Here is a 118040-nt window from a genome sequence, read left to right as displayed (position 1 = left end):
TTGTTCCTACAAATAGGCATTCCACTTGACATGCCTCATGTTACCAATAGAACTCTATATGTTCATTATATTATAAAGATTATTAATCAGTGTGGACAATGACTTTTGTACCAAGCCGATAGTGTCTCCAACGCTAAAGGCCTGCAGCAATGTATACAGCTCTTTGCCATATGAACGATAACTATGGATCCACATCGTTCATCCCAAATCATGTGTTTGGACACTTCCATTGTAATTAATGGCTCTAGTAAGGCTTTTGAAGAACTTCATGTAGTAAGGAGGAAACTATAGTAATTGCCCGATGGAAATCATAATGGTTAGCTCTAGAAATCCCCCCATGCTACATTGATTTGATTGTACTCTATTAGAATGTAGCTCTATTTCATCTTTGTTCCCTCATTCTTTCTCATTTGGTTCCTCACGCTCCTCAATGATCCTGCTCATTTCCTGAGGGCTTGTTGAATCCCTTATCTTAACAAGGGTCTCTTTTGCTTGAGTGCATGGTTGATTTCCTTTTCCACCTTTTCAGAAAATATGTAGCCCTTATGGGTTCTTTGGATTTATCTAGTTCTTCATCTATGGTGACCTTCTGACCACCTTCCTTTCCACTTCTGCCAATTCCATATAGCTAGTGGATGTGACCACATGTGAAAAACAAATACTCGGCTAAACTTAGAACTAAGCTCACCACACTTACAAGTGTACTAGCATAAGTAGAAGAACCTAGAGGCAAAACTAACTCGTCCCACCTCCCTCCGTAGCCTAAAGGAGCCAAAAAATTTTAAGTATGCCACCTGTAGAGTCAAGCTTTGATCCACATGTTTAGCCAGTATTGGATTGGGAATTGATCTTTTGCATTGTCTTTATCTACGCTATGTTTATATTTTACACTACTATTTTGGCAGACTACGCATTGAATTTTGCATTGAAAAATTTGCTACCCAAGTGTGGCAACTATCTCTTGTTGACTCCTTAACCACTTTAGTAGCATCAAAGGGTGGTATAGATACATACAAGCTAGTCAATAATATGTCCCCAAAGGCTTCATGTTGGAATGCAAAGTTTTGTGTTCCCTTTTCCACTCCCCAATGAAGCATATGCAGAAAAGCTCACAGAATTTGTGGAATTGCAAAGGTCACAATACAAAGCGAAAATCATGTCAACACAAGGTGCTTGCCACTTCCTAGTTTCCCAATTTCTGTGTGTGAGATGGGATACACATTTTTACTTCTCAAGATACATGTGTGTATTGGTGTTCTCATCTATGGGCACTACAAAGCGCTTGACACATGTCTACAGAAGCACACGACGCATGCATATTTACAACGATGTACACACCCCTACAAACCCACGTATGGATACATGCAAACCTACACCATCCTAAAGTCACATGCACGTACACAAAAATTTGCAAGCAAACATGCATTCCACATGCAGGGTAGGAGTGAATGCAAATAGACATGCACATGCAGATCCAAAGCAATATTTACATCCTGAACAAAAGCAAAAAGGTTCAGCTCAAAATATGTGACGCTTTATATTTTTCATATAATCAAAGTGCATATATTAGCATGTTTCAAGGCTGAGAAACTCAACAAACAAATTATAAGAAACAGGTCATTACTGACAAAACACTCCACTAGCTGTCTGATATGCACTAGTACAAGTTGATATGTAACTAGCTGATGTATGCTTGGCACCCATATGATAAGCAGGTGGCATTATCACAAATCGATTTAAGTTCTAGAAGAACTATTCACGACTTTATATGCTTTCTTTAACTTATTTTGGAACACAGAGACTTGCAGAGAAATCAACCAGCTTTCATTTTTTGTTCCAATGAAAGCCGATCTTTAATCACCTTATACAAGATTGGAACTAGATAAATCAGCATCGTCACATACAAGTTTTAGTTTTAGAACGTAAAGCCGTCATAGATAAACCCTTTGGAGAAAAAATTTGTGTCCAAAGACATCGACTGAAAAAACAGAGACTCACAGAGAAATCCAGCATCTTTCATTTTTCATACGCGTGAAAGATATATTTCATCACCTTATCCATGATTGGAACTAGAGAAAGCTGCATCATCACATACAAGTTTTAGTTTTAGAAAGTAAAATTGCCGTAGTTCATTTCTTTAGAGAAAAACAATTGTGTCCAAAAACATTTACTCCAAAAGCATACCTAGAATTGCACTTGACACTCCATTATATAAATTTGGGACCCACAGGATCAGCAGGCCGCATCATCCCACAGAGATTTACCATTTATAAAGGGAAACAATGGCATATATATATACCTAGATGAATCCAGGAACATTTCCAAACTCATCCTCTAAAAACACAACATAGTGCAGTTTCAATCTCATGATAGTCACTCATAAGATTGAAAACTATAAACTTCATCACACATAGCAAGGACTAGCTACTATGACATCCCCACTGACGTCATCAGTGCCCAACAGTGGGTGTAGACCATAGTATAAAAGTATTCTCTCACACATACAAATCCACACACCCACAACATACTTGAGCATCCATTTATACAAAGTCATCATACTGAGTTTCTATCGGCACTCCGAAGGTGAAGGGCAGACTCAGCCATGACGAAGGCTAGCACTAAAGGAGAAGGCTAATCAAAAAGTAGTCCAAAATCTCTTCATTCAAGCTACAACTGCTTGTGAAGTCTAAACGATTTCATTTATAAAGGGAAACAATGGCATAGCCTAGATACTCATTTTGAGAGCCAATTTCATGTACACAGCTTCTTGGCTTTCGAACAGATGCAGGGACCTTTCCAAAAGGCCAACATCAACTACAATATATGTGTGCTTCATCTGAATAGAGATTGCACAAATAATCCAAAGCAGTGCTTTAATAACTAGTACTTTGTCCTGGGAAAGTGTTTAATAGCCAGTCCGAAAAGAACCCTGGTTTCTGGTCTATGACACGAGTACACATGTGATACAAACAATAGAGAACCCATGGCTTCATCGCATGGACTTAACATGGATACATTAAAAATTGATGGCATGGCCACTCTGATTCCAAAAAGAAAATTTCAAAAAAACTTACAGATACTTGGCTTGCAACACATTATTGAGTTTCAATCTGGTTAAAATCTTGGATACCAAAACATGCCTTTAATGCCTTCAGGATCTGCTTCAAAACCCAAATTTTTGTAGAAGTCTACCACTGCAAAAACGGTCAATCCCACAGGTTCCGAAGATAAATAAAACATTGACTTTGTGGGATTTCATCTCCCTTCTTATAAGAATACATGCTTTGGCTTTGGTTTGCTCTATCATAACCAACCAACATGCATCACGGTTTGCACATTGAATGATCTACAAGAGAGCAAACTTCAAAGCCTGACCTTTGTAACACTAGCCACAATCAGACAAAAAAATCTTCTTTAAAAAGAATTTACAACAAAAAACATCAGAGGCATTACCCTTCCACTAATGCAACAATTGCCAAAAGGAAGAAGGATTTAAAAACACCCTGCAGCCTTGCTGAACATATCATGAAAAAGACAAGCAGTGCAACCCTACCTTGAGCATCTGCAAACAGAGTGATGTTTCCTATATCCCTTCGTAGCAATGCCCGTACCATCTGCTCTACAAGTGCCTTTCCAAGTCCTTGTCCCTGCACATCAACACGTGTGTTCAAGGATATATGCCTTCAAAGCTACCCGATATCTGCATAAATTGCTATAAATACCAATTTCTAAGGAGAGTTAATCAGACGCTTTTTCTTGAAGATGAGACCAGGATCATTGTTTACTCTCCTCAGAAACTATATAGCAATATTGTGTTGCATTAAGAAATTATGTCAAATAAAACTATGCATGGAAGTTGGTTCTCATTGCTATCCAAATAGAGCTTGAATAGTTCCTTGATAGTTTTTTGAAAGCTTTTCTTCCTCTTGACACGTGCATGGTTGACATGTACGATCGCATCCCATGGGTACCATTCGATATTAGTGTGGTAGTAAACGAACTAAAAAATCGAACAGAACAGAACGTACGGGACAGCACAGAACGTACAGGACGTTCCGTATGTCAAATGAGGGCTGCACAAAAATTTCCCTCTATGCAACACAGCAAAAGCAAGTATGAGATTCTTGAGCTTCTACATCTTTTAAGATGTCCTGTAAGCAATGATTGAGCATGGCATGCTTTACTGTGCACTGGAACCATTATACATTGACAAGCTTCCTTTTTAAGGTGAGTCACCCAACCAAGTCTCTTCGTTATGATTTTCAAAACTGCTTGTCAATAGCCCAATTCTGGTCAGGCACCACATCCCAATACAAAACAAGACATTCTGTATCTTCCTCGAGGCATCTCCGATTTTCATGATTTCTATCGCGGCTGGAAGCTTATGGAATCTGCAATCTTTCTATGGACTCCATGGCAAAGTGGGGCTACATCCTTACACATTCAAGGACCTTTTTGCAAAATTTAACGTAATGTATTCCCCCTCATATGAAGGCATGCTTGGCCGACTAAAGTAGAAAATGTTGCATACCACACCACATGAGTTATCCACATTTTCATCAGTCTGGCTCTACATATTTTGGCATTCTCATTTACATGCCTTGTCTCGCCTTAAACCTCTTAAGCCGGAATCCATTTACCAGTTCCCAAGTAAGCTCCTTCAAATCATATGTTCCATTTGCATGGTTACATAAGGCCCTTCCGATCTTACCAAAAACTTCATGACCTCTTTTGGACTTCATGACCTTTTCAAGGTGTACGGGTTTGTGAAGGGATAGAGAATAGGTATATTCCTTATAGTGAATGATGCCGACCTCTTTTGGACTTCATGACCTTTTCAAGGTGTACGGGTTTGTGAAGGGATAGAGAATAGGTATATTCCTTATAGGATGAATAGGATAGAAATGGATTTCTATAGAAGAAAAGACTAATTGACTGGGCAGTTCTCCATTTAAAGACCGTCTATGGCCCATCTTTACCCACTTAATAACAACGCATTGGGCGAGATAGATTATCCACAGATACTTGCAAATTATATAGAGGCAAGCAAATGCAAAAGTATAAAGAGGAAGTGTATGCAAGGAAAGAGGCAAGAGATATTTTAGAAGATGACTTGCTCATCCAAGCAGGAGGGAGTGTCATGACAAGTAAAATGACTATTTTGTTTGTAATTAATGGATATTAGAATGACTATTTTGTTTATAATTAATAGACATTAGAACACATTAGTATATTTAATGGTGCGATGTATGTTTGTATTTATGATGGACACCGATCTATATTGTTAAGGCAGTGGATCATCATTGTAGATAGAGCTCGTCGAGCTGGAGCCACTGCTTGAGACAGCACCGAATTCGGGCATGTAACATTTACTGTATTAACAAAGATGTGCATCCACATCTGTAAGTCCTAGGGGTAATGGGAAAGGGAAGAGTGCATTAAATGGTAGGTGCATGGATCATAGGCTAAGTAAATAGGAAGATGGACCTTGAGTCATCTCAAGGGATATTAGTAAAGGGGTATCCCTCTTCGATGTGATCACACGTATTATTCTCTCTGCCACCTTGCATGCATGCATAATCTCTCTATTACACCTCTCACCTCGCATATAGGACAAACGGAAACAAGTACTCTCATGAGAGCACCCTTTGCCCATTGAAGGGCCCAATCAGCGTCAAATTATGCATGCATTGCACCCATTTGCATTGTGGAATTTTTGATTTCTCACAGTATGGCAATCCTTGCTGGGGGCCTATCCTATTAGATGCAAATTGGGCCTGAGTGGAGAGGCTCCAGGTTCTCTTGCTGTCACGGATGATCTGCAGTAAGCTGTCAATCCCACATCAGATAGTTCTAGCTCAATTTGGGGCATCTCCGCTACAGCTTGACACAGCATTCCATGTGATCGCATACCTACACAAGCCAGGGATTATGGTTCCTCGACCTTAGGCTCACGCAAGTTACCATGGTTGGTCCTATCCTTATCCATGACTTTAACAACTAAGGGCGATCAAAGATGTTGGTACACATGTACACATAGATGGTTTGAGAGTCTAGGGCCCCATATTGACAGATAACCCCCTTTCAGTATAGCCTTGAGGCCCCTTTTGTTCCGATCACCTACTGCATGGGTAACCAAGATATCCAGGAGGATCTCTTACAGCTATAGGTATTCACGACTTGGACACACTAGGAAACACATGGATCTACCTCACCCATTCTTTGACGGCAATTCCGTCTTTCTTGGCATCGACTATGCATTGAGAGTGGGCAGCAGACCAAGGGCATACCTAGAGACAGTCACATATGCACTCTATGTGATCAGTAGGAGATTGAGTCAGACGAGCTATTTGCTTTCACATGCCGTATGTGTTAGATATCAATACTCCACTCTCGTGTAACTACGCGGGAACCAGCTAACTCTACTTGTAAGCCCCCCATATGAGAAGAAGGCATTTGAGTAGCTCGCTTATCCGGTAGGTCCTGGTTTGGACACAAATGGGGGCCATGTGTGGCATGATGGCTGGACCGCTTCAGATAGAGTTGGCACACTGCCAACTAGGCTACATGCAAGTGCGGGAAGGCATCCCATGACTGACCGCACTGAGGGTAGACGGAGTATTTCCCGGGGCAGTCCACTCTCAGGTTGCGGGGCCCGTTTGGAGCCCCAGATGATCCCGGATGGCTCTGGGCTCTGAACGGAGACCATAGGATAGTTGCTCTATTCTGCGCCACGGTTCTATCGTGTGGTCGGTGGCCTATTTCGGGACCGACCTCCAGTCGGCCATTTTGAGCGGACTGGGTCGGTCACCCAATTGGGTCTAACCGACTACGACTGGTGGCTATATAAGAGCAAGCCCGTGAAGCCCATTATCATCACTGGCTACAGCAACCCTGATTCCTTAGCATCCAGCCTCCGTCCTCTACTGTTTCCAGCACGACATCGAAGCTTCTCACACAGGAGCGCACGGCTGGGAGGTAGCGCCATCTATTGTATCAGTTTTACAGTAATCAAACTTGTGATTCTCCATACTATTCTGCTTTTCTCTCTTGCATACGAGATCCTATTATCTGTTGAGCACAGACGTTGTATTGTTTTCTTACATGGTATCAGAGCTTGGGCTCTAGTAAGAAGATTTGGTAGTGTGTTTCTGTTTGCGAGCAGATTGTGAGAGATGGCCAAGCCCGCAAGACAGCGAATCCCACTGTTCAGCGAAAGCGGAAAGTTGGATGGCACTAACTATCCACTCTAGAAGTTCAAGATGAAGACCATTGTAAGCGGATACGAGCTTTGGGATACTGCTAGTGGGGTGGACGTGAAGCCGGTGTGTGGATAAAAAAGGAAAAATATTTTTCACTTGTAGCATGTTGCTGGGTGAGTGTATAGCTATGTACATAGCTAGTTGGTTGTGGAAATGAGCAGTGGACACCCTCATGACGGACTCCACATTAATGATATACTTTTGAGATGGAAGACGCTTCTACAGGGACTCTGGGAGATAATGAAGTGCAGTGAAGGGGCACCAAGCATGGCCAGAGTGTGATGGGGTTTTGTTGTGGGATGACATACGCCTTTCATGGTTGTCCCGAGTTCTCTCTATATGAGGGCATGAACTAAATGCTAAGTGTTGGTGGCATGCGAGTGAGTGAGTGCCTAACTAGAACCATATGGGCATTAAGAGCTTTGGTATAGTTAGAAGGATTGGGAGAGTGGTAAAAAGCATGGAATGACGTGGCTATAGTAAAAAAGGTATCCATGCAGGTGGCTACGTGACGACGAGGCGAGGAGGTTCTGGAGGGCGAGGTGGCGACTGCAAGTAGCATTGCTACGAGGAGAAGAAGGACGGTGAAGGACTAGCAGGGTGGTAGGCACGGACCTCGTGTTAAAGTGAGGACTGTGTGAGCTTTGAAAGAAGGAGCTGCTGCTTGGGTGAAGGATTCGTGACGAGAGGGGATCTTTGAGGAGAGGAGGGACATGGGCTTGCAGTCTGGAAGGAGGAAGCACAGGAGAAGAAGCTGAGGAAAAGGGAGGACGGCGTCGATATTAAGCTGGGAGGACTTTGCGAGCTCAGAGGCAGTGGGGGTCGTTTGGTTCTGAAAGCTGGGGATCTGATGGTGGCAGGAAGCTTCGGAAGTTGGCTAGAAACATGACAGCGCAAAAGAAGGAGGGAGCTTCTGAGATGAAGAAGGAGCGGTGAAGGTCCGTTGTTACTTTGGAGGGAGCTTCTCGATTTGGATAGGCGTCGCTACTACACAGGAGGAGTCCCTTGGATAAATGAAGGCTGGTGGAGAGTTCGTGGGCTGTGGCGAATCTATATGCACAGGCACTGGGACTGGTCGAGGTCAGCATATGCAAACACGAGGTGACCACTTAAGCTAATAGGATGATGAAAAACTGGCTTGCTAGCCAAGACGTCAAAGAGCCTTGTTTTCATGTCTTTGAGCAGTTCGGGATGGGCTAGTTAGTCGTCAAGTGAACACACAATTGCTTCAAAGCTGAGGGCAGAGAGGCTTTTGGTTAAGCGGGTGCTTTATGAAGAGTAACAGAAGTGCCGGGTGTTGACAATGGTCACGTACATGAAGGGTTGTTGCTCTTGTTGTGAGGTGCAGAAACTTGGCCCTAGGTGTCACTACTATATAAGGAGGATAAAGAGTGAGCACGAGAATAGCCATGAGGTAGCTGTTATAGATTGAAGGCAGAGATGAGCAAGAGATGGCGGGCTGCATCATTTCGAATGGTTGTGATGATCTATGGGAAAGATGGAACAAGATTTCTAACTGAGGCCACTTTGTGGGTGGTTGCCCGATGAGTTGTGGGATTGGATGCAATAAGAGTCTGAATGCTTTGTGAGCTTGAGCTGAGTCATCAGTAGGAGCTTGTGTTGGGCTGTGTAGTCCATTGGGTTTTTGTTTGAGGTTGTCTGGCTTCTGAAAAAGTGTAGCCAGAGTGTGAGTTGTATCAGAAGATATGTGAAGAGCAATAATGTTGAATGAATTCCTTTGGCCTTGTGATAGTGTTGTTCGGGTGTTTTGAACGTGGATGAGAGTGGCTGTGAAGGCGGGTTAGGCTCTACTCTTTTTGTCCATCCACGTTTTGGTGCCTCCACGGAGGAAGTTCACTTCAGTTTACAAGATTGAAGGAGCAGGTGTCTAAGACGTGTTGCAAGCAATGGGGAGAAATCCACACATGAGAGTGATACAGTGTGAGTGGTGTGGAAAATGTGGTCACAGGAGGGACAGATGTATTGAGGTCCAGCTACGTGTGATCCGACTCCGAGCTAGAGTGCAGAGAGCTTTGAAAGTGCTTGCCCGTAGGAAAAAGAAGACTCTTCGGTTGCAAAGTGAGCTTCTTCAGTAGTGAGTTTATTTTGTTGCCTTCCAATTTTGTTGTGGTTGAGAAAGCCAGGGTGTGTGACAGTTGAAAGATTGTGAGGATGGCAGAGGACTTTCCAGAGTTTTGGGGGATGCCATATGAGGATGCAGTGAGATTCTTGGAAAAGATGGAATTCACAGCACTTATGAAGGATAGGGCAACCCCTCAGATTTTGTCTCAGATCATGAATTATTGTTTGCAGGGAGATGCAAAAGCATGGTTGCTGACTCAAGTGGCTGCCTTCAGGACTACTCATCCTCAGCATCAAAATCCGGAGTATACAGTGGTGAGAGCAGCTTTTCTTGCACGGTTTGCACAATCCAGGAGCCCTAATGAAGTATGGAAGGAGTTGTGCAAAATTCAGCAAAAGGATAATCAGGATGTGGATCAGTATTTGATAGAGTTTGGTAGACTGTGGAGTCTATGGTGTGAGGCTTTGATTCCTGAAGTACCCCCGCAAATGATAAAGAGAGACCGGTTTGTGGCTGGTCTGGAGTCTACCCTCCGTCTGAAGGTGGAGATGAAGAATATTGATAGTTTTGAGGATGCAGTAAGAGTGGCTAGAGAGAAAGAATGGAAGGTTAAGAGACTGAGGCAGCTTGGTATGCAAGAGGAGCCTAAAACCCTGGTCAGTAGGCCAGAAATGATCAAGGCATATGTAGAGAAAGAGCCGGTGTCTGTTACTGTGCAGGATGATTCCCTGAGAAAGGATTTGCATGAAGCTGTGGAGCTGATGAAAACACTCAGCCTAAATTGGATAGAGATTGCAGGAAGAAGCAGAGGTCAAAATAACAGCGGAGACGCTATGGATGGAGGAGAAGGAAGTTCAGCTGATGCAAAGAGAGTACCAGATTATGTGATGAGCTGTAGACTGGAATTGGAAGAGGAACTTGAGGAGACAGTCACAGATGAAGAGATAGATTTTTTGAGTGAGACAGAGGAAGAGAGCATCTCATCAGAGGAAGAGAGTCAGTTGTCTCCACTGTTAAAGGAATCTGATGATGAAAGGGAGCTGGATATCATTACACTTATGAGTGGAGGCTTGTCACTTGCTATGGAAGAGGGTGTTGCTCAGCTAGATCTGTGCGAGGTGGTAGAAGAGAGCCCGAGAGAAGGGGTTGCTACCATAGATGGCAGAAATGTTGAGAGCCCATTAAAGGCAGCTAAGGATAAGTCTATGTGTGTAGATGATGATGATCATGCTCCAGTGTTGAGTGGTGATGATATGCCTATGATGGCTGAATGCAATCAGTTTGTGGTTGACACTGTGATTGTGCATACCGAAGAAGATGAGATTTCAGGTTCAGCAAATGAGGAAGAGAGGTGTGAAATTAGTAGTGAAGATGAGAGCTCAATCATGTGTGACAGTGATGAAGCTGATGTGGCTATTACTGATAAAGTAAAAGACCTACAGTCAGCAAGTGTTGATTGTGTGCATGCAAACTGTGATGAGTATGATGAGGTTAAGATTCAGTGTTTACAAGATGATGGTGATTCAGAGGATGAGATGGATTGTGTTCTTGATGATGCACTGGATGATATGTTAGCATTGATCTCTTCGAAAGAGAATGAAAACACCAGTATGCATGTTGAGTTAGATGGCAGTGATAGTGTGGTTGATGATCAGCTGGATGCTTTACTTGATGATACCCTCATGGATTTTGCATGTGTGGTTGGCAATGACAAGAAAGAGTATGCTGGTATGTTTGAGCATTCTTCAGGTGGAAGAGATGTTTGTTTGCTCCTGAGTGATCTTGATAATTCATGTGATGGGTTGAGTTTTGCAGCTTTGAAGGTTGAGGCAATAGGGTATGCTGAGAAGTCCCTAATCATAGATTATGAGCTGGTTGTGCCTGTGAGATCTGTGTGTGAGGTTGTGACCTCAAAAGATGTAGCTCATGTGAAGATGAGCAAGACTCATGATATAAGTGTGACGGCTGATAGCCAGTGGAGTTGTGTAATATCTTGGCGGGATAAGATATGGGATCCTGGAGGCTTAGTGAGGAAGTGGATACATGGAAGGAGCTGGTGGCTACATCAAATTGGTGTGTTGTTGATTCCTTTTGATCCAGGAGGATGGTGGATTATGCATATCTGGCAGTGGAGGGTTCAAAGTTATCCTTTTGATCCAGGAGGAAAGCAGAGGCATAGAGCACAAGCTTGTTTTGTTTTTGATCCACGTGGTTTGTTAATCTTTTTTCTTTAGCTGCTGGACATGAATGTCACAGCAGAAGAGTAGGGGTTGCTAGAGATGTGTGGATAAAAAAGGAAAAATATTTTTCACTTGTAGCATGTTGCTGGGTGAGTGTATAGCTATGTACATAGCTAGTTGGTTGTGGAAATGAGCAGTGGACACCCTCATGACGGACTCCACATTAATGATATACTTTTGAGATGGAAGACGCTTCTACAGGGACTCTGGGAGATAATGAAGTGCAGTGAAGGGGCACCAAGCATGGCCAGAGTGTGATGGGGTTTTGTTGTGGGATGACATACGCCTTTCATGGTTGTCCCGAGTTCTCTCTATATGAGGGCATGAACTAAATGCTAAGTGTTGGTGGCATGCGAGTGAGTGAGTGCCTAACTAGAACCATATGGGCATTAAGAGCTTTGGTATAGTTAGAAGGATTGGGAGAGTGGTAAAAAGCATGGAATGACGTGGCTATAGTAAAAAAGGTATCCATGCAGGTGGCTACGTGACGACGAGGCGAGGAGGTTCTGGAGGGCGAGGTGGCGACTGCAAGTAGCATTGCTACGAGGAGAAGAAGGACGGTGAAGGACTAGCAGGGTGGTAGGCACGGACCTCGTGTTAAAGTGAGGACTGTGTGAGCTTTGAAAGAAGGAGCTGCTGCTTGGGTGAAGGATTCGTGACGAGAGGGGATCTTTGAGGAGAGGAGGGACATGGGCTTGCAGTCTGGAAGGAGGAAGCACAGGAGAAGAAGCTGAGGAAAAGGGAGGACGGCGTCGATATTAAGCTGGGAGGACTTTGCGAGCTCAGAGGCAGTGGGGGTCGTTTGGTTCTGAAAGCTGGGGATCTGATGGTGGCAGGAAGCTTCGGAAGTTGGCTAGAAACATGACAGCGCAAAAGAAGGAGGGAGCTTCTGAGATGAAGAAGGAGCGGTGAAGGTCCGTTGTTACTTTGGAGGGAGCTTCTCGATTTGGATAGGCGTCGCTACTACACAGGAGGAGTCCCTTGGATAAATGAAGGCTGGTGGAGAGTTCGTGGGCTGTGGCGAATCTATATGCACAGGCACTGGGACTGGTCGAGGTCAGCATATGCAAACACGAGGTGACCACTTAAGCTAATAGGATGATGAAAAACTGGCTTGCTAGCCAAGACGTCAAAGAGCCTTGTTTTCATGTCTTTGAGCAGTTCGGGATGGGCTAGTTAGTCGTCAAGTGAACACACAATTGCTTCAAAGCTGAGGGCAGAGAGGCTTTTGGTTAAGCGGGTGCTTTATGAAGAGTAACAGAAGTGCCGGGTGTTGACAATGGTCACGTACATGAAGGGTTGTTGCTCTTGTTGTGAGGTGCAGAAACTTGGCCCTAGGTGTCACTACTATATAAGGAGGATAAAGAGTGAGCACGAGAATAGCCATGAGGTAGCTGTTATAGATTGAAGGCAGAGATGAGCAAGAGATGGCGGGCTGCATCATTTCGAATGGTTGTGATGATCTATGGGAAAGATGGAACAAGATTTCTAACTGAGGCCACTTTGTGGGTGGTTGCCCGATGAGTTGTGGGATTGGATGCAATAAGAGTCTGAATGCTTTGTGAGCTTGAGCTGAGTCATCAGTAGGAGCTTGTGTTGGGCTGTGTAGTCCATTGGGTTTTTGTTTGAGGTTGTCTGGCTTCTGAAAAAGTGTAGCCAGAGTGTGAGTTGTATCAGAAGATATGTGAAGAGCAATAATGTTGAATGAATTCCTTTGGCCTTGTGATAGTGTTGTTCGGGTGTTTTGAACGTGGATGAGAGTGGCTGTGAAGGCGGGTTAGGCTCTACTCTTTTTGTCCATCCACCGGTTGCGAGACCGGATCCAGCCAAAGCAGGACAACAGATAGTACCAACTGCGGATCAGATTCTGGCGTGGACAAGAAGAAATGCAGATGCACTGTGTTCTATTATCTGCAATGTAAGTGATTCTGTCATGGCATCAATTCAACATGTCATCACCATGGAGGAGGCATGGACGGTCTTGAAAAATCAGTACAAGACCACGCACGAATCAGACGCGGATTCAGAATCTGGAGACTCAACTCGCGAACGAGAAACTGTCTGAGTCTGAAACGACAGAGAAGTTCATCACCAGGGTGAAGAATCTGCGCGATCAGATGATTGCGATTGGCATCACCATCACCAGCGAGAATCTAGCATGAAGGTGCATACGGATTCTCCCACCAAAGTACAACAGTCTTGTTACGGCGCTGAATACGCAGAACTGAAATCCGCCCCTCAACTTTGAGGATTTCAGCGCTATGCTTCTGGAGGAGGAGATGCGTCAAAAGACGAGGACAGGAGAAGATTCAGCTTTCTCGGCTGAGATCAAAGAAAGATAAGGGTAAGGACTTTGGTAACCCATTTTCTTCTGATGATAAAAAGAGAAAGAAGAAGATCAAGTGCTTCTATTGCAACAAGGCAGGGCACAAGCAGAATGAGTGCCGAAAGAAGATTGCAGATGAGAAGAACGGAGTAAAGAAAGAGTCTAGCAACAGTGCGCAGGCAGTACTAGTAGAGCTATTCGTAGCAATTGAGGAGATTTGCACGGAGGCAGTTCATGTACCTGCGGATGAAACTTGGATTATTAACAGTGGTGCATTGCGCCACATGACCAGTCGTAAGGATTGGTATACCTCTCTACATCCGGTAGGGAATGACATCCTGGTAGCAGTCGGCAATGATGCAAAATGTCCAGCAAAAGGAAAAGGTACGATTGCTCTCAAGTCAGATGGAGTTGTAAAACAGTTGTCCGATGTTCTTTATGTGCCAGATATCAAGAGGAACTTGTTGTCCGTTTCTGTGATCACGGATCGGGACCTCAAAGTTCACTTCGATAAGAATGGCGCACAGATTTTGGATCTTCAAGGGAAGGTCATTGGTAAAGGTACACGGCACAACAACATCTACAACTCTCAGTTTTCAGTGCTCGAGCCGATGTGAGCAACACTAAGCTGTGGCATGAGAGGTTTGGTCATCTAAACCTTAGTTCTTTAAAGGAGATGCATAAAAGTGGAATGATTGCAGACCTACCAAAAATTACAGATCTGCCCGATGTATGTGAAGCTTGCATGATGGGCAAGCAGCATCGGCAGCCCTTTCCTAAAGAGGCCAGCAGGGCAAAGGCTCCTCTAGAGCTCGTTCACACGGATCTCTGCGAAAAGATGGAGACGGAAGCTTTGGGTGGTTCCTACTACTTCATGACGCTGATTGACGACTACAGTAGAAGGATATGGATATACTTCCTGAAGACTAAAGATGAGGCTTTTAGTAAGTTCAAAGAATGGCATGTAATGGTCGAGAAAGAAATGGGGAGGAAGGTGAAGAAGTTGAGATCAGATAGAGGTGGTGAGTTCACATCAAGTGAATTCGAAAGTTACTGCAAAAGTCATGGGATCAAGAGGCAGAAATCCCTGCCACATACATCACAGCAAAATGGAGTAGCAGAGCGCAAGATGTGCGTCATCTGCAAAATGAGCAGGAGTATGATGAAAGGGAAAGATTTGCCAAAGACTTTCTGGGCTGAAGCATGTAACATGGCAGTTTACATTCTGAATCGTAGCTACACGAAGGCTGTGAACGAGATGACTCCACTGCATGCCTTTTTTGGTAAGAAATCTTCAGCTACACATTTCAGAGTTTTTGGATGTGATTGTTTTGTGCATGTCCCTGATGCTAACAGGACCAAATCAGAACCGAAGAGCGGGAAGTGTATTTTCTTGGGCTACAGTGAAGAGGCGAAGGGTTACCGTCTCTATAATCATGTTACCAAGAAGGTAATAGTAAGACGCGATGTGGTCTTCTCAAAACAGCCGCATCAATTGGAGGAGGATGTTTCCTTCCCAGATAACCACGACCAGGATATCCATCCAGTACAACCACCACAGCAAATCGAACTCCCCCAACGGTGCTTGGGAGGATTCAAGATAAAGAAGAGGAAGAAGAGCCTGCAAAACCACAACGGCAACGGCCATTCCCGAAGTGGGTAAAGCAACCTTTGGATGGCAAAGAACCTCCAGCCATTTAGGAGGAATCATCCGAACACCGCCAGTCCAAGAGATTAGAGGAGCAAAGAAGGGCGCAGGAACACTTGGTCAACTACGCTTTGATGACAGAGGTGATCCGCGGTGAAGAACCCAAGTGTCTTGAAGAGGCACAGGGTGATGATAGGTGGATGGAGGCTATGCAGTCGGAGTATGGCTCCATAATGAAGAACAACACTTGGGACCTTGTGAATCGACCACCAAAACGCAAGGTCATCGGCACCAAGTGGGTGTACAAGACCAAGTACAAGTCCGACGGCACGTTGGATAAGTACAAGACTCGGCTCGTGGCAAAAGGATTTGCACAAGTATATGGCTTTGATTATCACGATACTTTTTCTCCCACAGCTCGACTAACCACAATTCACAGTGTTTTGGCTTTAGCAGCACAGGAAAGTTAGCCCGTATTTCAAATGGATGTAACATCCGCCTTTCTGAATGGAGATCTCAAGGAGGAGGTATACGTGGAACAACCACTAGGTTTTGTGATCCCCGGTTCAGAAGGTAAAGTCTGTAAACTGAAGAAGGCACTTTACGGGCTGAAACAGGTCCCACGAGCGTGGTACCAATGGATTGATGCCTACTTTCTGCAAAACGGGTTCAGGAGGAGCCCATCTGATGCAAATTTGTATATCTACAGAGAAGGAGGCAGGTGTATGATCGTGGTCCTTTATGTGGACGACCTTGTCATAACAGGAAACCATGAAGAAAAGATCTCGCAGACAAAGCAGTTGCTAGGAAGAGAGTTCGAAATGACAGACCTAGGACTGATGCATTTCTCTTTGGGGATTGTGGCAAGAGCCAAAACAGATCTTCATCTCATAGCTGAAGTATGTTGGAGAGATACTGAAGGCATTTGGCATGGCTGAGTGCAAGACAGTTGGCACCCCTATGGAGGTTGACGTGAAGCTCTCAAATGAGGATTCATCACCACTGGTGGACGAAGCGAAGTACAGAAGGCTTGTGGGTAGTTTGATTTACTTGTGCAACACGCGGCCGCACATCAGTTTTGCGACTGGGGTACTAAGCAGGTTTTCCAATAAGCCCAGGGAGAACCATTGGAGGGCAGGGATGCGGGTGCTAAAATACGTCAAAGGCACACTTGATTATGGCATCACCTATACCAAGGGCAACACCTTGACCCGATTCTGTGACTCGGAATGGGCAGGAGACGTGGACAGCAGGAGATCACTGACAGGTTACTGTTTCTCACTTGGATCTCGAGCTGTGTCATGGGTCAGCAAGAAGCAACCCACAGTTGCTCTTTCTTCTACCGAGGCTGAGTACAAATCAACATGTTTTGCTTCTTGTGAGGCAGTGTGGTTAAGGAGGACTTTAGGGAACATGGGTGCAGTGCAAAACAAGCCTACGCAATTATCATGTGACAATCAGAGTTGCATGGTAATTGCAAAGAACCCTGTGTTCCACGCTCGCATAAAACACATTAAGATTCAATATCACTTTATACGCGAGCTCATCATGGATGGAGAGGTCGACTTGGTGTACTGTCCGACTACAGAGAATGCTGCGGACACCTTCACAAAGGCTCTTGGAAGAGACTTGCTGGAGAGGCATCTTCGTCGACTTGGCATTGGGCCAAAAAAGTAAGTTCACTTGCGGGTGGACATTGAGGGGAGGTGTTAGATATCAATGCTCCACTCTCGTGTAACTACGCGGGAACCAGCTAACTCTACTTGTAAGCCCCCCATATGAGGAGAAGGCATTTGAGTAGCTTGATTATCCGGTAGGTCCTGGTTTGGACACAAAATGGGGGCCATGTGTGGCCTCATGGCTGGACGGCTTCAAATAGAGTTGGCACACTGCCAACGAGGCTACACGCAAGTGCGGGAAGGCATCCCATGACTGACCGCACTGAGGGTAGACGGAATATTTCCCGGGGCAGTCCACTCTCGGGTTGCGGGGCCCGTTCGCAGCCCTAGATGATCCCGGATGGCTCTGGGCCGAACAGAGACCGTAGAATAGTAACTCTATTCTGCGCCACGGTTCTATCGTGTGGTCGGTGGCCTATTTCGCGACCAACCTTCAGTCGGCCATTTTGGGCGGACTGGGTCGGTCACCCAATTGGGTCTAACGGACTACGACTGGTGGCTATATAAGAGCAAGCCCGTGAAGCCCATTATCATCACTGGCTACAGCAACCCTGATTCCTTAGCATCCAGCCTCCGTCCTCTACTGTTTCCAGCACGCCATCGAAGCTTCTCACACAGGAGTGCACGGTTGGGAGGCAGCGCCATCTATTATATCAGTTTTACAGTAATCAAATTTTTTATTCTCCATACTATCTGCTTTTCTCTCTTGCATGCGAGATCCTGTTATCTGTTGAGCACAGACGTTGTATTGTTTTCTTACAGTATGTACTATGAGATCCGAGGTAGTTACCATTGTCTTTTCAGGGATGGGTTCGGACCCGGCCATCTCTAGTCTCCTATCTAGCTTGGATTAGAGATATTTGGTGACTTTCATACATGAGGCCATTCGACATCGAGACCATACGCTTAGGGCACAAAATAAGATCAGGGTGCATAGCCAGATTCCACTCAGAGCGTGATCACTAAGTTGACCAGCAGCCCCCAAGGAGATGGCGTAGTTGAGACCTGGATCGAGGAACACGATAGACATGCCAGGGGGTCCATGTACATATCAGGCTTGGGTATCTTCCTCCATGTTCACCAAACCAAAGACACGACCGACAAGTGTGAATGGCAATTGTCTGATGCAAGGGCCATAGCTAGGAGACCTCAACGGACGACACATTCTAATCGTCGCAAGCACTCTATCACAAGCTTTATGCCACCGCAGCATCGTACATGACTGGGATCTTCTGACGGCTTGCCCCCTCCACCAGCATTCAAAGAACCATTGTTGTGATGCCACACCACATCTTCCATCCTCTCCATGGGCTCAAACATTTTATGTACTAGTGTTTCTATGTTCACATTGCACTTGCCTTGGGTGCAGATGCCCACTTTGAGGCTCCACCCACGTAGCTCATTGTATTCGTTTTTTCCAGTCTCATAGACTCTTTGTTCTTTCTCCGCCCCCCCGGGGAACCTTCAGGCATTTCCAATTTTCATGATTCATGTCGCATCCATCTTCCTCTAGACTCGTGGTGACATGGGGTTAGACTTTTACACCTTTAAACACATTTTGCATAAATTAAATTTTTGGTAGCAGTATTTACACCACATAGATGCATACAAACAGAGTCTCATAGAGCCACAACTTCACATATATCAGTGTTTTCCCCTATTCATGCACAATATCCATGTGCTCTTAGCGACCAGCTTTTTGCATTCTTTTTGCTCCGAGATGTAACTGTACCAACTAGAAGCACAATAGTTTCAAACAACAAGACAACCATCCATCCCTCATGCAGTTTCATAATAACATAAACATAAGATGGTATTGCAAAATAACTGACCTGATAGAGTGGATCCACTAAAACATCCCATATTGTTGCATTGAACACATGATCAGAAGTTGCACGAGCCAGGCCTATAAGCTCTCGCTTTACCTCTGGAGGACTACCACCTGTTTCACTTACCATGACACATGATTTCGATCATTTTTCTGCATTCAATATCTAGACAAAAGCTTTATTCCACCAGACAGCACACTTCAGCAGATGTGCTAAAAGATGCTGATCATATATCCTCATGCACATCATCATGAATATATCACCTACCCACACTGCTAAGAAACACAGTGATCTGCACTAAGTCTTAGACCTCTGTTCAGATAAGCTCTTAACTTCTGTGTAGAAGAGAAACTTTCAAGCAGCAACAGGGGATAGTGACATCTGCATTCTAGAGAAAGTATTTTCAATCAATGGGAATATGTGATTCTGAAAAAAAAAGGCCTGTTCACAATGAATGTATCCAAACCAATTGGTGTTTATGGCAAGGATCAAGTCATGTATACACATTGGGCTTAACCAGCCAAGTGTGGACAATCTTCCAGAAGTTCTTACAAGTCAAGACGTGGGTTACTATGAGCAACCCCTGACAAAAGAGCCCCTTACATGACTGTCTGCCATCTAGAGTCATTGGGAGCATTGTGATCTGATAACACCTTCTATCGAAAACCATCAGCTGAAAAAGCACTCCATTCAGATTACGTCCTAACATTGTCTTAGTAGAACAGAATGCACAGTATTCCTCTGTTGAAAGAAACTGTTCCGATAAAGGGCTTGTTTGTCATTGTATTCATACGTTTACCTCCCATCAGTATATGTGCAGTTGTGCTTGAACAGATCTTCACAAAATCTCAATGAAGAGACCCAATCATGCATATCCTTTCAATGACTTAGATTCAGCTTCTCACAAACAGCAGGCATCCCAACAAGAACCCTCATGAAACTTTCTCCTAGCTGAAAGCATGCACACTTTCAAAACTAACTATAGTAAACTCTCATCTAGAAAAGCTTTCAACGGACAGCTCCCTTTCAAGCCTCGAGTAGAAAAACCCACAATGAAACTGAGTTGAAAAGGCAAGAAGGATGGTAAGAAGTTTTGAGTGAATTTGGACCTGCTGAAGGGCATTCTCTCAGTAAATGCAGAGACGCCACCATAAAGCTGTTCTTCAAAGCTGCTTTAACTTTCATTTGGGGCCTTCTTGGCCATCCCACCTGCCCTAATTGATAAGACCAATGCCAATATTCACAAAACTTAAGACCATAATTTGTTAAGCCTTAGACGCACTTGCATCATGCAATGATGGATTACCCCATAATCAAAATTTCTGATACACAATCTATTGAATGAGCTGAAAGTCAAAATTTATGCTCATTGCAAAACACTGATACAATCAAGACGTATTGGCCTAACAATCAACTGCTACCCTGAAACTGTAAATTTTATTTTAGGTTTCAAATGCATGCTGCATACTTGTACATCTAGTAGAAATTCTCCAACACATGTAAAGCACTTCTGTCAATAACATTGAACGATCTTGCCAAAATTTGGAACTGTAGCTACAGAACCACCAATGAAAACATTAACAACCTCCATGTAAGCCTAACTTATAAGTTGTGAAATGCAAGACATAATCAGCACTCTCTCATGCTATCGAGAGCAAAGAACCTTCCATATAAGGTCAACTTATAAGCTATAGAATGGAAGACATAATCAGCACACTCTCATGCTATGGATATCAAAGAAATTGATGGCCCAGATTCTGCAGAAGAAACCCCAACATTATACAATTTGTTAAATTATCAATGTGCCAAAAATCCACCTTTTCTTTGTAGCAACATAGAGTCATTCCAAGGCTTCCTTTCCATATGATCATACCTTTTTGGCTGGCTGCTTAAAGAGACTCCACATTCCTGGGTGAGAGAGCATGTATCTTGTATTCCTCCCTGATGTGCTGATATTGTCTCTGTAACCACCACTTTTGTTTGAAACTTCTTTTGCCACATAAGGTGACTTTCCAAGAATAAAGGCAATCCTCACTTTCTGAAATCTTATTTCACAATCCTATAGCTTCCAAATAAATTACAATAGGTTCCAACAGTCTTTTTTATCTCTACAATTCCCTCCTTCCACTGCTCAAAACAATACCTACCTTCTTTCTGTACTAAGCCACCTCAAGAGAACTGGTTTTTAAGTGTTTGAGAGATCTAAACCCAAGTACGTGTGACTAAACCATCTCCAAATATTTCCCCTCAAACGAGAGTGCATGTGCTCTAATACAATTTAAAAACTCAATGTTTGAGCTTCTATGAGTTGTGTGCGTTGACATGCATAGTGTGGAGTGCTACAATAATGCTGAATACCCTGGAAGAGACAGTAAGGTCTTATTTGTGTTGACGCCTCCTTGGAAAAACTGGATAGTCCGATAGGGCATTAGTGTAGTGGGTGTATATTATTATTTTGCCAAAGATGCTAGTAATTTATTATGCAAAAGTAGGAGGCATCTTTATGCACATCCTCCACTTATCCATACATGGAAGGGGCCAAATGTAGCAATATTATAGTGTGACGCACTGTAGTATTATAGTGTGACTCACTATAGAATAAGGTGGCAAAGCACCTTTGTGCGCATCTTCCACTCGTCCATACAAGTAGAATATTTGTTTTACCAGATAGGAAAGGGCCAAGGGTAGCAATATACTATAGTGGATGTGTGGACTTACTCTATCCTGACGTTGAAGATGGGCTCTTCGGCAATGACAACCTAAAACTGTAAGGTACAATTAGCTACTTTGAACCATGCCTCTATGAAGAAGCAGATTCAATCCAAGAGGTGAACCGCTACAAGAGAAGACTCATATTGTTCAAGGAGCATGCATTTTCCTCATTTGCCTCTATATATTGTACATGCCACCTTGATGGATATAGACCTCCCCATATTCTGCCATTACTTTCCACTTTCCCCTTGCTTCCCTCCCTTTAGAGCACATTCAATCTCCACCCCCTCTTCCACTCCCCTCTCTTTTTAAGTTACACATGGCGCATAACTACGAGGTAACAAGGGGGATTAACAAAATGGAGGTCCCACTTGCATGCAAGCCACTAAGGCCTTTGAAATGATGGCGCCTAAGGGCTTTTCCATGCCACTGCCTCATCCTGCCACAACCTCTTGTAAATTATGCATGTGTGCGCCACTGCCAATTTATTTTATGTGAGTGTCACAAGGGCGCGAGTTTTGTACTCGCATGTGGGCCCAACCCTGGAAATCTAGTTGGCAAGGTCAACAAGTGTGGATGTGGAAGTTGTCCCCCTAGGGAATTGTGCCTTGGGGGTAAATGAGAGGTTTAGGCCCAAGAGGGGCCAAAGAACCCTAGAAGTCTAAGTTGGTCATTGGTTGGGCTTTCAAAAAGGTCCCCCTAGAGGGGGCCAAGGGCCAAATTAAATGTCTTGGGGGCAAACCAAGACGTGGGCTGCCTCTTCCATCGGCTAAACGCCGCCTTCGGTCAGCTCGGGGATTTTCGTTTCTAGTGCATCCTATCAACATGAAAAGATGGTGTCCTAACCACGGCTATGAAAGCGGAGAGTGCTAGTTGTGATAACCACTGTGCTGTCGGTACTTCTATAACAAGGATGCTTGTGGCATGCCCATGCAAACCAAAAAGAAAGGAAGGCCTTGGATCAACAGGGGATGGCCGATGAGCGAGAAAAAGACGTGGCCTTAGAGAGAGGTATCTGGATACACGGAGAAAAGGCACCACTATTTTTTGGAACTCACAGTACGGCCACCATACGGACTCGTTGTGGTGGGCTGTGTGTATGGGCTGGTGGGTACAGCTGCTGCACTACACGCTGTACATACAATCCGTATGGGAACAGTTAATGCATTTGTAAAGGCTGGTGCCTGTACGGAAAAGACCAGCAATTATGCACGGCTGTACGAAAAAGATTCCCTGCTGCGGTGTGGGCTGTTTGACGACCAGAGGCTGCAAGATCTTGCAAGATTGTACGGGCTGTACAACACCCATTCATTGCAGTTGGAACAGGCTTCTACCAACGTGGTTGATTGAGAAGACTTTTAGCTTGGCAAGGCGCCCATGGAGTTCATGAATGGTTTGTATTAGCTCATGAATGAGCTTGGCTGAGCTCCGGGCTGGTGAAGAGGACACGCAAGACTTGTTGTGAATGCCTTCAGCTGTGAGCTGTTTTGGAGAAGCTTGGTTGGCAAAGTGGTTCACAGTGAATGCTTGCATTTTAAGTTGTTGCTTCCAACATTGTCGGCATATCAGTCATGCTTTCACCCATTGTTTGGGTATCCCAATGAGTCAGTGGACACTTGTGAATGTTTGGGAAGTGTGTGATCTTGCATTGGGCTGCTCGTAACAGCTCCCAGGTTTTATGCAGGTGTTTGCACCGAAAATGAATGCCTATCGTCATATGGGTGTCAGAGCACAGCCCCGCACGGCTAACGTTTGTGATACTGGTGCCTACTAAGAGTGGGAAGAGCACTGAATGCGAGTGAAATTGTACTTATTGTGTAATCTATTTGCTTGACTCTCCAATTAATAAAGAAATACCGAAAGGGGTGCCAAGGCTTTGGGGCCAGTTTGTGTCTTTTTATTTGAGCACGAGCACTCTAGCTCCCCCAATCTGCATTTGAAGTATTTGCTGAATATTTTAATGTGAAGGCTTTTGGCTAGTTAGTTGTTTTACCACCCTCTTGTTGGCCTAAGGAGGTGAGCGTGTGATTGTCTTTGGTGAAGTGTTGCCCGGCATGGCTCGAGCAGTAAATCCATTTAGTACATGCTAGTTGGTTTTTGATTTGAACCATGAGGTAAGGGTCCAAGTCTAGCATAGATGGGCTCAACCGATTCAACTTGCGGTGATGCAAATCTGCAAGGATATCGAGTACCGGCATCTATGTTCCTAGGATCCATTATTGTGATGTGTGTGTGGTTCAAATCATTGGAGGCGAGTGAACTAGCAGATTTCACTCAGAGTGGTGTAGTCCACTCATTTGTTGTGCTTTGAGCTGCCTTCGGTTGTAGCTCCTTCAGGCTCAGCAGAGCGTAGGTCTAGAGCATTGCCTAATGCTCAAGAGGGGGGTAGTTCCTCCACCCCCTTGTCAACAGACAGGCTCACGGTATCTAGAAGTCGCTTGGTGACACTATATGTTTCACCCGAGGTATTGTTTGCTGACAATACATTTGCTACGGGACTTCTATGATGAGTGTACTAGTCACTCCACACGGATGATGCATTGATATATGGATGGACACGCGCACTCTCCTAAACCATATCATCATTGCTGGTGGTTTATGTTTATAGCAGCAAACTTGATAGTTTGTTGTTTCAAGAGGAGGGTATGTCACGAGGACGTGAAAAGTGATGTAAAGTATCTTCGTAACTCAACCTACGCTTAACCCAAGGTTAACCATGGTTAAGTGTGGTAATGGTTTGGCCGTGAGGGACTGGCTAGAGGAAGTGCACACTTCCTAGAAGTTCCTAAGGGCAAAGTCTAGGTGCACCACTAGGTCCTAGGGGCAAGGCAAAGGCTTTAAAAGAGGGGTCTAAAAGTTGGGCCCAAGGACAACCAATGTTGTCCTTGGTATGGGGGTTAGGACTTTAATGAAGGGGCAAATGGCAAGGAGGAGGTGCCATTTGTCAAGCATGTGTATGCATGCCCTTCCCCCACCTTCCATCTCTCTCTCCTCATTCTCCCAGAGGTGTAGGACGTTTTTAGTTGTTCTTGTGCAGTGTTTGAGCTGTTTCAAGCCTGTTTTCAGCCATTTTAACACTGTTTTGACTGTTCCAAGGCTAGTACGCACTTCTAGGAAGTGCCAGAACTCATTTTTGGACTTTCCGAAGATTTTCGTATGGATTGTATGGACGTCCATACGGCTGTAAGAATCTGTACAGGCGTGTTCAGCTGCCTCCAGCAGATGCCCGGGGTTGTCTTTTGCTGTGTTGGACCTTTGTGCACATGTTTCTGGCTGCGTGGTGGCTTCTGGAGCTGTTCTGGACCAGTGCAGGCTGCAGGAGGAACTTTCCCTGTTGCTTTTGGCACCTTCTCTTAGGAGAACTCAGGCACAGATCCCAAGGCAATCATTTTGGGGCAGATCTGTGAGCCATCTTCCCTCTACAGCTCTTTCTTGTTCACCCTCCGCTCTCTACCTTCATTTCTCTCTTCTCCTGATTGCTGAAAGGCACCTGCACCCTGCGGGGAGCTTGGATAGAGGATAGGTACGAGGAAGGAGCTCGCCCCTCTGCCACAGTCAGCACGAGTTGGTTCCAGGTTCGGTTTTTCCTTGTTCTTTCTTGCTTTGCAGCTTTTTGCAGTGCATGCGTGTTGTGTGCAGTCCTTTCAGGACTCCAACAGGTTCTAGGAAGCACCCAAAGGCAAGGGTGATCCTGTGGAAGGCCTAAGGACGGCGTGGATGCATGTGATAGCCTTGAGCTCAGTTTGCTAGTGGTTTGGATGCTTGAATGCCTCTTAGTTGTGTCAGATCAGAAGTGAATGCCTGAGTATGCCTTGCCAGTGGGAATTCTAGTGGTGCACTGGGATTAGATGCCTTGAAGACAAGTAGAGGATTTGCAACGAGAAACAGTGCAAGGTTGAACCCTTGTTGTAAAGCATTTCCATTCAGAAGCATTAAATAAATACCGTAAGGGGCGCCAAGGCATTTGGGGCCAGCGGGTGCACTGTGTATTATTTTCATTGAGCAGGGGCATTCTAGCCTCACGTTTGTTGTTGTTGAAGCTTGTTTCTAAGTTGTGCTAAGTGATTTAAGTGACTGAAGCTTGCATTGTGGCTATTTATGAAGTTTATGACTGAGTAGAAGAAGATCACTGCCCTTTTGTTTATCGAAGGCCGGTTTCAGTGGTTCCGTTGCCAGGACATCACCATCTTCCTACAGAGGTGATGAGAGACAGCATGTTTCTCTCGAGCATGCCACTGAGGATTCGCAAGACGAGGAGGATGAGATAGAGGAGCTTGATCCCACTGCCCTTTTTTAGTTACAAATGCAACGTGCAGTGGGAGCCCTGTCACAGCTGCAACATACTTTTTTGGAGATTATGCAAGCTTATTCTGGTGGTAATGCTCCTCCTGGAAGCAAAAAGACAGCTGAGAAGAAGTGGACAAAGCATAAGAAGACTCAGAGGCGTGTATCTTTCAGTAGACAGCCACTAGAGATGCCCACAGTCACCCCTGTAGTGGGTAATGTCAATACTTTTCATTCAGTTAATCAAGGACAGTAATCAAGGACAGCAAGTCCTTCCTCAGCCCATGAAGCATCCAGGATATTTTGGCGGAGGATCGGTTTTTCAGTCAATGGTGGGACAGCCCACCGAAGGGCTTGGTATGCCTGGTACATACTTGGGTAGTTTCCAGCCAGGAATGCAGAATTTGCAGCAGCATATGGAGGGTGGAATGCCCCTTGCAAATGCCAATATGATGTATGCAAACATAGGGATGCAGCCCGGTATGCAGACAGGGATGCCAAGAATGATAAGCAACACTTGGAGTGTGCCACAGATGCAAGGAATCGGATCCGGAATGGTCAACCCCACCATGGGCACAGGCGATATGATACAATATGGGATCCACGATGCCTCCACCATATTTACAGCCCCCAGATTATGATAATCTTACTCCCAAAGGTAAGCTGAAAGATTATAAGGAGGGAGGGGCAGCTGTGAAGTTTGAAACCTTCAATGGGATGCAGGATAGATTGAAGGCTCTGACATTTGTGCAACAGTTTGATGCTGCCTATTCCAGTGGTCATTTCACAGAGGCTTCCAAGGTACGAAAGGCAGCCACCTTCTTGAAGGGTAACGCACTCCAATGGTGGACCAATTTGCTTTTGCAGGGTAAAGCCCCTAACACTTGGATTGAGTTCAAGCAAGTTTTCTCATCTGCTTGGCTTACCACCACTTTTGAAGTGGATATAATGACAGCATGGCATAAGCTGGATGCCGCAAATTGTAAGAATCTTGAAGAGTATAACAAAAAGTTCTGGGAGGCCTTATTGCAAGTCAGCTCGTATAGGACCGTATCATTGTCTGAGCAGGTGGAAAAGTATTGTTGCGGGCTGCCAAAGGAGCTTCGTGATTATTGCACCAAGACAAAGGTCTCCAACATCTCTCAGCTGATTGAGAATGCTACTACAGCCTATGCTCTCATGCAAGGGATGACTCCAGGATTCAAAGGTAAGCAGCAAGATGACTCTTTCACGAAAAAGAAATTTGCCAAGACAACCAAAGTCAAGTTTGATGTGGACCAGCGACCTAATAGTAAGCCCAGTACCAGAGAGAGATTGTCTCCTGAGGAACGGCAAGCCCTATTTGAAGCTGGAAAGTGTTTCCTTTGCAAAGAAGAGGGCCATCAGGCCAAAGATTGCCCCAATCGTAAACGGAAACAACCTATGGGAGTACAAGAAGCGAAAAAGGACAGCCACGCGGGCTAGGAGATTTGTTTTCCTTTGGTAAAAAGCAGTAATATTGGTATGAATAATTGTAACAGCCAGAACTTGGAGAGTCTCCTCTTTCTAGGCTGCTTTGTTATTTGCAGGATGTTTATTCCCTGCTAGCTTTGCATGGTAATTTGCAGGAGAAGAGGACACACAAGACTTGTTCTGAATCCCTTCAGTTGTGAGCTCTTTTGGAGAAACAAGGTTGGCACAGTGGTTCACAGCAGTGAATGCTTGCATTTTAATTGTTGCTTCCGAGCATTGTCGGCAGATCAGTCATGCTTTCACCCATTGTTTGGGTATCCCAGTGAGTCAGTGGACACTTGTGATTGTTTGGGAAGTGGGTGGTCCTGCATTGGGCTGCTAGTAACAGCTCCTAGGTTTTGTGCATGTGTTTGCACAGAAAATGGATGCCTATGGTCATATGGGTGTGAGAGCACAGCCCCGCACGGCTATGTTTGTGATACTCATGCCTATTGAGAGTGGGAAGAGCACTGAATGCGAGTGAGATTGTACACATTGTGTAAGCTATTTGCTGGACTCTCCAATTAATAAAGAAATACCAAAAGGGGCGCCAAGGCTTTGGGGCCAGTCTGTGTCTTTGTATTTGAGCAAGAGCACTCTAGCTCCCCCAATCTATGTTTGAAGTATTTCCTGAATACTTTAATGTGGTTCTTGCAGCAATTCATTATAGGAGCTCGTTTTCTCTCTTCTCCTCTTCATTTTTGAGCTTCCATTGCTTGCCCTAGCCTACAGTGGTATCAGAGTAGGTCGGGAATCCATTCCCTCAGCCATTGACAGCTTTCCAAGCTGTTTGGCAACCCTTGGAGCTTTCATTCCTGCTGGTTGGTTCATTTTCAAGGCATTTGCAGCGAGCTGAAGCAGTTCGGGGCTGTTTCGAGCAATTCCATCGCCAAAAAACGTGTTTTTGGGGCTCCTCCAACCAAGGCGCCTCAAGTGCTGCTGTTTTTGGTCAATTCCTCAGCATTTGCGACTTGTTCCAGCCTGGTCCAGCTCTATACTGCACATTTATTGTAGTCCTTTTCACACGTGTGAGCCGTACAAATGTATGGCACATTTATACTTGTTTAAGGTGGAATGGAGCTCTACGGCTGCTGTTCAGAGCTGTTTTCAGAGTTTGCTGCAGCTGCCTTCCACACATGTGAATTTCACTTGCTTTTGGGGCACTTGTTGAAGTCAGTTTTGCAATTGGAGGCCAGTTGCTGCTGTTATGAGCATTTACAGCCACCGACCTTGGAGTTTGGATCCTGCTGCTGCTGTTTGGAGACCTTTGCAGAAGCTCTATTGCCCTCATTTGCTGTTCTAACACCTTGGGTTATGAGCTTCTCACATCTTAATGCTGCTGCCATCATCTTGAGGTGTTTACCCACTTGTGGGAGCATTTACTCTTGGTGAAACATCATATTCCAGCCTCTCACAGCCCTCTTGTTTGCCATTTTCTATTTCTTTTACCTCTCTTACAAGCCTCATCACTTGTGCTCACATTTGGAGCCTTTTCTCTGCTGCATTTTTGGGTCTACATCAGTGGGTAAGCACCTACTGCAAGGCTTCCTTCATTTCCAGCAAAACAGTCTTTTCTTTTGTTTTCTTGGCATTTTGGAAAGGCCATGTGTTGCCTTGGAAGGCCTCGTGTTGCCTTTGGGAATCTTTTTTTGCAGCAGGTACACTTTGTGAAAGCCTCACATTTGCAGTACAAAGCTTTGAAGCTTGTGCAGACATTTGCCTTTGTTTTTGGGAGAGTGCCCTCCTCTCATTTGCATTGTCAGATTGGTGCTTTTGCCTTGCATTTTTGGTACAACGGCTGGCAATAAGGATGATTTGTTTGGGATGCTTGCATCAGAGGACAAGCTTGATGGCACAAATTACCCCATGTGGGCATACATGATGGGGCATGTATTGGTTGCCAAGAATTTGTGGAATATTGTTTCAGGTGCTGAGGTCACGCCTACACGCAATGCAACTTCTAGTGTTACAGCTCTTGCTTCCGGTACTACAGGTAATGCTTCAGTTTAGGCTCATCTGGTGATGGGTCTAATGCTACTTCTGGAGCAGCTGCATATTCTATTACAGGTACTTTGCCTCCTACACAAGAGCAGATTTAGTAGGATAGTAGTGATGTCAAAGCACATGCCTTGATCGCTCTTTCTGTTAAAGAGTCATTATCCCTCATATCCAGTCTTGCGAGATAGCAAAGCAAACGTGGGATCAGCTTGCATCCTTATATCAGGTGCGGAATGAGGAGAGGGTTGCCTATCTCCGCAAGCAGTTGAAGGACTTGAAGCTTGAAGAGGGTGGTAATATGGATGCCTACCTTCCCAATGTGAAGGATTTGAAAGAGTAGTTGGCTAAGATTGATGAGGTGGTGCCTGATTCTCAGCTTGTTCTAATACCCCTGGATGTGTTGCCTCATTCTTATCAGGGCTTTGCTACTACATTGAAGTTGGTTGCACGAGCCAATGCCAACCATTAATCCTTTGACTAGCTGGTTGTCCTCTTACTTCGGGAGGAACACAACCGCAATGCTTCTATGGCTAGTGATCAAGCCTTTGCTACCCATCATAAAAACAAAGGCAAAGGCAAGGTTTCAGCTGGTAAACCCCCTCCTTCACATGCTGGTCGCTCCCATGATGCTTCTTCTTCAGAGCGTAAGAAGAAGAAGAAGAGATGCAACTATTGCAGGAAACCTGGACATGACATTTCTGAAGTAGGTAAGAGAATTGCATCTGAGAAGAAGAAGAAAGAGTCTGGTCCTGCACTATCTGGTTCTCCTAGTCTAGATGATCGACATGAGTCAGCTAACTTTGCACAAGACCAGCATTGGTCTTTTCTTGTTACATGTTAGTGTAATCCTAATGTTCATGATATTCATGATGCCTGCATGACAGCTTCTGATGTATCTGATGTCCGGTCCTTTGATAGTGGTGTTAGCAGGCACATTACTTCTTGCAAGAAGTTATTCAGCTCACTTGAGCATGCATCGGGGGAACAATCATATGTGCCAATAATGCAACCTATACAGTGAGAAGCATTGGGCAAGTTGCTCTTACTTATGTTTCTGGTGGTCTTGTCACTCTAGAGAATGTGCTTTATGTTCCAAGCATTCGCAAGAACCTCATCTCTATTTCAGCCATAGCTACTTGTGGCTATCAGGTTCTCTTTGATGGTGTTCGGTGTGCAGTCTATGATGCTACACATGCCTTTACCATGGTCTTGACTGGGACATTGACAAAACCATCTCCTCACTTGTACTCACCTTATCTTGTCTATTGCATTCTACGTTTTGCTCTGCTCTCTAGCTCACTCTTCTAGAGGGTTGTATAAACTTGATGCCTATGACAGATGCTTGGATGATGCTGGACTTGCAGATGCAGATGCCTTTGCTCTTGATTCCTCTAGCATGGCAGATACCCATTTGTGGTATGAGAGGTTTGGACACCTCAACTTTGGGGCTTTGTAAGGATGGTATGGCTATCGATCTTCCTAAAATGCATATGCCTTCAAAGCATGTTTGTAAACCGTGTTTGCTTGGTAAGATACACCGTTCTGCTTTTCCCACGGATGGGAGAGTTGGTGCCTCACGCAAGCTTTATTTGGTTCATAGTGATGTTTGTGAACCCATGCAGGTAGCAGCTCTTGGGGGCTTCTATTATTTTGTCACATTTTTTTAAAGGTGATGCGGCAAAGAAGACATGTGGTGTTCTAAGGATGCACGTGTGGTACCGATTATTGGTGCAATTATTTTGTAATGTGAAAGGAAAGATCTACATCGACATTGATGGCGCTTCTTCGCTAGAGTGGCATTCCATGTCTACTATTTTTTCATTTATGCACTCATAGGTCCACTGCCTTGGCGTTGCCTAAAAAGCTTGTATCTCTTTTTATTTGCATGCACTATGTTGGCATCTGACTTCCACTCAGGGGATATTTGTGCATGGGTGGTTCGTCCAGTCCACCGTGAGTGCCATGTATTAAGGCATAAACACACGGGTTTAGCCTTAATCGGGAATGCCAAGAGACTGTGGGGATACCAAGGGGTGCATGGTGTGGGCAATGAAGGGACATTATTCTCTATATATGTATTCATGCATGCAGCAGTTAATACAATCATTCAGTAGATATATGCACAGCCCCTGAAACTGGCCTCTAATCACTTAGAGGGCAGTGGAACTAAACCTTTAATCACTTCAGCACTTATTTACAGCTCACAAAGCATATATCACAACCATTAACCATTGCATGATCACCATTTGGCATTTACCCATTTGTTCACAAACAAAACCACTGAAAAAGGGATGGAGGCTAGAATGTCCCTACTCAACAAACATAGACAAGTGCACCCAATTGGCCCCAAACACCGTGGCGCCCCTTTCGGTATTTCTTTATATTTCACAGTGAAATGATTACAAGTTGCATCTGGGAGACCTTCCCTGCAACTGAGCACGCAGCCTCAATTCACTGAGCCTTCACAAGGCTTTCAAGCATAGAACACCATCACCTAAGTGCACTTAACCCATAGGCTCAATCCAAAGGCATTCTCTTTTCCGAGTGCAATTCCATTGGCTGTCCATATGCAATCACACTACACCACAACTGCACTCTCTTTGAGTGGTTTCCAGATGGCATTCACAAAGCTTTTCAAAGCTCCAAAATAAAATCAGCAACATACCCAACCAAAGAATGACTCATGTAGCACTGCCTAGGCACCTATGAACCTAGAAAGAGGTGGCACACGAGGCCAACCAATAGCTTATGGCAAAAAGAAATTGCAGCAGCAAAATCACAACTCACCAAGCCCTGAAAACTCGAACCAAGTCCTCAATTGCCAAGAGGACATGGTAGCCAATGCCCAATTGCATTCTCAGCCAAAGAGGAGTGCAAAGGCATGAAGAAAGAGCATTTACAAGAGCCGACCAGCAAGAATTCCACTGAAAAATGCGAAAAGAAGCACTTCTGTCATGAAGAAGTGGGAGTTCTTGGGCTCAAAAGAAGCGTGGTTCAGAGAGGAATGCATTGAGAAGGTTTTGGAGAAGTTTCATCACTGGAAAGTCCTCCAAAACTGAGAAAAACCAGTCAACCAGCGCGTGGGATCACTCGAAATTCAATAGAAAGCTGTAGCTTTGCAAGAGGAGAGGCCCAAGAGGCTGTAGAAGCAAAAAGGTCCAGAAAAAGCCACTTTTGCAAATTCGACCAGCAAAAGAAGTGCTCAACTCTGCCCATTCTACCAAACGCACGGAGGGAAAAGCATATCACTGTGAAGGGGAGGCAGAGGGAAAGTCAAGGAATCCAAACAAAAGTCAAGGAATCCAAACGGGTGAGGAGTTATGAAGAAAAACGAAATTCAGCTGAAGGAGGCTGAAAAACCAGTCCAAAATCTCAACAAAGGAAGAAGATGAGAGAGAAAACCACACATGTGAAGTTTAGAAGGCCAATGAAGGTCGAGGAATGGCAAAGGAGCATGTAGAAGGCACTAGAGCCACCTGGAACTCTAAAGGGGCCACTGAAGGTACATGGCTCTCTAGGGGGCCCATTAAAAATGCCACATCATCATTTCCTAACAACCACTCTTTTAATTCCTTGGAATGCCTTTGGGCCTAGGGATTAATTACGCTTAGGCACCATGCCGCATTTAATTACACATTATTAAGCCCACGCTTGGACTTTTAAAACCAAAAGTTGTCACGGTCTTGTAGTACATTAAAGTACTTAGAATTTCACGCCCCCGTGACATACCCGTCTCTTGAAACAACAAACCACAGTTTACAGCCCCAAGACACATGAGCGAACAAGAAATATAGCATGAAAGAGTATACAAGAAAGCCGTAGCTATAGTATACAGAGACAGTGAAAATATGGCTAGGAGAGGCATGCATCCATCCATATACACAGCTCAAAATCTATGTGATCCTCGGCAATTAATAGTCAAGATGCATTAATATCATGAAGTCTCACAGCAGAAATACTGTCAGCTCAGTATCTCGGATGAAACATACAGTGTCATCAAGCGACCTCATGAAATCACGTTGAGCCCATCTGTACTGAGGGAGTGGAGGTGCTACCCCCCTCTTGAACACCAGGTAATGCTCTAGACGCTCGCTCTGTTGAACTACCTATAGGAGCCTGGATTGCAGTCGGCTCTAACTGGAAAGCATCAAGGTAAAGCTGCAATATCCCAAGTGAATCTGAAAGTTCACCTTTCTCCATCCATTTCACATCAAGTGATGGGTAATTTTGAAATTTTACCAAGTAGCAACGGATAACTTTACCCTTGAACTTTCTATCTCTGTGTGCCAGAATCTGCTCTGGGACTAGAAGTTCATCCTGTTCTTCCACTTCAGGCTGCACCTCATCAGGTAAATCCTCGGGAATATCTCCATGATATTGCTTTAACAAGCTCACATGAAAGGCATTATGTATCTTCCAAAGCGGAGGCAACTTCAGCCTGTAAGCTACCTCGTTTATCTTTTCAGAAACCTGGAAAGGACCATAGTAACGCATGTTCAGCTTTGTGTACAACCTTTTCTTGCCTTTCTTATTTTTCAGCCTTGCCTTTTGAGAATGCAGCAAAACCCAATCACCTTCTGCGAATACCAATTTGTTGCGGTGCTTATCTGCTGCTCTTTTCTGCTTGTCTTGACTTCTTTGCAAGGCATATTTGATCTTCTTGTAAGCCTCTTCAAAGCTTTCCACAAAAATCTTTTGTATGCGAAATGGGAGATATCTTCCTGGCACCTTCCACTATTTCAAAAGGTGCTTTACCTGTGGATGTGTGCACCATATTATTGTAAGCATATTCTAGCAAAGGCAAATAATGCTCCCATTTGCTTTTGTGGTCTGAGACATAGCATTTAAACATATCCAAGATGGTAGAGTTTTCCAGCTCCGATTGTCCATCAGACTGAGGGTGAAAAGATGACGAAAAATTCAGCGTAGTGCCCATATTTTCAAACAGCCCTCTCCAAAAGAGGCTGGTCAACCTCGAATCTATATCACTGATTATGGATTCATGCATCCCATGATACTTGAAGACATGCTGCAGAAACAATTTGGCCATTTGATCTGCTGTAATTTTCTTTCTTACTGGCACAAAGTGGGCTTGTTTGCTGAACCTGCAAATTATTGTCCACAATCCATCATGTCCAGTAGGAGTATGTGGAAGATCAAAATCCATAGCTATGCTTTTCCATGGTCTATCCGGAATTGGCAAAGGGTGTAACAACTCAGGTGCCTTCTGCCTGTCAAACTTTACTTTCTAACAAACCATGCATGTTCTCACATATTCTTCCACATCTTTCCTCAAAGATGGCCAATAAAAGTATTGCTCCACTGCTGTAATTGTTGCTGTAATTCCCCTATGTCCTGCATATGGAGGAGCATGACTTTCCATTATGACTTTCTGTCGCATCTGATCAGTGACACAGAGTCATCCATGCATCAAAATGAAACCCTCTTTCAACATATAGTGATCATGCTTTTGACCATCAGGATGTTGATCATAAATAGTCAAAAAATCAGCATCATTAACATATTGATCTTTCATCACATCTAACACGACAGAACAAGGGTAAGGAGGACGAGGAGGAGCAATGGTGGGATAGGACATTTAGTCCTTTAGTATTTCAGCACTTATGCCCTTTTGTAATGCATTACTTTGGCGGACTTGCCATTTTGGAGTTCGGCACTTTTGCCATTTTGTAGCGCATTAGTGCATTACTTCGGCGGATTTGCTTTTTTGGATTTTGGCACTTTTACCATTTTGTAATGCATTACTTCAAATTTGCCATTACTTTGTAGACCTTCTTTGAAACATTGTAACATATACACCTCCTCATTCGTAACATTTAATCATGATTCTAATGAAAAAAAAATCTATGGGGCAAGATGCATCCTGCCCCGAAAATTTATTTTAGCTTCAAAAATGTCGGTATATACCAATGCCTGTACCGACACTGTAGTGTCACTATATACCAATGACTACACCGACTCCCACACCGACACTGACAGCCATATGTTACCGACGGTGACATCACCACTCATATCTGTGGTACAAAGAGAGGAGCATGCACATCATCTGTGGATACGAGTCCAGCTCCCAAATGCACGACAAATCTGTATTACGGTGTGCTATTTTCCACTAGATACATCATCTTATGCACGTGAGGTCACCACGCAGGGACACATCCCATACGAGACGATACATGATGACATCACACAGTTCTCCAGATAGGAACATACCCTCCTTCTTGGTGACTTTAATGCACACACAATAGACAAACATGTGGGCTTGCTTAACTTTGGATCCGATCCCCTCTTAGTACCCAAACTAGATGCAGCAGAGCACGGGATAGTGAGGCACTCAACAGATGCACCACATGTGATAGGGTACGGGCAACATCTACTAGAGTTGGGTGCAATTCATGATCTGATCACATATAACGGTCTCCAGAGATGGCCATCATCTGGTGGCTTACTTGTTTCCCACATGGCAAGGGCAAGAGCACAGTGGACTACCTGCTAGGTCCCTCAGCCTTTGCTTCACAGATATACAACTTTGTTGTGCCCCCTCCACCACTCGATGCCGATCATTCATACGTAGCATTTTGCATCTCTACTTCTATGCTAATCATAGGGAGAGCCCCTCCCATGCCCACTCATGTCCAGATCCACTTTGATCATGCCCTTGATCCAATGTATGTGAGCCACCTAGTTCGAGAGCTTCTAGCCCTACTTGGAGATGATACAGACCTTGCCCACACCTCTGACACTCTTGTCTCAGTGGTATAGAACACTACCACCAGATTTTTTCCCATGACTCGATCCACACATGCCTCAGTCAGGAAGATTCCTCAAAACCCTGTTCAACGACGAGAGCAGATAGATGAGAGCTCACCTCACGCGTTAGCAAGACTTAGGCCATTTGACATCAGTGTTGAGACACAGTGGATCTCACGATGACTGACACGTGGTAAGAGGAGGGGTTTCCTCACACACAAGATGGATGAGGTGGTCAAATCATTCCGAGGGGGAGATCCTACCACTAGATGGGGGCTTCTATTGGAGGGGAAGCAGTCTATCCCAATCACAGACCCGAATTTTTAACATACGTACGCATGCTCAACTTGCAATGTCCCAGTTGAGACTTCTCATTGCTAGGCGGACACCCAGTCTCTTGGTTTGCTCTTTCCTATGGGGTTGACTTTCATTTACATGCTTACAGCAGCAATTTTGGATTGGGCGGATGACTTTGATACCTGGAAGTCAACCTATGGTAATTTTTTCTTTCTTGGACACTCATGCATTTCCTAGTTAAGCAAAAGTCATCTACATTCGCTACCTCATCTTGTGAGGCTGAGTACAAGGTAGCCTTCACAACCACAGTCGAGTGTATTTGGCTGAGGCGTTGTGGCCAATCTTCATGCATCATTGGAGGAGCCTAGTCCAATTCTCACTAATAGTTAGAGTGCCATTGCCGTGGCACCAAATCCTGTGTTCCATGCTCATACGATAACACATTGACATTCATTACCACTATGTCAAGGAGCGGTTACATGCACGGGATTCAGCTCAATCTTCTACCCTATACAATAGAATGTGGCGGTTCTATTCACCGAAGCATTACCTCGTCCAAAGATGGAGGTTTTTCGCAAAGCTTTGAACTTATATCCGTTTGGTGATTGATGTTTACCTTGTACAGTCTGGCATTTCAATGCAAGGGGGTGTTAGAAATATTTATATTTCCTAAGGCAATGGCCAATGTTATGTAATAAGGGGCTAGGGGCACTTTTTCCCTTTACTTAGGTTTTTTACAACTAACCTCAATTAGAGGTTGAGTTTGTGGGTGAGTGAGTCACCACACATGTTTTGACCCCATCCTATGGTTTTGTCTCTATGGCTACCCTCGCTTTGTAATTCATTTTGAGGCGCTACAATTTCATTCCAGTTTGCTTCAGCTCCATTCTCTTGCTTCCATTTCAAAAATACGCATTGTCAAATCCTAGGGACCTGAAGCTGCAAATATACCATTGAAAGTCTCCTCACAAACCATGAAGGAACTTCAGGATCTTGTTGCGCTCGTCTTCTTGTAGCTACATGGCAGCCTGAGCAAACCGAGCGTAACTATTGACTGCCTCTGTGGGTCCCTGGTTCAAAAACCATGCCCCTAGCTGATCTAGGTACTGAGGTGGAAGAAAACGTGCTCTGATGTACTTCCAGAACAAGGTCGACTCATATTGCGGCTGCTCCTCAGCGACAATGTGCTAAAGGTGTTCTACTTGGTTCTTCATTTCCCTTGGTTGTATCTCTAGGCATTCCCTCTCTGGAACTGTATTGTCCTTTCACACATGCATGCCCATGGAATAAGTTGGTCCTGGAGTGACATTGTGTGATCTCAATCTATCTCTTTCTGCTTGTGGGAGTTAGAACATGGTATCAGAGCCACTGGTTTCGTAGATGATACAAGATGGTTTGGTAGATGATGCATGATGAGTTTCTCAAACAATGCAAGCATCTCAACCAAGGATAAGCTTTTTTGGGTGAAGATGACTTTCCGAAATTCTTTAGTGCCGTTGCTCAAGAGAAGCTCAATCAGGGCCTTTTTCATTCTTAGCAATGAAATCCCTCTTCTTGCAGAAAATTATCTGTTGGCACTCTATCCATATTTCTAGCACAGCATGACCTTGCTCCTTCCCTTGAGGTATCTTGCATCATAAGGATTTGCAATCTTCATCATACAAGCTATTGTGAGGAACACTCCTCTAGGTGGTTTCTTGGTGCACAAGGCGGTGAGGGGGAAGGTCTGGTGTGCATATAGGGCTTCCATGATGGAGGCACCTTTGGCTTTGAGAGGAGCAAGGCTTATGTCAAACCATACTATTCCACTCGGCTGCAGGGTATGTTTTTGGTGACCTAGTTCCACAGTTGTTTCTCTGGCTGGAGGGAGATTTTGGTACCAGTTTCTTTACCAGTTCACTAGCAACATCTAGGTTCCAAAAACAGCTAATCTGTGGAATACATTCCCTGTTTCCAAGTGGGGTAACGCATTTCCCTGCATGATGCAGGTACTACTTTTATTTTTACTGAAGCCCAGTTGTTTTAAACGTTGGTTCTGCTAGTTAATCTCTTGTATGCATCCAGAGATGTCACGTCACATGATTATATTGCCCTTATACTTTTTCATTGGAAGAATGTAAGAGAGTTAACAATAACAGCCTTGAATACACACAAAATGCAAGTAAGACCAAACATTAAGAAAATCCCACAAATTTCGCAGAAACAGAATCAGCAATAGGCACATTTAAATCGTTAAGAATTCAAACCACTGCATTCAATGCAAGAAGAGTCCATTTGCACACCTTTATACAGAGGGCCTCAAGCTCATGGACATCAATACTTTCTCCAGATGCAAAGATTATCTTATCTTTTGTGCCATCTGGCTGAACCTTTTCAATTAATACAACAACTTCATCATCAAATGGAACATCAGCTGGTGCCTCTTCTACAACTGGTTCTGCGACAGTTGTTGGAGATTTCCTGTTAAAGCTGCACAAGTCTTTGGAGCAACCTTTCAATTAATTTCCATGGCACAGTCAAGAAGGCTTCTAGTATTTCTAAGTGCAAGAGTAACTTATCATTAGCATGTATTAGCCTTTAACGTTCGGTGCACTGACAATCCATATAGTTCTCGACTTCATAAATAATTTTTATTAAAGTAAGCCAGTTGCACATCTTGTAGAGGCTATGCAACTTTCTAATATTCCTGAAGCCCCCTTCCTAGAGAACAAACGACAAAGACAACTTACCCTGACCTTAAGGAGTCCCAAAAGTGCACCTTTACTTTAGAGCCTCGTTTCCAGCAATCTGTAACAATGAAAAGTTTATGAACCTTAATTAAAGACTATATCAATGTCTTTCATCTAAAATTACTAAAAGTAAGTCTCCCTTGCTCCATAAAATCAAATATATACCTAGATGAATCCAGGAACATTCCCAAACTCATCCTCTAAAAACACAACATAGTGCAATTTCAATCCCACGATAGTCACTCATAAGATTGAAAACCATAAACTCCATCACGCATAGCAGGGACTAGCTACTACGACATCCCCATTGACATCATCAGCGCCCAACAATGGGTGTAGACCATAGTATAAAAGTATGCTCTCACACATACAAATCCACACACCCACACATACTTGAGCATCCATTTATACAAAGTCTTCGTACTGAGTTTCTGTCGGCACTCCGGAGGTGAAGGGCAAACTCAGCCATGACGAAGGCTAGCACTAAAGGAGAAGGCTAATCAAAAAGTAGTCCAAATCTCTTCATTCAAGCTACAACTGCTTGTGAAGTCTAAACGATTTCATTTTAGTCTCTCCCAAACGAGCATCTAAATCTAAATCTAACTGATAGGGCAACACACCATTTAAGAAAGAAAGAATTATCGCAATACCAGCAGGCCGCAACTTGGACGAAAACTTCACAAGGTGAAATTTGCATGTCCGCTAATACGGCAGAGGCATATACCTAGATGAATCCAAGAACATTCCCAAACTCATCCTCTAAAATCAAAATTTATTTGCCCTAATTCAGCATAATCAAAATGACAGTACTAGCAAGTTTATCAGCAATGTGATAGGGCTGTTCCTGCAAAAGATTCCACCTCTACTTTAGAAAACAAGTCAAACAAAAGTCTACCCATTCTTAGTGTAAGAGAACGAGGAGCCAATACAAGGAAAAAGGTCTTAGAAATATAATTGAACCTTGTGCAACTCAAACCTTCTAGGAAAAGACACCTGATAAGGTTGAGGCAAAAAAATGAACACACATTGTAGAGAAAGAAAAAAGATGCATTGTGACCTCTCTGTTACAAAATATCATTACCCAATTGTGAGCCCCCATATGAGGATACCAAGGCAGTGAATCTGTAGGCAGGGAAGGGTAGGCTGAGCTGCATCAGAGCAGTCCTCGAAGGATTAGGATTATTTTCAGCACCCTCTGTCAATAGAAGATTTGAGAGGGTGGACACTGTCATGATTATTGTTGGTGGCTTGTGGTTTGCTGAAGAGGAACCTGCTTGACTGACCTCACTAGATGGGAATGCGAGGGATCTTGAAACTCTCGAATGAAAGCTGAGGCAAGTGTCATGTCCCTTCTGAATTGAGGAAAGGCAATTGTGGAGGGAATTGGATGACTATCCTCACTGACCCTCGAGGAATCGTCAACCTCTGTAGTATTGATAGCTACACATGCTACTTCCTCTGTGAGGGTACTTCCTCTTGCTAGGCTTGAAAGAGTTTTGGTAGAGTCCTGCAATGCTCCCTCTTGTTGAGCATCAAGCTCAGTTGCACTGGAAACTGAGGCTGTGAGTCCTGAAAACTCCTGATGAGAAGGTGAAATGTGAATCATGTCGCCTGAAACTGATGTAGCAAATTGAACTCTGCGAGTGAACGACTTATAGGTACTGGATGTAGTTGATGGTGAGGCTCAAGGGGTGGAAGACTTATCACATTTGATTGCTCTGACGTGAGTGTCCCCTTGGGAAGCCTCAAGAGAACTAGCTGTGGAAACTAGACAACCCCTTCGGGTAGTGGGCCCAAGAGGCTCATCTATTGCAGCTGTTGATGGGTTTGGGATGTCTCCAAGGAGGGAAGATCTACCATGAATGACTGAAAACTGGATGATCACCTGATGAAACTGATGCCGCTAACAGAGCTCCCTGGGTGGAAGACCCATAGGAACTAACCGGACAAATTGAAAAATGCGGATGAATGGAAGACACATTCAACTTAACTGCACTGACTTAATGATCCCCTTGCGTGGGAACCCCAAAGAATAAGCTGCCTTTAAACTGGATGATCCCATGGGTGGTAGACCCAAGAGACTCATCATTTGCAAATGCTGAGATGTGACCAAGGATGGAAGGCCTTGGAGAGCTAAGTGGAGAATTGAAGACCCAGAGCTGGTTGTGGAAATGGTTGCAATAACCTCATGGGTGGAAGACCTAAGGAATTGCATGTAGCCACTGTGGAAACTGACTGTTCCCCTGGACAGGTAGAGCCAGGAGAAGCCAATGTATGAACTGCTACAAGATAATCTATTGAATTGTGCTCTGCAATGGAAGATGCCTAAGTGGATGAAGGAGTGGATGAAGAATTGACTTTGATGACAACTGCCAAAGGATGGTCCACAGAGCTTTGCTCTGAGGTGGAAGACCCCTGAGTGGTTGATGAACTTTGACAGCGCTCAATCTGGTTTTGGAGCTGCTTGAAAGAAACCGATTGTACGCAAGGAGAGGATCCTGTTTGACTGCTGAATTTATGTTTGGACTGAGGGACTAGGACCCCTTACATATGGCGTGGAACAGGCTGACCTGAGCAGGTAGTTGACCAACTAGTTTGGTTTGTTGGCTGATTTGATCTGGTCGGCTGTTTTGACTGATCTGGTCAGACCTTACTTGGTCCAATTTCTAGCTGTTAGTCTACTGTTTGCCCTACACACTTTCCTGCCTTGGCTGATGTGGCAATGATGCCCAAAACGATGCCCTATCTGCTCCAAAATATGCTGCATATGCTACGAATTATGTTGTGGATACCTGACAGTGTAGCAAGGTGTCATTGCCACCTAGCAGTGCAGCCAAGTGTCATTGCCACCTGTGCCTAGCACTGGTGCATGTGACCACAAAGGTTGAATCCCAAGTTCTATATCTAGAGCTATACATGCGCTTTCCAGACACCTAGCATGAGTGGGACGGTGGGACTCCCTATGAAGCAGCCTTTGGAAAAACGTTCAAGTCCCTTCTTACCAGAACATCCAAGAAGGTGTATACAAATCCTATCGCATTGCCGAGTTGTTTGAGCAAATCATTGCGTCCAACAAAGACTGTATCACCAAAGCTTAAGTCTCCTACCAGAGGCAGAGCCTAGCAAGAACCATACAAGGAGTGGCAGTGGGTCTATCTCCGGATCCTGATGAGGTAACTCAAACAGATTGGAAAGAAGTATTCGAAGCTTTCACATGAAGCTTTCAAACCTTCCTGATCATACAGGTTATCAATGATGTACCAAAATATGAAAAGAAAACCACTTTTAGCAGCTCTAAACTTTCCATTTCAGCTTTAAACTTTAAAAACATAAAAAAACCCATAGAAAACTGAAATTTACATTCGTGAAGATGCTTACAATGTGCATAATGCCATAGAATTGCAGAATAAATATAGATCAAAGAGCATAGTATGCAAAATACAAGAAAGGGAGGCCATGGCTCAGGCTTGCAGCTTTGGGCATGAAGGCCTCAATACAAAATAGAACGGGCTGAGAGAAGAGGGAGAGAGTGGAGACTTCAGAGAAGGGGGGGCTGATAGTGGAGTGGGCTGAGAGAAGGGTGGGCTGATTGGAGAGGGCTGAGAGAAGGGGAAAGAGTGGAGAGAAGGAAGAGAGGGCTTAGAAGGAGGCAGAGTGGGTAGGAAGAGGGCTGAGAGAGTATTAGTAGTGCTGGAGGGGAGAGCACAGCAGAAACTGCAGCAAAAAAGACCAAAACGGTGTGTTGCGGGGGTTTTACCAGGCTGGCAAGTTCCAGACTGGAACACATTCCGGGAACTTAGGAACATATTTCCCCTGAGTTTTGGGCCTAGATGACGTTCTAGGAACATTCCGAACATTCCCATGCATCCGCACCCCTCTCGCACCCTCAGGGAACGCCGTTCCTTAGTAACTATGCCATGCTTTCAGTGTTCCATGTGTTGTGGCTCAAGCTATATGTGGGCTCGGCAGTAACAGTAGTCCTAGATGTGGAGCAGCCAGAAATTGTCGACAAGGTACAGGTGGTTGGGCCAAAATAGATTTTACTTCATCGCTTCAAGAAAGGTACTTGCAACTACCAGCGCTTGTACGCAGTCAAGTTCAACGATCAGGTCTCCCATGAAAAACCTTTGGTTGATGATGACTTTTGCAAATTATCCTCGCCTCCTTTCTGCTTATAAGGAGGCTTTTCATCTACTCTTGTTCTAGCTTCAGTTGAAGGGGATGTCATGGGCATCCATAGCCCATTGTCCCCACCACGTATTATGCCATGTGTGACTCATGAAATGGGGCTGTCCATGCGACATGTCACTCATGATGTATGAGTGTCCCTGCCACATATATTCATGACATGTGGCATGTGTCTCGCCATGTGTCACTCATGATATCTGGCTGCCTTTGCCTTGTGTCACTTGTGTATATGTCATGTGACATATCACTAGCTGAAATTTTCCATGTGCTATTTCAATGTAGTAAAATTTTCACCCCTCTCATTTTTCAAAATTAAAGGCCTTACAAAGACTATTTGAGTTGATCAATATAACTCAAATTGGTTTCTAATTTCACTATGTTTTTTTCTTGTAATATGTTTGATTGGCCTTTTCTCGTATTCCTTTCAGTTGTTTTGTCTTGTATCATTTAAAAAGAATTTATACCAATATTTTTTCTTTCATAGAGGTGACATTTTCTCTTTTGTAAATCCACAGTTGTCCTCGACTGAAAGAATTCTTGTCATCTGAGAAAGCTAGCTGAGCTCTATCTCAACTTGAAGGGGTTAACTTCAAAGTATCTAAAGCTATTTGCAGTTGGTCCAGTAAAAAAGCAGCACATTATCATCCCCTAATCCTTTTGGATGAGGTTGTCAGAATTCCAATTGCAGAAGTGTGCACCTATGCACTCCACATATACTTCCTCTTCCAAGTCTCCATTGAGAAAAGTGGACTCCACATCCTTCTAATAGATGGGCAGTTAGTGTCATCATTATTTCCATTAGGGCTGTTGATGGAAAGGTCTCATCATAATCTAGGCCTTCATCCCATGAGTAAACCTTGGCCACCAATCTTGCCTTTACTTGTCAAGCGCATGGTTTGACTTGTACTTGGTGCTTGGCTAGCCTTGGTACCAGGTCCACTTGCAGTTCTCAATGGCAGCCATCTTAGTCTCCATTGCTCTCTCCTACAAAAGAGCGTTCTTTGCTTCCCAAATCATCTTGATTCGAACTGTCAGAGGGTAGTTCACTATTATAGCCTTTTGGCTCTTTGGAGACCTTCTCTCTCCATTTGAACTTGCTTCAAGGATATTGGTCATCCTTGAGTCTTCCAGGGTCTTCATGTACCACCGTGGTCATCTCCTCTCTTTAGGAGGAGTGTTATTCTTTGATGGGCATTGGTATGGTCCAAAGAGAACCCCATAGAAGGGGCATGGGGCGAACTGACTCGTGGGTGCCACGTGGCACCTTCTAGATCCAAAGGCTACTTGCATGCATATGGAAATGGTAGGGGCTGCTGGAAGGATCAGGATCATGTCGCATGAGCATTAACAGGAAGAAAACGGATTTTGTACGGGATGTTTTACAAGGGACTGAAGGCCGCGATTCGTCTGTACGCTGTCTAGAAGGCTCACGGGCTGTTGGGTATCGTTGCCTCTCTAGAGCACGGGCTGAGCACACAGCTTTGGCCTGGCTGGATATCCGAATGGGAAAAGGTTGTGGGCTGGTCGTTCTGTACAAGGCTGTGCGTGGGCTGGTCAGAATTCCATTTGTGTAATGGAGCTCACAGGCTGGTCACGAATGGGTTTGGGAGCTAGGCTGCCCATAAAAGCTACATCTAGCGCTGAAAAGTGTTTTGTGAGAGGCTGGTTGGACCTCTACTATTGCGAGCTGGGTGAGCAGCGGCACGGTGGAATCGTATCCACGATAGACATGGCTGATGACAGCCACCACCATCGGGCACTAATTCCCACAAAAGTAAATCATGAAGCCTAATCACCTCTAATCCCTCATTACCATAATTTACTGCACTCGTAGTAATCATGCATGCAAGCTCGGTGGTGGTAACTGGAAGTTGAGTAATTGCGGGCCACTGCGGTGGCTGGTAATTAACTGCCAGCCCAGTGGGTCTTAGCCGCCACCACAGACGTGGTTGGGAATCTTAGATGCTACCACCTCTAATCATTCATTACCATGCAAGTCAGTACTGCCACCTTGAATTATTCGAAAATCGGGCCAACCACCATGGTGGCTCTCACCTTGACAGTGTAGTCGGTGGGCTACAAGCCGCTATTCCATTCCCTTAACCATTTCCTCTTCTATCCCTCTCAAACGTTTCATTCTCCCTTGCAATCTTAAGTCTCCACTATTTCATTTCCTTCACTGCTTCATCTTCTATCCCTCTCGACCATTATTAGATGAGGTTATTTGCTCATTCAACGCCATTTGACAACACTCTCTGCTAAAGGTACGCGGCTGGTCACAAACGTTGGGAACTGGTGGTGGGAGAGAAGAGATGCTTCATGACAAGAGTTGAGAACACAAGAAGAATCCAAAAGTGTGTTTTATGTGAGAGAGAAACCTCTCATTTATAGAGTGGGAGTGAGGGTGTCCTAGATCATAGGCACCTCTCCTACATAAAAAGCAATCAATCCTACATCATAGGGACTTCCTAAATCATTGGCACCTCCTTAAGAGGGCGCCTTCACCTATGTCATGGTCCTAGATAGTACTAACTATGCTTTAGTACTAAGTGTGCTTCACTACACACACACTTTTTTTTTTTTTGTAAAACCACAGCTTAAATTATCAAAGACTATGTAATACACAACTTCTCCGTGATGGAGTCAACCTTTGAAAGTCAAAAGCAGTGGAAAAAAACATCCAAGACCAAAGTATCTAGATCTCCCTGTTGAATACAATCATAGAGTGACTGACGAAGGGATCCTCGAAAGAAATAAAATGGATCAAAGGAACCAGAGCCAAATGATAGATGAGTCCTCTGCAACCAAATGCTCCATAATGACCAGAAACGGACCCAGGCAAGGAACAAGGCAAACGAGCGAAGTCGGGGAGGGGTGCAACCAAAGATCCAATAGAAGTGGCCAAAAACCACCGAAGGAAAGCGGAGCCGAAGACAGTGCGAAATCCGATGAATAAGATCTCTGGAGGTGGAGCACGACCATAATAAATGTGGGATGGTCTCCAATGAAGCAGCATAGCGCTGACATCGAGAAGAAGCAATGCCGCGACGAGCCAAAGTAGTGCCCACCGGTAGAGCTCCAACCAAACAACGCCAGAGGAAAAGGCGTTGTTTGAGCGGCAAAGAACTTTTCCAAAGAGATTCGAGAGTTCGTTGCCACCAAATCAAAGGCTTTGAAAGATGCCAGAGTCGATTACCATGATCTTGAATCCATGGCACCGAACAGAGCCCATGATAGACCCTGTGAGAAGTAAGGTCCTGTAGAGAGATAGGAGCTCCAGAAGGGGAGCGCGGAAGGAGACACCAATCCGAGACACCAATCCTGTAGCCGATGAAGAGGCTGCAAAGGAGGGGCCGGCAAAAAAGGGGCAAGCATGAGACCAATAGCATGCCAGAGAGCGCGATGATGTAAACGGAGAGCATAAGTTTGGCAAGCGACAGGAAAGGAAAGGAAATAACCCTGCTGGTCGACCACATCTCCCACAAAACGTATACCTGTCTTCATTAGATTATAAGCCTTGATGGGATACCGCAAGGCTAAGGGAGGAGAAAAAACTGCACTCCAATGTAGACTTTCAAGGCGAAAGGAATTCCTCTGTGGAGAAGGCTAACCTGTCCAAGAAGCAGTGGAAAGTATAGTTTTCCAATTGCGAATGAGCGCCGTAGCACATGGAGTACCTGGAATGCTACCCGAGAAGTGGCCTAAAACTGCTTCCCAATGATCTGTAATCCAATATCCGTAAACATGCGATCGCATAGTAGTACACATGGTAGCGAGCATAATAGCCCAAGGCTGATCCTGCATAAAGAAAGTGGAGAGGAGGGTAGCCTTTCGCGCTAAGAGATGCATATGAATATTCAAAATGTTAAGCCCCCCATGCGACTTGGGCGAACAAACCAAGTGCATTTTGAGTAAGCGCAGGGCTTTACAATGGTTCTTTGTTTTCCAAAGTATCTCCATGGCATAGGACATGAATGTGGAAGTATCTTTCTTGGACCACGGAAGAAGTGGCAAATAAAACTGCACATATGACATCAAGATAGATTGGACAATGCGCAGACGGACATGTAGAGGCCAAGTAGGCAACTTCCAATAATGTAGCTTCCTTTGCATACGAGAGAATAACCATTGCATATGCTGCTTGGGAGATAGAAACCAGCCAATAGGATAACCAAGGTGGCGAATGAGAGCATGTGAATCTAAAATCTCTCCTGGCCAAAACAATGCATGCCAATCGGAAGCAGTGAGGGGAAGCAATTTAGACTTGCTGAAATTAATAAACAGCCCCGCTGCCAAGCCAAAATCAGCCAATGTGTCCATTAGTATTTGAACATCAGAAGGAGTATTTTGGGGCATAAAAAAAGAATCATCAGCATAGGCTTGGGCAAGAAAAGGCTTGCTGCCCGGAATGTGCAAACCATGTAAGGAATCAGCTTCCAAAAGGTGATCCAAACGAAGAAGCAATGGATGCGTAGCCATTACATAAAGAAGTGCACTGAGAGGACAACCCTGGCGGACCGATCTTCCCAAATGCCAAATAGAAGAAAGGTGTTTGCCCAAAAGACATTGGGCTGTTGCATCCGCATAGAGCCAATAAATAACATGAACAATTTTGGGGCCAAACCCGAGGTGGCTCAGAGTTTGTGAAATATAATCCCATTGGACAGTATCGAAGGCCTTGGCTACATCCACCTGCATAATCAATACATCCTGCTTGGAGTATTTGGCATACTCAATACCAAGCATGGCATTGGCTATATTGTTCATAATTTGCCTGCGTGGAATGAAACCATACTGTCTGGGATGTAATCCAGCATCCAAAACCGTTTTAAGTCTATGGACTAGCATCTTGGAAATAAGCATAAGGGTAATTGGTCTCCAGTCTGTCAAATATTCACATAAAGGCTTCTTTGGTATCAGCTTAACAAGACCATGCTTCCAAGAAGTAGGGAGAGATTGATGTTCCCAAGCCACATTGATAATTTGTAGAAGGGTATCCTTAAGCTCATCCCAAAAGGTATGAAAAAACTCAGCAGTGAGTCCATCCCAAGGTGCACGAGATTTACCCAGCTTATGAAGTGCATCAGTAAGATCATCCTGCAGAAAAGGAGCATCCAAAGATAAGGCCTGCTGCGGCGAGACAATAGGGCGAACCATATCCAAAAAACACTTGTGAGCCTGCATGATATTCTGGGAAGAAGGAGGAGGGGATCCGAAGAGCCGCTGGAAATGGTGAACACAAATATCCTGCAACTGAGAGGAGGTCTGGGTCCACACACCATTGGGGGTTTTAAAACGATGGATAGACTGATTTTTCCTGGAAGCATGCAAATTCTTGTAAAATAGTTTAGAAGAACAGCCCTTGTCCAATAAGGGTTTGATCCTGGCTCTACTTTGCCACTTATGTAATTGCCTGCTATCATTGAGAGCAAGTATATGTTTGGCATGGCATAGATCCTGTTCCTGAGAATAAGATAACACATTATCCTGACTAAAATAGCAAGAGAATTGATACACTGCTTTGCCCAAGCCACCTGGCATCTAAGAACAGCCATATAACCTCGACCATAATCCTCTATCACCCCTTGAAGGCGAGTCACTAGTGCATGCCAGGCAAAAATCAATGTCCACCTCTGCATGCCCACGAAATGGAGCCAGCGCAGCCCGTATCATATTCTGAAATTCAGCATGCTTTGAATATGCATTATTGATAAGCAAAGGCCTCCGATTAGCGGGAGGCATGTCATCAATTGGCTGGCCACAGGAAAGGGTGAGCCACAAGGGGGAATGATCAGACAAAAGCAGAGAGTGATCAATCCACATATGGCATGTAAAATCAGCATACTGCTGAGCATGAATCATATACCAGCGATCCAAGCGAGCCCAATAATCAGTGAAGGCATTATGGTGAAAAGTATAGCCCGAATGGAGGGGATGCAGTGAAAGCCATACGTCCTGAGCATTAACAGAATCCATAAAGGAGTGCCACTGTCTATGCTCAGAAGCAAGCATATGTGAATGATGAGTGGAGCTATCCAAAGGGGATGGAGAGTTATTAAAGTCTCCACAAAGAAAAGCATGCGGATTCCAGTCAAAATGCTGTAATTGTTCCCAAATACGGGCCCGGGAGGCAGAAACCTGAGGAGCATAAACAGATGCAATATCATAGGCATCTTGTCCCACCGAACATTGAATGACTAACCAGTTCCCATGGGGATGATTAAATTTCAGAAACGGCTGCAATTCATGGCGGACAATGGCACACAGGCCCGAAGACCGCATGTTACCCGCATAGAAAATATCATAGCCTGCAAAGTAATCCCTCTGTCCAACAAACCGGTGCTGATTGTGCTCTTGGAGGAACACAATGTCTGGATGAGAAGTATGTACATAATGCCAAAACAACCTCCATTTATTAGCATTACAAAAACCCTGTACATTGTATGTAAAACACCGAAGGGAAGTACTCATAAAGAATATATACAGTGTATGATATGTACTCCATGAAACAAGGAGTGTCAGGCATCCACCATCGTATCTGGGTCAAGCTGACCCATAGCAGTAAACACCTGGGGGGAGACAATATCATCATAGATGGGGATGCCCGTCTTAACAACGGAGACCCAATTGCCAAGAGAATGACCGAAAGTGGAAGAAGAAGAAGCTTGCCCAGGGGAAGGTGCGGAGGCATCCCAATTTCGAGACTGTAAGGGCCTTGGTTGTAGAGAGATAGTTTTCCTTGGCACTTTCCAGCCATCAGACTTTGCAATGTCAACCTGCTTAGCCTTACCTTTGTCTTTGCCTCTTGGCCCGGTGGTTGCCTGGCTTCCTGTATGCTGGGTAGGTTTGACTGTCAGCTGGAGGAGGGGTAGCACGAGGGGGAGCAACAGTACGAGCATCCTGAGGAATGGCAGCAGGAGGAGGTGGATGTAGAAGGGAAGGGCATTCTGATTGTAAATGGCCAAACTTGTGGCAATTGAAACATGCCCCAGCAAAAGTGCCCCATTTCAAAGCAAAAAACTTTTGGCCCAAATTGAGGCCCTCCACTTCTACTGCAATAGAAAGCGGAGTGGGCAAATCTGTATCCCAAAGGATGCAAAAGCGATTCTTATTGCCTGCAGGACGGGGTGGGCAAATGACTTGTCCCAAAGTGCTAGCCAGGCCAGGCAATTCAGCTCGCATATAATCTGGGAAGTTCACCACTTCAACCCATACAGGGCAACGATGCTGGATAAGACTCTGATAGTCTTTATTTGGAGACCAAGGCATTGCATGCACCATTTGCCTGCCAAAATGCAATGGAGACATCTCCAAAATCTTTTGCTTATAATTAGCTTCGGACAAGTGAACTTCATAGAAGCCTCTGGATGCCAAGTAAACCCCTTCGACAAAACCACCTCCCAACATGGAATTGATCCATTGACCCACATCCATGGCAAAAGGCACTTTACCTAGAAAGAAAATGATAATGGCAGATTGAGAAAGTTTCCGCAGAGGAGAAACCAAGGCAGGCAATTTCATTTTGTAGGTGAGAGCAGGAGGTTCCTTGGCCCAGTCCTTCCTGCTGTGCTGAAAATCGTCATGCAACATATCAAAAACATAGTGAGCATCCTCCATAGAACAATCAGCCAGGTGGGTTGAATCCATATTGATGCGCTTCTGGTCCGGAGCACAATCACGATGAGCGTAAGCCTTGAGGATAGGGCTATCAGACATGGAGAAAAGCTGGAAATACAGAGAACTGAAAGGGGAGGAGAAACCAACAGATATACAGAGGAAAAGGTAAAAGGTAGGAAAGACTGGAAAAAAGCGGGGTAAACACAGTCAGAAGCAACAAAGACGGGCTGAATAGAGGCGACGGGAGAGGTGGCTGAAGAGACTAAGGAAAAGGCGGGAGCAGAAAGCAAGCGGGGCACGCTGGGAGGAGCAGGCCGGGCAGGGCAGGCAGGGCGAACAGGTCGCAGGTCTCTCTGCACCACACACACACACACACACACACACACCACCACACACACACACGCACACACACACATACACTTTATTTTTTATTTTTTATTAGTGAAATCTTTATATTTCTGTGTGGGAAACCTCAAAAGAGGTAAAAACCCACCAATAAGTACAAGAAAAAAGTTTTTACGAGTAAAACCTCACAGCAAAAGTCATGAGGTAGCCAAGTAAAAAGTGACATATCAAGCTGGAGGAGGATCAAACACAGCATCCTCCAGCTTCAAATTGTTGCTCTGTAAAAACTGATGCAGTGATGAAACCACACCATCAATAAAACAAGCTGTTTTTTGCCCTTGTGATTCTTCTTGATATAGGCTGGTACGCGAAACTTTTGAATCAGAGGGTCAAAAACCTGTTGTAACATGGGATGAAAAGATTCCAGTAAAAAAGGTACTTCTGCATCCCGGACAGAAGAAAACTTTGGCATAGGCAGCAAAGGCAGAGAAGCTAAATCAACATCCGTATCTTCCGATGAAGAAGCTGCAGCTGATAAAGCAGGGATTAGCATTTGAGCTTCATTCGGAGGATCAATCTGAGTAAGAGCAGAGGCAGCACCTTGAGAGAGAGCATGCATATCATCTTGTAAAATGCCCTCTGCAAGGGGTACATCCATATCCTGAGTAGAAGGAAACTGATGGTGCTCAACAAGGGTGCAATCCTGAGCTTCTTCAGTAAGAGGAAGATTTGCATGTGATTTATCAACCTTCCTCCAGTAGTGCTTCGGAGCAGTAGAGGGCTTCACCAAAGAAGCCTTAGCAGAAACCGGAGGAGAAGGGAGAGTAACCTTGACAGCTGAAGAAGGAGCAGGAGGAATGGGCCTGGATGTAGAAGGGCAAGCACGTGCAAAATTACCAACCTGTCGGCACCAATAACATGCAGTGGGAAAAGATGCAAAATGGAGCCTGATGCGCATCGGATAAGCATATCCCAAATCAAGATCCAGAGTAGATGATACGGGCTGCGTCATGTCCCACAAAATGCAAAGACGAACATCACGAGAGGCTTGCAAGAACTCCTGTCTTGGAACATGAAGAGGCCTTCCCAAAAAAGCTGCAAGAGTTGGAAGATGCTGAAGAAGAGGCACAGGCAGGGCTTTGAGAGTAATCCAAACCGGACAGTGAGTCAGAAGGGTTGCAGAAGGATCGAAGAGTGGATCCCAGGGCATGACATAGGCGAAGAAACCAGCCCAAGGAACACCAGCATGACTGACAAGGCGCTCTAGCACCTCAGTCAAAGAGCGGTGGGCATAATAAAATCCTTTGCCCAGAAAGACAAAGGAAGAAATACAATCCAGACCCAGTGCAACATCAGCCCAATGACGAAGCTGAGCCGAAGATAAAACCCTGCCCATGAAATAGAGGCAGATGCCAAATTGCTGAGCCTGTCGAAGACCAGAGACCAAAAGGGCAGAATCCAAGGAACAAACAAGCGGGAAATTCGATGAAGGAACTTCTGCGACAGAGGTAGAGCACAATTGGCGAAGACACACACACACACACACAAACATGTGACTACTACTAGATGCACACATGCACCTTAGAGCAAGCCCTTGATCACAAATATCCCAACATACCCCGCCTCAAGGGTTTGCCTCATGCTATATCAAGGATACATCTAGTCACATAGTTTCAAATGCCATCTCATGGTGGTTAAGGAAAAATCTATGGCTAGGATCTCATGCTAGCAAGGACGCCCAAGAGTCGAGGTTTACAAAATGGGATAAACCCCCCTAAATGGTTCTCTCTCTTGCATGTACAAGGATTAATCTTAGGCCTTTGTGTGGACCTAGTTTCTCATGTCTGGAAGAGGTACCATGGAGGCAAAGTTATTGGAAAATTTTATTATAATATTTATCCGAGCTACTTTAAATGTAGATATAGTGATTGTGTCACCTTGTTGAAATCACGACCATAGTAGTGATTTCCTCATAGATGTACCTCTCAAAGAACATCACAGTCAACAAATCTATAAATCATGAAGGGAAACCCTGTGAGGTGGAGGTGCACCCTACCAAGGTGGAACTACAGCTCAGAGGGTTCTGAGGAATGGCACACTACAGAGGTAGAACAAGCACTTACAAAAATATCCAAGAAAGAGGCAAAATGGAGAGGAGGTGGAAGTGAGGAAGAAGATGATGATGTGGCAAACTAGGGGTCTAAAGGGTTTTCTAGAACCTAGAGCTTTGATATCACATGTTGGGGAGTGGTGGGAGAGAAGATATGCATCATGACAAGAGTCAAGAACACAAGAAATATCCAAAAGTGTGTTCTATTGATTGCGAGAGAGAAGCCTCTCATTTATAGAGTGGGAGTGAGGGTGTCCTAGATCAAAGGCACCTCTCTACATCAAAGGCAATCAGCCCTACATCATAGGGACTTCCTAAATCATTGGCACCTCCTTAAGAGGGTGCCTTCTACTGCATCATCATCTGTGTCATGGTGCTAGATAGTACTAAGTGTGCTTCACTACACACACTTTTTTTTTTGGGTGAAATCTTTGATTGATTATATTATATGAGTAGCAACCTCAAAATAAGGTGCTACAATTACATCAACTGAAAATTTCAGTATATGCCAAAAAGACCTCATGATCTATGCAGCGGGTCCTTCACTACACACACACACACACACACACATATTTTTTGTGAAACCAAGATACTTATATTATGAAACATTCATTTACATCCAAGCAGTGCTCAAAAGAGAGCTAAAGCCCTATCCATCAGAAGCAGTAAAAGAAAAGTTGAATACAAGAAACATCCAAATCTTCCTCATGTAAGGCATCATATAAAGACTGCCTTAATGAGGCTTTGAAGAACTCATAAGGATGCTGAAGGGGAGAATTCAGAAATGCTTGATTGCGCTGCAGCCAGAGGGTCCATAAGGCCCAGTATCTGATCCAGTGGAAGAAGAGAGAATACTGTGCCAAAGAAGCTGATAGTTTGCCATACATCCAGAAAAACCTGTAGAACCTGTGTGCTGGAAATCTGAGAGATAAAAAATAGGAGATTCTGTCTAGAAGGTCTCTAGAATATGAACAAAACCACAATAAATGCGGAATACTCTCCGATGTAAGGTGACATGTTGGACAAAGAGGTGAAGCTATCCGTCGTTTAGCCAATTTCACTCCCACTGGAAGAATACCAACAATACATCTCCATAGAAATAGTCGTTGCTTCAATGGCATTTTCAACTTCCATATCAATTGCAATCTTCCTTTCCACCAGGCTAATGATTTGTTTAGATGCCATAGAGAATTAGCATGATGGGCAATCCAAGGAGGAGGTAATATCAATCGATAAGCCTGTATAGAAGTCAATAACTGCAAAGGCCTAGAGGATATGCTTGGACTTGAAGACTGAAGGTGCCAATCTTGAAGCCTGTCACTGACATTCAATGTCGGAATCGGAACCAGAGGAAGTAGGAGATCAGCAATAGCTTTCCAAATAGGTCTATGATGCATTCCCAGATTGTATTGTTGACATGCTATTGGAAAAGTGAGAATATTTCCTTGCATATCTATGACGTCATCAATGAACCGGATACCCAATTTCATAAGATTGTAAGCTCTGATGGGTTGTTGAACAGCAAGGGGAGAGGAAAACACAACACTCCAATGAATACTTTCCAATCTGAGTGAAAAAGCTATAGAAGCAGGATGAGGAGACCATTTGATGTGAGAGAGTACTTGCTTCCAGTCTTGAATCAAGGAATTAGAAAATGGACAACCAGGGATTTTACCTTGAAATTTTCCAAGTACTACTTCCGATGGATCTACTAGCCAATGTCCATAAGCATGTGTGCTCATCTGACCACACACAAAGATCCTATTTCAAAAATTTCTCCATTGATCATACATTGGATAATCATCCATCGTCCACCTAGATCATTATATGCTATCCAGGGTTGCAGATCATGTCTGGCTAAAATGCACAACCCAGAGAATTGTTCAGATCCTGAATAAAATATATCATATCTAGAAAAAAACCCATGCTGGCCAGCAAAAAAATGCTGATTATGCTCTTGCAGACACACAACATCCGGATGAGTTGTATGCCAAAGAAGCCTCCATTTATTCTGGTTGCAGAGGCCCTGTATATTATAGGAAAAACATTTAAGAGAAGCACGCATGAAAATATATACAAGAGAATGATCGGTCCTCCAAAAGAACGGGAGGCCTCAAGCCTCTGCCATTGCCACAAGGTCTTGCTGACCCTCAGCATCCAATTCCCTGATAATATCATCTTCTTCACAAAGGGCAAGACCCTTCTTGACTGCATTGACCCATGCCTTTGAGATGGGGTTACTTGAAGAGGTAGAAGATTTTCCTGGAGAAGGAGCAGAGGCATCCCAATTACGAGATTGGAGAGGTCTTTGTTTGAGAGGTACCGTCTTCTGAAAGGGAGTGAAGGGGGAAGAGGAGCAAGAGAGTGAGAGTGAGAGAGAGTGACACTCAAGTGCGGGTGTGAAGAATGATGAGCCACACCACAAACTCACTTGTGTTTTATTAGGATTAGGTTTACCCTATGACTGACAGTCATAGGTGTCCTATCTTTTAATGAAGGGTTGGCAATGTGCCTTTACCCCAACAACCTCCCACCTAAAGGCCAATGTGCCTAAAGGGGAGAAAAGAATAAAAAATTACAGCAATATACAGTTACTGTATACAAGACCATAAGGTAAGAATGGTCTCATCCTAATCCCATGATGTGGCGGCAATGTGCAAACCGCTCTGTAGGCAGGCTCTTAGTGAGCAAATCTGCAGGATTATCATCAGTATGCACTTTCACAAGCTCAAGTCGCTTGTCTTCCATGATGAAATGATATTTCACTTCTATGTGCTTGGTCTTCTGATGAAAGACCGGATTCTTTGCCAACATGATAGCACTCTGACTATCACAATGCAAAACTGGCATATCTCCTGTAATGCCCAAATCTCCCACCAGCCGAGTAAGCCATATTGCTTCCTTGCAGGCCTCAGTGGCTGCAACATATTCAGCTTCTGTGGTTGACAGTGCAACGCATTTCTGCAACCGAGACACCCATGATATAGCACCTCCTGCAAATGTGAAAATATAACCGGTAGTAGACTTCCGGTTATCTGCATTCCCTGCATAGTCTGAATCTGTAAAACCATGCACCAATGCATCTTGCCTACCATAGCATATGCACAAGTCTTTGGTACCCTTGAGATACCTCAAGACACCTTTCACTGCTTCCCAATGCCGCTTGCCTGGATTTGCCATATACCTGCTGATGACTCCCACCGCAAAAGCAATATCCGGACGAGTGGCAACCATGGCATACATCAAAGATCCAACTGCAGATGCATACGGAACCTTGGCCGTTTCAGCCTTATCATCATCTGATCTGGGGCTGTCCTTACTGCTGAGTTTTAAATGTGGAGGCAACGGGGTACTAATGGACTTCCCCCCCTCCATTTTAAACCTCTGCAGTACTTTGTCAATATACTCTTTCTATGACAGAAACAAAAGTCCCTTGGACCTGTCACGAGTAATACGCATGCCAAGAATATGATTTGCATCACCCAAGTCTTTCATGTCAAAAGACTTATGCAGTTGTTTCTTCAAAGCACTAATCTCATGCTGAGATTTACTGGCAATAAGCATGTCATCCACATATAGAATGAGTAGCATCAAACTGCCATCCTTTGCCCGTTTGGTGTACAAGCAATGATCGGTCTCACACCGATGATACCCTTGGGACTGCATGAAGGCATCAAACTTCTTGTACCATTCCCTTGGCGCCTGCTTGAGTCCATACAAGCTCCTCTTGAGCTTACACACAAGCTGCTCTTTCCCTTTAACAGCATATCCCTCTGGCTGACTCATATAGATCTCATCATGAAGATCTCCGTGAAGAAAGGCTGTCTTCACATCCATCTGACATAAATCCATGTCGTCATGAGCAACAAGAGCTAACACTGCTCTCAAAGTAGTCATCTTGACTACAGGGGAAAAGATCTCATCAAAGTCAATGCCCTTTTCCTGCTTAAATCCCTTGGCAACCAATCTGGCCTTATACCGAGGTAAAGCATTTGAATCCACTTTGACTTTGTAAACCCACTTGCATGGCAAAACCTTTCTGCCTGCAAGTAACTGCACCAAGTCCCATGTATCATTCTGAAGTAGGGAGTCTATTTCTGACTGCATGGCTTTCTCCCACTTCTTTTTCTCTGTTCTTCCCATAGCTTCCTTGAAGCTAGAAGGCTCACCACAATCTGTCAGCATGATAAAATCAGCCACATTATTGGCTCCTGGAACAAACCTGGCAGGAGGCCGTTGTGCACGGGTGCTCCTCCTAACAAAATGTTCCGTATTAGGCTGCTGTCCAGCCTGTTCTTCATGCAAGACGGGTGGCTGTACCACCATATCTGGCTGTTCTATAGCCCCATCTGTTGGCACATCCAGTGGTGCATCATTGGCAAAATTATCTGGCTGATTTTCAGCCTGTATACCCTCTTGAACAGGGTGATCTGCAGCAGCCTGCTGCTGCATACAAATGGGCATTCTTTGATGTCCAACATCATCATAAATAACCCTCCTGTATTCCACAGGTTGCATGGGTTCCTTGTGTACACTATCTTCTTTAAAGATGACATCATTGCTGCGTATAATCTTCCGTTTAACGGGATCCCATAACCTATACCCCATTTCACCTTCGTCACCATAACCCATAAAGATGCATCTGATAGACTTTGGATCCAGTTTGGTGCGTAGTTCTTTGCGTACATGAGCAAAGCACTCGCAGCCAAATACACGTAAGTGCTTATATGAAGGTGGCTTGCCAGACCACACCTCTTCTGGCACTTTCAACTCCAAAGCCTTGTTTGGCGACCTGTTAATAATGTGAACTGCTGTTTGCACGGCTTCTGCCCAAAAGCCATGGGGTAATGCAGCATAAGACAACATACATCGAACCTTCTCCTGAATAGTTCGATTCATACGCTCACTTGCACCATTTTGAGATGCATTATGAGGGGCTGTGAGTTCCTGTTTGATGCCCTTAGCTTGGCAAAACTGCACAAAAGCATGTGACAAATACTCACCCCCATTATCGGACCTGAGGCATTTCAGCCTACGTCCTGTCCGATTCTCAACCTGAGCAACAAACTTCTTGAAAGCATCTAAGGCATCTCCCTTATGCTTCAAGAAATAGACCCACACCTTACGTGTGGCATCATCAATGAAAGTAATAAAATATTTTGCACCCCCTAGTGATAACTGTGGCATCTCACACAAATCAGTGTGCACTAGATCAAGTGGTGCTCTATTCTGGGGAGTTCTCCTCTTATGAGGAGTGACAGAGTGCTTGCCAAATATACAATGATCACAAGTAGGCAAATCTGAAAAAGAAAGAGGCGGCAGATAACCCAAACGTGACAGTTCTTGCATTCCTTTAACAGACATGTGTCCCAACCGGCTATGCCACAATGAAACCTTTGGCAGCTTGGTTATGGCAACAACATGATTACCCACACTGGAAACATAAAGAGGGTACAAGGTATCACTCTTAAAACCCTCATCAGCCACTATAGTCTGGCCATCAGTAATCACCCATTTGGAATCCCCAAATGTGGTGGGTGTTATAACCACTGTCATCCAATAAGCCAGTGCTAATCAGATTTTTCTTAATTTGCGGCACATGGCGAACACCATCAAGCATAAATGACCGTCCATCACGAAATACTATCTGTATACTGCCAATCCCTGCAATCTGACATGCATAGTTGTTCCCAAGATGAACAATTCCATGAGTACCTGTGTAGGAAGTAAACCACTCCCTATGAGGAGTAACATGAAAAGAGGCACCTGAATCCAAGAGCCAGGTGTGCATGTCATGGCCATCAATAACCAAAGCATGTGCTATTACAGCAGAAGAGCATAAAACATCATGTATGTCACTGTCACTGTCCTCTGCTGCAACATTCACTGCATCCAAGTCATCTGCCTTGGCCTTGCCTTTGCCTTTGCTTGCATTTCCTGCATCCTTTGTTTCAGCCTTCTTGGCTTTCTGATCCCGTATGAACTTGAAGCACTTAGACTTCACATGTCCCTTCTTGCCACAATAATTAAAAGAGCCTAGACTTTCTCCACCAATGTACAGGATTCTTGGAGATGCAATAAAAGTTGCCACAATTCTTCTAGTCTTTGCCATAGACCATAAGAGGTCTTTTCAGCCTGTACATTGAACACAAGAGTGTCTGAAATAGTGAGCATGATAGCTGCCCTCGCAGACAAATCAAGCTCTTCCCAGTCATCAGCTGCCATGTCAGATGGCTTGACACCCTTCACCCTTATGGGCTTAGCAATCTTCTTTAACAGAAGTACATTCAAGCACTGTTCTGCCCATAATGCATAGTTGTGTGCTCCTTCCAGTTTCTTTATGTTCAGAATTGAAGAATCACCTCCCCCTGATGCCATATCAGATGAGGAAAGTACCTGACTCCCTGGAAGTAAAAAGACTGAATAAAAATTCTGATTTCTCAGAAAAAACCTGCTCTATTCAAGAGCCAGAAGCACTCTCAATGGTGCTGTTTTTACTGTCAGGAAAATCTGCAGCAAAACAGTAAATGACCATGCAAATACTGTACCTTCTGACACACTGTACTGTGCTCAAAAAGGCATAAAAACAGTAATTTCAGACTGCTGCAGCTGCTCAACAAGTGCTTAACAGTGCATAATCATCTGACAAACCACAAACACTGCTGTAAACACTGCTGTACTGACTGTACTGATCACTTCTCCCACCTCAGATGAGGTATTGCACTGAGTTAAATTGCAGAAACCACTTGACAAACACCCAAAAAAAAAATGACACTTCAGCCTGTCACAAAACCTGCAACAGTAAATGGGATAAATCCCAAGCAATCACCCTTATGCCAAGGGGAGAAAATGCATCTGAAGATCTCTGTCGGTAACCCAAGTGCTATCAAACAAAGTCTGGGCAAAAGCCCCTTGATCTGACACCTGAATCAAGTGGAGAACACCTCAACACTGAGGTAGCATGCAATATGAAAATCTCTCTGACACTTTTACCTGACAATGTGCAATGCATAGACTGCCCCTGTGTACTCAGTAACAACACAAATCACAACGTACAAACACCAAGAAGAAAATCTTTTGAGCACTGTCAACGATGGGCAGTTAGGGACCGAGTAAACTCGATGCGCCCTGACCAAGCGTGGCTCAACTGAGATTTTCAAAGTGCGTACAAAGAATGTGACCTGCAACAAATGTCACCAGATGCACTGCGGAAACAAAGCAAATGTGTGCTCCCTAGCTACACACTGCCTCAAGGCATATACTGCAAACACATCCAGGCAAAAGCCCTTTGAAATGGTCACCCAAAACTGAGAATTGCACTCAGTAAATGCATAGAAGCCTCTGCAAAACAAGCATCTGACCTTCCTGAATGACAAGTAACTGCGCAAACACCACCACTGTGGCACAAGTCACCTCAAACGTGAGGGACACGAGAGTACCTGCTGTACCTCAACAGATGCACGGTATACAGCTGAAATGCTTCACGAATGCATCAGGAACACTTCATGTACTTCCGTACTTGCGCGTACATGCATGTACCACGCACAAAACAGAGTGCTTCAGTACTATTCCTCTTGCAAAAAAAAATAAAAATTTGTGTGCCTGCTGTACTTTTCTGTACCTGCAGAGTACCTGCTGTACTTTCTGTACCTGCAGAGTACCTGCTGTACTCTCTGTACCTGCAGTAGGCACGCTTCCCCAAAAAAAAATGTACTCCCTGCTGCAAAAAAAAATCGAAAAGACAGCTCCCTGTACCTGCGCTGTGGAGATCCGTACGGCAGTGCGACTCCTGTACGGAATCCGTACAGCAGGTACGGATAACCGTACCTGAGCGCGCGCTGCGCGCTCTGGTTTCACGCAGCCTGATGCTGTGCACAGGCTGCCCTTGCACCGAAGAGCAGCTAGTAGCTGCTGGACAAAGCAAGGACCCGCGCCAAAACGAGGCTAGCGCCCTAGCGTGGAAATGCGCCGCCGCCCTGCGTGCGAAATGCGCCGCCGTACCCTGGTCCGCTGCCCTACGCCCTGCCTTCGCGATGCGCTGCCGCCCTGCAGCGAAATGCGCCGCCGTACCCTGGTCCGCTGCCCTGCGCAGATCTGGCCGCTCGAGGTCCGTCCGTACGGTTGTACGGACGACGTACGGCCGTACGGCGCTGTCCGTACGTCCGTACGGAAAAGGGTTGGGTAGACTAGGGAGAGGAGGCTAGGTAGGCTAGGTAGGCTCTGATACCAGTTGAAAGGGAGTGAAGGGGGAAGAGGAGCAAGAGAGTGAGAGTGAGAGAGAGTGACACTCAAGTGCGGGTGTGAAGAATGATGAGCCACACCACAAACTCACTTGTGTTTTATTAGGATTAGGTTTACCCTATGACTGTCTTAAGACAGTCATAGGTGTCCTATCTTTTAATGAAGGGTTGGCAATGTGCCTTTACCCCAACATCTTCTTTGCAGTCTGCCATCCCTCATGAGAAGATGAGTTATTTTCCCCTAACTTGCTTTTTCCTTTATCCTTATTTTGAGTTGAATTGGTCTGGCTCCCTGTATGAACTGAAGGCTTTGCTCCTTTAGCTTCAATCTTTTCCACATATGTCTTCTGACCTCCTTTATTAGATGGCAGAGGAATAGCAGCTGGAGGAGGTGGATGAAGGATAGAGGGACACTCCGAAGCAAGATGCCCAAATTTGTGACAAGAAAAACAAGCTCCAGCAAAAATGCCCCATTTTAAAGTGAAATATTTCTTTCCCAAATTAACACCCTCAATCTCAACTGCAATAGAGGAAGGGGTCGGTCTATCAGTATCCCATAAGATGCAAAAACGATTTTTATTACCTGTGGGATGAGGGGGACAGATCACTTGTGAGATCAATGTACATGACATTAGACTCCGAGATAGAGCCTAATGAGAGAACTCAAAAACAGTCAGAAAACACTTCAAGGCTAGTAGCATCCAAGTCCCTCGCAGCATAACTATCATATAGAGATTGCTTGAGGGACATTCTGAAGAAAGTATATGCCTGAGGAAACTGTTGTCCCATCCTAGAATGCAATCTCTGTGTCCAAATGGTCCATAGTACCCAAAAGCGAGTCCAATGAAAGAAAAGGAGAAATGGAGACATCTGAGATGAAAAGCATCCAAACATCCAGAAGAGTTTCCCGAGTCTGATGGAGGGAAACCGAAGCCGCAGCAAATGAGAGACATGAGTGATCAATATCCGGGAATGCGAGCAAGACCATAATAGATGAGGAACTGTCTCACGGTGATGAGAGCAACGGGGGCAGGAAGGGGAAGCAATGCGACGTGCTGCCAATTTCACCCCAATGGAAAAAGCTCCCACTATACATCTCCAGAAGAAAAGCCTCTGTTTCAATGGCAATTTGGCTTTCCAAATTTTCTTGAGTCGTGATTGCCACCAGGATAAAGGCCTATCCAAATTCCAAAGAGTGTTGGCATGCTTATCAATCCATGGCGATGGAAGAAGAAATCTGTAGACCGCCGAGGAGGTCAAATTGTGCATTGAAAGCGAACAGATAGCAGGTGATGGAGAGATCAGATTCCAGTCCAATAATCTGTCCTGTGCAAACAATGGAGGAACAGGAGCAAATGGCTGCAACATAGTTGTAAGTATTCTCCAAATGGATCTATGATTTAGACCCAAAGGGAATGTCCTGCAAGCTTGTGGAAATAATAGTATGTAACCTTGTTGATCCACTACATCTCCAACCGATCTTATGCCCAATTTCATTAGATTATATGCTTTAATAGGTGCCTGTAAAGCGAGGGGCGATTCAAACACCTTGCTCCAATGGATGCTTTCCAAGCAAAAGGAATTGCCATGATGAGAAGAGACACCTGTCCATTTAGCATAAGAGAGAATTCTCTTCCAATCATGAATGAAAGCAGTAGAAAGAGGACAACCAGGAATTTTCCCCTGAAATGTGGTCATGACTGCTTCCCAGTGATCTGTAATCCAGTGCCCATATGTATGGGACGTCATGTTTCCACACATGGCTGCTAGCATTATGGCCCATGGCTGTTTTTGCTTTAAAAAATCAGCAATCATAGTACTCTTTCTTGCCAACATATGAAACTGAAGATTGAGAATATTCAGCCCCCCATGAGTCTTAGGTGAACAAACAGACTGCATTGGAAGTAGCCGCAAAGCCTTTTTGTGAGATTTGCTTTTCCAAAATATCTCCATGGCCTGGGACATATAGGAAACCAAATGCTTATGAGACCAGGAAAGAAGAGGCAAATAAAATTGCACATATGCCATAATGATGGATTGGACTATCCGAAGTCGAACGTGTAGAGGCCAAGTGGATAGATGCCAGTATTCCAGCTTCTTGTTGATCTTTTGAAGCACCCATTTGAGCTGTTGTTGCGGGGTAATATTCCAGCCAATGGGATACCCTAAGTGCCTCACAATAGTATGGGAAGAAATAATGTGACCGGGCCAGAGAAGGGCATGCCAATCAGCTTCTTTCAAAGCTAGAAGATTTGATTTCTGAAAGTTAATATGCAGTCCAGCAGCTATGCCAAAATTGTTCAAAGTATGCATCAAATGAGATAGGTCACTTTGAGAATTCCTGGGCATGAAATATGAGTCATCAGCATATGCCTGTGCAAGAAATGGCTGTGCCCCTGGAATTTGCAAGCCATGAAGCTGCCCTGTATCTGCAAGATGATCCATATGCAACAATAACGGGTGGGTAGCAATGGCATACAATAGTGAACTAAGGGGGCGACCCTGTCGCACTGAGCGGGTCATAGTCCAGGTTCTTGACAACCCACCAGCAAGCAAACATTGCGCAGTGGCATGAGAGTAGAGCCAGTAAATAATGTGAACCAGCCGAGGGCCAAATCCCAATTTATGCATAGTCTGAGATATAAAATCCCAATGGACAGTATCAAATGCTTTCGCAATATCTACTTGCAGGATGAGAACATCTTGTTTGGAGTATTTAGCATACTCAATTGCAAGCAAAGCATTAGAGATATTGTCAGTAATCTGCCTTCTGGGAACAAACCCATACTACCTGGGATGAAGTCCTGCATGTAAAATGAATCGAACCCTGAGGACAATCATTTTGGCAATGAGTTTGTAAATGACTGGCATAAGAGATATGGGCCGCCAATCAGCCATTGTCTCAGATAGTCTTTTTTTGGGGATCAATTTGACAAGGCCATGTTTCCAAGAAGGAGGAAGAGATTGTTCTGCCCAAGCATGATTGATCATAAGAAGAAGTGTGTGTTACACACACACACACATGTGACTGCTACTAGGCACCTTAGAGCAAGCCCTTGATCACAGATATCCCAACAACAAATGCATCGCAACTATCTACTGTAAAGTGTGGGCTGATATCCGGGGATGCCTTGACGTTGTACCATGGAAGAGGGGCTCTAGTTAGTGATAAGGTACAAGAGTTTGAAGGCGAGTTAGCTTTGGGAGCTTAGCTAGTCACAAGAGACTGCTTGCACATGGGAATTAGCTCTAGGAGCTGGTTGGACTTCCTGATGCCTATGTTGTGCAGGGGTGCTCTCAGTGGGTAGCTCTATCTCTTGTCCAAGCTACTATGGATGCTGGCTGTGTGCTCAGGCTTTATTTCTCTACTTTGGGCAAGTTAGAAGTCAGGTGGGCACTTGAGGCAATAGTGGGAATTGTGTGACCTAGTGTAGATTGCTAGCAATAGTTCTAGGCTTAGTACAAGCGCTCTGGAGCAGTAATGGATGCCCATTGACTTGCTTGGTGAGAGATGTGCACAGCAAGGAATATGCATGGTATATTGATGCCTAATGGGCTGTGGAATGCCCTTGATGCAAGCAGAGTTGTATCCATTGTGTAACCCAATTCCTGGGTGTTCCGAATATTAAAGAAATGCCGAAAGGGGCGCCAAGGTTTGGGGCCAATCTTGTCTTTGTTTTGGTTGTAGGAGTCCCAATCTATTGATTGTTTACTTGCTGAATTGGTAATGTGAGAATATTGGCTGGTTATTTTCTTGTAACTGCCCTGAAGAAATGGGTTGCCCATCCTGATGACCAGGTGGGGGAACTGGGGCAACCACATCTACGCCTACAGTAATATCACCTACCTATAATTGAGAATGGTCCAAGGTGCCTCGTAGAGGTGGCGGAGTGTCAGCAACCCTCACAGGCATCCAATTGGGTACTGATCATGCTGTGCGCGTTGAAGAAGAGGGTCCAGGTCTAGGAGTTGGTCCCGAAGGTCCTGGGCGAGAAGGGGGGGCTCTGGTAGCGTGTGTAGAAGAAGTAGGATGAGAAGGCGGAATATACCGTTTGGGCCTTTTCTTCTTTCTTGGGCAATCCCTGGTGCAGTGCCCAAGGGTCCTGCAAATCCTGCATTGATCCTGTCTCCCAGCAACCTGAACCCTCTGTCGAAAAAGGAACCATCTGGTCGCTGAAGCATAATGTGATCATCTATAATATCAGGGTCAAAGACGATGACCCTGACTCGTGGCACCCCATCCGATCTGACAACCTCTGCCGTTGAAGAGGGCATGCCAGGGAGGGGGGGGATCTCTGTGACCAACCCAAAAGTAGCTCCTATGGATGGTAAGAGTCGATGGTAGACCTAAGGAAGGCCGGGGAATCTGATGAAAAGTGAGGTAACCCTGCTATCTTCCTCTCCCTCTCCCTCTCCCTCTCCCTCTCCCTCTCCCGCTCCCTTCCTTCCCTCTCCCGCTGCTGTCCCCCCTCGTTGCCTCTCCTGCTACCCTCCCTCCCTCTCTCCCTCCCTACCCCCGCTATCTCCCCCTCCCTACCCCCGCTACCTCTCCCTCCCTACCCTGCTCCCTCTCTCCCTACCCCGCTAGCTCCCCCTCCCTACTCCGCTACCTCTCCCTCCCTACCTCGCTCCCTCTCTCCCTACCCCACTAGCTCCCCCTCCCTTCCCTGCTACCTCTAGGGCAAATATTGCAAAAGCCCCAAAATGTGACCAAAAGGAGCAAATGTCACTGCAAAATCTGCAAATGTGACACAAAAGCCCCAATCTCTAGAGAAAAATCACCTCAATGTCACTGCAACGTGTGCAAACGTGACATAAAAGAGGGTGAAAAGCTTCAAATCCAACTATACCAGCCAGATTTGAGTCAAGAGAGAAAGAATCCCAGCCAAATGGTGCTAGACCAGGTTGCAGCACTTGGAGGAAGGCCCGAATGACTGAAAAGAGTCCAGATCTAAGGAAAAAACCTCCAAAAACAGTTCAAAAATGCTGGAAATCAACTTCTGACAAGTCGTACAAATTCCTGGCAGCATTGTGCACCTGCCTCTACATGTTTGTATGGCTGTATGGACAAATGTTTTTGGCCGAAATGGTGCGGAACGGGTCGTTTGTATGCGGGCATCTTAGAAAAATAAAAAAACGTTGAAATCGGACCTCAAAAAGTCAAAAAACAGTCGATGGACTGTTATCTTGCTGAAAAAACAGGTTTCTGGCGATGAAATTTGGCACCAGACTGAGTTGGAACAAAATGGTAGGTAGGAGAAATGGGAGAGCACGAGGGAAGGCAGGTAGAGCAAGAGAACCTGCTGTGATACCACTGTTGGGTGCAAGAAGCAATGGAACGGGAGTGGAGTGCAGGAAGCAAACAACAAGCTGGAGCAAAACGTAGTACTGCTCAAATGGATAAGAGGAAAATACAAAGGGTGGCCTATTTGGCCCCAAGTCAATGGTTGACCAAAGAAGTCAACTCATACTTGACCTACAAGGCTCATACCAAGGCTAAGTGCTAACACAGCACTTGGAACAGTCCCAAACTCTACTTGTTGGGCAGTCCTTTCAGGTGCCTAGATGGCGACTCATTTTCCCCTTGGTGAGAAGAGCAGTTTGGTCAATTCATCGGAGGTGTGCTCATCAAGCTTGTTCCTTCCTCGATACCTCAGGAGCCCGGTCTCAATACCAGTATTCCTTTAGTAAGAAGCTATGGCATCCTTGTCTCAATTATTTCAAGAGGCATACCAGTCAGTCAACACATTCGAATTGTTCTTAGTAGTTCCAAACATCTCACCGTCCCTTTAGGCGCAGCCAAGAGGGGTGTTGAATTCCTTCAGGTAGCATCCTATACAGCCTATCCCTTAGAGGGGTGCTCCACAGTGTTAGTCACCTCTCAAGTCCTTTGGGAGGCATCCGCAATTCCATCTCTCTCTCAATATCTCAAGAGAGGGGGACATCCATAGTTCCACATTACAAGAGGGAGGCAAGGCTTTTACCCTCAGTAGTTATCACTACAGCAGAAGAGGTAGGTGGGTTGGGTTGGGGGTTCATCATACACCCAACTATGGATTGGCCTACCCTCTCATCCAAATCCCCCTCAACTCCCTCAACTCCTTCAACATCACTCGGTACTCTACAGTTGCAGCCATGACACCCTCTCCATATGAACAGAATTACTAACAAGAAGGCTCAAAACAACCCATCCTCGAGCAACAGGATCAGATTTTTATCTGCAGCAGGAAGTGAGAGAGCTACGATTGGAGCTGGCAGAAGTAAAGGTCTGACTTCATATCCTAGAAGGCACAGGTAAGCAGGCAGTAATTAATGAGGCTATAAAATCTTATAAGGATTCCTCCCCTACCCCGTAGCTAGTCTCTACGGTCAAAGATCTTGTTCACACTGAAGTACAAACTGCTAAGAAGGAAGTGATTGTGAAGGTGGACAACAAAGCAAGTAAGTTGTTGGGAAGCTGAAAGGAAAGCAAAGAGTAGACACAAACTCAGAATACTTGCATTACTTGCATTTTTGAATGAAGAAGAGTGAGGTCCTTAAGTAGGCACCTCATACATGCTCACTGACATCACTGATGACTTCAGAGCCCCACAATCATCTCCTCAATCTGCTCCTAGATTCTCTCAATCATCCTATGTGGCTCTCCACCACCTAACTGTGCTTGTGGGCACCTAACTGTGCCTCTAGCACTCACACATAGAAACCAAGGTGTGCCTGAGGCATACACCTTGAGATATCCCAATAAACCCCCCCTCAAGGAAATGCCTCAGGCTATGTCAAGGATACATCTAGTCTCATAGTTTCTCATGCCATCTCATGGTGGTCAAGGATAAATCTATGGCTAGGTTCTCATGCTAGCAAGGGTTCCCTTGGGTGTAAGGTAAACAAAAGGGATACAAAAAGACTTTCCAATGGTTGTCTCCCCTACATGTACATGCACACAATGTCTGCGCAGGAGGTACCATGGAGCAAAACATACACATGGCCTACATCATAAGGTGAACAGAGGTGTTTACAAAACACACAAAAACGTTTATTTCATTCATTTTGGAGGACTATCCAGTCTGAGTACCTTGACATAAAAAGAGAGATCTGGAGCATACTTAGAGATGATTTAAAATGCATAATCTTCAAAGGATGCCTCATCTTGTGGAGGCAAAATATCCATGTCAAGGCAAGGTCTTACCACATGGGCAGTGTCTAGTGCCTTATAAGATGATACTATGATAAAACAAGTGGATCTGAAAATCATATCATTCAAGAGAACAATTATCTTGTCATCTCCATAGTTGTGTAGAGAAGCATATCTTAGGTATCTGACCTTCATCTTTTTCTTGTACTTGGAGTCAAATAGAAGTGCCATGAGAGGGTAGATCTCTGGCTTTGTAGTTGCTTCCTTTTTGGCAACCATTGTTTTGGCAATCTTCAACAAGGAAGTCAGGTTGACATTTTCATCCTTTGTAGCATAACAAGACATTGCTTTATGTTTTGGCTTTTCACATATTTTGCATAAGCAAGCCATGAGAGGGTCTAACCCAGGTATTGGGCAGTGTCTTCTCTCTTACAGAGCTTAGAATAACAACTGAAATGCTTCAAAATATAAGCATTTAATGTAGCAAAGTCTTGTGACCAAATTTCAAACAATGATGCTTCTTCTTACATGCTTCATAGAGGTGGCTAAAATGAATACTTTCCAATCAAAACCAGGTCTAGCAATTCAAAACAAAACTGAAGCCACACTTGTACTGAAGTTATTGAAAGTTTCAAAAAACCAGAAATGCTAGAGTAGCATTTTATGTAGCATCATCTTCAAAAACTTGTCCAAAACTGTCAAAACCAAGAGGCTGAACTTGGAGGGCTTGTAGCTCACTCTTCAAAGCAAGGAAAAGAGGGCTTTCTGAAGCAAAAGAAAGCTCATATACCAGAGAGGGTCCAGCACAGAGGTTGGACGAAATGGTGCGTACTTTTGCCCGGGGGAGTTGCTACAGGCTGAACCTGAGTTTTGACGATTTCTCCTTCGTTACTGAACCAAATGAGCTGAAAAATGGCTCAAAATCTTCGTCTTGAGGTCGCCCATCTACTCCTAAGAGGGCTCAGGCAATGGCGCAACAGGCAGGGAGTATTGAGCAGTAGAAGAAATGCGCTCTTTGGAGAATGGCAGCCAATAGAGACGTTTTTTTTTCAATTGCTTGCAATGCTCAGAATCCTCTTTTGAATACTTAGTTGCTAAAATCCCTTTATAGTAACCTACTCAATAAGCTGAACACATTCTCAACAAACTGGTCAATATTAAAATGATTCTCTCACCCAAATGTTTCATTAAACTAGGTGGACCTTGGCTATAGATGATTTTGTGATGAAGAATTTCGTAATCTATAGAGACTATAGATCATTACTCTCTTTTTCCAACTCTTCTATTTCAGCCCTATTCATCCCATAAGACGCTCTACATGGAGGAGAAGATTCTTTATTCTCTATCCATACTCTACAATGGATATGCCTACTCTCTATTCAGTTCTCACATTCATACACCAGTGTTGGATGAATGGATAGCATTTACTCTTGGTTCTATGTTCACCGTAGAGTCCTGGGATGAGGAGGTAGAAGCCTCACCCTCCTGCTTGGATGCTTTGCCTTTCCCTTTTACAGAATTGGTTTTGGCAATTTCGGCTAATAGAGTAGGACATTTATGCCATGGATGCCTTGGCTTATGTTTCTTACATCCGAAACATTTACACTTTTTCTTCTCATCGTTAGTCATGGAGGGAAAGGTTATCCATCCAGTACGTGATTGGCTGTTAATATTTTGTACAATAGCTTTCTCTTTTCCTTTGTTGAAAGGCTTCCGAGGATTCAATTTCCTCTCCGCAATCTCAGCCAATTTAGTGAGGTCTTTCCACGTGTTAAGCACTATCTCTACTTTCCCTCTTGAAGATCACGGGAGAAGCACCATGAATCTCCACCCAGCCATACCTCGCTGAGACTGACAAGCAGACTGAGATCTTCGTTACAAAATCAACGTGAATAACCCTCTTCTCTTCTCTCACTAGCCTCAGCAAGCCCCAATTCCCTAGATAGATCTAGATGCCACATGTCATCCATATAGGGCCTTCCTGATGCAACATTTCACCCCTCTCTTGGGATGCATTAAATTCCTTGCCCCTAGGCACAATCTTTTCACTAGGCCCTTGGCCTTAAATCTACCTAGTCTGGTGCTATCAGCCCTCACCTAGGACCTTGACATTAAATCCCTCCCGATCATTTACATGAAGCGCAAACACATATAGTACAGAGATAGATCCATTAAGGGAAATGTCGACTGATTCTTCCGAGGTCATGCTACCTCGGCTAGAGCGTAACATTCCTTCCCTCTTCAGACATCAGCGTCCTCGATGATAAAATCTGGGAACACTCTCCGCAACTGATATACGGATTCCCAGGTAGCTTCGGATAGAGGCTGACCATGCCATGCAACCAACACCGTGGTATCTTCCAATTTCGTATTTGCATTGTTCCTCGGTCCAGGATTCTTGTTGGTTTGCGCCTTGCAATATCCTCTATCTCCTGAAACAAAACCACACCTTCGATTAATGAGTCACCTGTATGTAAAAATTTCTTTAAGCGCGAAACATGAAAAACCGGGTGCACCTTACACCCCTGTGGCAATTCCAATTTATAGGCTACACTGCCTATTCTCTTTAGAATTAACCACGGCCCACAGTATCGAGGTGATAACTTAGCACACTCTCCTGAAGTCACCGACTTCGAGTGCGAAGGAACTCTGAGAAAAACTTTTTCTCCTTCCTTAAATACCCTTACAGACCGGTTTTCATCCGCATACACCTTGGCTCTATCCATAGCCTGGCGGATATTAGCTCTCACAAGTGCTAGCATCTTCCGCATCTGAACTACAAAGTTCGCGGCACTAGGCACTTTCTGAGGTACTCCAACTATAGTTGGATTGGCTGGTCTATAACCATAGTTCAGCTCAAATGGATTGAACCCGGTAGAGGAATGTTTTCTATCATTGTAGGCAAACTCCAATAATGGCAACCACCTGTCCCACGTATGTTGCCTCAATGACACATATGCCCTCAGCATATCCTCTAAAGTTTGGTTGACTCTCTCCATCTGACCATCCGTCTCAGGATGATCCCCACTACTCATTCCCAACTCAGTCCTCAGTGCCTCAAATACCGCCGTCCAAAAATGACCGGTAAATCTGACATCTCGGTCTGACACTATGGATCCAGGCAATCCATGCAGACGAAATATATGTCTAATAAATAAATCCGCCACTTGCGGGGCACTAACAGACTCTCTAGTCGGAATGAAGTGAGCCATCCTGGTTAGACGATCAACCACCACAAGGATAGAATCATACCCTCCTTGCGTTGCAGGCAGCCCTACAATAAAGTCCATGGAAATGCTCTCTCACTTACTTAGTGGTATTTCCAAGGGCTGTAAAAGTCCGGGTGGCTTCACCCGCTCGGCCTTACTTACCTGACACGAGAAACACCGTGTCACATATTCATGAATATGCTTTTTCATCTTTGGCCAAAAGAAATCTCGCTTCACGAGATCATATGTCTTCTCGACTCCTGGATGTCCCGCACACGGGCTATCATGGCATTGTCGAATGACTCTCTACCTGAGATCATTCTGACTAGGTACTACAACCTTGCCATTTCTAACTAGCATACCATCCCTTATGGTATATCTTGCATAAGTTTGGCCTTTTCTGGATGCCAGGTCATCCCTTTCATTTTCCCCGGGTTTTAACACATGAGCCTTAGGCCATAAGCTCTGGACAAACTCGTCCACTTTTTGAGTTTCTCTTATCTCGGTCATTAGAGCACTCTCTAATACCGTGAAACTCAGGTTGTGCATAATGCGAGACAATGCATCAGCAACCTTATTGTCTTTTCCTCTTCGGTACCGAATCGTTAGATTAAACTCCTGCATGAGCTCTGCCCACCTAGCTTGGTGGCCCCTCAAGTCAGGCTGTTTACAAAAATGTTTCAGAGTATCATGATCCACATCCACATAAAACTCTGAACCATATAAGTGATGCCTCCATGTTTTCAAAGCATGGATGACAGCATACAACTCTAATTCATGAGTTGGCCAATTCCTTTGAGAGGGAGAAAGCGTCTTGCTTTCAAAGGCTACTGGCCTTCCCTCTTGAAGGACAACTGCTCCTACCGCAATGCCACTTGCATCGGTTTCTAGGAACAAGGGTTTCTAGGGATCAACTATTTTTAACACCGGTCCTGTGACCACAGCTTGTTTTATGGTGTTAAAACTTTCTTGTTGATTCTGTTCCCAAATAAAAGGTACTTTATCTGAGGTCAGATCAGTCAATGGCGATACTATTCCGGAATATCCTTTGATATGCCTTCTATAAAACTGGACAAATCCCAAGAATGATCGCAACGCGGTCAGACTCTGAGGGATTGGCCAAGTTAGTATCGCAGCCACTTTCTTCGGATCCATTTCTACCCCCTGTGGAGTAATTATGAACCCTAAATATTCAAGCCTAACCATAGACAGTATAGTTTTCTTTTTATTTACATAAAGACTGGCTTTCCTCAAAGTACTGAACACTATTCTTAAGTGTTCACGATGCTCAGTAATACTTTTACTGAATATCAGGATCTCGTCAATAAAATGTACTACGAACTTTCCAATATACAGACGTAGTAAATCGTTCATAAGCATGACGAAAGTCGCTGGAGCATTGGTAAGTCCGAAGGGCATTACCAAAAACTCATAATGACCAAACCTGCTTCTGAAAGCGGTTTTATGCACATCCTCGGCTCTAATCCGGATCTGATGGTAGCCACACTTAAGATCTATCTTACTGAAAATCACGGCTCCATGTAATGCATCTAGCAAATCATCAATCCGAGCCATCGGATATCTGTTCTTAACAGTGATATTATTCAATGCTCTGTAATCTATACAGAGGCGAAACGTATCATCCCTTTTCTTCTTTAATATCACTAGCGAAGCAAAAGGTGAGAAACTTGGTTGAATCTGCCTCAACTTGAGGTATTCTTCCAGTTGTCTACGCACCTCCGCCTCTTCAGTAAAACTCATTCTATAGGGAGGTCTATTTACAAGTTCTGCCCCCGGGATCAGTTTAATCTTATGCTGAACTTTCCGCTCTGGAGGTAACCCATAAGGTAGTTCATCCCTAAAACATTCAGAGAACTCTTCTGTTATAAGATTAGCCAGCTTGGCCATCTCACCACTTTGCGTAACATCAGTGCTAGCCGAAGAATCATCAACTGGCTCTACCGATGCTGTGCAAAGGAATAAAAACTCTACTTGAGCTTTTCTGATTTCCATCACGGAAACCAACGGTCCCTGAGGTATATCTTTCTCACCTCGCAAGACATAAAGTACATCATTCATCTTGAATTGATATACGTGCTTTTCCCAATCAATGGCTGGATTCTTCCTAGAATGCCATGCCATACCTAGGGCTACATCTGCATGAGCAAGCTTGGTCATTTCAAAATCAAGCTTCTCAGCATAGTCCTGAATACGAAGCTCCAACTGGGTAACCCTTTGGTCCCATACTTCAGTTGAGCTTCCATCTGCCATCCTGACTGTATACGCATAGTCAGATGGACTTGTCTTTAATTTCAGCCTCTTCACGAGCTTGGAGTTAATCACATTGTGAGCTGACGCCCAGTCAAACAACACAATGACAGCATGATTGGCCACTTGCCCTTTCATTTTAATTAACTCCGTATCATTAAAGGCCGTATACCCCGTTGCTGCGGGCTTAGATAGGATGTTATCAGGTGCACTCGTCACTAACTTAGCAACAGACACACATAACAAACAAGGTACTAACCTCTGAGAAGATCCCGCTAGCTGAATCTGCATCTCTTCCGCTCTGGGACTTCCCTGCATCTCCACGTCGCACTCTGAGATCACCATCTCAGCCATCCGACGATCTTTGTTACGTGGACAATCCTTCCACTGGTGAGGTTGAAGGCAACCAAAACATAAGCCCTCTCTCCTCGCTTTTTCCCTTTGTTCTGGGTTCAAGGGAGACTTAGACCAAGCCCGGGCTGCCATTGGGGTTACTTTCCTCTTCACTCCAATGGTGGTACTTGGTTTAGGAGTTTCAGCCGGTCTCGCCTGCTTGGCTTGACCACTCGGCTGCGAACCACTCCCTTTACTGGCCCACTTCTTCTTAAACCCAGATTTCTTCGGATACCCATACTGGGTTCCGACCTGTGCAAACCCACTTGGCTTGCTGCCCTTGGCATCCTCGTAGTTCAGGGCTATAGCTATTGCATCATCTAGCGTGTTCGCGTACTTAGCCCAAACTTCCATTTTTATTCGATCATTCAATCCAAATATGAAATCTTTCACTTGGATTGATTGAGGCAGGGGTTCGTCAACCTTCATTACACTCTCTGGAAACTTATCAGTGTATTCTGCCACTGATAAATTTCTCTGACGAAGGTTCCTATATTGATCCCAAGCTCGGGATGCTTCGTCAGGAGGTAAGAAGTGTTTCCTGAACTCTCTTTTAAACCCCTCCCAGGTAGTGGATGCTATACCATCTTTTTGTTGTTTAATCCACCACCGATCCGCTGCCTCACTAAACATGTGGGTGGCCTTGCGGATCTTCTTGATGTCACTTCTGATTTACAAATGGCGAACGCCTCGTCCCATTTGTGTAACCAGGTCTCAATGACATCGGAGCTACGGTCGTTCATCCGACCAGAATACTTTTCCGGTCTGTAATTTGCAATATTTGGCACTTTAGCCTTCCTAGGCTCGACCGTATGGACACTAGACTCCAGTTCCATTGGAGCCTTTCCCTTCTCTTCTCGAGAAGGTCTGGCAGACATACTCTGTATCGCTCTCCTAAGTTCGGATTGCCCTGCATTGGCCTGTAATTGCTGCGCTAACAACTGTTGCAAGGCATCCTCCAGCAATGCAATCCTGCCAAATAAAGTGTGAGCTACTGGGCACGATCCCTGCTGGGTCGGCCGGACTCCTGATTCACCAGGGTCCCTCTTGGAAGCCCCTTCTTCTGCTTCCATTCCGTTCTATGGGTGGTTTGTTTTGTTTTGATTTGGGGTTTTTTTTTTTTTTTTAAATTTTAAATGAAAACCACCGCTAGCCAACTGTATTTACAAGTTGACACAATTCAGTGTACCAACAATCTGACACAATTCCCTATGTTGGGGTAAAGGCTCTATGGCCACCCAAGTACAGTTAAGTACACTTAGTACTTTATTTGTTAAGTACACTAAGTACACCGTACTTAGTGTTGTAACCTTATCCTTTCATATAAAAGCTTCATTGTGTGCCAGGGGAGGTACACACATACCTTTTATCCCCACACTTCTTGTTGCTTATTCTGCTTGTGTGTGTGTGTGTGCTCTCTCACACTCTCCCTTCCACAACTGGTATCAGAGCTAGCACATTCTCCTTCCTGCTCGTCTTCTCAGTTGCAGCTCGTTTTTCGTCTTTGGCATTGCCCAAACGTGGGTCTTAGCGAGTGTTGAGCAGCAGCAGCAGTTCGAGGAGCAGCAGCAGCAGCGCATTTTCGAAGAGCAGCAGCAGTAGCGTGTTTGCAAGCAGCAGTAGCAGCAGCCAAAGCTGCTGCATTTGTCGCCAACAACAGCATTGAGCTGCTCCAGCAGCGCCAGCAACGCTAGGCGCCACCAGCGTCGCCCACCACAGGCGACGCCAGCCAGCTCCGCCACCAGCATCGCCAGCAGGCAACACCTGCAGCAGTGCTGCCAGCGCCACCACTCAGGCGACACCAGGTCGTCCAGCCAGGCGCACCACACAGGCGATGCCCCAGCAGTAGCGGCGCCTGGTCGCCCAGCAGCAGGCGAAGCCAATCAGGCCGCCAGCATCGCTCACAGGCGACGCCAGCAGCAGCGGCTTCTTCGTCTTCGCCAGCACCCGCCATCTTTTGCTCGCAGAAGCGCGAGAAATCCTTCAGAAGCACGCTGCGACACGCAGCCTCTAAGCTCCGACAGCAACAGCCCTCTTTTCTTCATTTTTTCTATAACACTTTGTCCTTCTTTTCGCACCCGTGTACTTGCAGATACAGGTGCAGTCCTTTTGAGCTCATTGTGAGCACAGTTGGTCAGATGCAAGTGCAGTACGCGTTTATGCCTACTGTGTGAGGAAATCCTCAACATTTGTTTGCAGAATCAAGGGGCTTTTGTAGCCAGTGCCAAGAATTGGCCTGTACACGCACGCATTGTGTTTATACTCCCGATTGGAGTTTGATTCTTGCAGATTTCGTATGCATTTGTGACCTACGGGGAGTGGAAGATGCATTGAGTACCACATTGCAGATTTGAGCACTGAATGTGCTAGTCTAATTGTGGCTTTTGCAAGGTGGATGCTTATCAGTGCTGGGGGAAGCAACAAAATGCCTAACAGTTGTCAGTGAAACAGTTATGCACTCTAAATTCTGAGTTTTTTGCCTCCAGTCAAGGGGCTTTTGCCCAATTTCTGTTCTAAACTGTTGTATACAGTTTTAGAAGTGTCTGGAAGCTTGAAATTGACATTTTTTGAACAGTCAAACAGTCAAATACTGATTCTGTACTTTCTGGTACAGTCGGAGACTGTCCTGTGTCAACAGCTTTGGCTGAATTCAGTCACGGTACAGAGGTACAGAGTGCAAAGTACACTGCTGTTTTTTTTTTTTTTCACTGTGTATGCAGGGCAGATGCTTCTGTAAATTCAGAATCTTGCTGGTTGTACAACGGTGCATTAAATGATGCAAACAGAGTGCTGTTCGGAAACTGCAGCAAGCAGTAAACAGTGATAAATCTCTGTTTAAGTGGGAGATACAGTGCAAGTGCAGTTCCTGTTTGTTCCGCTGCAGGAATTGGATCTTTGAGCACAGTTCAAGTGCAAGTGTGCACTTGGTTTGCAGGGAGTCAGGCACCTAAGTGTGGGTTATATTTCTTGCTGATTATAATGGCTTCATCCTCGGAATCTTCTCTTCTCAATATTAAAAAGTTACAGGGTGCTGCTAACTACCCAATGTGGAAAAAGATGGTCCTGAATGTTCTAATTCTCAGGCAGTTTCATGCTCCTATTATACACAAAGGTGTGAAGCCCACTGGCACATCTGATGATGCTTGGGCACTAGCTGATCAGTCAGCAAAGTCCATCATTGAATTGTCACTCCATGAGAGTGTTGTTTGGAATGTAGATGGTGAGAAAACAGCCTGGGGTGTGTGGAAAAAGCTACAGGACACATATGAGCAGCAGAGTGTAGCTACAAAGATATATTGGCTGCGCAAGTTCTTCAATCTGAAGATGAAAGAAGGGACCTCCATGGATGCACATCTCAATGAGTTTAATTCAATTGTCACTCAACTTGCAAATCAAAAATATGTGGTGGATGAGGAAACCAAGGGTATGGCACTCTTGATTTCTCTTCCTGAAAGTTGGGATACATTCACCACAGCTGTAACAAATGCAAACACTTTCATAAGTTTTTCAGATATCACAGGGTTGATTTTGCAAGAAGAGCAGAAGCTGAAAGCTCAAGATGCAGTAAAGCCTAACAATGCCTTAAATGCAAGGGGGAGAAGTCAGCAAAGAGGCAAATCTCAGGAAAGGGGAAAAGGGAGGAGCAAGTCCCACTCCAACAAAGATGTTGAGTGCTACTACTGTGGTAAAAAGGGACATACTAAAAAGCAGTGCTTTAAACTGAAAAATGATAAGAGAGACAAAGCCAAAAATACTGATGCGTCAGATGCAAAAGCAATTGTACCAGTAAGCAATGGCAAGAGCAGTGTGAAGATTGAAGAGCTTCATTCTACACACGGTTATGACAGTGAGGGAGAGGTTCTATTTCTCTCTACTTTGGATGCTCATTCTCTCCATGCAGGAGATCTTGCAGACATGCACTCTTGGATCATTGACTCAGGTGCCTCATTCCATGTTACACCTTACAAAGAATTGTTTGTAAGATATGCAGCAGGCAGTAATGGAGTCGTTTTTCTAGGGGATAATCATGCATGCAGTATTGTTGGTATTGGAGATGTCAGGCTTGTATTTGCTGATGGTACTCAGCTTATGCTTCACAATGTTAGGCATGTACCCGAAGTCAAGAAAAATCTGATTTCTACTGGCATGTTGGATGATGAAGGTTTCGTGACCAGCTTTGGTCATGGTTTCTGGAAGGTCACCAAAGGTGCCCTGGTTGTTGCCAGAGGCTCTAAGGTTGACACAATGTATACTCTTCATGCTAAAGTATGTAATCATGCTGATATTCATGCCACCGAGCTGCCGAATATTTCTATGTGGCATAGCCGGATGGGACATATGAGCATAAGTGGAATGGAGCAATTGGCTCGCCTTGGCTACTTACCGTCTCTTAAATTTTCTGATTTAAAGTTTTGTGAGCACTGCATATATGGTAGACAATTACAGTGTCCTCATAAAAGGAGATTAGGACATAAAGATGCTCAACTTGAGCTTGTGCATACAGATGTGTGTGAGATGCCTAGTCCTTCACTTGGAGGTGCACGGTACTTTGTCACATTTATAGATGATTCCACAAGGAAGGTGTGGTTGTATCCTCTTCGATTGAAGAGTGATGTCTTTCCAGTGTTCCAGAAATGGCTTGCTATGGTTGAGAACCAAACAGGCAGAACACTAAAGGCTTTGCGGTCAGATAACGGTGGGGAGTATATGTCTAATGCATTCAATGCATTTTGTGATGCTAGAGGTATTAAAAGAGAACTCACTGCCCCCTACAATCCAGCGCAAAATGGCACTGCAGAGCGTATGAATAGAACCATACAGGAAAAGTCTCGCTCTATGATGTCACATGCTGCTTTACCTCATGGATTTTGGGCTGAAGCTGTAAAAACAGCAGTACACCTCATCAATAGGTCACCAAATAAAAGACTAGATGGCAGAGTGCCAGAGGAGCTTTGGACAGGAAAACCTCCTTCCTACAAGCACTTGAGGGTCTTTGGCTGCACTGCGTACGTGCACATACGCAGAGAAAATCGCAGCAAGCTTGATCCTAAGTCTCTTAAATGCATTTTTCTTGGATATGGTGACACTGGTGAGATGGGTTACCGCCTATGGGATCCTGTGAATAAGAAGCTAATACGCAGTAATGATGTCTTATTTGATGAGTCATGTATGTTTAAGGCAGCAGATAAGCCTTCTGATGCTTCAGAGGTTGACATTTATGACTCGGGACATCCTGTACAGTTCAGGCAGGCTGCAAATCAGCCACAACAGCAGCGTAATCAGCCAATGCATGATGCTGCAGCAGGTCCAAATGGACAGCCCGCAGTGGCGGAAGATGTACTACGGGACATGCCACCTTTGGAAGACCTCCCAGGCCTAATTCTGCAGCCTGATCTACTAGAACAGCAACCTGTTTTAGGTGAGCAGCAAGTTGGACAGCAAGACCAATGGGTCAGAAGGTCCACTAGACAAATGAAACCACCAGACAGATTTGTACCAGGAGCAGATTTTATTATGCTTACAGATTTTGGAGAACCTTCCTGTTACAAGGAAGCAGTGCAAATGCATGATAAAAGGCTATGGGAACTAGCCATGAAGTCTGAAATGGACAGTCTCCATAAAAATGGTACTTGGGAATTGGTGCAGTTGCCTAAATGCATGAAGGTACTGCCATGCAAGTGGGTGTATAGATTGAAAGTCACACTTGGAGCTAAGCCAAGGTATAAAGCCAGGTTGGTTGCCAAGGGCTTTAAGCAGGAGTATGGTGTTGATTTTGATGAGATCTTTTCTCCAGTGGTTAAGATGACCACACTCAGGATTGTACTTGCTTTGGTTGCATGTGAGAATTTGGAATTATGCCAAATGGATGTGAAGACAGCCTTTCTTCACGGTGATCTTCATGAGGAGATCTACATGCAGCAGCCAGAAGGATTTGCAGTCAAGGGCAAAGAGTCACTTGTATGCAAGCTTAAAAAGAGCCTTTACGGGCTGAAACAGGCACCAAGGGAATGGTATAAGAAATTTGATACTTTCATGAAGTCCCAAGGTTTCAGGAGAAGTGATGACGATCACTGCTTATATACCAAAAGGGCTGCAAATGGCAGCTTAATCATTCTCATTTTATATGTGGATGACATGCTTATTGCTGGTAAACCTCGTAAGGAGCTTGATGACCTTAAGAAAAGATTGCATGAGGCCTTTGATATGAAGGACCTTGGTGATGCAAATCACATACTGGGAATGCGGATACGGAGAGACAGGGGACAGCGTTTGTTGTATTTGTCTCAGACCGAATATATTGGCAAAGTATTGCACAGGTTTCATATGGAGGGGGGGAAGACCCTTAGTTCTCCATTGCCTCCGTATGTGAAACTCAGTGCAATGGACAGCCCACACTCAGATGCTGATAAAGCTGAAATGGCCAAGATTCCGTATGCTTCAGCTTGTGGCAGTCTCATGTATGCCATGGTTGCTACCAGACCTGATATTGCGTTTGCAGTGGGAGTGGTTAGCAGGTATATGGCAAATCCAGGCAAGAAGCATTGGAATGCAGTGAAAGGTATCATGAGATACCTGAAGGGCACACAGGAGTTGTGCATATGCTTTGGTAAGAGAGATGCAAAGGTGCATGGTTATGTGGATTCAGATTTTGCTGGTCATCCCGATAACCGAAAATCTACTACCGGTTATGTTTATACATTCACTGGAGGTGCAGTGTCATGGATGTCAAGGATGCAACAGTGCATAGCCTTGTCTACTACAGAAGCTGAATATATTGCAGCCACAGAGGCATGCAAAGAGGCCTTATGGTTATCTCGGCTAGTGGGAGATTTGGGCATTACAGGTGATATTCCATTGTTGCATTGTGACAGTCAGAGTGCTATTCAGTTGGCACACAATCCTGTCTTTCATGCAAAGACAAAGCACATTGATGTGAAGTATCACTTCATCAGGGAAGTGATAGATGATAAGCTGATTCAGCTTGTCAAGATTCACACAGATGATAATCCAGCAGATCTGTTGACAAAAGGCTTGCCTGCAGAGCGGTTTGCACATTGCCGACAGTTGATGGGTATAGGTTGAGCCTCATTTATTTTTACTTGAGGGCATATTGCCTTTAAGTGAGAGGTTGTTGGGGTGAAGGCTCTATGGCCACCCAAGTACAGTTAAGTACACTTAGTAAGTACACCGTACTTAGTGTTGTAACCTTATCCTTTCATATAAAAGCTTCATTGTGTGCTAGGGGAGGTACACACATACCTTTTATCCCCACACTTCTTGTTGCTTATTCTGCTTGTGTGTGTGTGTGTGTGCTCTCTCACACTCTCCCTTCCACACCCTATACTAGGGAATTCCTGCAATCCCACATGCACACTGACTAGGCATTTGATACATGCATAACCCAAACAGCGCTTTTCCCTATACTAGGGAATTTCCTGCAATCTGATTCCGACTGAAGCACACAGGCATATGCACAGGCATAATCTGTCCCTGCTATAACATTAAAGCCTCATGCAGGCTGATTACCCTCAAGATCCGTCTATGAAAGCAGAGCATCGCCCGACTAATCGAGGAGAAAGGGAAAAAAAAACAAAACAAAAGTAATGAAGTTCGAAGAGAGCTCCCTGGTCGTTAACGAACAGCCCCGCTCCCTTTTTGTTCCATACAATTCCGGCCAACAGTCCCTCGCTCTGCTGCGACCAGTCTGGAATCACAGCTGAGGTAGCTGAGGTACAGACTCTTGTCGTTCGACTAGCGTTCTACGTTGATCAAGCGCCTTCATGCACTAACCAATGTCAGGCTCTCTGCTCTCGGTCTGTCGGGCTATTCTGCCACCTGGGTTTCCTGCTCACGGACTCCTAGCGTCAACGAAAGAGGCGGCCAGATCCCGTGACCGTAACAAAATTTGCACCTGCCTCTGACTCCCATGTCGATCCTCGTCCACCTGCGCTCCAGCCCCAATTGAGAAACCTTCGTCAATCGTTGACGACCTCCATTAAAGTAGTCCAGCGCCCACGGATTCGTAGGCCAATTGCGCGTCAGCGCGTTACGGGACCCCCAGGTCACCCCGCCAGCCTTTTTACGTTGACAGTCGGGAACGCCATCAATCAGGCGTCGCCAGCGGCTCTGTCACCGCCTCGTTTCGTCACGTAGTCTTGTCACGTTCCTACCTCATTTTGTCACATTGTAGCCTCACCCGGTCAATCCGTTGATTCGCTCTCAGCTCATTCGACGATCCAACTCCATCTCATTCACGTGAAGGTTTTCTTATCCCCTCTCTTGTCCCTTACTCTCTCCACAAGGCTCTGATACCAATTGTTAAGCACTATCTCTACTTCCCCTCTTGAAGATCACGGGAGTAGCACCATGAATCTCCACCCAGCCATACCTCGCTGAGACTGACAAGCAGACTGAGATCTTCGTTACAAAATCAACGTGAATAACCCTCTTCTCTTCTCTCACTAGCCTCAGCAAGCCCCAATTCCCTAGATAGATCTAGATGCCACACGTCATCCATATAGGGCCTTCCTGATGCAACATTTCACCCCTCTCTTGGGATGCATTAAATTCCTTGCCCCTAGGCACAATCTTTGCACTAGGCCCTTGGCCTTAAATCTACCTAGTCTGATGCTATCAGCCCTCACCTAGGACCTTGACATTAAATCCCTCCCGATCATTTACATGAAGCGCAAACACATATATTACAGAGATAGATCCATTAAGGGAAATGTCGACTGATTCTTCCGAGGTCATGCTACCTCGGCTAGAGCGTAACACCAGGTGGTTGGGTTGAACATTTCAACCTCATACCTCACTTTCGGGGTCAGGGCTGCTAAATACTTCTTCCTTCTATCATCCTCGCTCTTCTCAAGTAACTCTAAAGAGAGTTTCTAGAACCTAGCTATAAATTCAGCGTTACTCTCATTATCGAAGGGAGGAGGAGAGGGAGAGGATGGGTTGCAAGGTTGAAGGAGAGGGGAGGAAGAGTTGCAAGGTTAGGACATGCATTTGGACGTGGAGTTCAAGGAAGCATGGATACTTGAGACAATTGCTTGGAATACCAAAGTAGAACTGAACAGAAGGTCAATTCTTCTTCATGCCTCGGAGACATGAAAGTGACCTTAAGCTGCTCTACAAATTTGGACCATTGAAGGCTCTTTTCCCGTTTGTGATAAGAACCACCACATCAAAGCATCCTTCTATAGATGTAGTGTGGCAAGAGTAAGCTTCTCGTGGTCGATCTTATCTTGATGGGCAAAATATAGCTCAAAATGGCGAATCCTGAGGATTTTATCCGCCTCTCTTGCTCCATCATACTTTGGGAATTTTATTCTCTCTCGAGGTTGAAATTTGGCTCTCTTCGAGGGGGTACCTAAATCTTCATCTCCAAAATCCAGCACTCTCTTAGTCCCAAATTTTGTCATAATGGACTGTTCAATCATATGAAACCAGCTTATCAACGGGAGACTCCTTTCTTCCTCTTGCACTTGGATTATAATCCATGTGTATAGGATTCTGAGTTAAAGACGTAAACTCAACGCCTTGCTCCTGAATAAACTCATTTCTCCCTTCGTTTCTAAAGGAAAACTCCCTATCAAGAGATTCTTGAAGGAGAGATGAAGGTAATTCTTTACGTAGGTTATCATACTAAATATGTGTGTAACTCTCATCTACATCATCCTCTTCAAGAGGAGGTGATGGCGTTCTCTCCCTATCTCCTTCTGGTAGTGGAGGAAAAAGAACAAGTTCATTATTAAATATCCCTTCTCCTTCCACTCTTCCCTTTTAGTAAACAAGAGAGAAAATGACTTGCTGTAATTTCAAAAAAGGGGTTTATTTTACAGCAAAAGTCAAGTGTTGTAGAGTTGGTGGTACTTATCCGACTCCCGCTTTGCTTGTGTCGAAATACCACTTCAAATGAGCTCTTCTTCCTTCTCTTTTAGGCTTTTCTTCTTGTATTTCTGCTGTAAATTGGTGCGCTCCATTTGGGCTACTTGTTTTGAGCGGATTAATGCTCTAGATACCGTTATAGGGGATACTTGGTGGGTGGATCACCCCCTTAAAATCTTGTTCCGATTCGACTTTCCGTTGGGGAGAACGGGGAGGGAGTCTACTTTCCTCACGGTTTAAGGGTTTTAAGGGTCTATTCGCACGGGGGGAAGTCACCCTGTTAGGACACCCCGTTTTCCGTCCAAAAACAAAAAAAATCAGAGAAAGCCCTTGCCTCACGGCCTCCGAATTCTGCCCTGCCCAGTCCTTGGCGTCTGCCTTAGCCACCCCGCAGTATCGCATGTAGATCTTGTCAAGCAGCTGTCTAGATCTCGGCCAATGCATTGTTACGTGTGCAGATCTGCAAGTCTTCCTCTACGAGGTTGTTCACGCGCCTTGCCTCCTTTCCCGCACGTGGACTCCCTGCACCGCTCTTTTTCTCTGCCTATCATACGATCTTCCCTGCGCGCTGTCTTCTCATATAACTCCTTTCCATGAACGTGCATTGCCTGCTGTCCCACACGATTGCATCCTCCCTCGTGCTTGCTTCTTCTCCTTCTCTTCCCGTCCCGATAGTGGCTCGTCGATGCTCTGATACCAAATATGAAGAACCAGCCTTCTCGAGAATGCAAATGTGTGCAATGTATGCAGAATTTGAATGCCGATTGGCCCTCCAATGGGGAAGAGCGCCCTCATGAGAGTACTTGTTTCTATTTTCGACCTACATGCAAGGTGGGAGAGATGGCGGATGAATGCAAGGTGAATAGAGAACGCTACGTGAGATTCACAATGAAAGGGTGATACCCTTTCATTAATGTCCCTTGAGATCACTCAAGTGCCATCTTCCCATTTACACCTACCCTTAGCCTATGACCCATGCATCGACCATTCAATGCACCTTAATGCACCCTTCCCTTCCTATTGCCCCTAGGACCTAGACGCGTGTGTGCACATTTTTATTAATAGAATAAGTGTCACATGTCCAAATTCGATGCCGTCTGAAGTAGTGGCTCCAGCTCGACTAGTCCTATCTACTGAGATGATCCACCGCCATAACAAATTGGTCGGTGTCCATCATGAATACAAATACATGTTACACCATTGGCGTATAATATATAATAATGTTTCAATGTCTACTAATCACGGATTAGTGATTTCTCTTGTCATGACAGTATTAGGAAACTGGGTAGCTTAATGGTATTGTACATAGCTTGGCAGACCAAATGTATATGTGAGGTTGTGATGCAAACTTTTGCCTAAAGACATTGGTTATCTTTAGGAAGTTAAATATATATTGTAGATTATACAAATAGATGAGGCTGTAATATGTTTTAAAGAGAGCTTGTCTCTAAAGGCATTACAAAAGAGCTCCACTAATATAACATAAGATTATGTTTGCCAACATTGTCCTATAAGAACAAAATAAGCAGTGATACTAAACCAGTAGGCCTACATGTTCTTCTCAGCAATTTGCGCCTCCTTGGCTTCAAGACGTTTTGTCTCACCCTTTGATTTCACGAGGTGTTCTAGACCACCATGGCTTTGGTGTCTTGTAAACCATTCATGCCACTCAAGAAGAAATTCTGCAATCGTTTGAGGATCTGTCTTATATTCGATGCATAAAGATGGAAAAAGAGGTTGCATACTCTATTGTAGTCTGAAGAACCTTATTAAGAAGAAAAGCTCTTCCTACAAGGAAAGGGAAACACTCTGTGATTTAGAAGGCTAGTCCCCCCTAATAGATTTTGCACCCAGGACGAGAATGGTGAGATCGAAGCCCTTGGTCTAGTAGTTAGGTCAAACTTCAAACCGATGGCACCACCTAGTCCCTAATATGATGTTTGTTACCTGTGTGCCCATGCATAACACAAAAGAGGTGTTGGCTATTGACAACAGAGTGTTGGTGGTTATGGACAGAAACCTGGTATTGATTATATGTTGTCCAAAGCTTTGGGCTCATACCGTGCTTTATCTCTAGACATTCGTGACAAGTTGTCGTTCCATCATTGTGTCAACCTTAAGCACGATGATCCTTGCACATCCCAAGGTGTCCAAAATAGAAATTCTATTGTAAGCTCACAGTCATCAGACAACATACCACAGCCATCATGGACAGTAGAAAGAGGGAAAATCTAGGCCTTAAATGTGGTGAGAAATAGACACCCGAGCACAAAGAGGTATGCAAAATGAAATATACCGAGACATCCAAACTTAGTTTGATCATAGAGCTCTCTGAGGATGAGTAGGAGTTGGTGAATGCTCCTGATATCCTTGACGTGACTCACGAGAAGATAGGTGGAGCACACGAATCACGACAATTTCCAAATGTTGGAGTCAGGAGTGGTTCTGAGTTTCTCTTCAATCGGTACTACACACTTTGGAGGAAATGCCCAGCATATACACAACGTTGGAGGAGCATGGAGGAAATGCCCAGCATATACACACCTTCGATCGGTACTACACACCTTGGAGGAAATGCCCAACAGGGTGATTCCATCTTATACTCCTAGAGTTGCTTTTGTGGAGCATCATGCTGCTATGCCATTCCATGCACAGAATGATGCTGATGGAAATGCCTCTGTAGATGAGGAGTAATATTGGGATGCTCAGCCCGTACGCTATTCAATATCTTCTGATGCATTGAAGGGTGCCGAGACACACGGATTGAGTGGTGACATTCAGGGCTTTGTCCTTTAGGGAAATCTATCCACCAGGGACAATGTGCTAATTCCCATTAAGAGAGATGGTGCATGCCCGGTGGAGAGCACGCACACTTGCAATACTTAATAAACTCTTTGGAGGTATATTCTCCCCATTGTTGGATCTAAGGCATTTGATTCAACAACCAGTTTGAGCTTCTACCACACGGTCTTGAACTGCTTGAACTTTGCAAGTAGTTTAGATCATTTCTTCATGGTGTAGACAAATATCTTCGTTGTATAGTCATCAATAAATGTAAAAAATATTTGCTGCTACCAAGTGATGGCGTATTGTTCATATACCACCCTGCAACATCAGTATGCACCAACTCTGATGGTCTCATGGCTCTTCCGGATGACCCTTGGAAAAAGGTTCCCTATGATGTTTTCTTGCGTTCAAGCAGCTGCATGGATCTGAAATTAAGATGCCCATACCTTGGGTGCCATAACTGAGAGTCTGTGTGAGCAACCAGCATGCTCTATGACCATGGTTTGTGACTATGAACTTATAAAAAATGCCATCTCTTAATCCATGTCCAATGGCTCTTTCCTAGGGAACAAGAGCACCTTCTTGTCATCAAAGAGCATTCTGATCTTCTAATGAGCACATTGGATAGCTGATAGTAGATTCATGGCAAGTCCCGGCGCATAAAGAACATCACAAATGAATTTTATCTTTCCATTTGGAAGCTTAACCAGTATGTCACCACTTCCTTTGACAGGAAATGGATGCTTATCTCCTAGATGCAACATCTGGAACGCTTTTAATTGGGTCAAGTAAGTTGAACCAATCATGTCTACAACTCGTGTTGTGATGCACCGGAATCCACTATCCACACATCTAGGTCATTTTTCTTTTATGCACAGAATGTTGTACATAATTTGATGTCCTTAATGTGTACACCACTACATGACCTGTCTACGACAATGGCATCCTTGTCCTTGCACAACGCATTCTTCCTGAGGCATCACCCCTATCTGACCCATCAAAAGCATACCCAACTTCTGCTGCATGTCATGGTTTCTTGCCATTGTTACTATACCCTTTGGCGCTCATAGGATGGGGGTAAACTTTGGAATTCTTTCGATAAACTCTGCATCATCTATCTCAAGGTCAGTTCTCAGTCAGTCTGTTTTGAGGATCGTCATCTTGTTCAAATGTTCCAAATTCTTTCATATGAAGATTTGCCAACTATGTCTTCATAATGAGGCATGTAACCAGTGTTATGCCCTCATAAATGGACGGCAGCCTTGTCCACACCTCAAATTCTTTTGTCAAATGCATCACTTGGGCAAACATTGTGTTCTTTAGGCATATTGTAAAAATGTCCATTGCTTTGGCAATCAACACTCGACTGGTTATAGGCATCCTTCTGTGCTTGTGGGGCATTCTCCGCCGGAGGTGTCACTTTGCCATCAATAAATGTCCACAACATTTTACTCACAAATAGATTCTCTAGTGTTTGATGGGAAGTTGTTCCCATCAAACACACTAGTGTCTGCCACACAAAATTCTCCCATGGAGGGGCTGAGCGGGTTGCTAAGGCTAAGGGTGGTGCTGAGAAAGAAAGATGCATTTACGTCTCTGGAGGCCTCGCGGGCCTATGAGACAAAGTACAATCACAAGAAGTAACCCATATAAGCCACTGAGGGCTGAAAAAAGAGCTCGCTAAGGCCCTTTGCAGAGTACTACGTGCTAAGCTAAAACAAAAATAACAAAAATCTGGTACTCATACTCAAGATCGAAATACATAGCCCAGTGCAAGGGTGTCCCTCCTATGAGCTGCAAAGAAATCTCATATCTATGTCTTCCGGGTTTTGCCTCTCGGCAGTGGGGGGCGTGGTCTCCGTGATCTGTGCATCCGGCAGGCCATGTTGATGGTGACCCCTTTGATCGGACGATCTCCCCTGAGTATAGCTGCAATGGGTTGGACCTCCATCGTGCGTGTCATGGTCATCTCTGGCTATGCCTCTCCACGTTGTCATCTCGTCCCGCTAGCCCACTCAGCGCTCATGTCACCTCAACTCCACGATGTACAAAGGCAGACTCAAAAGTATAAAAATCTGTAACCTATAGCTGGGCTCGATCCAGCTCGGTCACAGGGGCCACTGTCTCATCCTGCTCTCTAATGCGGCCACATTAGGGTCTCTCTGTATCATCGCACCTCCATCAAATAGAGACCCGTAGACCTGGTCTTGGAAATGGATTAGCCGGGAGAGAGACCCAAACCCGTATCCCCCTTGAAGTAAGCAATGGTATCATCCTCGGATCTCATAGTATACACAACAAGTACACAGGAAGTGTTCCTCTGTCTCCACCTCCTCCAAGGTGCAGTCTACAAATCCACTATTCTCTAGGTGTACCCGTGGCTCTCTCTGTCTCAATCCTCAACACGTGACAAGATCGGCATCTGTCTGATGGCGATCTTGAAGCATGTGAGACTTGTATGTTCTCCAAAACTAGAGTCTAATAATCACTCCATCTACCGATACTCTAAGGAAATGGTCGCGGTAGAATGGGGGAACTCCGTCCTCTCCCGAAGTCCACGATGTGGGAAGCTGCAACCGCACGATATAGTTGATCTCATCCCGTGGAATCGAGTGATCCGAGGCATCTAAACTCTATTGAAAGGGGGGGAGACAATCCATCTGCATACCTTGGCTGGGAAACCATTTGGATATGCGTGTGTACCAAGCCATGCTAATTCCCCTCTCAGTTAGGCGTATAAACGACTCTAGTGCCAATCTCGGTAATCTCCCTCTAGGTAGAGCCCAGACCTTATGGAGATAGGTGACCGTCTAGAAGATGGCATCAACCTGGAGCGGTGTCATGCCGAACTCTGCATGTATGATCTTGTGGGGGATAGAGGGTTTGCTCCAGATCATCATGGAGCCCATCATTACCTGCAACCTCTTGAAACACCGGCACTCAATCGCTGATAGATCACCCCTCCAAAAGGGTGCTGCATACATAGCCGTGCATACATAGCCGTCGGTCTCACTAGTGTGTCGAATAGTCATCCCTTTGTCGGGGGGGCCTTAAAAATGTGCCTGACAGCATCTAGTCGAGCTACAACCCCCTACCGTCGCGTAAGTCACGTCTGGCTACGTGAGTCATTGTGAAGACTGGACCTGCAAAGACTACCCCTAGGTACGTGTATGACTGTACAGTCTCCACTAGCCCCCCTCGGTAATTGAAGGCGTTGAAAATCATAACCTTGGTCTTCCCAAGGTTGACTGCCAGATCTCTCTCTCTACCGCCCAATTTGATCCCACGGGATGAGATTAACCGCATCATACGCTTAGATCTCCTCCTGCTCCACACATCTTGCACTTGGGGGGGGGACCAGGAGTTCCCAACCAAGACCCAGCTCTACTATGACCATTTTCTGAGAGTATCGCAGGATGGGCTCATCATTGAGGGACAGTATCAAAGGCCTTCCAAAGGTCTACTAAACATGCATAGACTCTTTGGGATATCGACCTCGCCTCCTTGATGACTACACGCAAGGTAAAGATGTGATCAAGGGTGGAATGCTGCCTCCGAAACCCAACCTGTCCCAATACCCTCTGCCCATGTGTCTTCGTGTAGGAGCGGATCTCTCTCTAGTACAGATCCACATATCTTAGCCAATGTATGACCCATCATGAGGATACAGTAATTCCCAGCATCCATGGGGTCTCCTGCCTTGTGTATCGGCACAATAGTGGTGGTACTCCAAGCATGGGGGAAACCGTGGTGCACATCGTTATTGAACATATGTGCTAGGATCGGGGCCACGACCTCCCGTCCATTTGCAAAGTGCTCAGTGCGCGACCCCTGTGATCATGGACTCTCCGATTGTAGAGTCGGCATAAAGCAGCTTGCACATTCTGTGCTGTGAACAACCTACATGTGGTGGGTTTGGGGAGGGAAGACATATATGATGGTGTCTGGGACGGACATCATAGAGGGATGTTGCATAAGTGTGCCAAACATTAGGATCCGTGAGACGGGGATTGGTGGCTTCCCCTCCGACAAGAGCCTCCAAGCATAGAATCACTTCCTTGGGAGCAAGCCTTGTGTCTCTCTCCCCTTCCTCCTCTCAACATGGAGTCACCTCCTCGAAAGAATCGGATCACCTCATCCATCCTATGTGATAGGACAGCCCGCCTCTTACACCGTGTCAAGCATGCTATCCTCTAGTTTCGTCAAGTGTCCCAAAGCCTGCTCTCATGTGAGATGAGAGCTCATCTCTTGGCACTCATCATTACACCATGGATTCTGGGGTATCTTCCCAGATGGGGAGTGGAATGCAGAGCGAGTCTCGGGAAAGGACCTGGTGGCAGCATCCTGGATCACTTAAACCAAAGTATCTCCATGTGAAAGATCTATGTATCTCGATATACAGTGGGAGCCGGTTGGTCCCGTCCTATTGCTGGCGTGGTGGTCCATAAGCTAATGCCAAGTAGAAGTGGTCTGCACCAAGTGGGGGGGAGGGACCATGAGGTCATGTACCTATGCCACAAAAGCTGGGGAGCCCATTAGATAGTCCACTGTGCTCGTCCCCCTCCATGTGGAAAGCAAGTGAGCCCTCTAGATGACAACCATCTGAGAAATCCCTTATATATTATGAGGTCGTGCACTACTCCCATCTCCAATAGGTGTAAACCATATCCTGTGACCTGTGCATCCTTTGAGTGTCTCACTAAACCGAGCTCTGCTGGGTCAATCGCAAGCACTCTAATATAGTCATCTCCGAAGTCAAGTAAGTTGACTTGTCTACTACATGTTCTTGCATTGACTAGAGAACTCCGTAATGTCATCATATATCATCTTATATAGGCTGTGCCCCTCTGTGGTGACCTCAGGGGGATATGATGATGTATCTGGAGGAAAGTAGCATACTGCAATGAAAATGGCTCTTGCATCTTGTGGCTGCAACCGAGCCCACATGTATCGTGCATATTCCTCTCGTTGCATCACACATATGAGTGGCTGTAGATGCGATATGAAGAGGACAGCTATACCCCCAAAGCCTCAGACTGTAGTATCTGGCCTCAATATCTTCCTGTAGGCTGATTCCCATGTGTACCCTATTACTACAGGCAGCCCTCTCTCTAGGCTCTCGTGTGTCTCTATATAGAAAATTATGTCTCTATTAGTGTATGTCTCTGAAAAGCCTCCTGGAACTGACCAAAGAGTGCCATTACAGTTCCATACAGCTATCTCTACTTTGCTTTTTGGCACAATCATATCAGTCCGCCACCGTACATATGTCTCCTGCATCCCTATCTTCCCTTTCCTCCCTTGCTGGCCTATCCCTTATGATGACTTTGCCATCTCTGATAAACAGCATACTTCCCTTCCTGCCTTGCTGAATGACACGAACAATCCCTTCTCTACAATGTTCTTGATGTAGAAGAGTGAGATCATAATCTACATGTGTCCTTGTCCCCATCAGCACTGCACTCATACTCATAAAAGTAGATCTATCTGCTACTGTCCTGAATCTCACTATCATATATCTAGACAATGCATCATCTTTGCCTATTTTCCATGCCCCTTGAAAGATGAGATTGACACCTATTTTGGTGATCAATGCCTTGGCATCTGCCATCAGAGTGTCACCCGATGGTAGGCCTCTAACCAGGACATTTAGCGATTTGTAGTGTCTCCTTTTCTCCTCCTCTAATGCATCAGAGATAATCTCTTTTTGGAGCTGATTTGCCTTTCTTGACCACTTCAGTCCACTCTTTCATTTTTGCTTTCCCTTCATTTATTTGCTGAGAGATTTCTTCATGTTTCCCTTGCATGGTTGCTTGTAGGGCTGCCATATCCTCCTTGAGTTTGGTATTTTCTGCTTTGAATTCCTCCAAAGCCTTGCAACTTCCCTTCTAGTGATTGTCACGTCTGCATCTGTTCCTTGATTTCACCATCTTCCATTTGAGTGTGCTTTTAGGGCCTCATTTTCAGCTTGTAAGCTGGTCACTTTATCTTCCAAATCCTTTATCCTCAAGGCATATTGGCTGGTCTTAGCATCTAGCATCTGAGACATATCTTCCTGCCTTTTTCCTATTTGAACCCCCAATTGCACTTGCATTTCAATCTTCCATTTTCCCATCTCCTCTTCTATGGAGGCAGCAACTTACGCATACTCTCTTCATTGTTTTCCTTTACCCTGTTCTGCAAGCATTCAATCTCTGCATCCTGCATTTTTTAGACATCTTTCAGAGTGGTGAAGCATGATTTGATGTGCTGGTTGCTGCCTTTCTGATCATTAATCTTTTGAATGCTCAACTATATTCTGCTGTACTTTCTTTCATTCTCTCCTCTAGTCTTTTTCTTAGGTGAGTTGTCCATTTTTCACAGATTTCCTGGTTTTTTCCCTTCAAAGAGAGAGAGAAAAAGAGTGCATTTGTATATTCTTACAGCCCATGGTCCTCAAATGGTCTTCAATCGGACTGGTACTCTCCTTCACCGTTTTCTTGGTGCATAAATGAAAAACTGTCATGTTTTTGCACTGGTCTAATGTCCTGGTTATTTGCTTGCAGATAAAAATGTTGCTGAGATCCCTGGTTGGAGCAGAGGCTGAGGGGCTGTAAAGGGTGGTGGAGGGGAAGTGTAGATATATGGTTGAGGCTAAGGGGCAGTCTATGGCAGGGTCACAGGCCCTTGGAGGCAAAGGCGCACCCCTGCAGTTCCATTTCGGGGGGGGTTCCCCCGGTGCCCACCCTCACAGGCTCTCATGGCCCCTAGCAGCAGCAAAATCAACTCGGGGGGGCCGCTCTAGTCCCGGATGCCTGATGGCGACCTGGTGGCCGATCAGCAGCAGCCCACGATGGGCTTGTGGTGGACCTGGAGCAGCACACAAAGGGTGACCTGGTGGTGGATCAACAGCAGCCCACAATGGGCTCGTGGCGGATCTGGAGCAGCCCAAGATGGACTGATTCGACGCAGCAGCAATACGAAGAGCCTACAGGCCCGTGCAACAGTCGTGTAGGGCTAGGAGGTAGTTGCATCAGCCTATCTAGTGGTGCAAACAGGTCGCGGCAGCAGTTCAGCTGAGAGAGAGAGAGAGAGAGAGAGAGACAGGATTTGGCTTCCATGGAGCGCCTTAGGGAGCAAGATCCAACCTCACAATGGTTGGCATATTGGTACGAGAGTGCTTGGCTTGACCTTCAAGCCAAAAAGATCCACCTAGATGAGTTCTCCTATCACTCTTCCAAGGTAGGGTGGGCAGCAGTGTGACAGTTTCCCTAGACCACTGCCCTAACTCAGCAAAGACGCAGTTTCAATGGTTGCGAGATGCGAGCAAATAGATACATTCAGACCCACAAGAGGTCTTACAGATGACCTTTGCCTTCTATTAGCAATTGTTACAATCCGAGGAGTCGTCCCCCAAGGTCTTTTCAGCCCGAGAGGCAGTCTAGGTCCATATCCCTTCAATGGTCTCCCTCGCACGAGTAGACAAGTGGATGCCCCTTTCACTAATAAGGATCTCTTCGAGGCCTTCAAAGCCCTACCTCCACAGAAGTGCCTTGGGAAGGATGGGTTGACACCACCCTTCTGTAGGTGCTTCTAGGAGTATATTTACACACCCTTACATCTGGCTTTTTAAGAGATTTTTGACTCTAGCTCGCTCCCCTAGTCAATGAGTTCAAGGTGGATTTGTTTGTTAGTGAAAAGACAGGGGGGGGAGGCTATCTCACTAACCTGCTCAATATGGCAGGGCTGCACTCTAGCTCCTTCTCTTTGTGGAAAAGGTACTAGGCTGTTTTCTGCGATCCCAAGAAGCGAGCCTCACTAGGTTGCGCCCGATTTATCAACATGAGGAGCTAGTGGACTCCGTGTTTGCAGATGACACATCACTCTCTATGGAGGGCATGGTAGAAAGCCTAAAGGGGGTCCAACAAGCCCTAGAGTGATACTGTTTGGCCTTCGAGGCGACTAAGGAGGTTCTTGAGATGCTGGATGGGGGGGGGGGGGGGGGGGGGGGGGGGGGGGGCGTTAGGCTTCCATTGGATTCTATGAGGCTGTGAGATACATAGGCTACCAAGTGGGCACTGACCTCTCAACAAAGCAGCAAGTTGCCCCGGTGCTAGAGTGTGCGGCGTAAGCTTTTGTATAGGAGCTCTCCAAGCTCTCCTTAGCAAGAAAGGACCTCATTCCAAACTATGTCCTTTTGGCCATGGCATGGTACATAGCCTTCCGCTAGTGTTTTCATATCGGATGTATGGGACAACTGAGGCGCTTAGTGCGCAATTTTGTTGTGAGCAAGATCGGCGGCAGAGGGAACAATAGAGCTAGGGTCACTTGGTAGATGGTGATTGTGCTCGAGGCAGCGGGAGGACTTGGTATCATTGACCTAAAGATGCAAAGTAGAGCCCTTTTGGACAAGTTGGCAGTGCGAGGTCTCACTCCAAGCTAGGCGCCTTGGAAGCTCTTGGTTCGGCACAGGATCACGACCCGCACTGGACTTCCAGAGGCACTCTTCATAGGGAAGGGCTCACTCCTAATGAACTTCACAGAGTTTGGCACCACATGCGAGCCAGTCCACGGAGTTTGACAATAGCCCCCTCTAGCACCAAAAGGTTCAAGATCAAGAGGGTTTCATGTTGGGGTAGTAGACACACATTGGTTGGACACAGTGGGATAGTGGCCTAGCCAATTCATTCGAGGCATGGACCCGCCTCCCTACCAAGCCAGAGGCACGAGCAAGCACCCTCTTTCATCTAAGGCGGGCAAGTATTTGGATGATGGAGATCGACTCTGCGATCCTAGAGTCTTGGTGGGTGGGTTTGCACAAAGCCTCAGTGCCCCCCCCCCCCCCCTCCATGGTATGGGCAGTTTCCTAGGACAAAGGTGCCCCTTAGGATATAGTTTTTGCATAAATCCCTTGGATCATTCATCTGTTCTAGAAAGTTCATAGTGGGATTCAGAGACCTAGTTCAGCCCAAGACTGATGGCGAACTCCAGATTGGGGGCCCTAGATATGCTTGAGTGTAGATGATCAAGGTAGTGGGACATCTAGGCAAGGATTGGACCATTGACCTAGTTTTAGTCGACCCAATTCCAGTCTTGGCAAGGCAAGAAGGGTCACAATGGTGTCTTTGGTTGTGCGAGGCCTCTTCGTGAGGTGGTGCAATGGGATCCAGGAGAGGGGTCTTGGCTTGCACATGTAGGGCACTCAGACAAGGTGGAGGAGGTGCCCTTCTTCGTGTACATGGCACGAATCGGTCATCACCTTCAATTGGAGGCTATGCCTGGACTCCCTCAAGACAGTGGCACTAGTTTGAGCAACAAATTCCCTGGGAGGTTATCTCCTATTTTAGTCACGCTTATGGACCAGTCGCAGGCCACGGAACTTCATCTGGATGGTGGCCCTCATGGAGGTTTTTCCATTGGTCCAACTGGAGAAGTCTGGAGCAGATAGACGTAGATTGTAGATGCCACCATTGTGTGGATAGAGATATGCACTGTCTTTGGAGCTGCCCTGGATCTGGATGGCACCCCTCCAGATTGTTGCCAGGACACAGAGGATGTAGTGGGATTTCACTGGGGGGATGGATGCTTGGCTAACAGAGGGGAGGCATGCCTTCTCCGTAGATCCAGGCTCTTCAGCTTACACATTCAAGGTCAGTAGGTCTACTAGATAGAGGCATAGGACATGATGCCTCCTTCCCGCAACAGCACCCTATGCCATTGTCAAAGGATAGCTGTGAGGGACGGTGTCCAACATCACTGCTTGGAACATCTGGGCTGCCCATTATAGTTTTGTTATGGGAGGCCACCAGGTTCCCCCGGCAACCACCCTAGTTGCCATCTGGCAAGACATCATCTACACCCTGCGCGCCATATGGCAGCAGGGGACATCAGGATCTCAGACATCATCTACACCCTACGCACCATATGGCAGCATGGGACATTAGGATCTCAGAGGACCATTGCAAAGCACGCGTGTTTTTGCAAGGCTTGGCCTGTAGTGTCTTCTATGTACTCATGAGAGAGAGGTATTTTCTGGATGTATAGTCCTTCACCCTAGTTGCTAGCCCCTATTTTAGAGATTCCCTAAGCAATGAGCTGGATTCTCTAAAAACATGCTGGTTGACAACCAGTTCTTTTCTCTATCATTTCTTTCACAATCAGCAACCCATGGTTGACTGATTTGTATGCTTTTTTCAAGCATTAATAGAAAGCTCTTTCCTCGCAGGAGGGAGGATGAGTGGTTTGTGTGTGTGTGTGTGTGTGTGTGTTTGTGGTGGGGGCGGGGGGAGTTGTAAAGCATTCGTGGCCTAAGAAGAGTACATGCAGAATTCAAAGACAGCAGCCATTTGCAGGAGCCCTCATGTTAGGATCATCCTGAAATGGAAGATGAAGGTGATCGGACATGAATCGAGGTCGTTTCCGCTCCTGCGAGCTCCCTCCCTCCCCGTCGTGCCCCGTCTACCCCCCCTCGCTTTCTGCGCGGCCCCTCCCTCTCCCTCCGCTAGCAAGCCGCACAGCCAGCCGCCCCCTCTCCGCCTTGCTTCTCCTCCTCTCCGCTCCGCTCACCTAACCCACCCGCCTCACCCGCTCCGCTCCACGCCCCCACCCCCTTTCCACTCACCTCACCTATTTCCACTCCACTCACCTCACCCCACCCTCGCCTCACCTCACCTTCACCTCACCTCACCTCACTTTTTTTTTTTTTCCCTCACCTCACCTCACCCGTTTTTTTTTTTTAAATAAATTTATTTTTTATAACTCACCTCACCCCACCCTCACCTCACCTCACCTCACCTCCCCCGCTTCGCTTCCCATTCCTCCCCCCTTCCTTTCCTTTTCCTTCCCCACCTTGGGAGTTCGCAGTTAGTCAAGCGATATGGCGGCTACGTGCCCGGAACCGGTGGCCCAGACGGACCCCCCCCCTCCATCAGCCTATCACATCACATTGACAGAGCACCAGGTCTCCTTGGTGAAGTAGGCCGCCACGGACTTCTCCCAGACATCAGTTTATGGGAGGATCATTGGCTACTCCCCTTCACGAGCAGACATCAGGGACTGGTTGCAGTCCACCCTCTACCTCGAGGACAGTCACATTGAGGAGGTTGCACTCATGGGACGTGGCATTTTCTGGCTTAAGCTCTCCTCAGCACAGGCTGCGAGCGACATGGTCCGACGATCCCCTACTTCTGTGGGTGGGAAGATCATTCTCATGGTCCCTTGGTACAGGGGCTTCAGTGTAGCGGACTTCGACGCCCGCTTTCGTATTCCTCGACACCCAGTTACCCTTATCTTCCCAGGTCTCGCAATCGAGCTTCGCCCGATCATCAAGGACCTGGGGGCGCACTTTGGTTGGCCTATGCAGGACACCTACATTGATGCGGCGGCAGCCCAAGGGGTGCCACGTGTCAAAGTGGCAGTCCTTAATCCACAGAGCATCCCCTCGGAGTTCGAGATAGAGACAGACACACGTGTGGTGACGCAGTGACGCAGCGCATTCTGGTCACTGGTCGCCCAAACCAGTGTCTGAGATGCCACGACTTCGGGCACCAGGCTTGCTCATGTCCTCGCTTCACGGGTACGAAACCTCAGAAGACCCCCAGTCAGGCAGCTCAGGATACACCGCTCCAGTCAGCGACAGCCCCTCCCGAAGGGGAAGGCTGGACGGAAGTCAAACGAAAACGGAAGGGCAACAAAGCAGGCCCCAAAAAACCTTCCCAGCCACAGCAAGAGCCCCTCAGATGATCCCTACTCATCAGCAGCCCGGTAAGGGGAAGGAGAAGGGAAAGGAGAAGGTCAGCCAGCCTCCCCCTCAGCCCTCATCCCGCCCTCCTCCCCCTCCCCCCTCCTCCTCGATTCTCCGACCCCCACCCCCTCCAGGTTCCCCCCCCGCACCAGTGGTTTCCGCGCCACTCTCTTCCTCGAGCATGATACAGAAGGAATCTCCCCCTCCTCCACCTGCACCACCTGCAGCCCCGAAGCCAGCACAGACCTCACCCTTGTCCATCCCTCCGGGCCCGACGGCGGGGAGAGGCCCTTCCCCACAGGTGGCCAGCACCCCTCCCTCCGGTTCAGACTCCTCATCCTCGTCCCCAAGCCCAAGGGCTGCTCCTAGAGCTCTTCCATTGGAGTTCTACCGAGCAGGTCCTTGGGACTACTTGGATGCAGCGGGTATTGGCTCCTTTCCTGCATGCCTAGACATCAGCATCTTCTTCCTCCGCAAGGGGGCGGAGGGTAAGGTGTCCATTCTGGCTCCGCACGATGGTCCTAGCTATTCCTTCACTATCTCCAGTGAAGGGAGTGAGCAATGGACAAATGAAAATGTTTGGGAGACGATACGTGACCAGACCCAGGAGCAGGTGCAGGACTGGATTGGTAGCAGAGCAACGGAGCTTCTTCAGCAGCAGTGGCAGGAGGGTGATGTTCGTCTGCGTTGGCGCCACAGCGCCAAACGTTTCCGACTCCTGGTCATTATTAGGCCACCGCTGGAGTGGGCCTACGCGGAAGGGCTTCGCCCCTGGAGGACCTCAGAGGTTGCGGGCTTCTACAGCATTTCCTTGGCAGAGGCGTCGAGCTGGATAGAGAGAGCTTACCACCACGGGACGAAGGGCCTTTCCCCTCTGCTTAAGGTTCTAGAGGATGGGTCCGATGATCCGACCTCTCCTTCGAAACCTTCACAGAAGCACCTTCGTCTCCACACAGGACATCCTTCGACCACTTCGACTTCGACCGCAAACAGACAGTTGTTTGTGGCCCACCTTCCCTCCTCATGAGTCTACGCATTATCTCTTGGAACGTTAACGGGTTCCACTCATCAGGCACCCGTGGCCCCAGAAGATGGTGCTCAGACAGGAGCTCCAGCCAGCTTTGGTGGGAAAGGTAGATGTGCTCCTACTATAGGAACACAAGCTTTCGGCATCACAGACCAGTATTTGTGGGAAGGTCCTCACAGGACGCTCCCACACCTACTGGGAACCTTCGATTGGCGAGCAGGGGAGAAGCGGGGGTGTCTGCACCTCCATTGACGCTTCTCTAGTTCAGCATGTGTTTGGTTTTGCCACTTTGATCCCAGGACGTGCGCTTTGGGTGGGCCTGCATATTGAGGGATCCCGCATCGGTATCCTCAATATCTACGCACCGACTGATCTCAGACGTAGATCGGTTTTTTGGAGATCCTTGACAGACCTGTTGCCAGAGATGGACTCTTGGATTGTAGGAGGGGGCTTCAACAACCTTGAGACCTTAGAGGATCAGCAGGGAAGGGGCCCAGAGTTCCTCGGTATAGCTCAGGCAGAGCAAGCAGATTGGGACTCCTTCCTCTTTGCAGTGGGAGGTCGGGATAGCTGGAGGGAGCCGTCCTTTCGCAGATGGCCTAGGAGTCTGGACTTCTCTTGGGGCTACAGGAGGGAGGGAGGCAGACTCCTGAGCGGCTGGACCGTTTCTATGTTAGTGATCGGGCGCTTGGCAGAGGAGGAGAGTCAGGAGTGGTTCCAGGGACGACACTCTCAGACCATGCCCCAGTCATCCTAGTCCTGGACTCGGCCTCTCAGTCCTCACCTCCACATTCATGCCGGATCCCAGATTCCATCTACACCAGAGCAGCGGTTCACAGCAGGATAGTGGACCTTTGGGAGCAGGAGTGGGACCCCACCAGGGATATGGCAGCACAGGTAGCTCAGGCGCTTGCTGAGTCTAGCCGCATTTGCCAGCAGGAGGCGATTCAGGTCAGCAGACAGCGGTGTTGGGCACGGGAGAGGGGTCTCAGACGTGATCTCACCTCGATTCAGAGGATGCAGCAGTCTTCTCCAGGCTCTGAGGAGCTCAGACAGCAGAAGGTTCGGGCCCGAGCCATGCTAGAGGAGATCACCCAGCGTCGCTCAGAGTTTTCATTTCATGCTTCCAAGTCCTTCTGGGCTAGGAAAGGCGACAGGATGTGCAGAGAGTTCTTCAGGACTCATGGACAGAGGTCGGCAGGGGAGCAGCTCCGTTCTCTTAGGACGCAGGATGGTAGTGTCAAGACAGATCCAGATGAGGTCCGGGACTTGGCGACAGACTTCTACAGATCATTATTCCAGCAGGAGCCCCCAGACCCTCATGGCCGCATTTGCAGGGAGGAGGTGTGGAGATCTACACCGAGACTCGTGCAACCCAGCATGAGCAACACCCTTCTCGCACCTTTCACTGTTGCGGAGATGCAGGATGCGGTGAGTGCTATTGATGGGCAGAAATGCCCAGGTGAGGATGGCCTCTCTAGAGCTTTCTTCACCACCTTTTGGGAGCAGATCCACCGACCCTTGCTCGCAGCCTTCCAGCACATCTTCTCCAGTGGGCAGATGCCAGAGAGCCTTGCGACAGGCCTGATTTGCCTCATCCCCAAAGGGGGGGACCGCCAGGAGATCAGACAGCGGCGCCCAATCACCCTCCTCCCGACCGCCTACAAAATCCTCGCCAAGATGATCAGCAGTTGCATCCGCCTCCTGCTACACGACTTGATTCATGACACCCAGACTGGTTTTATCCAAGATCGCAGCATCTTGGACAACATCTTCACTTTCTCAGAGGCGACGGAATGGGCCCGGCACAGTGGTCAGCACCTTGCCATACTCCTTCTCAACTTTGAGAAGGCGTACGACAGGGTAGACTGGTCCTTCTTGGAAGGTACACTCGCTCGGTTCGGTTTCCCGGACGAGTGGATCAGAGGTGTTGCAAGCCTTTACAGATTGGCCTCCAGTCGGGTTATCATTAGCGGCAGGATGGGGGAGAGATTCACACTCGAGCGCTCGGTGCGTCAGGGCTGTCCATTAGCACCTTACCTCTTCCTATTTTTTGCGGAGGCCATGACACACTTCCTTCGATCTCGTACCACTGGTCTTCGCGGGATGCGTCTCCCTATTCGAGAGGATGCTGAGCTGCTGGACTCCGAGTATGCAGACGACACAGTCCTATATGTGCAGGATGATGTCGAGTCACTGGAGCCAGTGAGACTATCCCTAGAGATTTTTTGCCTTGCAGCTGGGGCGAAAATCAACTGGCATAAGTCAATTGGTTTTCTTACAGATCCGGGAGCCAGCTCACAGTGGGGTATTTTCTTGGGGTTTCGCTGGATCCCCAGAGGACAGACGACACATTACCTGGGATTCCAGGTAGGCCTGGACATCACACCGGCTCAGCAGTTCTTGCCAGTCCTAGCCTCCATACGACGGAAGCTTGCTTTCTGGAGCACGGCTCGACTTTCCTTAGCAAGCAGGGCCCTTGTGGTCAACCAGGTCCTTCTTGCCACTGCTTGGTATGTGGCCTCTTGTTGGTGTTTTTCGAGGTCTTGTGTAGCCCAGCTGAGGAGACTGGTGCGGAACTTCCTATGGTCTGGTTCAGACGGTTCCGGCACCACCAGAGCTAGGGTCGCCTGGCAGACGGTCATTCTCCCCCAGGCAGAGGGCGGCCTTGGCATCATAGATCCAGAGCTGCAGAGTCAGGCACTTCTTGGCAAGCTAGTCATCCGCGGTCTGACCCTAGGAGGACAGACGTGGAAGCTCTTGCTACAGCATGGTCTCAGTGGGTGTACTCCCCAGAGAGGGGGTGTTTGGCAGCCTTCTATTCGATGGATCTTCACTTCAGCTCCTTTGACTCAGCCCCGTTCCCCCTTCCTCCGTAGCCTCATTTCGGTCTGGAGGAAGTTGCGACACAGCCTTTCCCAGGTTCCCCCTAGCTGCCGAGAGGAGACAGACAGACAGCCCTTGATCTGGAGCAGCCAGGTGACAGATGATACAGGTCGTCAGCTTGGAGAGAGATCCCATATCCCTTGGGCGCTCTGGGCGCATGGGCCCGCGCGCTCATTCCGAGTTTGGAGAAACGTCTATAGTCGGATGAGCCCAGGCGAGCTGGCAGCAGCAGTAGGTACGGCACGTGGGATCCAGGCTCGGCGAGCGGAGATTGATGCTGCCATCCCTGCAGGTTGGAGGATCCCCGTAGGCACCGGATAGCTCTTCCCGGGAGATGAGAGGTGGCTAGGACAGTTCACTCCACGAGGCACTCCTTTGGTGGTAGGCAGGCCTCTTCTCAGATTCTTCGGTACATTTCTTCTCCGTCACTGATGACAGTCGCCTACAGAGCAGAGAGGCCGTGATCGACCCCCAGCTTCCCTGGCAGCGCCTTCGCATTGTAGGGCTGCAAGGGAAGACTTGGCATATAGATCCCCTGATTACGCACGACCAGGATTGGAGACTCTGGATATGGGAGGGCCGTTCCTTGTCAGAGGTGGAGTGGGACCCAGGGGAGTGGCTTTGGGCACCGTCGGAAACCTCAGAGAACCCTACCCCCTTCTTTTCTTACAGTGCACGCACGGATTGGCGTGCTCTTGGGGCTCTCCAGCATGGGCTACCCACACAGGCATATAGGTGGTATGCCCAGGGGATATCCTTGGTCTTTCTTCGCACTTTCTGGAAGACTCTTTGGGCTAGTTGGCATCCGAGGAAGATCTCCTACTTCCTTTGGATGGTGGCACACAAGGGGCTTCCAGTTGGTAGCTGGTTGAGACAGATGGGGCAGGAGGGGCACTGCCAGATGTGTCTTCTAGAGGAGGAGTCCCTGAAGCATTGCCTTTGGAGCTGCTCGCACGCGCAAATGGGTTGGAAGGGAATCATGGGGATCTTAGCTAGGGCTACACCCGAGCTAGGACCGATCACTTGGGGAGCCGTTTGTTGGTGCAGCACTGAGCCGGGACACCACTTGGCACTGTACACCTCCAAGATCCACGATGTGTTTTTGTATACATGTGAGCCAGCATGTGTAAATTCTCCTAGAGTTGCCATCTATGGATGAGGAGGGCCACATCCCCTTATTCCCGAGCGCATTGCCCACATGTGCAAATTCTCCTAGAGTTTCCATCTATGGATGAGGAGGGCCACATCCCCTTATTCCCGAGCGCATTGTGAGTTTCACAGATAGAGTAATTCGCAAAAAGGTATACAATGAGTACCTTATCAGATCTAAAGGACTAACAAAGGATGAACAGTCATGGCAGCCAGAAAGCAGTGTCCAAGAGTAGGCCTATCTTTTACCAGGCTTATCACCAACATAACTTGCACTAATGTCCACACCAGCCTACAACCGAGTGAGCAATACATTTCTTTGACGTCATACATATAGATGTCTACTCGAGTATAGTAACTAACCAAATTAACAAGCCTGCTGTAAGATCTGTTAATACATAATAAAGTACTCAACAAAGCGTAACTTCATTTTTCTGCACTCCCACAACAAAAAAACTAAGCATTCAAGATGATTGAAAGTTGTATCAGTGGACATGACAGATTACAGTTGTGGAAGTTGACAGAGCATTTTACACTTATATCAGTTGCGGGAGTTGACAGAGCATTTTGCACTTATATATGACAGACTTCAAATTTGTATTCAGAGATCATTGTAAATCCTTATTTTTTTTCACATTTATGCTCTAAGCCTTGTAAAGCCTTTTAGGCTATTCCCAAAGCATTTATGCTCTAAGCCTTGTAAAGCCTTTTAGGCTATTCCCAAAGCATGAAATTGATACTTATATGATTGGGAAGAATAAAAACTTGAGGTGTATTAATGGGACTCATTGTACTTTTGATTTTTCAAAGTAATTGTAGTTTGTCAAAGTACTTAAAATTTGTGTTGTGCTTGAATACAGGATGGATCTGGACAGAAAGATAAAAACCTGGCATCTGATTTGAACTCTCTAAGCAGTAATGTGCAGGATAAGCAATGGCTGCATTTTGCTGGAAGCCAAGATGATGCTGAAATCTGCACAGTACAAGATCAGACATGAATTTATGAGGCTGTTGCACATAAAAGAGACAATCAATTATTCTCACATTCCAACTCCAGATGTTGAATGCAACAATAAGCTAAATGGGATTGTCATACATGAGGTTCAACAATAAAAAGAAGGATTCTTATCAATTCCCTCCTAGATAGGAGTTCTTAAGTATTCTATTTCCAGAAAATAAAGGAATAGTTTTATGAAATGGACAAAAGGAAAAGAAAGGCAATGAAGCAAATAAATTGACATTTTAGTTATCTTTTCAGCAAAGATAACCATTACATTTAGCCTAAAGACTCAAAACAAAGGCCCTAAGATCAATCATAGCTTTTGAAGCTAAAACCAGCTTTTACCTCAAAGCAAGCTTCCCACCTATAAAGTTCTGGTAATTGGGAAACAGAAATCGTTATACCTCTTGCTACCTTCGCCCTTATTGATTGCTGCTTTTGTGCCTATCTATTACCGCTTTGGATCACTAGTTTTGTTGCCTGCAAAGCTGTTGCTTGTAATCATCCAAACTCACTGCTGACATCACCACCTAGGGCTCATCATTTATCGCTTACTCCATTCAGTATTTCAACTAATTGCTGGCCTGTTTCAGAGTGAGCAGCATCACGAACTGCTGTAGGATTATTTCAAACCCTACCCATGATCCTAGACCCTAAGTTGTGGCTATACAACACCAGGGCAACCTTCATAAGTGATCTGGTTGACCAACTATTTGTAGCTGAAACCGGTGGCATGCACGGGCTGCTACAAACCAGAAGCAATCACATAGTTGTGAAACCACAACCTCAACTCATAGTACTACAAGAGACTGGTTTATTTTATGACACGAAGATTGTTTATTATTTGTACTTTTCCTATCTATGTGTTGAGTGATATCTCTTATAAGAACAAATAGTGTTGGGTCCTTATTACAACATAATAAACCCTCCCAAGGATATTCCTTCAAATATATCCATTTATGGCAAGAGAACATCAAGGGTACTCACACACCAACACTGGATTACTCCCTCTTCCTATGTGATAAAGAGGATGCCTAGAAGAACTTCATTAGAAGAGATTGCAACCCATTCAAGAGAACTAGAAGATTTTGAAGGTGATGCGAAAGCTATTCGCACGGTCATCATGATCATATCCTTTATGTTTGCACTCTTGAATATATTGGTGAATCGACAGTGCCATCAAACACAATGATAGATTGGTGTTTCATTCATGCATTGGCAGCCTGGTGTGAAGAAGAGTTGGGTCTTTGGGTGGTTTTTGACTATAACAGTGGAGTGGTAATTCTCAATGATTTCAACTTCTTTTGCTATGCAAATGATGAGCAATACAATATCTTTAAGCTATTATGTGCACTTCCAATTGTAAAAAGGGTGATCTTGACTGCATGTATACACAATGTTTTCACAAATACTGGTTGATCCCTTATTTGGTTGAGAATCACGTTATGGAGGCTTTTAAACAAGTGGTTGTACAAAATAAGTTGGTCTTGGTATAGTAAGGCTCTGTGGGAATATTCTTTCGATCTTGCGGCTTCCTTTTTTTGTTTCATCATGGTGAAGATTCTAGTGTTTCGAGTGACACAAGGGAAAGACCCAGAGTCTTATCTTCGGGATTTTTTTGGAGGATGCCGGCTTTTTGGATGGTCCATGAAGAATAGGATGGAGATTTTGCTTGATTTTCTTGAAGGTGTAGCCTTGACTTGGCATGAGGCCTTGTCAGACTCTACCAGCCCAGAAGATGAAATATTGTACATATACGAGGAGTTAAAGAATCTTATTCACTTCAAGCTTGAAGTATTCCTACTACTGTTTTGATCAGCAATAGTGACAAGGATACTGAGAATGAGTTCAAAAAATGGATTAAAATGAAAGAGAAACCAACCAACTCTAAAACAAAATAATTATTGAGGTCTTATCGTAAAAATCCACCATTTTGTCTTCGTGGGTGGAGTAGTGTGTCAATAATTATCAAATTTTACCACCTGATTAATGATTACTATTTGTGTCCATTAAGCATTTGCCACCTTATAATAAAGAATGATGCACTTAAAACACAAGTGGAACTGTGGAGTGAGTGTGAAAATCAGAGGGAGAGAATATAGCGGGCCTTCGAAGAGGAAAAATAGATATTGAACAATATATGGCCCAGAGGGCTGAATACATCTGTAAAGAAACGAATATTGTATGGAGGCAGAACCCACACTGCAAAATAGAACTAGAAATTGTTGCACCGGACTGAACCGGTCTGAGGACTAGCAAAAGAAGGGCTGGAAGGGGCTGCTAGGCTGTTGCAGACTTCCATGCCTTGATCCTGATCCATGGAGCTATTGCTTGTGAGAGCTAGAGCACTAGAAGACTTGGATGAAGAATGACACCAATGGACTGGCCTTATATAGGCTTTTAGGGCAAATTGATCGACCTTGTTGGCGTTGACTGGTCGAAAAGTCAACGTTGATCTTTGACTAGGTCGATCAAAAGTCAATGTTGACAAAAACAAGTCAACGCATTGATTTTTGGACCAAAAAGTCAAGTCTGTGTTCTTTGACCTGCTCTATCTTCTGAGGCTTCTTGGCAGCATATGATGGCGCTACAACTTGTAGGTAGCATGCCACGAGCTGTGGATAGTGTGTTGATAGATGACTCTATGAGTATAATACATCCTAAAACATCAATGTCACTACCTATCATATACATACATCAGTATATGATTATATAGGAAGGTCTTACCAATGTCATTTATCGTGACATGGCAGTGTCTAATCCTTACAAGAGAGATATCATGTGCATGAGGATACAAAGTTAATTAGAATCAAAAAATTATGTCACTCTAATATTGACCTCTCCAAACCCAAATAAATATTTTGCTATTGAGACATCATCAAAACCAAGGATGAGTTTGTAAACAAGGTAAAAGAGTGAGCGTAAATTGTACTCTCTGGATCAAGTTTTCTCCCATTAAAATATGGCAATAATTATCAAGAGATGAATGAGGGTTTGCCATGTGCAAACCAACTTGCCATAATACTCTTTGAGCATTAACGCCCAAAAATAACCGAAGTCCTCAATAGACTTCTCAAGCTTAAAGAGTAATGAAATCTTACTAATTAAAAACCCTTGAGCCATTAAAGGCCCAAGAAATAAAGGAAAGAAACTATCAATAGAAACCTCTCCTTTGAGGTTATAACAAGATTAAAAAGCTGATAAAAATGCCAGTCAACCTTGGCCAAGGCACCTTAGAAGAACCTTGGAAAAATACACCTTATCTAAGGCTCTTTATATGTTTCCACGTCTCCACTGATTAGAACGTCTTAAGACCTTATCACGAACTTTAGAAAAAACGAAAGCTTCCACAAAGAAAAAGAATTACGCGGGTGATCGTTGTGCATTCGAAATGAGTCGTAGGCATCTGCTTCGGAATTTTACTGCCACAAAGGAGCAGGAAGCTTCATATGAAACTATTTGACTCACGGGTGATGGCACATTATGTATCCACCCAGCCAACCTCAGGTAAGCAAGCCCAAAAGATCTTACGTTCAATTTGCCTCCTGCATGCTTTTCCAGAGCCCTCAGTTCCCTAGATGATTCCTGCCACATGTCACAATCTTGAGACCATACTAAACGTACCATTTACCACTCTCTTGGGATACTTTTAATCCAATTGCCCCTAGCCACTTTCCATAATTTGGTGCACTTAGACTTCTAGCCTTCGAACCACCTAGTCAGTGCCAAATCAACCACACCAAGGACCTTGACATTGACTCCTTTGACCATATAAATAAAGCACAATAAACTATAATATAAGTACGGTCCTCTAAAGAAAAATGTTGACTGACCCTTCCAAGGTCATGTTACCTCAACTAGAGTAGAACAATGGCAGCCCCAAGCGGATAAGGCCCAGTGTCCACGTAGGCAGCAGTAGTAGCAGTAGTCCTAGACCTCGTGGGTCGAGGGTTCTGATGAGAAGTAGACTAAGGTGGAGAGACAAAAGTCGAGTAACCACGCCTTGAAGAACACAAGACGTAGCACCAAACTAAGAGAGAGGGCACCGAGCAGAGCATGAGGCAGCACCATTTATGATTCAAACGATGATGGTGGGGAGAATGCGAGAATGCCTTCTTAATCTTTATCTTTATTAGAGTTTGCTAAATAGCATTTGAAGAACAATCACCTGTAAAAGTAAAAGCTTTAGAAGGCATACAAAAACTTCTACTTTGTGTGCTCAATTGAAGTGGTAGTGAAGGCTTTAGTCTAGTTCAAGTATATAACTAAAGTGATCCTAGGCTAGGTCAATCATGGTTAGGTTCTTATAGTTAGTGAGCTATATAGTAAATGAAGTAGAGTTAAGGTGAGTTTGGCTTAAGATAGACTAAGGCTGTGCTAAGAGGGACCATAAGTTAAGGTAGCTTGAATTAGCCTTGGTTGTATGGATTGATGATGTGGTAGTAGGTGATAAGGCTTATTGCATGGAGGTGCTATGGAAAATTTGATTATGTGGTAATAATGCATCATTATTATGAGATAGTAGACAGCCTTCACAATACTATGTGTGGATACCAATCCTGAATCGTACAATGCAATCAGTCACAGTATAGAAAAGAGGATGCCAATGATGTCGACCAATGTTGTATTTGTAAGAACTTTCTAACTTGAGCTCCATTTGCACTTCTATCTATTGGCAAACTTATTTTTTAATCAATGTTGAAATGACATAAAGAAATTCTTTTTGTCCACAAAGTCACCTCAAGGATATTGGATGGAAGTAATCATGCATGCACACTAGAACATTATTGTTCCCAATCTTCTCTATGGCAAGAATTGACAATATCAATTGCACTATGGTAGGACCGAATTGATGCTTGAATTTCCTCATGAGTGATGAGGATTGATTTTCTTATCGCAGGTGGTGGTGGTGAAACTCAAATTCATGGACAATGCACTCTAGCATAAATCTCTAGAATCTAAAGGCAATGAAAGAGCCTCATGTTGATGGATAATCTACAAATCTACATAATTAGAATGTGGAGGCTGACCCATGATTGTGCGATGGCTATACATCAGTACAAAAAATTAAATTAGTTTAATGTAGACGAAAGGGCCTTAGGCTGAGAGCGTATCTAGAATCTACACATTGATGAAAGACTAGAGACAAAGCATGCAAGCATGTGATTACTTTGTTGCATTTACATTGGCTTCATTAAGATAGTGGGATTTTTTTCCTTTTACTCAAAATAGTTAGGCTTTGAATATGAAATATATATTGGTACATATCCTTTTCCATGTGGTAGAGGCTTGCCCATCTTCTATTGTTGGGAGTATCTGAGGCTACTAAAATGTGAATAGAATGTTGATCCATAAGCATTCATTTATGTGGCCATGAGCTGAAAGAAAATGTAAGCTACCTTTGTGGTTCTTATAATACTTCTCTCTAAACAGACTTATGAGGTTGTGTCATACATATTAATGTGAAAATAGATGATACATCCAAGGGGACTGGTATTAGTAGCAAATTGTGTATTGAAGCAGGGCCTCTTTGCTTTTGTGGAGTTTGATCTGCTCTAAAGATGTGCTAGTTTACTACTAGCCTATCCTTCAACCCCCACTAACATATTCCCTAACCCTGCTTACTCCTTGCATCATTCTCATGGCTCTTCCAATGACCCAGCCTCTCCATGCACAAATGTTACACTTTTCCCATCTGTCTCCATCTATAATTTCTAAAGACGTTCTAGATTACTACTAGGCTATCCTTCATGCCCCATTGACATATTCCCTAAGCCCGCTTACTTCTTTCATGATTCTCATGGATCTTATAATGAATCATACTCTCCATGCACAACTATTACACTTTTCCCATCTCTCTCACTTTGTAACCTCACGTGGTCCAAGTGAACCCACAAAAAATGAAACAAGTTATTTAGTTTTAATTGATTAACAATACTACTACACTACATAGGACAACAACAAGGTGCAGAGGGAGAGACAGGATGCAAGTGGTTTTTAATAATGGAGCTCCATTCATTGCAATCATCATCGACAAGCACCTTGATCCCAAATTTTTATATCCCCCCCACCCCTCTCTATAGCTCTCCCAAGATTTCCCAATCTCCTAGACTCGTTCCTTGGTCCCATTTACCCTAGACCTTAGTCCTTCATCAATGGGGTCTTGACCATTCCCAACACATTTTAATTACATCACTCAATTCTAGTAACTTGATCGTGAAACGAGTCACATCCGAAAGTCCACAAGACTCCCTACCTCTCTCTACACTTGATAGTAGAGGTGTGTTAAAAAAACCCCAGGCGGCACCTCAACTACGACCTGCAACATAGGCTTGCAAGGTGACTCTTCAACGAGCAACGAGCAGACTCCAACGCCCCTTCATCTGCGGCTTGATCCGCTAAGCACTATACGACCAACCTCCATGGACTTGTGCTGCAGACAAAACTCTCGGCTCATGGCTTCTCCATCTTCATTGATAGACGGAATCTGCAAAGATCCTCTAAGCATCTAGAATATTCCATTGCCTAACCACTCAAGAAACTAACAGGGTTATCTTATCCGTCTCCACTTGGTCTAAAATTGGCCATGTGGCACCATGCCACATCAGCACACGGGGGCCCAACTGACACATCATCATCACGTCATCCTTGGGCTTGGTGTACCCTATGACATGTGGCAAATAAGCCATGTCATACTTATCTACAAAGTCATCTGACACGTGTCCAATGGCACGTCATCCTTATCTGCAACTCCAGTCAGCATTGCCACCTCAACTGCCCAGTCAACAACACAGTCACCATACAATCCACCTCATCATGTGCCACATGGCACTGAATCCTGCCAACAAATGACGTACACCAGACACCTTCAGCCTGCAAAAGAATCTGCAAGTACAAAACAATACGGAATCCGTACAGTGTACAGACGACTGTACGGAATGTATAGATGACTGTATGAAAAGTACGGATGGACGACTGTACGAAAAGTACGGATGACTGTACGTCACAAATTGTAGGGACGCCGAAATGCAGAATTGTAAGTCTTGTACGGTTGGTATGGACGAAATCTGTACGCACGGAACTGTACATCACATCAACTACAATGAAAATCAAAGTGCAAGGTACAATAAAAGAGAATCCTAGGACCTAGTGTCCTAGTGGTTCTACTAGTACTAGGTGTCATAAGACACTAAAAGTACTAGGTGACCTAAGTGCCAATAACTAAAGCTACATGGCACATACCAGGGCCCAGAGGGCATCAATACGACCGGGAGAAGATGGCCTACAAGCCCGACTTGAGAGGCAGTGCATTCACGCGCATTTTCAGGACCCACCGACCAAGGGCTGGCTTTTTGACACACTACTGAGACCGATTGCCATGTACGAAGCACTTCAAGAGGAGTGACCTTTCAGCGGCAGAGTGGAGGCGTTTTGAGCAGCTACAGGTGATTATGGGCTCCAGGATGATTTGAAGTAAGCCCTCGGTCCCCCATTAGATAGTACAAGTGGAGTTTGCCATGACACCACTCCAGGTCAATGCCCTCTTCCAGACGGTGACTTACCTTCACAGAGTATGGACTTGACCTTGTTGGAGACTACCGAGACTACACTAGAGTCATCCATACGGCTAGCAAAGAGTGGGGCTGACGTAGTATGGTACACACGCGTATCCACATGGTTTTTGCCACTCACATTATCTAGATGGATCGCTCCCCCCCTTCCAGTATAGTAAGAGATGAGATTGACCGTGTCATATAGTTAGCCCTCCTTCAGTTACGTACATCGCGGGCTTGGGGGGGGACCAAGAGCTCCCCACCAAGGTCCAGTTCTACCACGACCACTTCTTGAAAGTATCAGAGGAGAGACTCATCATCAGACCCCAGTATCTAAAGGACAGAGGAGTCTCACATGCATTGCGGATTGCTATCGGACAGATGCAGGTCTCATCACATCAGGTAGGGATTGAGGTAGGTAGAGCGGCAGGTATATCCAAAGAGCATCGGATCTGCAAGTTCTACACACTGGGGGAGATTGAGACAAAGGAGCATTTCTTATGTGTTTGCCCAACCTACTACCAGATCTGAGGACGATCTTCTAGGAGGGACACAGCTTTGACCCACTCTCACGACTGAGATCCGTTTCCAGGACCAGGTCTGCATTGGACTCTATCCGATTGAGATGAGACGGCACAGAGACACGCTCCTGCGATAGATCAAATAGCAACAGGCTAGCACAGCATCACTAAATGTGGAGGTAGACTGAGCACAACGACGTGTCACAGACTTCTATGCCTCCACACCACAATGAGGTGGAGTAGTAGCAGTTAGTTGACTTGCGAGTGTTGTGGATCAGTGGAGAGAGTCGACACGATACCACCAAGAGAGGGGCATAGAGTCCACATACGACACGGAGAGTGGCCCGATTGAGGTCGGACCTATCTCTGCCGTCCTCAAAGGCAAACGCTCGAGGCGAGGAGTCACTCCTGACATAGCCCACCAAATACAGAGGTCAAGGAGACCACACCCTCCACCACAGCACGAAACAGCTGGGCAGATGCAGATTCAAGAGATCTTTGCAGCCCAACGGGGAGTTAGTAAGGTGCCAGGTTTTGGGTTTTGATTCAGCTCAGGACTCTCAGTTCAAGTGTTGGTTGAGCTATTTTGAGTTTTTGAGATCTATAGCTATAGCATAGTTTAGCATAGCACTCAACAAGGGCCCTAGCACGCCCTTTTCTTCAGCCCTCTGAGGCTTGTATGAGTTTCCATTCTATCTGTTGTGCTTTGTCCCATAGGCCCATGAGGCCTCCCACGGACGTTAATTTTCACGATCAGGTCTGTGTTGGGCGCTACCTGCTTGAGATGTGCCGACAAAGAGACACATTGATGCGACATGCCAGAGAGCAGATGGACTGATGCCACAGGTCACTATTGACAGATCACAGACTTTTGTTATAGACTTCTATGCATCGGAGTCAGTTGCCAGTATAGCTGAGGGAGAGGAGCTTGATGAGATGAGAGCATCGTGGATCAGTAGTAGGACTGTCCACCACGATGCGGTCAGATGAGTGACACACTCTCCACGTGCGACACAGAGAGAGCCCAGAGTATGCACGATCGAGGTCCAGTCTATCTCATCCCTTCTCAGAGGCAACAACTAGAAAGGCATCACCGTTGACGTAGGCCACTGGATCCAGAGATCGGGGAGACCACGCCCTCCCCCACGTCGCAAGACAGCTCGACAGACACAGATACGAGAGCTTCTCACATCTCATCAGAGTGCCACCAGGTTACCTGGATATATAAAACCTGAGCACGTACTAGGAGTGCTAGCCCTGAGCGCCTGACACACTTTTGTTACTTTGCTACTCTAGTCTTTTGTATTTTGCTCACTAGCTGAGCATGTTAGCATTTTAGCTTTTGCTTTCAGTTTTCAGTTTTCAGTTCTCAGTTCTCATTCTCAGTTCTCAGCAAGGGTCTTAGTGAACCCTTTGCTTCAGCCCTCAGTGGCTTGTATGAGGTACTTCTTGGATTCGCACTGTCTCATAGGCCCACGAGACCTCTTGCAGACATTAATCTCTCTCTCTCTCTCTCTCTATCTATCTATCTATATAAATACACATGCACACACACACATACATGCATACATATATATAATTTTCTCTTCTTCCCTCTCTCTTTCCCCATTCTTCCCCTCTCCTTTCTGCTATCATCCCCCTCTTCTCCAAATCTATACTTTTCCCTTATTTTACAACTAAATACTAAGCTTTTCTCACGCTGCATAACTCCCTGCTTTTTGTGCATCAGGTTTCTGGAATCACAGAGCGAGCTTCTAATCAACACTTGATGAATGTTATCACTGTCCTTTCTAAGAGACAAGTAACCTTCATGTCAATTAATTGTGGCTGCCCTTTTGTTATTGGCACCGAAAGCTAATGCTAAGCCTTGCAGAAAGGCTGTATCCTTACTTTCCTATTGTAACTCTCTGTCCTTTACTTATACATAAGATTTTTGTTTCTTGAAAATAAAGAGAACATCCTCTAACAAAATGCTATATCCTGTTACTTCAGATATAAGCTGTTTCACTGTGCGGAGAGTTGAGTTGGGTTGGCAGTTCCAATTGACATGCCAATGTGCCCAACATTCCAAGAAGTTTAGGACTGAGGTAGGACGATCATACAATCTGTCGGTATTCTCTTTCACGGGAGGCATGTCCATGCTTGTGCATCTGCACGCTTGCATTATCTTTTTCACTGAATTCTAAGAATCTTGTGTGGTCATCCGGGTTCTTCTCTCTCTCTCTCTCTCTCCCTCTCTCCCTCCCCTGCCGCGCATCCTCTCTCCTTGTTTTGGTTTTATATGTTCGCATCAGTAGAGTAAGAACATGTACAAAAACCTCCACTCTAGCCCCTCTGCAAAATTCTCTATGTCTGTCGAAAACCAAGCAAATCAGCCCAAATGTCCAGTAATGGCATTTACCCAAGGAATTGCAATGCAAAGACCCGGGATGGAATTATGAGGGACTGCTAGTGGCAAAGGAAGCCCAATTTGGCAACCATTGGACCCGTATACATTCAACACTACTACAAAATCCATAATAAACGGAGTGACGCTCCAGTGGTTGACAGGGGACGTTGAGCTTCAAACGGTTCTACATGACACGCAGAAAAACACGCAGCTACAAAATGAAGAAAGTAAAGGAGATAGCATTTGATGAACGAGGTGTGCGTGAGGCACGTACGATAAATGCGCGCACAAAGCGGTGGGAGCGAGAGGCAAACAATGAGCAGGAGAGCCGAGGATAGCTGCCATAGCCACCAGACTGCCCTTCTCAATGCGTGACAAGACACCCACGTCCTCGCTCTCACAATCCTTCCTCGCTATGATGTCAAAGCCAAAACATGACCTGGAGATTACAATTTGGCCTACGTAGATTACGATTGCAGCAGCAAAACACGCCCTGCACTGGCTTGGACCGCTCCAAAGTCCCTCTTCTCGAGCATTTACAACGTCGATTGAATCAGAATTGCAGAGAGATCGATTGCGAACTTCTCGAGAGCATGAGAATTCTCATGATCGGATAGTTCCAACCAGCCCCATCTATTATATATCTAGCCCAGTCTATCACCCAAGCATTATCTAGTTGCATCAATACGTGGCAACAAGGCACAAGGTCCACATGGAACACGTTACAAGCACATTGTCTATGAATGAACAGTTTACAATCGTGAAGGTTGGCGTGATGGTCATCATCCTCCTTGTTTATATCAATCTAGATAGGTCTGCTTGAGCTGCTAGTAGTTGATAGTTGAAGGTGTTAGCAGATGCTCTAGGATACCCTCGGCAGTGAGCTTCCCCCCCGTGACAAGCTGCAAGACAACTTTCTTTTTCTTTGAAAGCCTCACAGATTGGCAAATTCTCTATACTTTTGTGTGTATTACAAGCACTTTTCTTTCAAAGTTCTAATTCAAGGCACTTCCCTTTAAGAGGATTCTGGAGGGATTGATGACAATGCTATGAAGTCACTTTGATCCACTACACTACCACCTCTTATTGTTGTGTGTTGGAGGAGTGAGCGAAGGTGAACTTATTGTGAGGCCCAAGCCACCTGGATTTTGTGCCTTAATTTTTTGCATCCTTGAGATTCTTTTATTTACTATGTTCGATTTGTAAATTCCTAAAGGTACTCATTGACCATATTCTTTGTAGTAGCAACATTACAATGGCTTAAGTTACATATTTAGGGTTTAACATGTTGATGGTAGGGATGGGCCTTGATCACATCATCGACCATATTCTTTGTAGTAGCTAAACATATTTAGGTTGGAAATTTGATGACAGGTATGTTGAGAGTAGGATTACGTAGTAAATCTTTCCAAATAAGATTTTGTAAGGGTGACTCTTGTTGAGGTTTAAACTACCATGTTGTATTCATGTTCTACACATGGTAAGATAAGAGTCCCAATATGTGTGAACGTTGTTCCCAAGGAGTCCAGAGAATAACATTTTTTTCATTGAGGGGTAACTTGTTGCATACATGCATGAGGGAAATAAATACTTATTCAATGTGACAAATTTAATGGGTCAACTTAATTGTGCATGATTAAATTATGGGTAATTTATGTGAGTGTACACAAGCGAACGTTGTGCATGTATAGTTATTTGGCTTTCACCTAATTCCTCCATTTGTTTGCTAATATACCTATTGTAAAGGCCTTTATTTGGCTCTCACTTGATTCCTCTATTAATTTTGCTCATCTACTTCCCATCTACCTATCCTAAAGGCCCTTAATCTTAACAAATTATTCAACTTGACTTGGAGAGAAACATAATTGAAAAGGCCTTTATTTTTAATGTAGAATACAATTGATTCCTTATGTGACAAGGTGGAGATAGCCTAATTAATCTTAAGTCAAAGATATAGCTTCGAGATTTCATGCAAAGGGATTGAACTTAAGAAATCCTCATAAGGTCTTTTCACAAGGCTACATGGAGATGTTTTAAAAGAAGTATTTTAAAAGGGTTTTAAAAATTTCCCTTATAAATTAAAGGGGCGGAGTCCTCTCCTCATGAATAGAAGAATGTCCTCACTCCCTTCTTTAAACCACCCCCCCCCCTGCTTGCCTTTCCCACCCCTATCCTCCTCTCTTTTCCAAATAAAGTCAAGTTAGAGAGCCGTGTAATGGGCGACTATATTTTCCTCTCGGTTCAAAGGGAGGATTTGTCATTCCCAA

General features: G+C 45.3%; 1 protein-coding gene and 1 pseudogene across 3 annotated transcripts; one reads left to right on the top strand and one right to left on the bottom strand.

The window, feature by feature from the left end:
* Positions 1-1895: 1895 nt before the first annotated feature.
* LOC147894375 (histone acetyltransferase TAP1-like) lies at positions 1896-116380 on the bottom strand. Of its 3 annotated transcripts, XM_087384832.1 has the most exons (9): positions 116048-116380; positions 105198-105283; positions 39347-39404; positions 38900-39086; positions 20177-20276; positions 19071-19180; positions 3554-3647; positions 3075-3194; positions 1896-2079 (listed from the first exon to the last, which is right to left on the bottom strand). In XM_087384832.1, the coding sequence occupies exons 1-8, from the start codon at positions 116116-116118 to the stop codon at positions 3115-3117; spliced, it is 786 nt and encodes a 261-aa protein (XP_087240958.1). In that variant the 5' UTR covers positions 116119-116380; the 3' UTR covers positions 1896-2079; positions 3075-3114. The 3 variants fall into 3 exon arrangements, with proteins under 3 accessions (XP_087240958.1, XP_087240957.1, XP_087240959.1); XM_087384831.1 differs by lacking the exon at positions 1896-2079 and having other exon boundaries at positions 2714-3194; XM_087384833.1 differs by lacking the exon at positions 1896-2079 and having other exon boundaries at positions 2714-3194; positions 39353-39404.
* LOC147894376 (uncharacterized) lies at positions 26282-27527 on the top strand (annotated as a pseudogene).
* Positions 116381-118040: the final 1660 nt, after the last annotated feature.

Source organism: Dipteris shenzhenensis, chromosome 14, assembly GCF_047967505.1.
Source record: "Dipteris shenzhenensis isolate YYH24624 ecotype China chromosome 14, Dip_SZ_1.0, whole genome shotgun sequence".
Classification (NCBI taxonomy): Eukaryota; Viridiplantae; Streptophyta; class Polypodiopsida; order Gleicheniales; family Dipteridaceae; genus Dipteris; species Dipteris shenzhenensis.
Note: the sequence above shows the minus strand (reverse complement) of the source record. Positions and strands in the feature narration are given on the sequence as shown.

Excerpts from the sequence above, each read along its gene's own strand:
- LOC147894375 (XM_087384832.1), bottom strand. The coding sequence starts at position 116,118 with ATGGCAGCTATCCTCGGCTCTCCTGCTCATTGTTTGCCTCTCGCTCCC. Across the intron at positions 20,277-38,899 it reads TTGAGGCCCTCTGTATAAAG|GTGGGATGGCCAAGAAGGCC; the intron begins GTGTGCAAATGG and ends CAATTAGGGCAG. Across the intron at positions 3,648-19,070 it reads TAGTGGATCCACTCTATCAG|GGACAAGGACTTGGAAAGGC; the intron begins GTCAGTTATTTT and ends GTTGATGTGCAG.